The 143,294-nt window shown below is 43.6% G+C and overlaps 5 protein-coding genes and 2 pseudogenes across 6 annotated transcripts; 1 reads left to right on the forward strand and 6 right to left on the reverse strand.

Annotated features, from left to right (window-relative positions):
- Positions 1-1,793: 1,793 nt before the first annotated feature.
- On the reverse strand, positions 1,794-11,632 carry DUT (deoxyuridine triphosphatase). Its single transcript, XM_066636092.1, has 7 exons — positions 11,487-11,632; positions 10,820-10,964; positions 10,120-10,211; positions 8,176-8,220; positions 3,888-3,962; positions 2,174-2,244; positions 1,794-1,921 (listed from the first exon to the last, which is right to left on the reverse strand). The coding sequence occupies exons 1-7, from the start codon at positions 11,521-11,523 to the stop codon at positions 1,865-1,867; spliced, it is 522 nt and encodes a 173-aa protein (XP_066492189.1). The 5' UTR covers positions 11,524-11,632; the 3' UTR covers positions 1,794-1,864.
- A 3,419-nt stretch (positions 11,633-15,051) lies between these two features.
- SLC12A1 (solute carrier family 12 member 1) lies at positions 15,052-65,112 on the reverse strand. 2 transcript variants are annotated; one of them, XM_066636671.1, is made up of 26 exons: positions 64,702-65,112; positions 63,486-63,617; positions 62,532-62,607; positions 55,288-55,383; positions 54,437-54,576; positions 53,898-54,008; positions 51,978-52,089; positions 51,610-51,737; positions 50,148-50,232; positions 48,058-48,209; positions 46,300-46,407; positions 45,450-45,573; positions 43,155-43,256; positions 40,694-40,849; positions 36,586-36,685; positions 36,387-36,498; positions 33,646-33,786; positions 31,767-31,873; positions 30,474-30,556; positions 25,389-25,532; positions 22,265-22,396; positions 21,901-22,012; positions 20,639-20,725; positions 17,922-18,057; positions 15,783-15,850; positions 15,052-15,187 (listed from the first exon to the last, which is right to left on the reverse strand). In XM_066636671.1, the coding sequence occupies exons 1-26, from the start codon at positions 65,110-65,112 to the stop codon at positions 15,052-15,054; spliced, it is 3,291 nt and encodes a 1,096-aa protein (XP_066492768.1). The 2 variants fall into 2 exon arrangements, with proteins under 2 accessions (XP_066492768.1, XP_066492767.1); XM_066636670.1 differs by lacking the exon at positions 55,288-55,383 and adding an exon at positions 56,038-56,133.
- A 1,352-nt stretch (positions 65,113-66,464) lies between these two features.
- LOC136659714 (5S ribosomal RNA) lies at positions 66,465-66,584 on the reverse strand (annotated as a pseudogene).
- A 13,875-nt stretch (positions 66,585-80,459) lies between these two features.
- CTXN2 (cortexin 2) lies at positions 80,460-80,705 on the reverse strand. The gene has a single exon (XM_066636302.1). The coding sequence runs from the start codon at positions 80,703-80,705 to the stop codon at positions 80,460-80,462; it is 246 nt and encodes an 81-aa protein (XP_066492399.1).
- Positions 80,706-85,116: 4,411 nt separating this feature from the next.
- Positions 85,117-85,235, reverse strand: LOC136659690 (5S ribosomal RNA; annotated as a pseudogene).
- Positions 85,236-99,052: 13,817 nt separating this feature from the next.
- On the forward strand, positions 99,053-124,637 carry MYEF2 (myelin expression factor 2). Its single transcript, XM_066635044.1, has 18 exons — positions 99,053-99,276; positions 108,199-108,428; positions 109,623-109,675; positions 110,945-110,952; positions 111,051-111,144; positions 112,147-112,338; positions 113,408-113,561; positions 116,256-116,305; positions 116,385-116,448; positions 116,561-116,662; positions 116,896-116,946; positions 117,022-117,090; positions 117,187-117,282; positions 118,321-118,419; positions 118,981-119,052; positions 121,105-121,319; positions 121,404-121,455; positions 124,090-124,637. Exons 1-18 carry the CDS (start codon positions 99,101-99,103, stop codon positions 124,251-124,253), a joined length of 1,941 nt encoding a protein of 646 aa, XP_066491141.1. The 5' UTR covers positions 99,053-99,100; the 3' UTR covers positions 124,254-124,637.
- Positions 124,638-124,836: 199 nt separating this feature from the next.
- Positions 124,837-139,070, reverse strand: SLC24A5 (solute carrier family 24 member 5). The gene is made up of 9 exons (XM_066635043.1): positions 138,953-139,070; positions 135,002-135,181; positions 134,144-134,227; positions 133,955-134,058; positions 133,140-133,240; positions 129,927-130,204; positions 128,836-129,042; positions 125,654-125,755; positions 124,837-125,310 (listed from the first exon to the last, which is right to left on the reverse strand). The coding sequence occupies exons 2-9, from the start codon at positions 135,066-135,068 to the stop codon at positions 124,988-124,990; spliced, it is 1,266 nt and encodes a 421-aa protein (XP_066491140.1). The 5' UTR covers positions 135,069-135,181; positions 138,953-139,070; the 3' UTR covers positions 124,837-124,987.
- Positions 139,071-143,294: the final 4,224 nt, after the last annotated feature.

Below are 143,294 nucleotides of genomic sequence, written 5' to 3' on the forward strand. Positions count from 1 at the left end.
TTTTGTATCATTTGTATTGATTTTATGTAAGCCACCCCCGAGGGCAATTATAGTAAAATAATTGCTATGTAAAATAAATTATACAGTGGGCCCTTAGTATCCACAGGGTATTCATTCCAAGACCCCAGCAGATACCAAAACCCACAGATGCTGGAGACCACAGAGCAGGACAGGGTCACAGTGCCAGTTACTCACATAAGGGCCACAAAGAACTTACCTTACAGAAGTAGCATAAGAACTTTGGGTGCCTGAGATGGAAGTGCCAAATACCCTAATGGCATACCCCAGTCTTGACAGCAGCATCCAGGGTGCAGTTCCCCTCTCCTTTGTATGCCATTTTTGAAAAGGAGAAAGGAGCAGAAGAGCAAGTGTGGAGATGACCAGTGGGCACCCTCCATACCTTTTTAAGTTAGCACACTAAGGAGAATGGAGCAGCTAAGGGCCCAGTCCTATCCATCTTCCCAGTACTGATGTAGCAATGCCAGCAGGGTGTAGGGATAATCAGAGGCCTTTTTGAGTTAAGGGGATGTTTGTTCATTTATGTTGGGGCTGCATTGGCACTGGAAAGTTGCATTGGACTAAGCCCTCAATGCTGCTACTAAGCAACAGATGAGGTCAGGAGAAGTGGCCATGGTAGGCAGGCAGCAGTTGAGCTGGTAATGGAAGTCAGTCACCAATTCTGATCATCCAGTACCTGAATTGACCACTTTAGTTCACCTCAAAATGAAGTCAGCCCTGAGTATAAATAACTCCGCCTACTCTCTGAACTTCTCCATTTGAGGTCTGGTTGGTAGATAGCTGGGCTAGGATCTTAGTTGTAGCACACAGGGGAAAGCCAAAGAAACCCAGCTAGCTCCTTCCTTAACCAGGTTTTGGAAAGGCTGCAAAGACCCTACTGTGGATTATTTTGAATTGCTGAGATTAAGAGAAAAATAAAAAAATGTGTTTTCGTATTTAAACTGAATTTTATTATATTGTATGCCGATTATGAACTATCTTGGGGCCCCTTTGGTCAAAGGTAGCACTAAATTGTAAATAAAAATTTATATATAAAATACATTTTGGGAGACATAGCCTGGCAGTCCAAAGCCGTTTGTTAAATGCATTTGCTTTATAGGCTACCTGTGTTGATTAAAAATATTAATATCCTGCAATATTAATTGGAGTTTTCCTCAGGAGTTTAAGCATTCATGTTTGTATTAAGTTGAAAGACATCTAATAGATGAATCTATTTAATAAAATATTAGATCCAAAAACAGAAGATTCAGGGGCTGCATAAGTGTATAATATCTGTACAATTGTAAAGAGGCACATGTGATATTGGTGGGTCTAGTGCTACAAGTGTTAATACACACACTAGCTGGGGCCATGAAGACACACTTCAACTGAATAGGAAAGGAACCACTCCCCCCATGTCCTCATCTTGTTTCTAATGGTACATAAGTAGGCTGAGACTATCTTACTTCGTAGACAGCAAAGTTTTAGAGTGTTATTTTTGGCATAATGTCATAAACTCCTACCCTGCTAATTGGGTAAGAGGCACTTTTTCAAGTGGGTGCTCCTTTTTTTAGCAGGGGGAGAGTAACTGGCCCACCTCACCCCAGCACTGTCTGTTCTAGTGACTGTCTGCTGGTATTCATTTGCATCTTTTTAGATTGTGAGCCCTTTTGGGACAGGGAGCCATTTAGTTATTTGATTTTTCTCTGTAAACCGCTTTGTGAACTTTTAGTTGAAAAGCGGTATATAAATACTGTTAATAATAATAGTTATGAAGAAAAAGCAAATCTAGCAAAAAAGTTTATTTATCTAAAAATACTTTATACAAAGACAGTAAAATCAAGTTCTTTACTACATGTAACAACTCTCAATTCTTGCCAGTGGATCCAAAGCCTCCTGAACCACGTTCCGTGTCATCCAAAACCTGAAACAAAAATGTGTAGTAGAGTTAATTACTGTCTTTCTTCCTATAACTTTGAGAAATGTGTGCCTACTACATGTTTTCTGTTCAAATATGAAATTAATCCATAAAGTGCAACAGATAATCAATTTCAAGCATAAGCATAATGCACAAACCAACATTATCTCATTTTTTTCCTTTGTTTTTGGTGATTGAAAAATGTACTTGTACTGGTAGTTAAATCTGACCTATATAAAAATGTTTCAAGTTTCTCACCTGCATTTCTTCAAGATCAGGATAGTAGATACGCTCACAGATCAGCTGGGCAATTCTGTCACCCTTGTTAACTTCAAAAGCAGAAAATAGGGGTTTCAGAACTCGGTTTCAATATTTTGGGGACTATACAATATCAATTATGGATTTATCTGTATGTTTCTTTTATACTGTCTCTTTTTGTAAATAAGAATACAGGGCAACTAAATAAAAATATTTAGAAGTAATCACTTGTCATCCCCATGTGTTTTTAGCAAATAAGGGTGTAACCTAACTCCTTATGTCAGTGCTTTCCAGCACTGGCATAGCGGTGCCAATGGGACGGGTGCTGCATCCTGCAGTTGGGTGTCACTCATGGAGGCCTCCTCAAAGTAAGGGAATGTTTGCTCCCTCACCTCAGAGCTGCACTGGCCTTATGTCGGTGCTGGAAAGCACTGACATAAGGGGTTAGGATTGAGCCCTAAAGGAGTCAAACCATGTGCTTTTTAATAAAATGTAATTTAGCCTTAAGCATATCTAAGATAACCAGAAGTTTTGGATTATGCTTCTGTATTGTACAAAGATTCTATGTAGTAGCAAACTGATATATTGCCATACTCAGACATGTTTAGCTTCAGCAAATGTGTTGCCATCATGCTTCGTACTCATGTGGACCATGTCATGGATCCACAATTGTTTCAATTCAACTTCAAGATCTGGTAGAACAAATTCAAATCTATATAAACTAGCAAAGTATCACTCAGGTAAGATTGCTTCCTGAAGCAGTCCCATTTTTCTCATCTTTATTTCTTTTGAAATTTTCTATAGTTATCACAAACTAATTGTCCTAATATTTGGGCTGAATTAGGAAAGTAGACTGGTATAGCAAGATTGCTTTGTATTTTAAGCGTAAAATACAAACAGAGCAATTATACTGTCTGCTTTCCCCTGTGGATGCTCCTTAAACACCAGGAGGAACAGTGATAAAAAAACACAGATCCGGCCAAATAGTCAACACTAATACCAAAACCCAGGGCTTTTCAAACAGGGGCGTCGCGACGTGCCAGCCTGTGGGTCCCGGCCCCTGTCCCCTTAAGGGGTGGGGGCAACCTGGAGGCAGTGGTGTAATCCCTAGGATCGTGCCGCTCAGGGTGGCTGCGGGGGCTTGGGTACACGTACCCAAGCCCCTGCAGCCTCCCGGGGGTACGGGGAGCCCGGCGTGACCTGCAGCAGGGCTCCCCACAGCAGTGAAAGTAGATGCGGAGTGACTGCGCTCCACTCGGGGGTATGATTGCTCCGCATCTACTTTCACTGCTGCGGGGAGCCCTGCTGCAGGTCACGCCGGGCTCCCCGTACCCCAGGGAGGCTGCAGGGGCTTGGGTACGTGTACCCAAGCCCCCACAGCCACCCTGAGCGGCGCGATCCTGGGGACTGCGCTGCTGCCTTCCCCCGCCCCTGCTGCCTCCCCCCTCCTGTCCACGCAAGAACTTAGTGGCTCTCAAACTCTCCTAGAGAGTTTGAGAACCACTGCCAAAACCCCTCTCAAACTGAAAAGTTAAGTCACAACCAGAAGCTCAAAGCAGATTCTCATGTTTCATTACAGTTTGCAGATTAAGGAAAGAACTTTTTTGCAAGTATTTAGAATATCACTGGATTGTGGTTCTAAACAGAAGAGAAGATTAAAAGAAGCTACAAAAGTTTGGATGGATAGCTAAAAACAACCAAATGCAATTCTTACCTTTAAAAGGTTCCTTTCCAAAGTTAAACAGGACAACGCCAACATTTCCTCTGTAATCTTCATCAATAACCCCAGCTGTAATAACAGCATGAACAAATAATTTAACAACAAATTACATGAACAACACTAATACAATTTGTCTATTACATAAGCATCATTGATATTAAGCGATCCTACCCTCTGTCCCATTAGAAACTCTCAATACTTGAAATGGGAAACCTTAGGCCAGGGGCATCAAACTCGTTTCATGTAGTGGGACAAATAGCATTCAAGATGCCTGCTGAGGGCATGAAGTGATGTCAATAAGCAGGACATGGCCAGAAATAAACACTTTTTTCTCTCTTAGGAACTAAACTGTAAATGACAGAAATAGGCAAATCTGGATCGTATTTCCAACATATGAGAGAGCCCAATTATGCCGGCCGCCCTTTCAGCAGTGACACCTTAGTACAGCTCAGCAGCTGACAGCAGCTCATTGAGGTGGTGGAGAGCTCAAGGGCGTGGGTTGCATCTGGCCCCTGGGTCTTATGTTTGAAACCCCTGCCTTAGGCCAATATCAAAACTCAGTTAATTTCAGAAAATAATTTATATTCACTAAAGAGCGTATGTATCTAATACATAGTCCAATCCTATATTTTGCTATGTAGCAAAGAATAGGACTGAATTCTGAATAGGACTAGTTTCCATGACTGCTACAGGGCAATATCTTATTCCAGGCACACCTATCTCCTGTACTGGAACAACCCCAGTCACCAACATGTAAAGTCATAATACAGTGCAGCATTGCCACACAAATCTATTGTTCGCATAGAAAGAATAAGGGGTGTGTGCAGCTAGCACCTTGCACCTCATGTGGGAGCAGACTCAACTCCCTAGTATTTTCAATCAATATTTGTGCAACTTTGAATAGAAAGCCTTTGCTCATCAAGGAGAGAGATGTAAAATAGAGAATACTGTATCATAGAATTTAAAGGCAAATCACAAAAGTACAAGTTAGCAGAATACTGGAGGTTCACTGTTGAGCTTCAACAAACATAAAATGCAATATTCCTTTAAATTTTAAGAACACACATTATGTTGCAGTCCTCCATTACTAAACATAGAAATCATTAGAGAATCCCACAATGGCTTTTTTCAGAATTAAGATAGTCTTAAAACAAATATGTTCATAAGGAATCTTTCCCAAGGTACTTGCTTTTTAGAAAAGGAGCAAAATGAACAGTGTGCATGTTATGCATTGAAAGGAGATATAGTGATAGCTTTCAAACACAATGGCAGTGAATATTTGCTACTTATCCATAATTTATGTATTTAAGTCATTTACTATAATGAAACATAATGGAGTCCTTTGGCATTATGTTAACTTATATTATGAAACTGCATACGAACAAGAACCCATCTATTCCAAATATTCAATGTGTGGCTGAAGTGACAATGAATTCCATCCAAGCAGGCATTAAGTACTTAGCATAATTTTGTGCTCTCTCAACACCACACTGATGTCTTAAAAGTAAAGAGGTCTAGTTAGTCAGAGGTACATTTTTAGCTTTCCAGGTATGTTGAGTAGCATTTTGTATTGCATATCTTAAGGACAATCTGAAAAAAAAAATCAACTTGAATATGAAACGTTACTGAGGCAATTTGATACATTTACTTTCCAGAAGAAAGTTACAACATGCGTTTGTTGACCAGGATATTACAGCCTTCATTTTGTGAAACTGGACAAATCTGCATATAGGTTTTCTTGGTTAATCCAAGGGCCATTTTGCAATTTTTTTCTGACACATATTGACACAATTTGTTTGAAAATGAGCCATTTATTTTACTCATAATAGGGTAACTAAAAACCTTTCAGAGGTTGCTAAAAGTTTCAAAACAAATATCTTATTACAGCCCACTTTGGAAACTTAAATTTTAACACAAATATTTGGAATACATAAATGCTGCAGATACTACCTGAATCTCAGCCAAGCAGAGAGTTTGCAGCATACTGTATCTAAAATTTTAATCTAGTACTGTGCTAGATGTAGTGACAAATGTTAGAGCATTTGTTAGAGCATTAGAGTGGGTGTCAATGGGCAATTTTCACAATGGAGAGAGGTGAAAAGCGGTGTGCCCCAAGGATCTGTCCTGGGACCGGTGCTTTTCAACCTCTTCATAAATGACCTGGAGACAGGTTTGAGCAGTGAAGTGGCTAAGTTTGCAGACGACACCAAACTTTTTCGAGTGGTAAAGACCAGAAGTGATTGTGAGGAGCTCCAGAAGGATCTCTCCAGACTGGCAGAATGGGCAGCAAAATGGCAGATGCGCTTCAATGTCGGTAAGTGTAAAGTCATGCACATTGGGGCAAAAAATCAAAACTTTAGATATAGGCTGATGGGTTCTGAGCTGTCTGTGACAGATCAGGAGAGAGATCTTGGGGTGGTGGTGGACAGGTCGATGAAAGTGTCGACCCAATGTGCGGTGGCAGTGAAGAAGGTCAATTCTATGCTTGGGATCATTAGGAAGGGTATTGAGAACAAAACGGCTAGTATTATAATGCCGTTGTACAAATCTATGGTAAGGCCACACCTGGAGTATTGTGTCCAGTTCTGGTCGCCGCATCTCAAAAAAGACATAGTGGAAATGGAAAAGGTGCAAAAGAGAGCAACTAAGATGATTACGGGGCTGGGGCACCTTCCTTATGAGGAAAGGCTACGGCGTTTGGGCCTCTTCAGCCTAGAAAAGAGACGCTTGAGGGGGGACATGATTGAGACATACAAAATTATGCAGGGAATGGACAGAGTGGATAGGGAGATGCTCTTTACACTCTCACATAATACCAGAACCAGGGGACATCCACTAAAATTGAGTGTTGGGCGGGTTAGGACAGACAAAAGAAAATATTTCTTTACTCAGCGTATGGTCGGTCTGTGGAACTCCTTGCCACAGGATGTGGTGCTGGCGTCTAGCCTAGACGCCTTTAAAAGGGGATTGGACGAGTTTCTGGAGGAAAAATCCATTATGGGGTACAAGCCATGATGTGTATGCGGAACCTCCTGATTTTAGAAATGGGTTATGTCAGAATGCCAGATGCAGGGGAGGGCACCAGGATGAGGTCTCTTGTTATCTGGTGTGCTCCCTGGGGCATTTGGTGGGCCACTGTGAGATACAGGAAGCTGGACTAGATGGGCCTATGGCCTGATCCAGTGGGGCTGTTCTTATGTAGAGCAGCCATTTTCAATCATTGTGACACGCATACTGGTATGCAGTAAATGGTCCCCAGGTGTGCCCCCGGGAACTTGGGAGAAGGTCATTTATTAGCAGGGCTGTTGGGGCATGCGAGCCCCCGACTAGCAGCACAGTGTGCCTTGTCAATTGCCAAAAAACGGGTGGTGAGCCTCGATCATTTCAGTGCCTTGTGATGAAAAAGGTTGAAAATCACTGTGTAGAGTCATATTAATTTTGAGATCTATTGAAAAAAGGGTTTCTAAGACCCATTATCACGGCAATCTAGTACATAAATTTCATTTGATTGTTTCAGAGGATGCAAACTGCAAGAATAGAGGCACAATTTAAGTACCTACTAGTTCAGAGTAATTCCACTTGCTTGTGACGCTAAGGGACAAATTGAACTGCATTATATTTTTCTCACCATGATGATTGTTCTGTTGTGAGAAATTCTGATCAAAGCAATTTGAAACATGACAAATCAGGTGCTCAAAGTGCAAATGGCTCAAACAGACTTTTTATGCCCAGACAGTCTGCTAAGTCAGTGGAGAAAATAATCTCTTGTTAGTAGTTGAAGGACGTTTCTACAGCGGGCAGTTGCCACCAGCTTGAAACAAGCCAATTCTGCTGGGAGCAAAGAGCGAGGGGGCCAAGAAAAATAACACCTAAAACTTCCTACTTGTCTCTAAAAAATGTTGTCTAAAAAAAGACAAATTTATGTCACCTTTATTCTACTGCTCTTGAAAACCAAATATGTATACAATACTGCAGTGCTTAGCTTGATATGAGTTCAATCAATACTTTTAGTCAGTATGTTCTATATATGGTAGCTGTTAGAAATGCTCAAAAGTTAGTATACAACTTGCACATTTGAAAAATTTGTTGTCTACCATCACTGGAAAACAAGGGATGCAATATTAGTATGCCTACATCTCCTACCAGTGAATAGATAACTAACCACACCCCTCTAGAATGTTTAATTTTGAACATTCATAATTTTCCCAATTACCAAGAACATAAACTTCATATTATAGCACATAAACATACACAATGGTATATATAAAAACGATTAGCTTACCACCAACATCTATGAAATGCTTTGCTGCTAATCCAGAACGTGGAGCTAAAAAGAGGAGAGGGAAGATAACATATTAGAAATTATTATAATTTTTAAAACAGCTGCATTTTACAAGCCTGCCAAGTATTACAAGGTCACTTCAAAACCAGAAAAAAAAGATTTGAGTCACTCTACTGAGCAATGACTTGCTTGGCTGTAACAACGTGCATCACCACCCACACTAATGAACATCATTAATGAAGTACTTATTAGGATGGTTAGGGCTAGAGCAGTGGTTCTCAAACTCTCTGGGAGAGAGCCAGTAAGACCTTGCAGGGGCGGAGGGAGAAGGCGGTGGGGGGAAGGCAGCTGCACGATCCCCAGGATCACGCTGCTCAGGGGGCTGCAGGGGCTTGGGTGCACTTATCCAAGCCTCCTGCAGCCTCCCTGGGGTGCGGGGAGCCCGGCGCAACTTCTGGCAGGGCTCCCCGCAGCAGGGAAAGTGGATGCGGAGCGATTTCCGCTTTAGCCCCTGTAGCCCCCTGAGCAGCGCAATTCTGGGGATCGCGCCACTGTCTTTCCCCCGCCTCTAGGCTGCCCCGGCCCCTTAAGGGGGCAGAGACCAGGGCCCTCTGGCTGGGGCGTTGCAACACCCCAGTTTGAATAGCACTGGGCTAGAGGAAAGTTCCATCCACCCTAGCAATAGATGCTTCTTGGGCTGAGTTATGGTTCCAGGTGTGACTATACCCAACATTTGCAGAAACCCATGCTAAGAGACTGCCATATTACATATGGCAGACTTTCTCACTCCCTCCCCCCAGCTTGTGATCCTTACCAAAACGGGCAAGAGGAAGATGTTTGTTCACTGAACATTGGCTCTATCACACAATTTTACATAAGCAAATACTAGAATCCCTATCTCTTCTCCCTTTTCTCAAGCTGGAGAGGAAGACAGGAAATGCCTTCACATTTGCACTTCACTTTGGAGAGCCTCCAAATACCCCAGCTCAACTATGGGGATGAATTCCTGCCCCCTTTCTCCAGCTCCAAGATAAAGGCTATGGCCTGAAGCTCAGCAGTGAAACAAATCCCAGCTCCCCTCTCAGTTCTCATAGAGGAAGTTTGGGCTGACTTATTTTGCCTTGCACTCCAGAGCAGGGTGACCAGATACAAATTCCCTCTTCTATACAATGGTTAAAGGTATAGGCACTCTGTCATCCATTGTTTCTGGTCACCCAGCTCCAGAGGTATAAGTGCAGCAGTTTAACAAGCCCACATCACCTTTTCAGCTCCAAAACTGGAAAGTGGGAGGGGCTTGTTGATTTTGTTCTGTATTCTAAAGTGTTCCAAGTGCATCAATTGTAGCCTCCAAACCATCCCAGCTTACAGAGCTAGAGAATGGGACAGAGATTGTTCCAACAGTTAAACTGAACATGTGAGGACCTTAGAGGCACACATGGCTGTTGGGATGATCCCTGCACCCCCAGGAAGCTCAAAGGTTGTGAAAAAATGCTAGGGCTCATGTCAATATGTCAGGACCCACCAGAAGAGATGTTATTAACTTGCAAGTGATGTCATGGACAGAAGTGACATCATGAAGCAGAAAAGTTTTTTAACAATCCTAGGCTGCGATCCTATCCGCACTTACCCGGGAAGAAGCTCCATTGACCACCATTGTTAAAAGCATACACACTATAGCTTGCTGAAAGTACAGATCTCCCCAAATACAGTCACATTCCATGTTGGCATCAAGTCTAATAGACTCAAAATAAAATACTGAAATGAATGAGGACCCATCTGAAATTGGCTCGTGACCCATCTAGTGAGAAACAGTGCAATATTCCCACAGATTGAAAAACAGAGCAACAGTGCATTTGTGCAGGTTTCCCAATTTGCAAGAACATTTCTATCCTGCCTTTCCCCCCACTGATGTGGGTGCCGCTTAGAAGACATTTCCCATCTTACCTATTCGACCATAGCACCCAGGAGGAAGAGCAATTTGAATATCTGTCTTCACGACAGCCTTCCCTGCAGCAGGGATCTCACAGTCATAGGCACTGTGGAGACAAAGCCAGATCATGTTGTTGGGAATACCACTGGGCTGGGCGAAGTCAGGGCCTCCCCACTGCAGCATTCTAACATCAAACAGAGCTCAGCCAGATGCCTCTGGAGAGTCAGAACAGGCAGCTGTGGGTGTCTGTCCCCAGTTTGGCACTCAGAGGTATACAGGAGGCCTCCAGACTTCTGTAATTACTTCCATGCTGCTATCCCCCTCTTCTGCCCCCTCGCCACTCCTGTCACCCCCCACCCCCCGCCCTCTTCTGCCCCCCGTCAACACTCAACCTCTACCCTACCCTGCCCCCTCCCCACCCACCCCCAGCCCCTTTCTGCCCCATCCCCAATGCCCTCTTCTGCCCCATCCCCAATGCCCTCTTTTGCCCCCCACCCATCACCACCTGCTCCCCCCACCCGTGTCACTACTCACCCTCTACCCTGTCCTGCCCCCTCCCCACACTATCACCACCCACGCCCAGCCCCCTCCCCACTCCCGTCACTACCCAGTCCCTGGTATGTCCTGCCCCCTCCCCATCTCATCACCACCGACCGCGGCCCCCCTCTGCCCCCTCCACTGCCCCCCACCCCCTCCGAGGCCTGCGGACCGCACCTGTAGAGGTCGTAGCCGGCGGCGCGGGAGGAGCCTCGGGAGGGGGCGAAGGCATGCTCGGAGAGCCGGGCGAAGCGCAGCCTGTGGCCGCCCTCCTCGGGGCCCGCGCGCTTCGGTTGCTTGCTGGGTGACGGCGCCGGGGCCGCTTCGGAGCAGGGCATAGTCGGGAGAGAGACAGGCGGCCGTTGGCGCTGAGGAAACCCGCAGAGCCCGCGCTTTTCCCCCTTCCCTCCCCGCGCGCGGGAATTTGAAGCCCTCCCGCCAAACAGCGCGCGCTCAGCCTGGGGGAGGAGCCTACGCCTGTCAGTCGCTCAGTCAGAGCCGCTCTCTAGCCTCGGGGGAGGGGCCTGTCAGAGGGGCGGGCTCTACGCCTGTCGGTCACGTGGTCATGGCCACTCTCCAGCCTCGGGGGAGGAGCCTAGTCAGTCAGTCAGACACGGTCTCTCTCTTGCCTCGGGGGCGGGTCCTAAGCTCTCCAGTCCCGTCGCTTCGCCCCGCCCACCACCCCTCACGGACGGCACTGAAGCCTCCTGCAAAGGCATTTGCTGCCCTTCCCCGCCACCATCCCCCGTCCCGACGCCCGCCCAAGTGGCAGCCTGGCGGGAACAACCATTCTGCGAGGGGGGAGGGGACGAAATGACCGCCCTCGAGCCCCGCCCCGCCTTACTGCCTCTGAGGAACTGCTTGAGGAGGCGCCCGAGCATGGTGCCCGCGGGCGCTCTCCAGCGGCGAGTTAAAGAGCCCCGCTCAGGACTGGGCTGGCACCGCCCTTCAGGGGAAGGGCCGAGCAGGGCGTCAGTCTGCTTTCATGCAGTGGTGAGGGCTGGAAGTGACCTCATCGGGAGGAAGTGACCTCACTAGGCAGGATGTGACGTTAGTAAGCAAAAGTGCCATCTTTGGGCAGGAAGTGACCTCATTGAGCAGGAAGTGACATAATTAAGCAGGAAGTGACATCATTAAGCAGAACATGACCTTATCAGTCAGAAAGTGACATCATTAAGCAGGAAGTGGCATCATTAGGCTGGAAGTGACATCATTAAGCAGACAATGGCCAGAAATAAGCACTTGGTTCTCATGCAGAAACTCATTAACCTCAAATGACAGAAGAGAAAATGGGCAAATCTTGTTCATTTTTTCAAGATATGAGGGAGCCCAATTATGTTGGGAGTACCCCATAAATGGGTACTCCCAAACTCCCCAAAAAGAGTTTGGGACTCTTCAGTCTGGAAAAGAGGCGCCTGAGGGGGGGCATGATTGAGACATACAAAATTATGCTGGGATGGATACAGTGGATGGAGGGATGTTCTTTTTCTTCTCACACAGCACCAGAACCAGGGGAGATCCACTAAAATTGAGTGTTGGGAGTTAGGACAGACAAAAGAAAACATTTATTTACCCAGGGTGTAATTAGTCTGTGGAACTCCCTACCACAGGATGTGGTGATGGTAGCTGGTCTGGATGCCTTTAAAAGGGGATTGGACAGATTTCTGGGGGGAAAGTCCTTCACAGGTTACAAGCCTGTGCAGAATGGGAATATGCAGCCTTCTGGTTTTAGTAGGCCACCTCAGAATGCCAGGTGCAACGGAGGGCCCCAGAATGCAGGTCTCTTGCTGTTTTATGTGCTCCCTGAGGCATCTGGTGGGCCGCTGTGAGATCTAGGAAGCTGGACCTTCAGCTTGATCCATCTGGACTCTTTTTATGGTCTTATGCTGATGGGAGACAAGATGGCAGCTCTGGCATTCTGTCAGCTGTCCAGGTTCTCCAGTTGCCAAAAATAACACAGCTAGAACAAGAGCTTTACCTTCTTGACAGCTAGACACTTGCCCTTACCAAAGATGACATTTTTATCCCACCCTGACTCCTGGGAACTAAGGTGGTATGCCTTGCCCTCTTCTCCTCCAACTTTGATCCTCAACCCTGTGAGATAAAGTTATGCCCAGTAATTGGCCCCAGGTCCAGCCAGTGAGCTTCATGACTTCAGTGGTGATTTGAACCTGGATCTCCCTAATCCTAGTCTTAACACTGTTATTACTGCTGCCCATATTGGCTGCCCTTTTAGTGTAGGAGGGAATATAATAATACTGTAATATTACTTCTGAGAATGTTCAGAGTTCCTTCCATTCATTCTGCAAATGTAATAACCTTGGCCACTTGGAATTTGTTTCAAGGATTTGAAACAATTTAGAATCTAAAAATCAATTTAGATTCAATTTAGAATCAGTCTAGAATAAATTTAGATGTAAAATCTAAATTTTAGATTGAGCTTGCAATGATATATGAAACTGCAACAGTTCTGGTCTCCAACGGTTTGCACAGACAGCCCATTTAAGATCAGGGAACAGGTTAGAGCCATTTTATTTTAGAAATGATGCAATGGTTCATACTTGTTTTTTCTCAAGTTTCTCCTCCCCCCTCAATCAGATTTGTTTCTTTGTACAAATGTGTTAACAAAACATGCAATATGCTAAAAAATTGAAAACATATAGAAGCATCCAGAGGGAAATGTAACTGAAGATTAAGGGTGCAATCCTAACTCCCTATGTCAGTGCTTTCCAGCACTGACATAAGGGCATAAGGGCACTGACATAAGGGCAACTCTGAGGTAAGGGAACAAGTATTCCCTTATTTTGAAGAGGCCTCCATGAGTGACACCTAACTGCAGGATGCAGCACATGTCCCATTGGCACCACTGTGCCAGTGCTGGAAAGCACTGACATAAGGGGTTAGGATTGCGCCCTCAGTCCCATTAAAAAACACAATCCATGAGAACTTCGCAACAGCTCTATTTCATCTAATCAATGGTCCATCTACTAGTCCAGAATCTTATTTCCAATAGTGGCCAGCAAGGCATGATAGCAACAGTTTTCCCTTGCAGTATTGGTATTCAGTGGTATACTGCCCTTGAAAATGGAGGTTCCACTTAGCTATCATGGTTAATTGCCATTGATAAGCCTATCCCCCATAAAGTTACCTAATACTGTACCATTTAAGGGGTGATTTAACAGTACCAGTACCAAATCTGCACTACTAATAGTTCATTTGCCTGCATTTGAGCTAGCAGGCCTTTTATTGTTGTGTCTGATGACTGAAACCTTTTGCAACACTTGCAAAACATAGAAATAGATTTTGTAAGGCTTTTTCAGGACAGTACACTTTTCAATTAAAACTATACACTGTTCAGTTCTTAATAGTTTTTCTATGATGATCAGACTTCCACCATGTCGAGTAAAGAAAAGAATATAAAAAGTATGCACATAGTAGCAAAGCATAGGTGGACTGTTTCTGACTAATAATTCAATCATAGGCATGCACGTCTACTCAGAAGTATGTCTCATTGTGTTCAGAGGGGCTTACTCCTAAGAAAGAATGTAAAGGATTGCAGCCTAAGCAATGTAGTGTGTTGAATCGTTCATTAGAGAAGGTAATTGTTTGCTCTGGGCACAAGGCCATACATACAGTGCTTATACAAAGACAGTAATTATTTCTGGCTTTACATAAGCTGCTTCTACAGAGCCCACACTCCCTGAAATCTGAGTAGTGCAAATACAATTTTTGCGACATCAAAAAATATTTAATTGGCAAAACTTGAAAAAGTATCTTAATTTTAATGATAAAACAATGAAAACATAATGTCAAAACATGCAGGATGAACAACACTGTAGAAAGCACACTTTAATTAACTTTATTTCATATTAAAATGCTCAACCTACAGTTTGCAAGTTCAGCAATTACTTTGTACTAATCAGAACAAATTAAACCAGAAATACAAGAATATCAAATTTATTTCAAGTCCCTGTGACAATTTACCAAAGTCTATTCCATTTAATTTTTTTTAGATTAAAAACCTAGAGAAATCAAAATGTTCATCTGAAATCTTAAAAATGTTAATTTAGTATTTCAATAATTTTGCTTTGAAACTTTTCTGTGTGGTAAATAAATATGATTGAAATTTATCTCCATGCAATAGTTTGACCATTTGTCTTAATTTCAATTTATAGTATGTCCCCAAATATAAGAATGTTACCAGAATAGCTTTGGAACAAAATTCCCCAGATTATGCATTTTTTTTTCCAGATAGTGTCATCAAAGAGATTTTTCAGTAGTCTGGAGAATGTACTCTAGTATGTCAAGAGTCTGAGATCTTTTTTGCTATGTTTATCATTTCTTTAATATGTTAGTGCCATTGCTGTGTGCAGAATTGAATGCATATGTTGAATTCTAGGAGCTGCTTGCTAAGAATAAAATGTTAGTACATTTTTGTGGTTTCCTCGAACAAGTAAAACTGGAGGCAGGTTCTTTGAGAGAATTTCTAACCAAGCCATATAGAGGTGATCAGATACAATTCCTTTTCTTGCCACTGGTAGGCTCCTGTTGGATTGAATAAGTTGATAGTATTAGTGATAATACTCCCCTCAAAATCCATAAAATGTCTAGATGCCTGTGCAACTGGGTACCAAGATGTTTTTCAAACTCTGGATGTGATTTGATAATTCCCATAGGAAGCAAAGTCATTAGCAAAATGATACCATTGTCATAACTCCTTGCTCAGATTTTAAAAGTATGTTTGAAAATAACAAACAAGTAGTAACATATTAATCAACATAACCTGGGGCCCAATCCTATCCAATTTTCCAGCACCGTGTAGCTGCAATGCAGTTCCAAGGTAAGGAAACAAATGCTCCCTTAACTTGAGGAGGCCTCTGTGATTGCCTCCCCACCACAGGATGCGGCACACGCCCCATTGGCACAGCAGCACCGACACTGGAAAACTGGATAGAATTTGGCCCCTAAAGGGCTAATGAATCACCTGTATGTTACTCCTGTTCCCATGAACAGCTTCAAATAAAGGGCCCTCTGGGCATGGGTGAACTTCAGTAAGCCACTATAGGTGATCCTTGGATCCTTGCCTAAGACACAGGATGACTTGTTCACCGCAAATTAAAATTAAGTTTGTGTAACTTACAGAACAATTAGATTAGCAGCCCTGGAGTGTTCTTGGAGGAGTTCATTTAAATGGACCTGTCGGTAGCTCTGTTTAAAACAAACAAAAATAAATCAAGTTGTAATAGAAAAAAGGTAGATTCCACTAGCTTCCTTGCTGAGTTGTTGAGAGTTCCTGAAGAATGCCAGTCCTGGCTTGCATCTTGGGGAGCTATTGCTGGATTTTAAGGCCATGTGTTGCTGTTTCTGGATAAGCCCATTGACTTTAATGTAACTCTTCTAAAGCATGTGAGTTGCAAATTACAGACAAGATGCTTACCATGACTGCTTGGGGAAAAGACAAAGCATTGTGTTTTCTGTTATCACTGTCAAATTAATATGCAGCCAGATTTATTCTCAGTCTGCTGCATAGCGACATACTGATGGCTATGAAGTGCACAATTATGTAAATAAATCTATCTAGAGACAGTGAAGGGCTGGATTAATTTTTAAGTGTGTACAATTAATCTTGTACTATCTCAGGTTGATAGATCTTGCTGAAGATCAATGAATTCCCAGTGTTCACTGTCATCTTTTCTAGAGATTGCTACACTTATTTCATATATTTGAATACAGAATATAAATCATTTCCCTACAGAGTAGTCCCATCCAGATATCATACTATATTCCTATTTAGGTTTATACTGTTAGCAAACTTTTATAAGTAGAACAATACAAGAATTTGTTTACAAGAATCTAGAATTTAGTAACATTTTAAGTGTTGGATCACAAAAATCGTTTCAGGTGTCATTGATGGACTACCAGCCCAATCCTAACTTGCTCTGGAACAGGCAGGCCAGTGGGCCTGTGCTGTATCCAACACAAGGTTGGGGCTGAAAGCAGTGCAGCTCGAGGCAAGGGGAGTCACTTCCCCTTACCCTGTGCATGCTGCAGTGGCCCCTGTGGGTCTACTCAAATCTGACCCACCTCAGGAATTGGCACATATCCGAGCAGGAGATCCGTGGCATAGATCTGTGCTGCCTGGGAACGGGGGTCAGGATCCAGCATAATTGCCGGGTCCTGGCCCCACCTCCTGCTCCCCCAACCCCCAGGAATGCCCACTGCCTGCCTCCCCTGCCCCGCAACACCTACCTGCCTCCTGCCTCCTCTTCACCCTCCCCATATCCCCCCAGACCCCTCCATCAGCTGAGCTTGGCCAGCGCAATTCACCTGTCCACCGGGGCTTGGAGGCTGGCTCATGTCTGTGCGCTGGCCTAACTCCCTTCCGAGTGTTGCAAAAGTGCTTTACGGCACTTTTGCGACACTCTTGGACTGGCACAAGGGACTTGTACCGGCCAAAGTTGCCGTTAGGATTGCACCCTACATATCCCATGTATTTGCTTGATCACCTTTTTTGTTATTTTGATTGCTAATTTAAGAACTGTGTGCCTCTGGTTATATGTATTTGTGGATGGACTGTTCCTTCCTGCTAATAAACTACAGCTACCATTCCCAAACCTCAAATTAGGAAGTGGAGCACATGGCTCAGAAGGTACACTTCCATGGTTTAATTTGAGGCAAGGTTTATTGAGGCTGCAATCTTATACACAGTTATCTAGGAGTAAGTTTCATTGAACTCACAGCCAAATCCTATGCAAGACTGGGCTGCTTTACATAGTGCTTTACAACAGTGGAATAGACTTCCACTACATATATGTAGTTGCTACATATATGCAGACTTCCACTACAATATGCAGTTCATATCTTATTTTTGTCTGTGTGACTTATTTTCTATTTCTTAGTCAGGCATTGACCCGAGCCTTGAATTCATGCATGTGTAAAACATTAGGAACATCCATTTTAAATGCTGTATATCCCCTTAGATATAGGAAATGGGTGGTAAATGCCACAAATAATATAATCCATGGGTGTTTTTTTTCCTGGTGATAATACTGGCCATGCATCCAAAATACTGTATATCAATAGTGCTGTTTCCTGTTGAGCGTCACCATATTAGGAGCTGCTCCGTTACTACTGTAGGATGATAGCTAATGAAACCAGGATCTCCTTTTCCTTTGTAGCCCTCCAAATTTGCTTTACTGTTCTCCGGTTATATGGGCACTATTTTCTTTTTCAACCGTTCACCTCACAGTGTCAAAAGTAATGGCAGGTAAGGCTTTACCTTCTCTTTGAATGCTTCCAACTCTGCATCAGTGATTTTCCATGGTGCCTCTCTCTTTAATTTCTCAGCATTTGTTAAATCCTTGCAGCTTTCATGAAGACGGTATGGTTCAATCATCTCTTCAAAGAATTTCCAGCTGGAACAGAAATTATAAAGGAGGCCTCACAGCAGGATTCTAACCCATTATTTCACAGATATTTCACAGGTAGGGTAGACTCCATTGGCTACGGAATTGTAGCTGAATTACATTCAAAATCTTTTAACCATGCCTCAGTTTTTATGCTCAGTTATAACTGTGCAGCTCCACTGGCTGCACCTTGTCGAGACAGGTCTACGTATGTCACTACAGTTAGTTTATACCCTGTGCTATCATTGTTAAAATAGTATACATAATACCAACATGTTGTGTGTGCATGTCTCTGCTTACACACATACACATCAATCTTTCTTTCCTGCGAGCACTGCATGCTAGTTTTCTTATTTCCATCACAATCATTGACTGTAAGTAACGCTAACACTGTGATGGAAGTACAAATTTAAGTCTTCATCCAGCTCTGAGTTTATGCACATTTAAATTAATTGCTGTGCGCACAGATCTCTCTGTTGGATTGTACTGTTTACAGGGCAGTAGCCCTACATTTGTTCCTGAAGGATGTTATTTGTGTTCCCTGCCCCGGAACACCCTCCTGCCACCCCCTCCCACCCCCTGAGCCACCTGGCACAAAGTTACCCCATTTAGTTGGTGCAAGGACTGGATATGACCCTCCCAAGCCAGGACAGGCCTCCTCAGCAACCCAGCCAACTCCCAAGTCAGCACAAACATGCCTTACAATATTTGGGAGCACCTGCATTGACTCAAAACATTATTTGGATTGCGCCCTGAATGCCTCAGCTGCTTTTGCTTCTTTCTCAACCATTCCTTTCCCCCCCAGCTCAGGAATATTCTAGCTAAAACAGATGTTACCCCTCTACTTCATTTTGTTTGTATGGTTATCATGCTGAGATGATATTATAGGGCTCACGCTTGGTCGCTAAAGTCCCAAAAAGTCCTTTAAAAAAAAAATCAAAATCCTAGGTTCCTAGAGTCCCTGAAAATAGGCATATGAAATTTCTTTTGAATAATTTATGTAAATTCTTATGATTTTCAGTTTAATTTTTTAAGGCAAGCTGTAGCAATTCAGATTCAATGTTACATTTCTCCTGGAGGTATTTCCCAGACACAATGAAGTATTTCTGAACTTTTGACTTGAAGCTGAGGGCTTCCACTTCTTTAACTTTTTTTATACCAGTCATCCAATTCCAAATCCCAGGATGATCTCTCCCAGCAGTTTCCTGTAGATATTAAGTAACATGGGGGGAGGGGGAATATAGAACCCTGCAGCACCCCACACAACAAGGGCCAAAGTGCCAAACAGGTGTCCCCCAGTGCTACCATCTGGGATATGACAGATAGAAAGGAATGAAACCATCACAAAATAGTGCCCCCAATCCCCAACTTGGCCAACCAGAAGGATACCGTGATCAATAGTGTCCAAAGTTGCTGAATGTTCCAAAAAGATCAGCGATGATGCACTTCCTCTATCTAGCCCTCAACATAGGTTATGCATCAAGGCTGTCTCTGGCCAAAATCTGGCCTGAAGCCAGACTGAAAGGGATCCAGATAAAACACTTCATCCAGTATCCTTTGGAGCTGAGATGCCACCATTCACTCAACCACTTTGCCCAGAAATGGTAGTCTCAGGACTTGCCAATAATTATCTAACACAGGGCACAATCCAGAGAAGAACTTGGGCTAGCGCAAGTCCCTTGTGCTGGCCCAGGAGGGTCGCAAATGTGCCGTAAAGCACGTTTGCACCTCCTCACAAGCAAGCCACGCCAGTGCATGGAGGTACACTGGCACACGGAGGCTGAATCCACATGGAGCTGGGCCAACACAGGGTTCTGGGGTGGGTGGGGAGGAGGTGGGAGGGAGGCATTCTGGGGCAGGGGGTGGGCAGCCCCGGGGGCGGGCAGGGAATGGGAGGTGGGGCTGGACCCGGCAGTTATGCCAGGTCTCAACCCCTGTTCCTAGGGAGCTCGGAGCGGCTTGAAGTTGCTCCGCTCTCCTCGGACTTGCACCACCTCCAGAGGTGGTGCAAGGAGTCCCATAGGGGCCAGGGTGGCTTACCTGGAGGTAAGTGACTTAACCACTTTGGGCCCCCATCCTGTGCTGGATACAGTGCAAGCCTCTTGGTTTGCCTGTTCCAGCACAGGGTAGGATTGCACCCAAGGTGGGATCCAGAAAGGGCTTTTTTAGGAGGGGGGGCAAATCACTGCCCGCTTTATTGCCATTGTCAGAATCATCAATAAACTTAAACGTTGCATTCACATTAAAAGAAAAGCTAAAAATGAAAAGATAATATGCATTGAAAAGACATTTTAAAAAGTTTTAAACATTCTTTTGAGTGACACTTTTGTTATTCTCATAGTTCTTCTGAAGTCCCTACTTTGGCCTCCCCTTTTTTTACTTGAAAGTACCCTAAAGTTCCTAAAATAAAGTCCCTGAATATGGAGTATGAGCCCTGTCTCCTATTAAAACTGAAGCAGGGTGGGGCCTGTAAGGGGAAGTTTGACAAAACAGGTGTTTGTGCACAAAAATATTAAAATAAAATGCATGATATTTTCATTCATCTAAATTTCTGGTTTAAAATATAGTTGGTTTTTGAACTGCCTGATACCTTTCTTTGTTGGGTTTCATGTTGATATCACCAATTATATTAATGTCAGCAAATTTTATTCTGAATTTGCTTAAAAGTGAAGCCATCCTGAAAACAAAAAGAGAAAGTGTCATGAGTCACATTGGTAAGGCAACAAAGACAACTAAAGCAACTGAGTTGTTATATTACTTTTCATGTAGCTTAAATATTTAAATATATTAAGAGTGCTTTACAGCCCAATCCTGAGCTGCCTGGGGCACCCAGGCTCGGTGGCATTGAGAACAGCTGCCGCCGGATCCTGTGCACCCTGGGCTACCGTGGGAGGCGCCTCGGGAGAAGGGAACTTTTGTCCCCTTCCCCTGGGTAAGGTAAGCAGCACCGCAATGGGGCTACTCACTTTACTGCAGACCAAAAGGTAAGCGCTAAAGTAAAGGCGCTCTTGTAGAGCACAAAAAGTTGAATCCCAAAAAATTAGTCTTGACTAAGCATCAGTGAAATCCAGGGCTCAATTCTAAAAACACTTACTTGAGAGAAAATCCTATTGAACAGAGTGGGATTTACTCCTGAATAAACATGTATAGGATTGTGCTATCAGACTGCCATAAGTCCTATTAATTTCAATAAAACTGACAGCTCAATCCTAACCAACTTTCCCGTGCCAATGCAGCCAAGCCAAAGGAGTGAATGCCTCATTCTGCGGTAAGTGGCAATCACGGAGGGCTCCTCAAGGTAAGGGAAAGTTTGTTCTCTTACTTTGGAGCTGTACTGTGGCTGTATCAGTGCTGGAAAATTAATTACAATTGGGCTGTCAGTCATGAATAATATACTTTAGATGCAGCCCATGTATCCTGTCTTTATTTTTCCTTCCTTTGTTGTGTCCTGAATCAAACTGAAGATTTACCCATCCAAGTATTGACCAGACCTACATCTGCTTAGCATTAGCAGGGTGGCTCATATGCCTTCAGGCCATGCCCTGGAATTTCAGACTTTGCAAACCAGCATGCACATTGATGGTGCCATACAAACAGACAATAATTTGAAGAAAAGTTGAAGGAGATAAAATATGGAAGATTTTGTGTTACCGATTATACCAGATTTGTTTAGTATACAGTGTTCATGGCATTCTACATTCATTGCCTCAGCAATTGTTATAACAATTCTGTAGATAGTATTGATAATATAAGGTCATTACTATAAATTTTCTTCTTCCTCCCCATGTGCAAATGTTCTCATTAAGCAATAAAAATATATTAAATCTAGCAAGGAGAGAATACAAGACATACATTAGCTTTTCCTCTTCAAGGCGAGTGACTTTTCCACCAGTAAAAATCCTTAATTTACAGTCTTTCCATTTTTTCCGGAGAGTGAGAATATAGGGAATTAGGAGTATCAGTCCTAGTTGAACAAAATCAATAAATTTTCACAAAAAAGAATATTTGTATAATTAAGAACATTTAATAATACAATAAAACCACTTTTTCATATCATTTCTGTTTGCCCTAGCTTTTTGCCTGTTAAATGTCAAGAAAACATTTTAAATTTTCAGGTATGTTGATATTCTGTTTTGCTTTTTGCAAAACATATGCTGGTGACAATACAGACTCCCCCCCCCCCCCCGACTGTATGATGTTCTTTTGAGTGGCTTACCTCCATCATCAAAAAGCCACCAAACATCAATGGCACCTTTCCCTTGCTTCCTTTTAAACTGAGTGCTAGCTTCGAGCAGCCGCTGATTGAATTCTCCCACATGCTTTGAAGAAATTGTGTTAATGCTGCTGTCTGAAATGAGAAAGAGTATAACACAAGGCTTTTCTGAACAATCACTGAAAGTGTACCACAAGCACACTTTCTAGCTCGCGTAATTTATTGATTACAATGGTATATGCATATACCTAGGTTAATAAGAGTGTGAGCGGTTTGAGGATTTGTAGTGGGGTCAGGGTCATTTTGCAGCATGTTTTTGTTCCTACATTTTGAGGTACAGAGTAAGGGTTGAGAAATGGAAAGTCTTTGGGATGGAGCATGGAGAAGAAACTCCTCTGCATGCTAGTGAACATGATTGACAACCACTATTCTTTTTGGCAATTGTAACTAATTTTTATTATGGTTTGTCAGTGTGGTTTAGTGCAGTGCAGCCATGAGGTAAGGGAACAAATGTTCCCATACCTTGAGGAGGCCTCTGTGCCTGCCTCCTCACCGTAGGATGCAGTGCACACCCCATTGGCATGGCTGCACCAGCACTGGAAAATTGGATAGGATTGGGCCCTTAGTTGTTGAAAAGGCTCTGAGATAGTATATCATAAAATCTGGTGTTGAGTGTTCAATTACTTGACTCCAAAGAACCATTCGACTACTTCTGTGTGCCCAGGGAGGCTTTGTCCTTGTGTTTCTCAAATAGCAGCCCCCTTTCATCTTGCTTGGAAAACCACTTTTGAGAACACTGGGCCTTGGAAAACCAGCTTATGAAATGACTGAGACTGGGGAGTGGGGATAGTCTGCTGTTTAAAGGAAAAACTGTTTGAAAAATCCCACTGGCCAAGCCCAAGCTGCTAGGTTGCTAAAGTAACTCTTTGGATCCCTGCCATCTTGTGTGAAACTTGAATGCACTATGACTGGGGGGAACCGTGTGTGTAAAATATTTCAGCAGTGCAAGTTACTTCTTAGGACAACCTACAGAACTGTAATAGGATGTCAACCAGTACAGACTGTGACATCCAGGGCGCAATCCTAACCAACTTTCCAGCACTGAAATAAGGACAGTGCAACTCCGAGATAAGGGAACAAACATTGCCTTACCTTGAGGAGGCCTTCTTGACTTCTTCCTAACTGCAGGATGCAGCACATACCCCACTGGCACAGCTATGCCAGTGCTGGAAAGTTGGTTAGGATTGCACCCCCATACTCCTGTTTTTCTGTGCCCACCCTGAAGCCACTGTAGATGAACTCTTAGAGCCTTTGCACTCTTTTATTCAGCAGTACTTCCTGGTTTCTGTGTGGTTGAATACAAATGAAGCAGCTAGGTGCTTGACAAGTTACAAACTCTGTGTGTATGTGTGTGCATGTTCTATATAGAGTATAGTATGCCCTCCATGGTTTAAAATTCTTCCCATATGAACCAATGTCTGTTTTTTCATGGATGTTTGGATACATGTAGATTAAATCCCATTTCATTGCTATGTTAGCTTATCCATTGTACACAGTACATGTTTTAGGTTCTTAGATTATTTAGTTCTCAATTTTGATCATTCAGTGTTCTTAAATATGATTGTAGTGACTGATTTTCATCCCAGTCCTGGCTGCTGTGCATACATATTCCTTAACAAAAAAAGAAACTTGTTGGTAACTTTTGTATGCAGCTTACAGCCCAGTCCTAACTTGCACTGGAACAGACAGGCCAGTGGCCCTGTGCTGTATCCAGCGCAAGTTTTAGGCTTCTCGTAGGTCAGCCAGAGGCAAGGGAGGCTTTTTCCTTTACCCCGTGGAGAGCCACAGCAGCCCCAGTGGAGCTACTTGGATCTGTGCCACCTAAAGAGGTGGCGTAAATCTGAGCAGCCCAGGACTGCCTCAGGCATCTGGGAAGGGGGCTAGGATCTGGCGTATGTGCTGGATCCTGGCCCTGCCTCCCGCTCCCAGCCTGCCCCAGGAATGCCCACCCTTCCCCGCCCCCAAACACCTCCTCCCCACCATCCCCCGCCCCTCCCAGACCCCTGCGCTCGTGGAGCTTGGCTGACGCAAGCTTACCATCCCTGGGGCCTGCATCAGCATGGGGAGGCTGGCGCACATACTGGCCTATCTCCCCTTATGTTGGTGTGAAAGTGCTTTATGGCACTTTTGCAATGACACTGGGCCAGTGCAAGGGGCTTGCATTGGCCCAAGGGTGCCTCTGGATTGTGCCCTTAATGTTCACAAAGAGTTTCAGGAAGATGGAGCTTTCTGATTGGTCTTCTGTTGACTTCTGCTCTACTATGCAGACAGGGCTTTATAAAATAATTTTACATGACAAATTACAAAAAGAAAGGAAGATGAAGTTTTAAAAGAAACGGGAATCTTTCTGCCAAAGAAATGGTGCTGCTCTTCATTAAATAGTCATTTCAACTACCATAATCCACGGAGTTACGTGTAGAGGAAAAAAGGAGAACTGATTTTATTCTCATGATTCATTCTCTGCCATGTACTCCTGCATGTAAAACTAATTTAAGACATGGGTCCTATGTTACGGAATGTCTACTCACACAATCAAATTGGGAGAGGGGTGTCTGGGGGTGGGGGAAGGAGAGCCCCATGATCCCCTGTCTCCTTTCTTAGCTCTACACCAACTCCTTTCACATTATTTTTTCCCTAGGGCCTAGCTTGGGAAGGAGGCAATACATCTCCACTGGAAATGTTCCTACTCTGAAACCCAGTTCCTGAATTGTTGGGGCTTGAGCATCAGGAAAACATCACTCCCCAAACTGGATGCCTCTTTATATCTCTTTGATATGCTTTGAGCATGGTCAAATGATAATACCTGTATGTTGGAACCAACTATTATAATGGTCAACACCTGGGCTAAAATCAACCTCCTAGATGGGGTGGTTTGGAAATTCCAGTTGCCAGTCCAGAGATAAGAATGAGGAATGGCATAGTGGCATCTGAAGTAACAGGATTTGTTGGCAAGTTAATTATTTTGGTCTTGAAAAGCCTTCTACCTTTTACTCCCATTTCAAAGTAGCCCTTCAGAAAAACTAGCAGTGAACTTGTATGTATATTTGTTTTCAATTTCAGAACATGCCTTTTCTGGGCGCAGCCTTTGTAATGTTGAACTTGGTGGCTCTTCTGAAGAATCCACGGATTCCACAGTTTGCTTCTTCAAATTCGCTGTCTTTAATTGTGGCTTCTAGGGCTTGCCTTTCCTGCTCCAGCTTCTTCAGTTCCTCTGTTAACCAAAAGCAACATTGACAACACAATCCTTTAAGGGTCAAGTTGTAAGAAAAAGATTAACACTTTGGTATTTATTTCTTGATCTTTCACATAGCATATTCTTAGTTTTGGGGCAAAGGCAATCATAAAGATGAAAAGGTGATGCTCGTACATGCTGTGGTTTCACTGGCAGAAGCTTGAGCAGCTCTCTGAGTTTGACGCATCAATCTAAATGTACTGTATTATTTTCATTGGCCACAACTACCTTGAATACCTAGAAACCTAACCAGTTCCTTAGAGCACCTTGTGTCGACTTTCTACCTTAGGATATCCATAAACATGCACTGAAAAATGGGTTAAATGGAAAACTTGTTTACAATGTCTAACATAAATATTCCATTTCTTTTTTTTTCTTTCAGTGCCTTTTAGAAGCATAGTTTTGTGGGAAGAGATTTTGTAAATAATTCTGCAAATAATGCAAAATGTATGCCTAGTACTTTAAAGAAAGCAATCTTAAAAGGAAATAGAAGGAAGCTAGGGGAGGGATGGAGCTAGCCACCTTGCACCCCCCAGCCCACATCACACTTCTATTGGCGCAATATCCAATCCTGCTCTGCTATTTGGCCTAGCTGCGGAACTGTCTGCGGTCCTGGCAGTGGTGTAGAAAGTGGGGGGGGGCAGTTTGCCCCTGATGCCAGACTGGAACAGGGTACTGCGAAGTGTGAGGGTGCACATGCTCCAGCCACTTCCTGAGTCAGAACTCAGTCTTCACACATGTTGTGGCTACTTCTTGATCTGGCTGCTGCACCCCTTCCTCCTCCTTTGGGGCTCAACAAGAGCCTCCCGCTCTTGGTGTTCATTGAACAAGAAAAGAAGGAGGCCTCTTCCTCCTTTGGGAGAACCCAGAAATGACATCATGACGTCACCACCCCGGTCGCTGCATCCCCTGATGATGATGCTGGGTCCTGGTCTCCTGTTTGTTTGGAACACCTGCTCCCTTGTAAACTGTTGGAAGCCCAGCTCTCTGGACTAAACCTATGCTGGATCTCAACTCCTTGTGCTACTGGCATGCCCGTGATGGTACCTGGAACAGGATTATTATATTATCATAACCCTAATCCTAATATGGGTGCACCTCAGCTAAAGCAATAACTGGACTGTTTGGTTAAGAAAATATTTGATGTCCCATTAGTATATGAACTACAGTAGAACCTCCAAAATTGACCGCCTCTCTATAATGACCATCTCCTTAAGTTGACCTAATTTTCACAGTATGGACAGACACTGCATATACACTATGGGAGACCAACCTCTCTATATTGACCACCTCCGTAAGTTATATCTTGACCACTTCGACCATTGCACAGAGTATTAATTTACCCTCCGTAAGTTGCCCACTGAACGCGATACTGTGGGCCTGTGTTTTATCTGGTTTGTCCCATCTTGGAAAAGCAAGAAGCCACGCGACGATCCCTCCCCTACGCCTGCTAGCGCGTGTGCGAAAGGGTTTTTATAGGTGGGCACACTGCACATAGCCGACAGACCTGCGCCGGCTACCGATTGTACCTGGACATGTACCAAGTTGTGAGGGACATGAAGTTGCTTGTGCATAGTGAAGCCACTGTCCTTTCACTTTGCTTCCCATCACCAGTGCATTATTTTACACTTATACTGAAACACAACTGCTATTTTGCTGCCTATTCTCCCAGTTTGGAGAGATCCTTCTGGAGCACTTTACAATCCCTTCTGGTCTTCACCACTCAGAAAAGTTTAGTGTCATCCACAAACTTTTTCACCTCCCTGCTTATCCCTGTTTCCAGGTCACTTACAAAGATGTTGAAAAGCACCAGTCCCAGGACAGATCCTTGATGCACTCCACCTCTCTCCACATTTTTGTCAATTGCCCATTGACACCCACTCTGTTTCCTGATCCTCAACCAGTTCCCAGTCCATGAGAGGACCTGTCCTCTTATTCCCTGACTGTGGAGTTTTCTCAACAGCTTTTAGTGAGGGACCGTATCAAACACCTTCTGGCATTTAGTGAATCTGAGGAGACCCAGTGGAGGCCAGGCAGCCTAAGTAAAAAAGTGTTTTTTGGTTTTTTTAGCTGTTGGGGCTATGTAACATGCCACATGCTATGGGCCGCAAGGGATAGCATTGGTCTGCCTGTCTGCTATGAAACCAAGTATTTTTTTTTAACTTACAATTTTTTTTAAGCTTATGACATTTCAGGGGTTTTTTGAAACACTGATTGTGGGCTATTTATTCTCTGTCTCTTGATATAGATACAGATGATATAAATAGTAAGCATAACAAGAGGATCAATTCTCATTGATATTTGCAATAAAACTTTTTAAAAATCCAATCTAAATAATAACTTGGCCTTGCACTTGTTGTCCTGGGAGCTAAACATGATAATATTTAAATGCCTTTTTTCCATATGTTGACCACCTCCTTATGTTGACCAATTCCTCCAGTCCCTTGGGTGGTCAACTTAAAGAGGTTCTACTGTATTGCTAATCAATTTGCCATTTTTGTCCCCATCTTCCTGTTTCATCAGACAATGGATGTTCTCTTTGAGGCATATGAATGCAATGGCTCCTCAAGTTACAGATGTCTGATTGCCTGATCCACCCCAGGGCCAGCGTCAGTCTTGTCCATGCTGCCCGGAAGATGGCCATTGCAAAAGTACTATAAGGCACTTTGTGATAGCCAGAAGGAGGGATGAGCCAGCATGGAGGTCAGCAGTGGTGGGCACTGGGCCAGTTGGAGGAACCTTGGGAGTCATCTGTGGTAAGTCTGCTGCCCACTGACGCAGGGGCTTTCTGAATTGGGGGAAGGTGGTTCAGGTCCAGGAGGGGATGGGGGGCATCTGCTGAATCCTAACCTCCCTACTGCACCAACAATTGAACTGGTGCAGATCTGAGTCCATCTGTAGTGGCTCCTGGAACTCAACAAAAGATAAGGGAACAAATGTTCCCTTACTTTGAGGAGACCTCCTGCTGCCTCTCTACCTTCGCAGGATACAGCCGTGGCCTTTTTGGTGCCCCTGCACTGTGGTTTAGGCAGCCCTATTAGGATTGGGCTGCGAGTTACAGACAGTGCTTTTTGCTCAGGTGCAGTAATCCTTTGTAGCACTTTTATTGAAGCTCAATAGCACCGGGCCAGCGAGAGCCAATTATTTCAAGTTATGTACATTCCGATTTCTGTACAGACCTCCGGAATGGAACCAGTACAGCTCTTGGGGACTTTGTGTGCCCATATGACATACTTCAGGAAACCATTGATTTTGTTTCTGGTTTGCTACATTGAATGGAATGCTTCTATGCTTTCCCTCAGCATCTTGAGGATGAAATGTGCAATAGAAATGAGAAAAAGAGGCTGCTGGCAGAAGGTGGCAGCAGAGAGTTGTAATTCTGTATTATGATCATGATTAGGTGCCTGTTGACATTAAGCTAATTCTTGTAGACACACCACAGTGTTTTGTGGGAATTAATTATCCGGTCTTATTTAGGGTCTTTCTCTTCTGATAGACATTCCTGGAGATAAAAAGTAAGTCTACCTGAACTTGGACCCCTTCACACATAGCAGTATTCTTGAAAGGAGGTGCACAAGAGGTTTTACTTGCTGTTTGTGTTGTGCGTATACAGTGAGAAGCCCAGAACATGTACAGAGAATGTAAAATACATGAATGTGATTGTCATATGTGGTGATCTGCATGCTAGCGGAAGCCAACATTTGTAGCATGTGAAGCTACCCACATTATCTTGCCAGCCAAAGATTGCCCAAGAACTAAGCAATTGTCAAACTCCCAAAACAAAGCAAAAAAACCTCTAGATTCCACCTCACTCTGGATACAATCCTATAGCACTTTCCTGGGAATAGGGCCTACTGAACATCAAGGAACTTACTTCTGAGTAGAAATGCATAGGATTGTGCTGACCATTACATAATACATCTGGATTACACTGAACTACTATTAAAATCAAATGAATTCTCACATAATGGCTTCCAGTTAGAGTGTGAGAAGCTCCATAAGCACAGAAAGGGTCTTTTCTACTAATATATAAGAAAATAGTCTGAATGAACAATGGAAATGGAACAGTGGAAAGTGTATTCTTATGAACAGGAAGCTCTTGTGAGTTTGGATCCTACGTGGTGTTTAGGAGTGGGGTGTTAGCTTTTGAACTCTTAGGGCCCAATCCTATCCAACTTTATAGCTCCGGTGTAGCCACAATGCAGCCCCTTGGTAAGGGAACACATGCTCCCATACCTTAAGGAGGCTCCAGTGACTGCCCCTCCACCACAGGATGCAGCTCACACCCTACTGGCACAACTGCACCAGCATTGGAAAATTGGATAGGATTGGGCCCTTAGTTGGGTTATGCACTGGAACAACTTGGCTTTCAACAGCCTTATACCCAATTATTGAGTGTCCCCTCCCATGCTATACACTAGTGATTTTCAACCTTTTTTTTTTATTATTATCTCACAGCACACTCTCAAGGCACTAAAATTGGCAAGGCACACCATCAGGTTTTTGACAATTGACAAGTCACACCATGCTGACGGTGGGGTGCTCACATCCTTTATTGGCCCTACTAATAATGTCTTTACCCCAAATTCCTGTGGCACACTTGTGGATCACTTGTGGTACAGCAATGTGCCACAGCACAGTGGTTGAAAATGGCTGCTATACACTATTGCATAGATTTCCAGTTGGGAGCGCCCCCTTTATTTCTTTTATCATGAATGTGAAAAATGTTCCACTAACCTCCAGAGGTTATTGAGAGAAGAAGATAATTTGTAATATATCTTGAAGTAATTGGAAAAGATTTCCTAAATCTGATGTTTTTGGAAACCAGTGGAATTATGATAGGAGTATTTTTGTTTACTGAAAGTGGGCTCCTAATATACAGTTCACTCCAAAATACAACTGGATTAAATTTGGACAAACCTTGAACCTGGAGAACCTGTGATATGTCAAAGCCTTGGCTTATTCGAGCGATAATCACACCAAATTCAAAGTCGAATGCATCACTGAAAGACAAGAAAATAATAAAACACTTCTTTCCAGAACGCTAGAATAATTACAGTTGCTTGTAATAACACTGCAATGTTTGTTTAGACATTTTTCACAAGCTCTAAGTGGAACAATTGGATTTCTAAAATTAAAATGTTAATGTTGGCCTTTTTTTCTTGAATAAAACTGTAGTTCTTGAGCTTTGCTTTCTCGTCTTTCAGGATGCTAACCAACCTAGGCTGCAATCCTATCCACACTTGCCTGGGAGTAAGCCCCATTGACTATAATGGAACTTACTTCTGAGTAGACATGCATAGAATTGTGCCCCCCAGTTAGTTCCACCCGCACATTGCAGTCTCCATATCTGTTTGTTTCTAAACTCCTACAACATAGGTTCAAACTACATATCATATAAATTCTGGGATCTTCTGCATTTTTCTTAAATATGCCCAAAGCAATCTGGGCAGGTTGCACCTGAGTGGAGGAAGAATATGTAGAGAGAAGGTGCTTTTGGTGAAAAGTCAGAGCAAATCTCCATATTGCCTCTATTTTCCCCTCACTGGTGCAAAAATAGAGTGGGGAGAATGAACTTAAGTGGAGGGGGGAAAAGGAACAACGTAGCCCCACCTCTCCTTCTGCTTAGGTTTTTAGAAAAAACAACTGGAGGAAAACATAACTAAACTCTCTGTTACATTTGGTAGGATCCACAAACTAGATTTTGTTCCAGATACAAACTAGATTTTGTTCCAGATTTTGTTTGTTTTGTTTGTTCCAAATTGTAGTTTGTCAGCAAATTTTCAATAGGTTCATTTGTATCACACCATTTGTCCGTGGCCACATGACTCTTTCACGGAGGGACCTTAGTATTCTAAGGTCATATTTAGACAACAGATTTAAATTGTTTTGAAACAAATTTAACAGGCATGAATTTCCCCAAAGGACTTTTGAAATTTTAATTTTGTGAGGTTGCCAAGAATTCTTTGTTAGAGGCCTCTAGCTTCTAATCATGTTACAGTTCCCAGAATTCCTTGACTGTGAGCCATGACGATTAAACAACTTTGTTGTGCTCTCCACAACAATACTCACAAAAAGGAAAAATGGATCTTATCCCTCTTTTCCTCGTAGTGCTTGAAACTTGAATCACACAGTTAAATAATTATTTTGTATATTTTCCACTTATTTATATGAAACAGTCACAGTTGTACCAAACTTCCAGCTTCAACTTACTGTATGATACCCATGTAGTTTTCAACTTCTACAGCTGTGGCATCTCTCCAGTCCTTTTTAAATCCAAGCACCAAAGTATTAGGTCTCATCCTGCCCAAGCCGGAAGCCTAGCAATATTAAAACATAGTGCTTAAGAAATGTGTAAGTTTTATCCAAAATGAGGAGTAATGGCAAAAGATAACTGAAGTAATGTTCCGGAGGGATTGAAGATTAAATTGCATTTGGTGAATGTCCTTCATGCTTGTACCCAAGCAGCAAATATAAAGATTAGCCCTAAATCATCTCAGCTATAAATGGTTTTTAGATGACAGAAACATAGCTCTGCTAAATTAGCATTCATTTGCATTTCTTCTGATGTATTCTCATTAAAACAGTTGAATAATTTAAGATCAACAGAATTTTTGAGCTACTGCTCATATGCTCATCTTAATGTTACTGTATAGTACAAGACTTGCACCATCCGTTATATGACCAAGGTTTGATGTTTCTTTAAAGAACTCCGGCTTCCTGACAGTGGTGTACAAACCTTTTTTTTTTTAATAAGGGAATTCATTTAGGGGACAATCCTCTACACAATCCTCATCCGTTATATAACCAAGGTTTGATGTTTTTTTAAAGAACTCCGGTTTCCTGAAAGTGGTGTACAAACCTTTTTTTTTTTTTTTTAAATAAGAGAATTCATTTAGGGGGCAATCCTCTACACACTTTCTTGGGAGTAAGTCTTATTGAGCACACTGAATGGAAGCTGATAGAGAGCTGAAGCACTTTAGGATGGAACCTGTTGTTGCTCTACTATCTCGTACCTCCATCTGCTTGACCTATACATTTGTAAATAAAGGAACTGTTTCAAAGACACCCTTGGTGTCCAGCAATTTGTCTTCCAGAAAAGCCCTTTCAGGAGTGTGCGTGACTATATGAAGATAGGAGCAAAGATCTGTTGGTGCACAGAGCAGGGATCTTTGTGCAGTGATTCTTCAGCTTGGGAACTCTTTCCTCAGGGAGGCCTGCTATCACCAGTTGCAAAATGCAAATGTTTTCTTTAATGAGCTTTTGTAGTCTTTGATCATAATAGTACCTCCCTATGTTTTATGTGGGCTTCACTTGAATCCTCTGCTGATATTCTGATGAATCAAATTCTTTTTATTGCTGCAAATTGGCTTGAGTGCTTTCTGACTAAAAAGGCTGGGCACATACATTTTTATTACAGTACAGTATATGGAAATGCAAGCACAGAGTACTCCTGTTATTTCAGAAATATTGGTATATATTCATTTTGTTGTATGTAAATTGGTTTTATAAGCAAGATCTTTACAAACTGATCATACACACGAGACGTAGACTTTCAGGATCAGGATTTTAGTGCAACTGCAAATATTCTGATTATATGGGTTGATGATCAGAGGCATGTAATATTCGTCAGGCCCTCACTCATTCTTTTTTCCTAGTATAAACATCTATCCATAATAAGTGTGCAGGGTTTGACCCAACTGTGCATATGAAATGTTATTTTTTAATGCATTGCAATGGAATACATTTAATATTCTGCACTGTAGCAGGCAAGAGAACTCATCTGCAGTGAGTCTGTGTTGTGTTCAGATGTCTGCGAGGTACCCTTAAGGCATCCCTTTTTGCTACTGGGTCTCACACATTTAATACGGAATTGAATGATTTGTTTCATAGTTCCATAACCTGGAACCAGAATTGTTTCTGAAGTAACCCATCATACAGAGAGAGGTGCCCCCAGGATACACTCAGCATTTACAAGATATTATCCCCATCTACAGCAAGAGCTCTTAACAAATAAACAGAAACTCTCCACATAACAGGGACTGCTTTGAAGTGATGCCCTTTGCATGCGCTCTGCAAATAAAGAGCTTACTTGGAGGAGACTTCTGACTCCGTCTCTAAAGCTGTCAGCTGCCACCGCGGCATAAAAGGCTTTCCTTTTGTTCTTTGTCAGCCAGGCCTGCTTCGTTGCCATGCCACTGTTCATCTCTGTAACACACATCTTGCGTGGGCCCTGCGTGACACAATAATATATTAGGGAGAGGACTTTGTATTATGCTCTGTGCAGTGGCGTGATTGTCAAGGAGTTGCTGAATCTACTGTGTAAGGGAATGGAGGGAGTATCAGGGAAAAAATACATTTCTACAAAAGGTTCCACAGAGATTCAACCTTTTGAAAGGAAGCCTGCTGGTAACATCACTCATTTTCCGCTCAAAAAGGTAGGACTGTTAATACCGCTTAGGTATAGTGATAGCCAGCAGAAACAAGTGTGAGAATATATCGTTAGAAGTAGATTCCCTTGTGCTGAAAGAATGGGAAAAATAGCATAGTGTTAACTTAGCAGCCCAGCCAATAATGCTGGGAAAAAGAAGGAGCTGGCTTTAACTTGATTGAGGGCCAATTCCTGCAACCACTTTGACTTGGTGCTTATGTAGTGATGCCATCATGTTGGCAATTTATGGTGACTGATCTTCAGTATGGTTCTACAGGTGATGGGTTGGAATCTTGACATGTGGTGGATAACTCAAAAGTCCATGCACCACACAAATAAGGTAAGTGTCTTCACCATAAAAGATGAATGTTGCATGAGTGGTGTAAGTAGCAATCCTATCCCTGGCATGGCTGCTGGGTGCCCGTGACGTCTCCACTCAGTGCTGAGGCCCAGCGCCAACTGGCACTGGCCTAGTGCCAGCAGGTGCCTCCCCGGGTGCCATGGACGTGTCTTACAGCATGTTTGTGACTCCCAGCACCGGCAATACGACTCCTTAGGATTGGGCCCGAAGTCCCCTTATCCCCCTGGCATGCTTTTGATCTGTAGGTAACCCTGTTCCCATAGCTCTTATCACAGTATCACCACTTATCACAAAATTAAATTTGTCAAGGCCAGTGACATATTTTAATGTCATATGTAGTTTGACTGTTCACCTCACCATTGTATTGCTTTTTGTAGCTTCTAAGGGAAATATGGATATCCTAGAAAAAGTGCCATATGGGACTACAAGAATGCCTTCCTTGCACTGGATTCTGGATCAGTTCCAGGTCCCCTGACTGTCGGTTCTAGTCCTAAATTTTAGAATCTGCACAGAGGATGCACATTAGAAAATATCTTATCATTTTGCATAATTTATTTTGAGTGCCGTTTATTCAAAGCACAGCGTTTGCAGTACTCTTTACACTGGAGTTTAAAACAAAGCCAGCCAAGTGAGTACAGTATAGGCAAGCAACTTTTACAGGCCTAACGGGAGTCCCCTTGACGACGCAATCTTGTTTTATCACTAGCCTATTTGCTCTGTTACACACATCACGGAAGTTCATTGTGTCACAGATTTTATTAGCCAATAAAACTAAGCTTGGCTTAAATTTCTAAAGAAGGGGGGGGGGAACACAACCAAAATGCTTATACAAGCACAGCAAGCTTTTGTAAAATGTTGGCAGAAGTTTAAAAAAAAAAAAATTACCAACACCACATGATCGTTGATAATAAGTCAAAAGAGACTTGCTGACCTGAAGTTCTCATGGGCCCTAATCATGCCTCCCCAGGATAATAAGCAGTAAAAACGTCCACTGGCTTTAGTTTTGTAAGTCACCTGGATGAAGCAAGACCAACTAGCTTCGGCCTTGGACTATGTTGTGACCCTGCACCATTCACAGTGCAATCCTATCTTGCGCTGGAACAAGCAAGCCAGGAGGCTTGCTCTGTATCCAGCACAAGATAGAGCTGCAAAGTGGCTCAGCCGAAGGTAAGGGGAAACTCCTTCCCTTAACCCTGGGTAAGCCACTGCAGCCCCTTTGGGTCTCCTTCAACTTGTACCACCTCCTGAGGTGACACACGTCTGAGGAGAGCGGAGCGGCTTGAAGCCGCTCTGTGCTGCTTGGGTATGGGGGCTAGGGTCCGGTATAACAGCCGGAAGATAACCCCGCCTCCTGCTCCCTGCCCCTGGGACCACCCTCTGCCTACCTCCCCCCTGTCCCAAAATGCCTCCCTCTTGCCTCTTCCCCGCCTCCTCCCCACCCTCCACAGAGCCTTGCGTCGGCCAAGCTCCCTCAGTGCGGAGGCTGAATTCAGCCAGTACACCTCTGTGCGTCAGCCTAGCTGACTCTCGAGGAAGTGCAAAAGTGCCTTACAGCATGTTTGCAACCCTCCTGGACCAGCACAAGGGACTTGCGCCAGCCCAAGGGCCGGTCTGGATTGTGCTCTTAGTGATCTAGAAACAATGTGACTATATGGCCTATGTGGCTTCCTTTTTGAACTTGGGTCTACCATCTTTAAAAATGACACTGGTCAACTGGCCTCCATAATATTGACTCTAGACCTTTCCTTTATTCATTTTGAGTCCAGAAACAATATCACTTAAGATCATGCCATATTAAACAGCCAGCATGAGAAGGTAATTGAAATTACATCCATGTTGGCAGGGGTTCCTTGCAGCAAATCATCATGTGCCACCAGTTTGGATTGAGAAGTGCCAAATGTTTTCCCCCCTATGCTGTTGGCAATGACCGATGGAGCTGTTTTGCAGCGATGTGAAGGTTTGCTGTTGCACAGAAACCAACTTCCTCCGAGTCAGATGTTTTGTATGAAGTAGGCCTTAGGTGCGTGTTAGCAAACCTTACCGTGTAGACTTCACAGCAGATGCAGAGCCCATTGTTCTTTGTGAATGAATGTGTGATGTCTAGCAAAGCTGGTCTTGTCATAGGTCCTCCTGTTAATACTATGCACTGAGGCCTGTGATGGTGGAAAGGGGGAAGTCTGTTAAACTTGATAATGAATCAATACACAGCAAATCTTTAACCGCATCCATGGTTATCTTACCTGAAGTTTTTCACATGATCGTCCACTGTGGTTAATTTCAGTGCACTGTCAATGGCATCAATGTAACAGAGTGCCTGGGCAGATGATCCCCAATTCACCTCTGTTGCAAGAAAAGACTTATTGTATTTTCAGTCATTTTTCACATTCTTTTAGAGTCAGTCCACCATCCATTTCCTATAAGCCGTAGCCATGAGGAAAGTTTGACTTTTATATGTGGGTTACTAAGTGGATCCAGGGCATTAAATTTAAAGAAACTCCTAATCATGGAACACTCTCCCTAAGGAATGCCTCTGCTTTTTCTATCTAGGGAAAACCTCACTCTGGTTAAAAGAGTCTTTTAAATGTCTTATGATTCATTTTCTCCTCTTTAAAAAAAAAAATATGAAAATCCAAGCTATTAAGATCTCATTTTTGCAGGTTTATTTCACACATGGGATTAAAGAGCCTGTTTGCTCCTGTGGGTGTTCCTATGATCTCTTCTGTATGAATGGAGGCAGAAGAAATTGTGAATTGTATAAGACTTATAAGTCAAAGAAAGGCTTCTGACTATGGGACATGTATTCATGCCCCATACTCTTTAATCTGCCACTGATGCTCAAGTTCTTAGTTGCCCAGGTTTGTTGAGGGAAAAATACCTGGTCCACCTTGCCTTCTATAGTGACTAATAGAGCAATTAAAAAGCAAATATGAAATCAGATATCTTTTAAACACATGAGCAGGGCAGTCTAAATCGATCCCCTGTCCACTGTGCCCCTGCTAGTACACATGCATGCACACACACACACCCCACCAGTGCACACATTACCGTCTTTGCCTTCTGTTCCTGGATTGTCACTGCTTTTTGTAATGTACCTTGGCCAGGAGAATACTGAGTGCTGAACCTCTTCACTCCCAGCATTCTCTCTGCTGTTCACTTTAGCAGTGATGGGACTGGAGGAGGAGGAAGTAAGCTACCCTCATCCTCTTTTTGCATGTTTGGAGACCACGGGGAGAGGTAGTGGATGGTTCCGAGCCTGCTGCCTGAGTTCAGGGGTTCAACTGGCCTCATCACTGGGCCATCCCTGCATAACTGAAGAGGGTAGACGGCTTTTTCCACATCCTCACTGGAAGTCTAATGCATTCCAGAAGATCACACAAAATGTCCTTACCTGTTTGCACTTTGTTACTATAGTTTGCATGGATCATGTAACTGATAGTAGGCCGCTGTCTTTTCCCCTGGAGGAAGCCAACTGAGGGCCCAATCCTATCCAACTTTCCAGCACCGGGGCAGCCGCAATGGGAAAAAATGTTCCCATATCTTGAGGAGGCCTCCAAGACTGCCTCCCCAACACAGGAAACAGTGTATACCCTGTAGGCACAGCAGCACCGGCACTGGAAAATTGGATAGGATTGGGCCATGAGTTGGGCTCTTGCCGAACTCAGAATTAAAAATCATAATCAGACACCTTAAAAACAATCTATGGTATCTTTCATTTGTCTTCTGGTGGCTCAAGTGTAATGTTTCCACAGTAATGTTTTCAAGCTTTATTCTGGAACCATGAGGGCTAGGAACTTTTTCTTTGTACAGGAAAGCAGAGACTCATAGAAGTTACCCCATGTTCCGAAAAGGAGTATTAGAAGCAGGTTGAAACAAACAAGTAAATATACCAGCATGATTATTCAGCTACAAACTATACTGTGCTTGGTTCATTTGGATAGATGCATTAATTAATGCACTAGGTGTTAACATGAGGGTGTAGCAGAATGTTTTCTAGATTAAAAGAAGCGGGAGAACAGGTGGTTTTTGTCAATGCAGGTGCTGAAAGACTGCACTGGAGTGCTAATAAAAGCCTCATTAGCAGATAAATGTTTGGAGACAGAGAGGAGCAGTTTTTCCAAAGCTGCCTTTTTGGGCTCTCCCAAGAGATTCCTCGAGCAGAAGAGAGAACGCGTGCTAGATGTAAGTCTTAGCAGCCGACTGACTGGTATGAATAGGTATCTGAGGTAGGAGTGAATAGTGTTACGAAATGTTCTTAGGAAAAAAAAAAGTGCAGTTTTTTAAAAAAATCTTCCCACTGGGGTTGGATTAAATGCACTCAGGGGAAAGGAGAAGAACAAAGGGAAGTTGAAGATTTAGAAAGAATTTAAAACATATCCTCCTTTTATATCCCTCTGGATACATCTGCTCGTACCTAAACTAGGCATGACAGCAGCGGGTCCATGTGTTGAATCACAGAGGTGTTCCAATTATGGAGAAAGAAGGGAGGGAAGAATTGTTTTTAACAGCAGAAGGGGGCCCTTGGCTGAGAACTGCAGAAGCTTCCCCCGCTTGGTATTTTTCCCCAGCAGTTCGCCCCCATTCAGCTGAGCTGCAGTGCCAAAAGTCAACAGATCATGGCAGGATTTGGGGGGAGAGGGGGAGATGTTGTTGTGATGTTGGCTCTAGGCACAGGTTAGGTTCTGCACTCCCCACCCACAAACCACTTTTTGTTGTGTCATGCACTTGCTAAGGCCAGAAGAGGCCACAGGGAAGCATTCCCACACAGTAAATCAAGGTACAGCCATGGGCAGACTGAAGGTTGAAGTTTGAGGAGTCAATTTGGTGGTAGAGCAAGGCAGCCTGCTTGGCTATTCAGATGAGTTGTGCTCCTTGGGGCATTTGGTGGGCCGCTGTGAGATACAGGAAGCTGGACTAGATGGGCCTATGGCCTGATCCAGTGGGGCTGTTCTTATGTTCTTATGAGTTGGTCAGACTTAGGAGCAAAGGTTTTAATAAGGCCCGAGGAAGCCAGCTGGCAGTGTGCCCTAGAGGGCACTCTTTCTCTAGGAGATTTACCTCTACAACCAGGCTTGTTACAGGAATGGGGGACTAGGTGGGCAGATCGGGGTGCTGATGGGGGTGGGAAGGAGGGAGGATTGCACCTCAGAAGGGTATGGCTTCAGTGGCAGTGACATCAGTTGAATCCTAACTTTGGACTTGGGCCTGATATGCCTTCATGGTCAATGCAGACTTGTGCCAGCTGTAGAGTGGGCGCAGGTCTGAGTGCACCCATGGCAGCAGATAGGGCTTACCCCAAGGCAAGGGAACAAATATTCCTTACCCTGAGGAGGCCTCAACATGATGAAATTCCCCTGGAAGATACATCAGATACAAGAGATTGGTCACTCTGCATTGCCACGTGGGAAGTTACCTAGGATTGGGTTCTTAGCTCAAATGATACTCTTCCTTCATTAAAACTGCAGCAAGCCATGCTAGTAGAAAACTAGATGTCAAGAAGAAGAATCCCAGAACCCAATCCTATGCATGTCTTCTCAGAAGTAAGTCCTATTAGATTCAGTGGGGCTTACTCCCAGGAAAATGTGGATAGGATTGGAGCCCTAGTCCATTCATTTTCCCAGCAGGCTAGTTTTGTCTTGTGGAAGAATATTCCATCATGTGAGTACCCAGTGTCAAACGGAAGTGGTACAGTCCAGGCAAGTTTTCCAACTCAGCTACCATTTGTGAGAACAAGGCCATAGATACACCTCAATCATAGTGATTTCAGTTAAGGGGAGGAAGAGGAGTCTGTATGTCTGTGGATACAGACACTCATTAAACACTTGATATGTAGTAAAATGCTTCCTAACACTTTTCAGGATAAGCCAGAGAATCTGTCAGAAATAATCACACTCCAAACTACAGCAGGCTGAGATGAGGTACAGAGGTTTGGTCAAATGGTAGCCTGTAGCCACTTGGGTGATTTTAAAAAAATGTGTTGATTCCCAACTTTTTAGCACCAGGACCCACTTTACTGGAGTGCATAGGGACCCACCTAGACTGTTTAAAAAGGAGATCTAGAAAGAAATAATATTTCATTTATAAGCAATAATAACCAGAAAAAGACCATTAAACATTTATCTCCCTACATTTACACATGCTTGCAAACTGTAGGAAGTGAGCTCTTTGCAAGTTAATTAGCGGCTACAGTATCTGATTTCTGAATAACTTCAGGGCTTGAGGCAATTAGTTATCTGATCTTTCCATCACCCTTTGGTGATCCACCAAAAATCAGGTTGTGACTCATTAGTGGGTCCTGGCCCACAGTTTGGGAACCACTGTGTTGGAGAGAAGGTCTTAGCCTAGCCTTACCTGGTTTCTTGTATGTCACATAAATATAGAGGAAGAGCTCAATGGCATAAGTGATAAGAGCTGCCCACCAGTTGATGACAAACATGACCCCACAGCACAGCACGGCACCAAAGAGAGACACCCACATGTTGTAATACTTGAAAGCTGGTCTCCAACCTGTGGAAAACAGATGTAAATAGATCAATAATCCTAAAGACTGAGAAGGTCAAGACTCTGAAGGCAGATGGTTGGCCTCCAGTACATGAACACCTGTCTTTTAGTCATGGTTACTGCTATGCGGAATAGCATGTGTTCAGATATTTGTTGTTGCCTGCGCAACTGAAATCACTACAGTGTAGCACACTCTAGCACAGTGGTTTTCAACCTTTTTCATCTCACGACACACTGACAAAGCGATAAAATTGACAAGGCACACCATGCTGCTGGTGGGGGGCTCACATCCCCCACTACTAATTAACAACCCTCCCCCAAATTTCCATGGCCAGTGGCATAGCTAGAGGGGGTGCAAAGCACTACGTTTTGCAGGGAGCCTCACCGTGGCATGCAAGCGGCCCCCTCCCAGAGCCATTCTGGGCAGTGGGAGCGAAAGGGAGGCGAACACCTGGCTTCAAAGAAGAGGGGCTGCTTGCACACCGCAGTGAGGCTCCCTGCAAAACTTAGTGCTTTGCACCCCCTCTAGCTATGCCTCTGCCCACAGCATACCTGTGGACCATTTGTGGCACACCAGTGTGCCTTGGCACACTGGTTGAGAATGGCCGCCCTAAAATGTGCAGCTGTGAACGGACAATAACTTTCCAGAGACTCAGGGATAGGATTGTGGAAGAGAAGAGCTTAAATTAAATCCAGCAAAGACAGAGGTACTGTTGTGAGGAGACCAACCACCTGAGATATGGGTTGTCATCTTGTTCTTGATGGGGAAGTTCTCCCCTTGAAGGAGCAGGTTTGCAATTTTAGGGTGTTCCTGGATCCTGTCTTTACCCTGGATTGTGAGGTATTGGTCATGGTTCTGCTCAATATAAACACCTAGACTCCCTTTGTCCATCAGCCTAGACCACCTTCAACCAGTGGTGGCTGGTTCGCCAGCTGTGCCAACTCTGAATCATACAGACCTGGTTACTGTTCCCATAGATTACTGTCATCACTACAGAATGGCAGGTACAGAATTTTTTTTTTAAATTGAATTGGAGCAGCCAAAAATTGGCTGAAGGAAAAGAGCAGCAAAGGAGAAATGGATTTTGTTTTATTTGGAACTAATCCAGTAAGTAATCACAATTTCTTAACCTGTACATGCATAGGCAATGTATTCAGTAATTGCTAGCAGCGGTCCCCTGTCAGTATGGATCTGATCTACAACTGTTTTGCTCTGCAGGTAATTAGGGGAAGTCTTTTTCCTTAAACTTGCCCTCTGATCAGGCAGCAGCATGAAAACGGATAGGGATGGAGTTAATATATATATTTATGCCACTGCTGTGGTTTCTTCTGTGTTGGAAATAAGAGGGCTGTTCCTCCTCTCTTGAAATAAATATCTCCATGTGGTGCAAATGAGCTATCTGCAGCAAAAAGGCTTTGCAGCTGCCATGTGTAGTGGGGATGGAAGCTTTATGGCCCAATCCTATGGACATGCTCCACCTCCAGAACTCCATTTCAGTGGTGCAGCATGCTTTATGGTGCGATGCGCCATTCAGTGCGGCTGAGCCACTGCCTCAAGTGGTGAGTGACCACAGCCAAATGCCAACAGCCTGCCAAGGAGACCCAGCACTGTTAAGTCTGTGCAGAGAGTGGGTGGGGGAGCAGTGGGTAGGCGCGGGGAATGAAGCAAAGACCCGGGAGGGGTGTTGAATCTGAGAAGGGGTTGGTATCAGTGGCAACAGTACCAAAGTTATCCTCTCTCCCTTCCTGGCCTCCATCTGCCTTCCCAGGTCCACCCCTCTCAATCTTCTCCCTGAGGCAGCCACCTCAGTTGGCCTTATGGATGACCCCTGCCATGCCAGCTAGTCTCTAAGGTACTACAGAATGGCACATCTTGTCTTCCACACTTAATGCAATACAGATATGTCAGGAAGAGGACAAACCCACCATTTTTATTTTTAAGCTGTGATCAATTGTGCATTGCTTGGAGCACCTTTGGGGAGGAATGGTATTAATATATTTTATAAATAAAACACCACTTACAGCATAGGAAAAGTGCTATAAAATCATTTAAATGAATTTATTTAATTTATAGAAAATAGAGCAATGGCTTCCCAAGATGCCTGATCCATAGATCCAGGTTACTTATGCATTGGGGACCTTCACAAATTATTTTACAGGAAGTCTGTAGCATGGAGCATGACTAACACAGTGGCTCCCACAGTTTTAGCGTCAACAACTTGACACCACTTTCTTCCATCAGAACCAATGGTTTGAAAAAGAGCTCACATATCCTTAGGAAAGGAGAACGACGAGGAAATGAAAAACTAACCTGGAGATTTTGCATATGACGCATGAAAACAAGAGAAATTGATCAGTGCATAGGAAGCCAAGAAGAAGTTGGAGATGATGGGAGCAATGGTGTTCAACTCAGCTGCAGGGAAGAATCACAAATAAAGAACAATTAGAGATATAGAAACAGTATTTGGCTAAAATAGCCATGTCATTTTATGCTTGACATTTGGTCAAAGCAAATAAATTTTCACTGTAAATATTTATAATGGACCAGATCCCAGATGCCCTGCTGCTAGCAGAAAGCCTCACCTATTCGTGGAAAAGCTAGTTTTGACCTAAAAGAGATGCTCAAAGGGGCTGTTGTTGGGCACCTGCACTCAAGAAACCCATGCGCCAGCTTTGTCTTGCAGCCCCTGATACCTGGTGATGCTGTGCTGCCCAAAGTCTTCTGCTAGCACTTGTGCAAGAGTTCAGAGAAGAGCAGGGATACATTTTGTCCTTCCTCTTATTGTTTCCTCAAAGGGTTATGCAGGAACAGTAACAGACCCAAAGAATTATGAGTGGAAAGGGGGAAAAAAAGTATTGGTGCTCTTCTGCCAACATTTGCACAAGCAAAAATCTTCATGTAGTGCAGTGTACAAACCCAGTGTACAAATCCAGTGTATCTGGGTTAGTATTTACCATGATTGAGAAACATGGTGAATAAGGAAGAGACAGGCTGTGGCATATACAGTCTAGTGGGCCTATTATATTTATAGTCAGTTCTCTTTATATGTGAATTTGCTATCTGTGAATTTGCTTGGCAGAATTGCCACCCACCTCTGGTTATCTGTGACTCTGTTCTCATTATCTGTTAATACTGTGCTGGTGCCACATCAAACGGGCATTAGTATTAGCATTAGCATTAGCATTAGCATTAGTATTAACCCATGGAGAATCACCAAACACGTTTGTGTCCATTTCCAGACTTGCTCCACCATCTTGGGGACTCTAGCTGAACCATCACAAGAGGATGAGAGGCTGATGATGAGAGGTCTCTGGAAGGCTACCTGAGGGCTGCTCTGGGGCTGGAGCAAGCCAAGGGAAGGAACCAAGAGACAGGTGGAGGAGGAGGACAGGTGAAGCAACCCCCTCCCCACTGCATCTCTGAGGCCTCGTTGTTAGGATAGCAACTTTCAACAAGGGATAGCCAGCACAGAGAAATCACCATCACCATTGCCACAACCTTCAACGCATCAAGGGATATCCAGCACAGAGAAGAAAGCATCAGGTATTGGTGATGTAGATGAGCCCTCACTATCACTCAACCGCATAGACTTCATGTTAAGATTCAGGTTCATAAGGTTCATAGAGTGTATGCTGAAAAGAGCCCCCTGGAACCTAACCCCATTTTACCCATAGGTTCAATGATTCTATATCCACTAATTCAGTATCCATTAGGTTTTCCAGGAACCTAACCCTACTGGATAATTTGAACTGACTGTATTTGTTTTAAAGTATTTATGTCCCATTTCATTCTCAGAGAGACTTGTGCATACTAATGTGTACTACCTTGCCTGATAATTTAACTCTAAACTTGGACAGAAATAAATTTTTTCCTAAAGTTGTTTGCAAATGCAATGAATTTCTTAAGTACTAGAGGCTTGCCAAGGAATGTTTTTAGGGCTCCTGAGGATGGAAGTAAACACAAAAATGCTTCTTTGTATAGTGACAAAGCATCATGTATGCAAAACTGGAGACCAGGTGTAAAGTTAAAAATCACAAGCTGGAATAAGCTATGATCAAACATGGAAAGCTGTAGTAGAAATCTCCCAGGGATGAGTACTGTGAGCCTGTCATGAAGACAGCTAGAATTCACCATGCTCATGGTCTGGAACTGTCGGCCTTTGATTTATGTAGGCTTTAAAAAACAACCCAAAACGAGGCTGTATGCTCTGCTGAAAGACATTGAGGAAAGTGCCTTGAAGGGCAATTGCTTGATTTCTTAAGGTATTGAACAAGACATAAGTACGTTACTTCAGGTAACTGTAGATACTGAGTGACTCTGACCTCAAACAAAACCTTAAAAAGAAAGTTGCTTGCATGCTCTTGTTCTACACTGTTGGAAACCAACGACCGAAACAGTGTCTTTTTTAAGATATGCCCGCCCGACAACCACTAGCAGCCAATCCAGTGTTGTGTGAGGCAGTAGCTGTGCACCCCCACAGAATAGTGACCAAGGATGGAAAAAGACCCACAGAGTTACCAGCAAAGTAAAACAGCAAAAACAGCAAAAAAAGAAAAAAAAGAAAAAGAAAAGCTGTTGGAGAAAAGTGCTTTGTGATATACACACCAATCAAAATGAAGGCCATGGCAATGAAGAAAGTTAGGATGTATCCTCTAATTGGTTCATTGTTTTTCCCAACTCCTTTGGCAAAAAAATGGAGTGCTTTGTAGATGTTATCCTTGCAGAGAGCCTGTTGGAAGAGCAGAACTCAGATCAGAAAGGCAGTTCCTACTATAACAAAACAGTGACTTCAGGGTGTAATTCTGTGCTGGCTCTTACATTATGTGAATGGTGCAGTTGTGGTTTCTGTGTGGTCTCATCCTACACTGCTCTGGTGACATTTGAAAAATTATGTCAGGGGGTGGCTGTCTGATCCAGCACCACTTTTCTGTGGACAGTAGGTGGAGGGGGGATAATCATCCTTCCCATGTGGTTTTCCTATTTCAGATATTATGGGGTGGCATGGGATGAAACCACATGGAAATGGCCCAACTGCACTGCTCCACTGATATAAGAATTGACCCATCAGGAAAAAAAACGGCTGCCTTTAGTACCAAGATTCCTTATCATAAACAGGAACCTGGACCTGCCTATTGAATAGATGGGAGTTTCTGTCCAAGGTACTGAAACTATAGTAGGTACCATGTTATCAGAAACTGCTATGTGTTATCCATACCACCCCTTGATACAACTTTTGCGGAGCATTGAAGGGGAGAAGGAAGGAGCTGGAGTTGTGTAGAAAATGACACACATTCTAATTCCCTTCTGAGTCACTTCAGTGTGACCTGGGAAGATGGAAGACTCGGAAATTTTCTTTGTCAAACATTCCTCACTGTTGTTCAGTACATGTGCAGTTGAACAAGTCACCTGGTTGCATGAAAATACTGAAGAAGGAAAGTTGTGCCTTTGTTTGTACCTGGAAAACCTTGGGTGCACTGACAAGCGAAGCGAGCGCCGATGAAAGAGTAGCCGAAAATATTCCTGCGGTGATTAAGGGACCAAACCCAGAAACCATGCTCATAACCTTTGGGGAAGAACAAGAGAGAGCGCCATGAAACTCATGGAACCAGGGGCACAAATTGCTCCCCTTTGCTGCGTTGAATCATAAGAGGCACAGCCAAAGTATTCAGCCTCATCTTTATTTATCTTTAAATCACCCATTAAAACCTTCTCAGCAAGACTTTACTCAGCACAGCAAATTACTTCTGCTGTCAGGAAAGCAACTTGCTTTGTAATTGAGAAGATGATTCTGTAATTGAGTCCTGCACTGCTCTTACTGAAGCCATAGGCACAATTTTTATTTCTTTTGCAAATAGTGTCATTAAGAACGGGCTGTCGCAAGAAATAAGCTCACTACATTTTCTAAAGGGAACTGAACTTCATATTTTACAAAGAGAAGTTCACATATGCAATAGTTCAAGTTCTTATTCTTTATAGCTCGAGTGACAGTGTGCACTGTAGTCACGGAAAGTTTCTATCATCAACTTCTCTGGTGTGCCTGGAACATTTACCTTCCACCCAAGCAGTGGCGGAACTATATTTTTGGGGCCCTGAAGATTGAACTGTTATAGGAGCGCCTTCGCAACCAGCAATTAGGTCTGAGTAATCACTGTCATCTTCTTCAGTGAGGTTGTTCCATGACAGATCATCACAATTTAAAAAAAAAATTAAAATATTATAATTTTTTAAAACACTTCTCATTCAGTAGATGGCAAATTTTTAAGCAACGTGGCCTAAAATGGCTTCTGAGGCCTTTCCGGGATTAGGGAACCTGAAGCTTAAGTTCATAGTAAATCCACCCTTGCATTCTGCCACCTCAAGGCTCTACCAGTTTATTCCCATCCCATTCTGCTGCATGTTCGTAGACCAGCCCTGAGAGCAGGTGGGTGGCCCCAAGTATATCTGGCCCAGGTCTGACAGCTAAACTACATGTTATAATAAATGTGTTAATAATTGGAATACTGAAGAGTGGAAGCTTCTCTTCCTTAACAAGAAGCAACTGTAAGAGGAGAGCTGATTCAGACTGAAACTGCAGTGTGCAGATGGGGGTTGTTAACCCTTTCCCCCTGCTCCCTGTTTGCCCCTGAAACAGCTATTGGTGGCAAATAGTCACTTTGGAAGCAGGTGGCAGCAGAGAGATTTTCAGCAGGAAAGAAATGCAGGGGGAAAGAATTAACAGTACTCACCATGATCCCTGTTTTATCCAGGCCCCCTGCATTTTGGCCCAGACACTTCATGAAGCCATGCTCATCAGAGAAAATATACAAACTCACTTATCCTTCAGTAGATTGATCTAGTCTCAGTTGTTGACTTTTTGATATAGGGAGCCTCTTAATTGAGAGTGACTGGGAGTGTTAATTCCTATGACTAATGCACTGTGAATTGTTTTCTAAATCCAGTTCCATGTCTTGGCTGGGTTGTTAGTACGGATTCTGAAAACTCAGCCAAATGCATGCTGTGTGTGTGTGTGTGTCTGCGTGTGTGTGTGTGTGTGTGTGTGTCTGCATGTGTGTGTGTGTGTCTGCGTGTGTGTGTTTGAGAGAGAGAGAGAGAGAGAGAGAGAGAGAGAGAGAGAGAGAGAGAACTTGTGTTCTTTATGCATAGGGCATGTTTTGCTCACTTGTACAACACACATATGATTACACAAATTGCATAATTAGAGCTTTTTTTGAACCTGGAAATTATTCATCAGCCCATAACCACATGGCTCAGTTCTACAGCTGGAGAAATCATAGCCCAGGGCACAAGCAGATGATCCATTGCAATTCATGCCAGATACAACTGTATCATTGAGATTCCCAGTAGCATCGCGTACGACACAAGCAGCTGTGAAAACAACAGCATATTATTATTTCTCTTCCTTGTGACAACAGGAGAATATTCTTGCCATGCTTTGTACAACCTTTGGCTGCTTTTATTCTCTATGCATTTCCGTTTTGTCATGGGATGATGAGGGTTTGGGGTTTTTTTTCATCTCCCAAATAATACTGCTATTCATTACAGTGATGTGATAACTACTTTGGGCTTTGTTCTTGGCCTGTTGTGCATTTCATAACCTCTCAGAACATGTGTGAAAGTTACCAATGGCCAGTGCTTGACTCACATGAGTCTTACTTAACTGGGAAGTAAGTAACTTCTTCTGCTTTCCTAACTGCACCAATTTCCACCTTTCAGCATTGCTATACACCCTGGGAAAAAACCCTCCTTGGTCTCAGTGTAAATGTTTTTTTTCCTGGAGGTGAACAGCAGGCGTATGAGTGAGGAGTGATATGGATGGGAACTGTGGACACTTAAAGCCTGTCCCCCCCCCCTACTGCATGTCGAGTCTGTGGGATGGGGGGGGGGGTTGATCTGGATCCAGTTTCTGAATAAAAATGCAAGCAGGAAAGCACAAATTGTCATGTCTAATTTGGCCCTGAGTTGGAAAGCATCTATCCTGGATCTCGGTTCCGAGCTGTCTTGTCTGGCTCTGAGAGGAGTCAATTGGGACTTGGAATAGGGGGGATCTTTCCTGGCAATAAGTTAGGTCATGAGTATATGACCAAACTGGTTTCTCTTGATTTTTTCAATTGCCCAATATATATGAATTACCCAACAGCACAAGATCACAGGACAAGGTATCCTGAAGTGGAATGGTAACTTTACAGCTAGACTTCAGTATCTTTCCTATCTTGTACTCAGGGATGTATGCAGGGAGGGTTGGGGGCTGCAGCATAGACCTTCTCCTACAACAAGACATGTGGCATTCTCAGCAGGAGCATTCTGGTACTACCTTTGAAACTTTTTTCAAAACATCTTTGCTAAGAAGATGTGTTAGGTTCAGCAACAGGCAGACTTAGAAATGTGCCTTGGGGCATATGTTAATATTTAGGTCATTATCTTTCCCAAGGATTTCATGAGAGACAGTATGTAGTTCACGCTGCATTAACATGCATAGGCTAGCACTCTACTATATTCTGTTTTATTTATTTGGGATATTTTAACTCCCGTTTAAAAAAATTCTTATACATTTGTTTTGAATGATTACACCTCACTCCAAGAGTTTGGAATGAAATTAACTACATCTTTAAATGAAGTATAATAAGGTTTAATGGAGCAAGGAGAAGAAAACAGGCCAATGGAAAGATTTAAATAATTTTTTAATGTTAAGAGTCTTAGTAGGGCATGGCTGTGAGAAGTGGAAGATCCAGGTTCAAATCCCTGCTCAACCATAAAGTTTCCTGAGTGACTTTGGGCTAATCTCTTCTCTCAGTCTAACCTACCTCACAGGATTGTTGTGAGGACAAGTGGAGGGACTGAACCATGTACACCACCCTGAGCTCCTTGGAGGAATGGGTGCTATAAACATGTGAAAAATAAAATAATAAATAAATCTCCCACATTCTAGCATTTACTACTGCACCACAGCCTGCAGTAGCTCTGCATGTGCTAAGCTCTGGTGGAAGCTATCCAGGCAGTGTGAGATCACATGGTTGACAGTGTGAAATTGTTTTGACTCTATGCATTTTTCCTATAAAAGGAATCCCTTTCCCTAATTGCAAGTTTACAGATGACCCTATTCTGCCCAGTAGCAAACGGAGTTTTTTTTTGTTTCAGGCTGTGTTTCTATTACTAATCTACATCTGGCTCCACTACGAACAAATCCAAATCAAAGTATAATGAGGATAAGTGCTGTGATTTGAGCACAGGGCTTTGAACATATTTAACTACTCTATACTAATTATAACTCCAGACTTTAATGTAAAACACAGGCTTCCTACTCACCTACACAGATTCCCACGCCGAGATAAGCAATTGTCGTAATCAGAATGGCTAACATTGTTCCCTTGGGTATAGCTCCTTGTGGATCCTGGAATATTACAATAGCAAAAGATTGCAGTGAATTCTTAATTTTAACATAAAGAAATGTGTACTTTATACCTAGGCAGGGCTGTTCATCCTTTGCCTTGCTGCTTTCACATTCAGATCTGATACGTGGATTCATGAAAATCAATCAAAGCTTTCTTTGTGAAGTCTTAGTGCAGCGATTTTTAACCACTGTGCCATAGCACATGGCCATGAATGGACCACAGGTATGCTGCAGGACTTCGGGGTAGGGTTATTTGTTAGTAGGGCCACTAGGGGATGTCAGCCCCCCACCAGCAGTGCAGCATGCCTTGTCAGTTTTCAAAAACCTGATGATGTACCTTGAAAATTTTAGCACCTTGTCAGTGTACCATGAGATGAAAAAGGTTGAAAATCACTGTATTCATTAGAGATTAAACTCTGGGTTTCCCTCTCCACCTCCCATTGTAATTTTGAGTTCTGCCACATGTACAGTTTTTATGAATTAGCAAAGCTGTGGTAATAGGAATTACGTAGTTCATTTCAGTGTGCAATACCCCGATAATGGGTCCATTAATATTCTGCCACTAGAGTTATGGAAGTGGCCTTTAAAATTTCATGGTCTGTTTCTGGAAGACAAACTTAGCTAAAGGAAGTCTGTGCAGCCAGGTTTGTTCCATCAGACAGTGCAAGCAGGGTTGGAGCCCAAGGTGCCCTTCCATGTGTGGAAGGTCTTCTACGTCCAAGCCTAAAGAGAGGAATCTGTTTACCGAGGAGCAGTGTGGGTTTTGGAGCAGGTATATAGGAAACTGGGAGCAGGCAATAGGATCAGGGTCAAGCAGTCCTGTTCCCAAAGAAGGCAGACTGGGGGGACTGGAAGCAAGGCAAGATAGTCTGTGTGGCTGCTCAGGGTGACAAGCTGCTTGGAATGAAGAACTAAACTTCAGGTAACATTTATTTATAGCCAGCCAGGCCCCTCTTGGCCTTGAAGGGATGTGGTTGGGCTGGGCCTGATGGCAATACTCTGGCCATCATCTGGGTGGCTCTGCAGCCAAAAGCCAATAATTCAGTCTGCCTGAGTGTTGCTCCAACAAAGCAGATCTCCCTCCCCCCCCCCCACGGTTTCTTCATATGGATTCATGAAAGTGTTGTTTTACTCGTATACCTTTAGACTGCGCATTGTGCAAAAAGTGAAACTGAAATCAAAGATTTGAACCTGTGAATGCAGAAGTAGGAGAGAAGTAGTAGCAGCTAGTATCATTTTAACTCTCATATAGTGAAATGCATTTTGATACTAACATTAATGATGGTGTTACCGTTCAAAATATCCTTATGTTAATTAAAAAGTTGCCTTTTATTCTGGGGATGTTGGGATATGTATGCTGTAATCTGAAATACACACCTCTAGGTCTCCAGAGATATTGGCCCCTGCAAGAATGCCGGTGGCTGCTGGGAAAAAAATGGCAAACACAGAGAAAAATCCTTCTCCATCTCTGAAGCCTGGTCCAAAGTTTTCTGCAAAAATAGAGCCTGGAAAAGGAGGGAGAAAAATCTGGGTGGAGCGTTCAGGACATATCAAAGATTCAAACTCTAACTGATCTTGGAAGCTAAGCAGGGTCAGGCCTGGTTAGTACTTGGATGGGAGACTGCCTGGGAATACTGGGTGCTGTAGGCTTATACCAGAGTCTTTCGAGACTGAAGGTTGCCAACCATAATGACTTATGCAATGGCTTTGCTGATCTATATAGTTGGTTCAAAAGAAAGACTTACCTTGATAATTGAAAAAACCTCTTGCCCTCTTTTCATTGTTGCTGGGAATGACCGTCCCAATGAAGAAATTTACAATAGCAATAAGAAGGATAATTAGAAGGATTACTTGGGCCTGTAATGATGAAAAACCCACACCACCCAACAACGCATTAGTAGTGGACTTGCTTTCAGTGTTTCAGATTTATTCGTTTATTACTTTTTGTAGGTCAAACAGTCACTTTTACACCTTACAGTTCCAAAGTAGCTTGATAATATCTTGAAAGTTTTGGGTGTAAATCCGAGGAGCATTCATCACATCTAAGCCCCACTGAAATCAGAAGAACTTAAATCAATTGTGACAAACCTGTCCCTTTGATTTCCATCAGCCTGGTGCACAAGTAACTTTCTCAGGGTCGAGGCATTACGGTTCTCAGCCATACACAACTCCTTGTTTGCCCAACTGATTTGATAACCACAAACGTTAATCCTTAAATATCGCACTAAAACAAATAGCAATAACAGAACCTGGGTGCAATCCGGAGAGTGCCCTAGGCTGGCGCAAGTTCCCAGCTCTGGCCCTCTGATGTGTCAAAAAAAAGTGCTGTAAGGCAGTTCTGCACCACTGAGTCAGTTGGGAGGTCAGTGCAGGAGACTTGTGCCAGCCTCCAGAGATCGAATGCATCCCCAGCAGTGCTGGCGGAGGCTATGTGCCAGCAGTGGGCTGCTGCCATGGAGGTCTGGGGAGGGCAGGTGCGAGGCATTGTGGGAGTGTTCCAGGAAGGAAGGAAGAAGGAAGGAAGGGTGGAAGTTGGGCCTGTGGGCCCTGGGAGGGGGTGGACCCAGAATCTGGCACTTAGGACAGTTTCTAATCCCCCTCCTGAGCAGCCCAGTCTAGTGCCAGGCTGCTTGGATCTGCACCACCTCTTTAGTTGGTGCAGATCCAAGTAGCCCCATTCGAGCTACTGCCACATTACACGGGAGAAGGGGAGGTGATTCCCCTTATCCTAGGTTGTGCCACAGCCAGCCAGGCCAGCTGGTCTGCCTGTTCTGGTGCAGGATAGGATTGGGCTGCCAATCTCTAAAATATCTCTAAAGTATGTCTCAGCTAGTAGCATGCAATTTGGGTGTGGACTTGGGTAAATAGTGATTTGCCCCAAGGCTGCACCCAATGTATGTGGCAGTGGTAGGACTGGAACCCACATCTCTCAGGGTCTCGTCTCCTATTCTTCCCTGATTTTTTTGTACTCAGGTGTGCTTTCCTGAATGCAAAATGCTTCCAGACATGATCAAATATCTGTATATTTTCTACCAAGTTCCACATCTGTTGCAACGCGATGCTGCTTGGGAAGCACACAAGGCTTGGACCTTGCTGCCTGATGGAGTGCAGAGCACTGAAGGGTTAAAAGTGAGGCTAGGACAGCAGAAAGTTAAAGCAATGAAGAAACAGCAGGCTTTCAGAGGGTTGATGCAGGGAGGTTTGAAGCTGGAACAGATCTGAGATCTCGCCCCCTTCCTGCAAGCTTTATTCATTCTTAAACATGTGTCGCAATACAACGAGGGTTACTAAAGGTTACAAAGATTACGCTGCTAGAAAACCGGCTAGCTCTAGTTAACCACAACATTGATAAGAGGCGCTTTTCCAAAATACCATCGCACTGGGCTTTAGAGTTTCAAGGCTGATGGCAGAGTGGGCTCTGCGCAAACACAGAGTGTGCTCTGCTGTGTTGTTATCAAATATGCCAAGGCATCTCAAAGCCCAGCGCCTGTGCATATATTCACTACAACATCCAAGTCAAAACTAAGTAAGAATAGGCCCGCAAATTCAAGACTAATCCAAGGACTAATCCTTTGCATGGCAAACCACGTTGGTTTCTAGTGGCTGTAAAACATCATCTTGTGTATTCATTTTCTCTAAACTCTTATTTTAATGTTCCATTTTACCTTGGCTTCCCATTCCATACCAGCCACAGAAATGCCCAAAAGAATCACAACCGTTATGGCACCTATTATCCTGATGTCGTTGCTTTCATCCACCATTATTGCATTGCTACTCTGCAAAGAAAAGGAAACAGTGAAAAAGAAATGATTAAGAATATGGTTTCTGCTAGATAGCGCTGGCAGCCACATAAAATAGAAGGGAATGACTAAAGAGGGATTATTCACATTCCATGGGTAATGAGCCCTGAGTTTCACATTTCTTATGCTGCTTGGGCCCCAGTCGTTAAGGTTATTGGCTGGCTAATTAGAACCCTAATTCCTTTTAGTAATTTTCAAACTCTTATGGCACTGTAAGAAACATTTTCTCGACCTGGAAGAAGTGAAGGCAAAGCTTATAAATTAGAATTTATGATACATTTAGGGAGTTCTAATTCACAGATAAGGTTTGCCACTTAACGCATTTATTAGACCTATGATCATACTGCATAAAACGCTGTTAACCAAGGTCCCCCGTTTAACCACATGCGAGGAGCCGTACTTACCTTGAGCAGCTCTACAACTGTTTCTGCAAACCCAACGACGTACATGGCTACTGCCACGGCATTGGCAAAAGCAAAGATGAGGCCAATGGAGCCACCGAATTCAGGTCCCAAGCTTCTGGAGATAAGGTAGTAAGCACCACCTGTCAAGACAACAGAGGCTTCCTTTAAAACGGAATAGAGCTGGCGCAAGAAAATAGCTGCTGCATGTGATTCAAAGACAGATCCAGACTCCCATGCACCATTGCAGAGAATGCAACTCCTATGTACATCTGCATGTGATCATAGAATTGTGAACAGGCAGGATCCTCTGTAAAGTGGCAAAGAAGCCTAGGAGCGATTATAGGTCACTTCTGGGCACTCTTCAGAATACTGCTGTCCCATGCAACTGTAACCCAAAGCTGAACCTACATGTAACCCAACCGAACCAGATTGAAGTGAGGTGTGTTCACTAGAGCTACCATGCAAATGATGCTTCTTCAGCCCAGCAAGACCTTATTATTTCATTTAATTTATGTTAGATCCTCTCTAGTCACCAACATGGCACATGTTATCCAGGTGCCAGTCCCAAATCTGGTTCTTTCAGAAAGCCTTTGGGTTAAATCAGTGGTTCCCAAACTTACCTGGGTCACGATGCCCTAGCAGCCTCTTCTTCCTGGCTAAGCCAGGTGCTGCCATCTCGAATCTCGAGGAACCTTGTGATATCCCAGACAGTGGTGCCCAAAATTTGTGGGATCCTGGTGCCACCATCTTAGATCTCATGAATCCACAAGCCAACAACTGGGTCTACACAGTTAACACTTTTCCGTAGATACAGTATGTCTATTTTCCATTCAAATATGTAAATTACTCACCTCCTCTTACCACTCCATTTGTACATATGGCAGACATGGAGATACCTGTTAGAGTTGTAACTACCACACTCAGGCAAATAAGTATGATTCCAAGACCTGAAAAAAAAATCCCAAAGCAGATGTTTGTCCCAATTACCTTGGTCAGATCTTTAAATCCTAAAGCCCTCTAATAAGATGCCATCATTATTCATGGAGGAGAAACGGTGCCAACTGGATCTGTGAATACCTGCAATGCACTGTTGTTGAGATAAACATTAAGCAATATACCTTTGCTGTACTGGCCTTTGGTGCTGCCCACCGTGACTAATTGTATGGGTTCTCAGAAGAATCCACAATCAAAGTTTTAGATGAATGTTAAGAGGGTGAGAAAGAAGTTAATGCATCCTTTCTTCAAGACCAGTCCACTCAAAGAAATGCAACCTGCAATGTTCTTAATAGGAATTGTTTATTAAAAGAAAAAAGAGCAGAAGAATCTCCAAGAAAAAGTTGGCTCCATCAGTCCCAGGCAGGATCATCTGACCTTCATCAAGAGAGCTGGACTTTGTGATTCACAAGAAGGTTTTGTATCAAGGAATTATAGATTATTAATATTGTTTATCTCATAACTCACCTCCTGATTTATTTTGGTCAACCATCCACTGTGCTGTTACTTTAGGTTAACTGACTTGTTTTATAGCAATACAATACCTGGAGACACTAACTGTGAATGTTGAGAGTGTTTGGGGGGGGGAAGTACCCTAAAGATTTTACCTCCACGCACAAAACCGTTAGTTGCTATGGCAGAAGTTGATAAGCCAGTAATGGAGGTAACCGTGGTGGCAAGGAAGATTATGATAACTCCAAGACCTGTCAGCAACGAAAAAATGAAATATGTAATATGGTCCATGATTCTCCAAAGCTATTCTCTACATTAGCATTTTAAAACTGGAATCAAGGCTCCATTTTAACTTAGCGATGGCTGACAAAAGCTCCTCATCAAAGTGCAGAAGGCAGAGTTATTTCGTTATCACTGAAAAATCACACCTCTAACATTAGCCCTTTGGGGGCAGGGATCAGGTCCCCTAAATGATTGAAAGTAGAGCAGTAGAAACCAAACTATGTGTAGCGGAAATAATTCATGTCAGTCCCTTGCTCGTTCCATTCCTACATTCTGACCTGTTATTTTTGCCTCCCTTTGCTGTCTTCTCACTTATCAAAATCTAGACCAGTGGTTCCCAAACTGTTTAGCATTGGGACCCACCTAAAAAAAGTTTCACTTTACCAGTTGTTCAAGCCACTGTGGCTATAGTGGTGATTGGGCAGCAGTGCTCCCCCCTACCGGTAACAGGTTGTTTAACCCTTGATGTAAATAGCCTAATCTACCCTGGCAATTTCACAAACCACAAAAAATGGGGTCATGACCCACTAGTGGGCCATGGACCCATGGTTTGCTAGACTGTAAGCTCCTTGCAAACTTACATTTAACTCACATCGCTTGGAAAAGTGTCATGTTCATGGTTGAGTAATAATATCGCAGCAGTGGTCATTTTCCCCAGAGCAGTGGTTCTCAAACTTTTAGCACTAAGACCTACTTTTTAGAATGAGAATCTGTCAGGACCCACTGGAAGTGATGTCATGACTGGAAGTGATGTCATCAAGCAGGAAAATTTTTAACAATCCTAGGCTATAATCCTACCCTCACCTACCTAGGAGTAAGTCCCATTTACTATCATTGTTAAAAGCACATACATAGTAGCCTGTTAAAAGTACAGATGTATAAAATTTCCCCAGATGCAGTCATATACCATGGTAGCATCGTCTAATATATTAAAAATATTGAAATGAATGGAGACCCACCTAAAATTAGCTCACCTGAAATTGACCCAGTTTGAGAAGAACTGCCCCAGAGAAACAATCTTCCTTCCAGATCATTTTAAAGAAGCAGGAAAAGTACAAAGTAGATAAGACAGTGCTGTTCCTGAACGTTTCCCAACATGCGACTGGGGAGCAAGCCCCTGCCTGCCTCCATTGAGCGTTCCTGGACATCCATGCATGGAAATATTTGAATTGCTGATAAAAGCATAAAATCCAACATGCTTTAGGTCAAACTGTGTGATCAGTTATCTGCCCCCAGCACTGCAATTGATGGTGTGAGTCGGGCCTATTGAAATTTTTGTGTTTCTCCCTGTTCAGATGTTGTACTCACACATTGTTATCTGGGGATATCTGTGGCAAGAAAGATTTACTTGTGATGTTAGGCAGGGAGGTGCAATCTTGTTGCCTTATTATAGGGAAGTAAGGAGGAGGTAGGGGACAATATCATTTCAAGCTTGATGACTGACAAACAATAATTGTAAAATTGAATGTAAAAAGCAGGTCCATTGTAACTGCTCTCATTACTAAGTAATGCCAAGCTCTGATTAAAGTTTAGATTAAGCTTCCAGTTGTAAGGACATTAAATAAGATTAAAACGAATGACTCTTGCCCATGGCTATTTCCACACCTCGGAACAAAGTAGTGCTTCTTGATGACGGCAATAAGTTACTAAACTGCCCTTAAAAAAAAAAGAAACTAATTTTGCATGAAACCCCAGAGCAAAGTCTTGGCAATGTTAAGATGCAGAGTTTTCATGGGAAGGCATATACTTATATGTGCCTCCAGCTGCAAGGCCTCATTTGGTATGCACCATAAAACTTGCAAGCACCCTTTCGCTGGGCGCAGTGCCAAGTGGTGAAAATGTAATGCCGTGCAGACAGGCAAAGGTTCCCCCCTCCCCCCATTTAGTTCAGCAAGTTTCCTGCCTGCGCAATGTTATGCAAGGCCGAAAGTTCTTTTAGTTTTCAAGAGCAATTTACACATTTTCCCAAAATAATTCAGACAAAAGCAGAAATCCTTTCTCAAATAAAAAGCCTGCTGAAAAAGGGTTCCTGTAGACCAAATTGCATGTCACATGAATCACATCGTTAGAGCTGACATGGGACATCAGGCAACGCAGCATCTGCAGAGTATGGTGGGCTGTGTGTGTGTCTGCCTGGAAGGAGAAACTCAAAACTCTGCTCTGCCTTGTACCTTTTTGGGTCAAATCTACCTACCTGAGCCTTTGATTGTGAGCTATAGCACTGAAACAAGTGCAGGGAGTTCATGTGCGGTCAGGATCTCTGAACTTGGAGATAGCATATGTGGCATGTGCTGTTCCATTTGGCTGATTCACTTTCATTATAATTTTGCTTTTCATAATCAGAAATCAATCTGTTTAACCCAGGATATTTGCCACCTGATTGCATGTTCAGTGGCGTCATATGGTCAATATTTTATGTCCCTTAATTTCAAGGAAAGCAGGAAGCATGCGTACATACACATGTACTGATCCCAAGTGCCTCCCTGGAGAGCATGGGGCAGACCAGTAACATAGATATTTGCTAGAGCCTGTGATTTTCAACCACTGTGCCATGGCACATTGGTGTGTCATGGATGGTCCACAGATGTGCCATGGGAGTTTGCGGGAGGGTAATTTATTAGTAGGGCCATTGGGGGATGCGAGCTCTCCACTGGCAGTGTGGTGAGCCTTATCAATTATCAAAAAAATTGATGGTGCGCTTCGAGAATGTTAGCGCCTTGTCGGTGTGCTGTGAGATGAAAAAGGCTGAAAATTACTATGCTAGACTGATTGTATGAGGCCTCAGATGAATAGGCCAGGAAGGCCACACTTTTGGAGAAACCATCTAACCCCCCCCCCCCACCCCCCAATAACTTAACTGAACCATGAGTGCTCCGGTTTCAAATGGAGACTGGTTTACTCCTTGTTCAAACGGAGTTTCATGGCTCCAAAACTCAAATGGGGTGCTACCAATTCCAAATCCTGCTGAAACAGCAGATTGCATACCTTGGGAACATAGCCACTTCCTAGGCACTTTGGAACAAATAAGTTTAGCAAAATAATAGAAGGATCACTGACTCTAACAGTTCTCACCATCCCAATGATTGGAGTCCAATCAAGGAAGTTTGTTTTACAAGCAAACAACCCTCCAAACTAGCCTACCTCTGGGCATCTGAGATGGCTTGCTAAATGCTGCCCCTCTTTCCTGGTGATGTGCCAGGTTCTGCTCTTCCAATTGCCTGGGTTGGAAAAAGAAGAGGGTGATGAAGCAGAAGACAGGGTTATGGAGGAGAGGAGTGGTGGGCTAGAGAGTCTCTGATGTCTCTAGCCCAACCTCCCTTCCACACTTTCTTTTCTGCTCTGTTCTCCTCTTCCTTTTCTAACCAAGGGAGGGGGAGGATCTGTGGAGGTGAGTGGGTGGATGGTGGTGGGTGCCCCCCCCCCAATAGTCTGCAGCCTGAAGTGACCACCTCAGTTGATGGGCTGGTTTTGGGGACAGATATGCTTTTGAACAGCAGGAAATGTGTCATATGCACTGATTGGGGTTCTGGAAACCCAGAATTTTGTTTTTTGTATTTAAAAAGTGTGGAGCTACATATTTTAATTACCATGCTTTCCTTTCTGCAGTGTTTTACAAGTTCCTTTGTCCAAACCAATCACAAAGTCATTGCATTGCCTTTCTCTATCTCTGCCTAGAAAAACATTAAACATAATTTAATCAATAGCAATCTGGCTCTTGTATTAGCGGTTTCGTGTTTGGAGCTCAGTCTGAAACAATCCAATACAGCTTCCACAAATGCAATACAAAGAGCACTTTGATTTCAGTGGAAGATTGACTGGACCGTATGGTGACTCTATTAGGTGTAACATTGATTTAAATCGATTAGACCGAAGTCTTTCCTAGGTACATGCTCTTAGCCAGTTGGGATAAGAGGACTGTACCCCTTAATGCTTCATAGTTGTACTGATCAGGGCTGCTTTTCCTTTTAGTGCAAATACACTGCAATGAAATTATAAATGAAGAGTAGTAGTTTTAAAACTCTGTGGCTTCAGGGTACCCTTTCCTTACTGACATAACTGCTGAGAAAACTCTATGTAGCTGTCATGGAATAGAACCCCAATAAGGTTCCAAAAGGTTCTTTGAAACTCAGTTGGAAAACGATTGAGAGTCCAAATCCTATCCAGTTTTCCAGTGCCAGTGCAGTTGTGCCAGTGGAGTGTGTACTGCATCCTGCGGTAGGCAGGCAGTCACAGAGGCCTCCTCAAGGTATGGGAACATTTATTACCTTACCTTGGGGCTGCATTGCAGTTGCTCCGATGCTGAAAAGTTGGATAGGATTGGGCCCTTAGGCCTTACAAGATTAAGGGTGCACCTACTTTCCAGCACCAACGTAAAGGCAATGCAGATCCGAGGTAAGGGAACAAACATTCCCTTACTTTGAGGAGGCCTCCGTGAGTGCCACCCAACTGCAGGATACAGCACACGTCCCATTGGCACCGCTATGCCAGTGCTGGAAAGTGGGTTAGGATTTGGGCCTAAGTTTTGTTTCTGGATTGGACTGCAGGCAAGTGGTTTATGTGATGGAATGCTCTCCCCTACGCAAAAATTTCCCTGCCTTCGCCCTGACATGCTAGTTTTCTGCATGTAGAGTATACTTTTTTCCATTCTGAAGTACTGCATTCACTCAGGCAATCTGAGTGAATGCACTGAAGCCTGATCGGTTTCATGATTTCAGAACTGTTCACATGTCTTACTGATAAAGAGATACATTTTCACAACACATAGCTCACTTCTGAGATCAACAGCTTTTCCCTTATAGAAGAAAAAAAAATGTTACCCTTCCAATAGGATTAGCCAGTTTTTAGAATACAGAATCAACTCAGGAATGTCCTTTTCTGTTACATACAAACCGAAGCTCTGCCTTCTTTTGAGTGTGAACCTGCCCAAGAGTGGAACCTTTCCCTGTGTGTCTTCACATTCAGAGGTAAGGTAGATTATGACTGGAGAAAGAGCCACAGACTGGCCCTTGCTGTGGTGCTGCTCTGTGTTGCCTATGAAAGACCAGGGAAATTTGCCCACACTTTAAAGCAGTGATTTTAAAACAGTGGGCTGTGGCATATTGATGTGCTACAGAAGGTCCACAGGTGTTCCATGGGGGTTTGGGGCATAGTAGTTGAAAACTGCTGAAAAAATCTTCTAGGTTCTTTGAAGCTGTTTCCAGGGCAATTCTTTGTACAGGTTGAGACTAATTATTCGAGTGGGTCAGGTGGATGGCAAAAAACGCACTATAGCAAATCAATTTAAAAAACAAAGTTACTGATTGAAAAACAGCCTTGCTGACCTTTTGACTCTAGGATAAGAGTCATTAGGAAGACAATCCATCAACCAGTCCTCCTGCAAGAATTTAGAAAGCTTCACTCAGCCCCTCCCTTCACCAATGCAAAGTGATCGCCTTTCTTTCATGTGGCTCAGGGGGAAGGAAGGGGTCCACTGGAGAGAGAAGGATTGATGGATTGTCAACCAGCTGCCTTCTCTCTCTCTCTCATTAAGGAGGCTATTGTTAAAGGACTGTTCAGTTTTTTTAAACTAATTTTAAAGCAATGCATTTTCCCTTTCTCCAGGGATCAACACATTCCTTCTCATTTGCAGGGGCCATTTGTGTTGAGTCAAATCCGTGTATAAAAAATCCGTATATAAATAGGCTGGACCTGTAGTAATGAATTGTCTGTAATGAAATAATGAAGCCAGAAGTGACAATCACATGAGGTGAAGACCATAGAGAAGACTATTGAGGTCACTGTGCAATGAAAAATGTTGAAAATCACTGCTTTAAGGAGCTAGGTGTCAGGTGAAGACTTATAAAAGAAAAATTACCCAGGCATTTCAGTTGATGGTGTTGTGAGGTGGTGAATCCCTTACTTTTCTTCCTCTGGCTTTAGCCCTTGATTTAATACTGCCACTGTTTTCACTCCTGTGACTTTTCAGTGTTGTCATGTTGGATTTTGAATGTTATTTTTGTAATTTGCTTTTGTCAATTGTTACCTGCTTTGGGATCTTTTTGTAAGATGGAAAGTTGGCAACAGCCCCAACGTTTTGCAGAAATGGCCAGGAGTCAATGCAGTTCAGGTGGCTTACATCCCATTTTGTTCAGTGGCCTGGAATCACAGACACGATATGTATGTGCAGGACTTAGGCTGTACTAAAAGCAGTCATTTCGACTGTCTGGAAAATTCCAGTATTAATCGAACTAACTTTGCCTTTGGATATAAGCAGAAACGAGAAGCTTCTCAGGAAAGCACGACTGCAGAAAGCACATGCCAATTCACACCAGTTTAAATATTAATAGCGTTCATGGAAGTTATGCTTTAAAAAAAAATATATGCATACCAATGCCAGCTTGACCTACAATCCAGGAAAGGCGAATGAAGAGCATCACGCCCCAGATGTTCAGCATGCATCGCACCTAAACAGGAAACAGAATTGTGTCACCATAGCATTGCACAGTGGTGTCACTAGGGTTTGTGTCACTCAGTGCAGGAGGCCAGTCTGTCCCCCCATGATGGACCTCCTCCCATGCAGTGGGCAAGGCTTGGGCTGGGCTGGGGGGCGTGGCGATGCTCCATTGCCCTGCCCTCCACTGGTCTTTTGGCTTTAACGTTTGATAGAATAGAGATATTTCAACATGGTTTGTTCCATTGCATTCCACATAAAATAAGCATTGAATGCTATATAACATAATGGTATTATTCAAGAATACAAGGATTTAAAAATTTTTGGTCAATAGTGGTGTCACCCCCTGTGTGCATCACCCAGTGCAATCTGCACCCCTGCACCCCACTCATGATGCCACTGCTGTTGCAGAATGAAAGAGACATTCATTTTGAAGCATTAAAAAAAAATCCATATGATACATGTAGGTAGGTGCTTTGGTTGTGTTAATTAAGGCTGCAGTCCTATTTGCATGTACCAGGGAATAAGCCCCATTGATCTTAGTGGGACTTACTTCTGAGTAGACATACAAAGGATTGTGCTGTAAATATTCTGATCAAAAGACTCCCTTCTGGTCTAGATATGTCTGTACAGTTAATCTCTTTGTCTTTCAATTAAAAAGGACCCATAAAAATGCCACTCTGTCCCCCTAAAGGGGACTTCTCTTGCCCAGTTCCCACTCCTGCACACATTGTTGTCTGGCCGGGTGGACATTGGCAAAGAGGGAGGCTGGCAGAAGGCTGCTACGCAACGCAACCGCCTCCCAGTGCCGTTCTTTTTTGGAGTGCAAAAACAGAGCACAATTGGATGACTGTCTGTATATTCCCAACCACTGAGATCTGTCTTGCTTACCAGGACACCTTTCACCCATCCAAATTTCACAAAGCCTCCCTTGATCTGTTCTTCCTTGTTTTCGGCGTCTTCTCCTGTAGCGCCATGTGCACTGGTGAATTTGTCAGCTGAACCAGAAGTCACTACAATGTTCTAAAGAATTACATTTAAATTAAAATTTTTTTTTAAACCCTCAAATATATCTTGTATTGTTGATTTTAACAAGATCGAAAGGACGGGGCTATACATATGCTGAGGTTTTGCAGGAGTGTGGAAAACCTGCCAGTTTGGGGGGATGGCTGCAGAATTCAATTACCTGAGACTATCAGTGTTAGTTTTAAAAAAAAGAGAGTAAAGTTTCTAGTGCTCGTGGAGATATGTTTGAAAGTAAGCAGATTATGCCTGCTGACATCTCAGATGCCAAGAGGCTGCCTGGATAATATTGCTAATGTTTAGGGGCTGGACTTCACTCAGAGCCAGTGCCAGGATAGTGGGGGCACTGGGATTAAGTCCTCTGATGATGGGACTTCAGGGTAGGATTTCAGGGAGTGCCGCAATGATGCATTGGGCACTATCATTGCCATCAGTTCTCAAAGCACCTCAGCCAGAGCCCTACTTGGCTGGCCCATGAAGCTTCCTGTGACTTCAGTGCTCTGTAAAGTCCCTTGCCATTCCCAATGATTCCCAAAGCTAGATTGCAGAACAAGATAGAATCAAGTACATTTGCATAAATAGTTCAGATTGCAGAATTGAGGGCGTTGGGCTACAGAATTCATCTTGCTGCACAACTGTTTTTCCCCCTACATGGACACATGATCTACAAAGAAGTGATACAGGGTTATCCCAGTTTTTGACCTGTAAATGATTGCTGTTGTACTACTAGGGACTCACATCTGACCACAGGCTATCAGATGGTGTGACCAAAACATCAAATCTCATCAAACTTCCTGCACATAAGGGAACACCTTCCATATTGGTTTGTCTATGGAACTATCCCGGCCACAGAATCCTCACTACATAATCATTCCGAACTCCTATAAGGTGCCAGCCAGGTCTTTTTGGATGGATACTAATGCCCATATTAATGCCTAAAACTCACAAGAAGCTGGGCCCTTAAGTCCTGTGGTACTAAACCACTTTTAATGCCTTCTGGGAGTGGTTATGGGGTTTATATTACATTCCAATGAACTGGCCAAAAGAGCAGGATTTTTTCTTTCTTTCTTTTTTTCTGACATACCTTTGCCAATTGCTCATGAATATCCATCAGGCTTGGTCTGTTCATTTTGACCCCACTGATGCTGCCTGCGTTTCGGTAAAAATCGATTTTAGGCACAACGTCCATCGTATTATGGCCAAAGGTTTTCAGATAATATGTGTTACTGTGGGTATCATAGGGGTGAAGGCTACCATCTGTTTTAGCAGCATCCCCGTTTTGAAAGAAATTGTCGTATCGGTCTCGATTTCCAGGTCTGTAGCTAATTCGGAGCCTGTTATGGGATTCGTCGGCAAATGATGTTTCTTCATAATGCTGAAGGTCAGGATCTCCCTGAGACCGTATCGTATTGTCATGGCTTTCATTTATGACATTGACCTGAAACCTGGTTGGACTTGAGTCCAAAAATACATTCGGGGAATTATTCATTGACATATTGGTTGGCAGTAGGTGTTTATCTCAGGGGTCTTTCTGACTCCTGTGTTTTCAGATCTTCAACAGATTACTGGGTTATCCAAATGATCTTGGTCTCTTATTCTTGTGATATCTGTAAATATCCTTATGTGGTCATCTCAAAGTGATGTTGTACAACTCTATCATCAAACATAGAAAGAAATGTGTTACAAGGTATATTTAACTTATTTGCAGACATTGTCATATATCTTACAACAAAAGTTGCCTAAAGTTCATTTGATTTGAGTGCATTTATGACAATGCACATGCGCAAATCACACGATTAACTTTTAAAGAAGCAGACAATTTCCATTGTTTCCAAGATCTGTTAAATCAAGGTCTTTCCAATCTAAGTAAAATTTACCATATTCAATAAAATCTCAAGTACAGAAATTTGATACACTATATGCAGCAACCACAATAAGAACTTACAGCAAGAAAGCAAAAGAATAAGAACCTACAGCTCAGAAAAGAAATCCTTGAGCATAGCTAAAAATTTACCTGCTATTTTGAAATGTCTCCCCTGAGAAATGGTAAGCTCTGTTCACGACGTAACAGAAATGGTAAGCTCTGTTCACCCCTGCTAATTGGGTAAGAGGCACTTTTTCAAGTGGGTGCTCCTTTTTTAGCAGAGGGAGAGTAACTGGCCCATCTCACCCCAGCAGTGTCTGTTCTGGTGGCTATCTGCTGGTATTCCTTTGCATCTTTTAAGATTGTGAGCCCTTTTGGGACAGGGAGCCATTTAGTTGTTTGATTTTTGTCTGTAAACCGCTTTGTGAACTTTTAGTTGAAAAGCGGTATATAAATACTGTTAATAATAATAATAATAATAATAATAATAATAATAATAATAATAATAATAATAATAATGAGGCGGATCGATTTGTGAGGGTGCCAGATTTGTCCTGCAGGCCCCGAGTCTGGAGAGCCCTGATCTAAAACAAAGTTGCAAAAGAGCCCCCAGCAAGATGCTCTGCTAAGGTCAGAAAGGACAGTGATTGTGCTTTATTCATATGAGAACCATCATTTATAAGGGCCCTTGCAGTTGTGCTCCACATCTGGGTCACTCTAAGCACCTTGGAAGTGCCCTACGAAAACTGGCCAACTTTCTGTCCAGCTCCAAGCTCTAAAAAAGAAAAAGACAAAGGACAAAGCCCAGTTCCCCTCTGGAAGTTGGAGCTGAAGAGACAGCAAGGATTGTCAGTGCTGTGCTGTGATGCTTTTGAAGTGCCTTGAAGCACAGGGAGTGGGGGACTTACCCCCTAGTTCACGCTTTGTTTTGAAGGCACTGGTGGGTTGGTTGGCAACCTTCAGTATCGAAAGACTATGGTATAAACCTACAGCACCCAGTATTCCCAGGCGGTCTCCCACCCAAGTACTAACCAGGCCTGACCCTGCTTAGCTTCCAAGATCAGACAAGATTGGGCATGTGCAGGGTAACAGTTGCTGTCACTATTGCAAGGTCAAGGACGGAAGCCTGTGCCTTGAGGCAGAGAGCTGGCAACCACAAATGTGGGTGTGTGATGACCAAGGCCAGTCAAAATTCACCATCCCCTGGAAATCCATGCAGTATTATCGTTTGAATGACAGGAATCAGCAATGCTGGGGAAAAAACGCATCCATGTTGCCCAACAGCAGCAATGCGCAGCTGGCATCCTGCTCGTTCCAACACAAGCAATGTCCGTAGGAGGCCTTCCATCAACCGTTGTGCCTTTTGGAGCCTGGCTGTTCAACACAAATGCTCTCTAGCAGATTCTTTGCACAATCCATTATCCTTGTACCGTTGAATTATACCAGGTTCTCTGCTGCTCAAAAGCCAAGGAAAGTCTGTGCCAGGAATGCAGGCAGTAGGCGTAGATATGAAAGGCAGCCCGGACAAAAGTTCTGCTCATGGCATTGCCTAAACCAGTAATTTCCAAATTGTGCACTGTAGGAGAATTGCTATTATACTGTGAGAAATAAATTAATTCAATAATGAGAGACTCCTGTGAACCCAAAATACCCAGCCACCCACAGAGGAGGCTGTCCACTGAATCTCAATATGATCTGGCCTTACCTCCTTGCCGTCAGTCTCTACTGGGGGAGGGTAATTTTGTTGTCACTCTGAATTGGGTTTGTTTGGATTATTCCATCACCCCGGTGCAGTTATGCCCAAGAATTATTATTATTATTATTAACAGTATTTATATACCACTTTTCAGCTAAAAGTTCACAAAGCGGTTTACAGAGAAAAATCAAATAACTAATGGCTCCCTGTCCCAAAAGGGCTCACAATCTAAAAATCTACCTTCACAAAAGGCCGTGGTGTCTGTGCAGGACACCAGATCACAAGGGGCAGGGGCCCACACAGAACAAATAAGTAAAAAAACAAATAAATAAATAACACAAGATTTCCATTGCATGAGAAGCAGAATACTATATAACCATTTTATTTATTTATTTATTTATTTATTTATTTATTTATTTATTTATTAATTAGATTTCTATGCTACCTTTCCCCAGGTTACAAGCCTGGCACTCAGATTAATATTACAGTTTTTTAAAATGCATTTCAATATAAATGTTTACAAAGTCACGATTACTTTTCCATACCATTAGGCTATTGTGTTTTCTTTTGTGTCCTTGTGCAGGTGTCGCAGCCCTAGGTTTGCTTTTTCCCCAGATCAGTGACTCATGCAGAGAGACTCAAGGAGTGGGTTTTCCTCTGTGGGCAGGTAATTCCAATACTCTGATCCACTAAAGCAGCGGTTCTCAAACTCTCACGGAGAGTTTGATCTGTAATAACTTCTTGTGGAGGCAGGGGGAGGCAGCAACATGATTCCAAGGATTGCATCACTAAAGGGGCTTCAGGGGCTGGCATGTACTCACCGGTGCCTGCAGCAGCCTCCTGGGGGCGCTGGAAGCCCTCCGTGACCACCTGCAGGGTTCCCCAGCCTTCTAAAAGTGAAAGTGCAGCGATTGCGCTCTGCCTCTGCAAAACCAGCAGCGCGGTCGCTGCACTTTCAGTTTTAGAAGGCTGGGGAGCCCTGCAGAGGGTTGTGCAGATAAAGTGGATAGAGAGATGCTCTTTACACTCTCACATAACACCAGAACCAGGGGACATCCACTAAAATTGAGTGTTGGGAGGGTTAGGACAGACAAAAGAAAATATTTCTTTACTCAGCGTGTGTTCGGTCTGTGGAACTCCTTGCCACAGGATGTGGTGCTGGCGTCTAGCCTAGATGCCTTTAAAAAGGGATTGGACAAGTTTCTGGAGGAAAAATCCATTACGGGGTACAAGCCATGATGTGTATGCGCAACCTCCTGATTTTAGAAATGGGCTATGTCAGAATGCCAGATGCAAGGGAGGGCACCAGGATGAGGTCTCTTGTTATCTGGTGTGCTCCCTGGGGCATTTGGTGGGCTGCTGTGAGATACAGGAAGCTGGACTAGATGGGCCTGTGGCCTGATCCAGTGGGGCTGTTCTTATGTTCTTATGTCCTTATGCAGGGCTCCCTGCACCCCCTGGTAAGTAAATGCCAGTCCCTGCACCCCCCTTAGCGATGTGATCCTGGGGATTACATTGCTGCCCCCACCCCTTAAGGGGGCAGAGTCCAGGGCCCTCTGGCTGGGTCAGATTTGAGAACGACTGTTTGAGAAACCCTGCACTAAAGTAAGCCTTCTGCTTGGGAGGAAGGGTATATAAAAATGTCTGCCTTCAGTTTTAGTCCGGGAAAGAAGCGTCCTTCAGTGACCTGAGGTGGATTCGACCCGTACGTTCAAGACTTTTGACCTGCTGTGTGTCAGAAAATGGATCCATCGGAAGCTTGCTGGATGATCCAATCCTAACATCTGAATTATGGCATCAGGACAGAACACTGTCTTCTGCTGTCAATGCACGCAGTGGGCTTCTTGCAGCCCCTTTAGACCTGGGTGGCCATGCAGCTTAGCAGGAATACTGCTCGTGACCACATTGCATGAACTGAGCCTGCTTCCTTGTCATCTTCAGCCAAGGTATTCTGCGTCCCACAATCTTCTGAAATGCAATTGACCCCAAAGTGCTACAGATGCTTTTTAAAAACTATAGGAACATATGGATCAGGCCCAGGCTGGACCAGGCCCAGGTTCCATCTAGTCCAGCTTCCTGTATCTCACAGTAGCCCACAAGATGCCTCAGGAAGCACACAAGAAAACAAAATGCCTGCATCCTGGTGCTAGTCCTTGTACCTGGCAGCACCTGGACTGTGGAATTTGCTCCTTTTGGAGGCCTGGATCCCTCCCACACCGTAATTCTTTTTGTCTGGTCTAATGTTTGGCTTTAGCAGGTGTTCCGCCTGAAATTAATTCTTTTCCCCTGTGCTCTGCATTTCTCTCTCTTGTTGAATTTTTGCAGCAGTCAATTGCGTTTTGTATTTATTTTCTTATTTTATGCTGTTTATTTTATTCTGATTGGTATAACTGATAAGAAGGCTATATTGGCCAAAAAGCAGCCTAGAACTTTTAATAATAAATACGCATCCCACATTATTTGGATAGTCCCCTGGCTCTCAGCAGTCAATGGGGTTTATAGCAGGAAGGGGGAGACAGGAACTCCACATTCTATTGGTGGAAGCCCATTTACTCTGGTTTGGGTCATCAGATCAAGAATACTGCCTTATATTGAGTTGGATCATTGCACTGACTGATAATGGCTTCTCCAGGATTCCAGGCAAGGATCTTTTGTAATCCTACCCGGAGATGTCAGGGTTTGAATTTGGCACCTTCTGCAAACAAAGTAGGTTCTTTTCTATGGGCAGCCCAATTCTCACCTGTGCTGGAACAGGCAGGTCACAGTGGCCTGCACAGTATCCAGCGCAGGTTAGGTGTAGGCTGGAGGTCACCTTGGGTAAGGAGATATTTTTTTCCCCTTACCCTGAGTTCAGCCCCAAGCTGCCCGATGGGGCAACTCACATCTGTGCCAGCTCTTTAGCTGGCGCAAATCCAAGCAGCCCACGTATAGCTGCTCAGGCCAGGGACAGAGGTTAGGATGCAGCCTGCATTGCCACGGCTGATCCTGCCTGATCTGTGCCTCATCCATCTCCCATTCTGCCCTCTCCTGCCCAAAACACCCCCTCCACACCCCCTGAACGCCCTCCCACCACCATCTCCCACCACCTGTGCCACCTGGCACAAGGTCAGGATCTGGCCTTCCCCTTATGGCACATTTGCAACACTTACAAGCCAGTGCAGGGCGGCTGATGATTGGCAACCTTCAGTCTCGAAAGACTATGGTATAAGCCTACAGCACCAGGTATTCCCAGGCGGTCTCCCATCCAAATACTAACCAGGCCTGACCTTGCTTAGCTTCCGAGATCAGGCATGTGCAGGGTAACAGTTGCTACAATTGAACTCGTGCAATTTGGACTATGCTTTAAGTTACTGTCTCTCCCCAGTGCATGTGCTCACGCCCATGTCAACATAAAACTATCTTGTTAATCTTGAAGGGATCAAAAGGCAGACTACAAATATTTTCATCCTCCAAAACAATTATTTTAGATGAATGAATGCATATCAGTGAAATTGTTGTTTCCTTGAAAGCAAGTCCCCCGACTTCAATGACCATACATAGGGTAACAGCCTAAATATGGGAATATTGTTCTGTACCCAGTGAAGTTCCGCTAACTTTTAATAGGCAAAATAAAACGAGTAAGCGACTGTGGCAGAGAGACAGCTATTGACTGTCAAAGCCCAGGCACTGACTTTACATTCCCTTCACATGTTGAACTCCTGTTTTATAGACGTGTTGAAATAGTGACAGATGGTCAGAACTGAATAGACGTGAAACACAAGACTGGATCACATTAAAGATAAACTTGAGTCAATATGTAGATATTGCCTGCCAGGTTCGAAGAGTAACATCTTGGTTCCTTGAAGGCAGTGGTGGATTTTCCATTGATTTACCTTTTGGGGGGGGGGGGAAGAGGAGACAGAATTTCTGACAGCATCGCATTTTCAAAACATTCTCTCTAGAGCTCATTTGCTTTGATGTTGTCGCTTGACTCAAGTAGCTGAATTAACTGCAGGACACCCAGGCGAAACAGTTCACAAATTTAATCAGCAGATTAACTAACACTTTACGTTACGGGGGGGGGTCCCATATCCGCGGATTTCATATCTGCAGGTTCATTTATCTGCAGATCAGGTCCATGCCCCCCCCACGCGCCCCTGCATGCACCCGCTCCAGAGGCGAGGGGAGCTCTACTCTGCTGGGCTCAGACTGAGCCTTAGAACAAATAAAACTCACTTCCGTTTTTAATGCCTTATATTAGCAGGCCCAGGGAAGAAGCCTAAAAAGAAATGGGTAAATGAAGTAAGTAATAAGCAATTTTAATTCACGGCCCAATCCTATCCTTGGTGGGGCTGCTGGGTGCAGTGGTGCCAAAATGGCGATCAGGCCCTGGAAAATAGTTTGGATATGGTGTGCACTGACGCCATCAATCCCACTCCCTTCCCAGGCCTGATCTACGCACCCTACCCCCTTCACTGTCCTCCCTCCGCCCCATTATATCCCTCCGTCTCCCTCTGTGTTGCACAGTGCAGACCGTATCTGCTCCAGCGGGCATCCTCTGCTTTGCCGGCATGTGTGGGAATACTCTGGCCTTCCCACTGTTGCTACTAACAGGCGCAGTTTGCAACTTGTTTTACGGCCTTTTTGCAGCAGCTTGTGCTGGCGGAGCATGTGCTCCACCATGTAAACCACAAATAAATAAATGCCATAAATGCTTGGTGACACACTTCCAGTATTGGGGGTCGATTCCTTTTTGGCTATTGCCTGGCGAGGCACTACTAGAGCAACAAGGGACAAAGGACTTTGTCCATCACTGTTTCCTCAGCACTAAAAAGCTCCTCCACTAAGAATCGTCAAAAGCCACTGATAGCGGCTGCACACAACTGATTGCCCAAGATAGCAGATAGGGGTGCTCACTTGAATCTACATTTCAAAACAATCAGGAAAGTGCATCCCCATCCACACTGAGCCTTGTGGCAGATGCCCGACGGCCACTGGTGCCAGTTGAAAGGCGCCTACCTTCCTGCTGGCGTGCCTGGGCCTTGCACTGTTGCAAAACACTTTACAGTGCTTAGTTTGCGCCGGCAGAACCTGTGTTCCGTCAGTGCAGGTCCTCCAAAGGATTGGGCCACTAATGGTTGGCAACCTTCAGTCTCGAAAGACTATGGTACAAGCCTACAGCACCTGGTATTCCCAGGCGGTCTCCCATCCAAGTACTAACCAGGCCTGACCCTGCTTAGCTTCCAAGATCAGACAAGATCGGGCATGTGCAGGGTTAAATCCAAAGTGACAGGGGAAATGCTGTCAGTTATGATTTCTAAAATCCTTCAATAATAGAGATCAGACTCATGGGAACAGTATACTCTCTCTGCTTGCTCTGTTCATAGTGCAAAATAAGGGTCCCTAAGTTTGTCTGACAAATGCTAGAGATATTGGGCATGATCCAGCCAAAAGGCCCTTTGACTTCAGTGGGAAAGTTTTCTTGCAAGTTTAACTTTCTCCTATTTAAAAAAAACAATGGGGTTTTAAGGTTGCTGCAACTCTAGATAGGGTACATTTTAAAGAAAGTGTGGTTGTTATCATTCTATAGGTATCTATGTACCTGTGTATTTATCTGGAGTATTTAACTACTGCTTTTCAACAGAAAAAGTTCTCAAAGTAGTTTATGTAGCAAAACCAGGAATAATTAAGCATCCTAAAGATATCTTAAAGTTAAAGTTTTCACTACCATTTCATCTACACTCTTTCTTGAACATAATTTGAGGCTACTTGTAGCCTCTCAGCTGGTGTTGTTATGCTTCAGTTGGGACAAACTACATGTTATACACAAATGAGTTCAATAAAGTAACATTTTAAAAAATTGAAAGCAGTTTGGAAAAGCTGTGATTTTGAGTGATGGAGCTGAATTGTGTTTTATTTTTTTCAATTTGTGCTCAAATTTCCTTTTCTGGCATTGAACGGATGCGCAACGCCAAGGTTGATAAATACAGCATTTTATCAGTCAACGGTACATCATTGAACTAAATCTCCCCAAATGGCAAATATATCATCCATTTCATTTACGTTACATTTATGGCTGCATTGTTGGGATTTCTGCTTCCTAACAGAAAATAGAAACAAACTTTTTATGGACGAAGCTTGGAAAACAGGAACAATCCATCCAAGTCATGAAAGAGTGACAACCCTAATGGAAAAGGAAATAAAAAAATCTCTTACCTTTCAGAAATGATTTCGGCAGAACATTGAAGCGATTTTCAGGGATTCCTCTGCTTCTGTTGGCTGTCTCTGAATGTATTTAAACTTTGTATAAAATAAACTAACACAGACCAAGGAAGTTTAACCTACCACTTGGCCACCTGTTGTAGTAAAGCACAATATACTTCTTCTTGCACAGGTGGCCCTTCTCACTCTGACACCATGAACTCGATAATGGGGTCCTTTCTATGATATAAAACGCCAGGGGAATTGGCCAATCCCTGATTCTGAAACAGAGCCTCTGAAACTTCTAGCCATATGTTTCAGAGGAACATTTTAGCTTGTTAAAGATTAGCTAGTAATGAGCCTATCAATTCTTGGATGGATGGAGTCAAACTTGGCACCCGCTTCTCACTGAAAGTCATCCTGCGAAAGTCATGCCAGGATCCTGCGAAAGTAATTACAGTCATCCTGAAGATCTTGACCTCTGTTCCTTTTGAGTTTTTAAAATATGGGTGCCATGGCAAACATATGCATGACTGTGGCAGAGTATATGCCCAAGCAGTCATGTGCTACGGAAATAATTATGATGCTGCAGCAACATTAAAAAGTCCTTAACTATGCATGCCAAGATGCTGGATTTTTAAACACCCTTGAAGCTTAAAAAGGTCAACCTTTCAGCTTACATACTGGACACAATCCAGCCAAAGTTAGCTGTGACTGAGACAACCTTTCTTTTCCAACAAAAATTAACTGTTGCCAATGCTGCCTGCTAGATAATAGCCCATCAAGAAAGTAAAACCCGGTTTATGGATGACATCAGTAGAGTCAATACATGCAGCCATTTTCTTTTACCCTAAGAATAACATAAAATAATTATGATCACTTCTGAAATATTCTGTGCTTTGAGAGTTGTTGTTCGTTTGATTTTGACAGGGTAATAACTTTTTTTGGTGCAGGGAAGGCAGTCAAATGTGGAGATTTCTTATCTTGGGACACAGTCTAAATTAGGAAAGGTAAGAAAATGTTATTATTATTCTACCAATTCCAAGTGAACAAATAAAACATTATTTGGAAGGAGATGAAGCAAATCTAGTCAAGTTCAGTTTTATTTCCATATTGGCTCTAAGAAAAATGCAAAATACTAGAACATGAAATGATAACCGAAACCAGACATTTCAAAGGCAATGAGGCAGTAACAGGATCAGATTCATGTTTTGTCATTTGGGCTACTAACTACATTTTTTTTCTTAGAAAATCCCTGCAAATCTTAGGTGCTGATGATGCAAACCCATCCATTACCTTTTCAGTCATGATTTTATCAGATTTTACCCTTCCACAGAAAACTGTCTCTGCAATCATCCTAGAATCATATGAATAGAATGTTTAGTGTCTCTTTTAAGGTCAGACTGCAGAGGAGACATTTAAGCCAGTAGCGGGGGAAATCTTTTCTTGGACAAATCCTGACGTATAGTTCTTATCTCCATGGGCATGATTTGAAACCTGGGGTTTATTTATTTTATTTTTTTATTTTTCACATTTTTATACTGCTCTTCCTCCAAAGAGCTCAGGGCAGTGTACACAACTGCTCCCCTCCTTTTGTTCTCACAACAACCTTGTGAGATAGGTGAGGCTGAGAGAAAGTGGCCCAAGGTCACCCAGGAAACTTCAAGGCTGAGGGATGATTTGAACTTGGATCTTCCAGGTCTACGTCCACCTCCCAAAATTCTACACTGGGGCTGAGAAAGTTTCTTTTCTGGCAGCTACACCTCAACATCTGAACTGACAGAACAGTGATTTTCAACCATGATTCAACAGTTGAAAATCACTGTTGAAATTCAACCATGATTTTCAACCATGATCACATTGGTGTGCTGCGATTGGTCCGCAGGTGTGCCGTGGGAGTTTGGGGGAGGATCATTTATTCGTAGGGCTATTGGGGTGTGTGTGTGACCCCCACACTGGCAGTGCGGTGTGCCTTGTCATTTGTCAAAAAACTGATGGCTCGCCTTGACAATTTTAGCACCTTGTCAGTATGCCGTGAGATGAAAAAGGTTGAAAATAGCTGTGATAGAACATCTGATGGAAACTGAAGTGCTTAACCCATTTCTGCCTGGGTTAATGACCATTAATCGACCACAGTGGAGAGATGGCATTAATTGGCCACCATGGGCAAGCACGTCAGAAAGAACGACTCAGAAACAGCAAAACATGGGCACTCTAGCTCACCACTATCCTTTCCTCCACACTTCGTCTTCTTCTGCATCCCACTTTTCTTTTTTTAATCCAGGGAATGGGAAGAGGAAGTGTCCCTGTGGAAGTGAATAGACAGACAGGAGGTCTGCTGCCTGAGGTGACTGACTCAGTTGGCTTCATAGATGGGCCAGCTCTGTTCAAGACCTAAAAATGATTGGCAACCTTCAGTCTCAAAAGACTATGGTATAAGCCTACAGCACCCGGTATTCCCAGGCAGTCTCCCATCCAAGTACTAACCAGGCCTGAACCTGCTTAGCTTCCGAGAGCAGATGAGATCAGGTATGTGCAGGGTAAAGTCTAAAGTTACTACTGTAAATGAGTGTAAATGAGGAATACATCTAAATGCCCTCATAAAGAATGGTAATGAAACATTGAAATGTTGGTACAGGAGAACTCATGCTGCAATAGGCTCTACCAGCTGTGTGGATTCCTTACCACCTCCATTGCAGTTACACACATCTGGAGGGACTAAGCAGTGAAATTCCTTGGGGGTGAAGTGCTCTGGGGCAGGGGGTGGTTACGCCACTGCTCAGCAACATTTTTAAAATCTTTGTATTTTTGAGTAATACCACCATGTTATATATCAATCGATACATAATTCCCAATAGAATGCAATGAAACAACCCACGTTGAAATATCTCTATTCTATAAAAAGTTATAACCAAAAAAAACCATTGGGGCAGGGCACTGGCACATCACCATGCCCACCCCCAGAGGTACTGCCCCTCCCATTGCATGGGAGGAGGTCCATGAATCATAGGGGTGACACACTGGCCTCTCATTCCTGATGACACCACTGGGATTTAGAACCAACACAGGCTGAGAGTGGACACAATGTAGTTTGCAGACTCTGTACGCCCAACAAATCGTCCACAGAAATAATTACAATCAGTGGCTGAGAGTGACTTTGAATCCAGCTGCTCCAAATTACTACCCTTATAGAAATGGAACACTGGCACTGGCTCCCAAAGGTCTTGGACTGGGGTCTTTGCCAGTCCTACTACCTCAAATAATCCTGTGAGTGCAGACCGAACCTGGGATCTACTGCACGTATTGCATGTCGCTGTGCCCCACCGTTACAAGGGGCAGTGTTCCAAAGTGATCCAACTTTTCTCAGTATCTGAATGCACTCCTCTCTTTAGACACAGTCTTTCTGTTTCTCCTGGGCATTTCCCTTAAGATCTAGTGTAGCCTGAGTGGCATTTCATTTAGCCCACAGACCTGCAATTCCCTGGCTGTCATTTGTCTAGATTATAAGGCAAACCGGCACAATATGAAATTACAGAGATGAATGAACGAACTCTCTGTGCTGATTGGCTTTATCTCCATGCTTCTCCGAGCACCTCTTTTAACAAGAGTGACAATGCTGAGATGAAATCCTGATTCCAGTGTCTCTTGAAATGGAATTGAACAGCTGTCAAATATTGTCAGTCTAGCTCTTGCTGCCTGAGCTGAGAGGTGACCTTGAGGAGCAACTTGTTACAGCTGCTTCTTTGCCGTGACAGAGCAAAGGCCAATCCTTTTACCAGTCATGATTCCTCTTAGATGCTCCCAAGACCTTTCTGATGATGCAAGAAAGCAAGATGTGGTGATTAATTACCAGCTGATTGAGTGCTGTGTCTGTTCCTAGTTTTGACTTACTCACCCCTCACTTGCTTTCTAATTCCTCCTTTCTTATGGTCTGCAGTTAAGCTCAGGAACCCACAGGGATGGTACTGGGAGGGGATGCGAATTGTGCCCCCCCCCAATGTGGGACTTTGGTGTAGAGGTGCTGAGACCGATTAAAGGGCTTTGTGCAAATCACAAAAAACCAAAAAGCCTCACATGCAACTGAAGGGCTGGGGAACTGTCAAGACCAAAATGAGCCCAGCACCAGAACTAGATCAGATCTCCTTGAGGAGGAGCCCACTGCTGACTGCACTGCATACCTGGATGAAGAGGAATGGGATACCTGACTACCACCTGGGGAGTCAGCAGCATCAGGGGATTCAATGCAGCCCTATGCAAACCCTCCAGCATCATCCTCAGGAGTAGAGAAAGCAATGAGATGAACCTCAAACCGTCTGCCAACCAGATGTGCACTCTGCAAGGGAAGGCAGAAGACCTACCAGATGCAGCACCTAGTGGTTAGCAACTGGCACCACACCTCCCTGCCCCTCCCTTTAAATGGGAACAAATAGAACACGACTGGCAGCACAATCCTATGCATGTATACTCAGAAGTAGGTGCCATTGTGTTCAGTGAGGCTTACTCCCAGGAAAGTGTGTATAGGATTGCAACCTAGGAAAGGTCGTTTGCAGCCACCACTCCAGGCTAGGAAGCCAGAGAGAAGAAGGCTACCTGTGGAAAACTACCCTCCCACTAGGGGTGAGAACCCCCAAGGCCAAAGGCTCCCTTGTAGCCAAACAGTAAAAGAATGTGATGGTTTGAGGGGTATTGCAATGCACTCCCTCCTAAGTGAACTGAGACCAGGTAGATGAAACTGGTGGTGAAGCTGGTAGGAGACCAGGTGGATGAAAAGTACTGTAGTTTTTTTAAAAGGCAGTACAACGTATCAGGAGAAGGGATTGCAAGGGTACAGAAAAGAAGAAAGAAATGAAAAGAAAAGAAAGGCGATCTTACAAATAGAAAAAATGCTAATAATCCAAATAAAAAATTAATGAATTGGATGAAAATTTAAGGCACATCCAAATGTCAGCCTCCTGCATTTCTGGCCTGGACACTGCAGCCCACGTTTGGAAGCATGGCAGGTACTACCTTTTCCAGGACTGTGATAAAGGAAAAGGACCCTGCCTTTTTCAGGTTCCCTAATTCATCACATTAAGCTAGCAAGGCAGGCTCTGTGTCTTCCTGATATCTGCCAGCCATGTTGATTAATGGAGGACAAAGCAAGGTTGATGGTACAAACAGAGCTAAATTGGTAAGGGTCCAACTTGCTGGGGTCCAGAAGCCAGCATGGGACACATTGAGCTGGAAACATTACAAGTGGAGTGTCTGGGAAGGCCAGAAGTAGGGCAAACCTCTTGGGACCTCCAGCTTTCCTTGGTGTCGTGCAAACCATTATATCCCAGCTTGAAATATGCTGAGATGCTTGGTGAGGGTTTTGGGCACACAATGCACAGAGACATGATTTCCAATCTTTCTGAGTTTTGTGATAAATAACCACCTGATCCTATTGAGCTGCCATGCCACTAGAACAAGCACCATCTGCTGAAAAGCAGGCATTAAGCGTGTGTGACATCACAAACTGCCAGCTCAATGGCACGAAGGCCAGAGACTTCCTCTGTGCACTGGCAAATCCTGGTTGGCCTGCCAGAGCAGGTTAGCCCTTGGGTGAAATAGGGCAGGAGGAGGGTGGAACAGGGAGGAGTTGGGGTGGAAGATGAATGGATCAGGCCTGGGAGTGGGGCAGTCTTGGCAGTGGTGGTACACACTGAATCCAAACCCGCTTCCTGGGTTTCATCTGCCTGCACAGATCAACTTGGACTTGTGCCAGCTATAGAGTTGGGGCAAAGCAAATAACCATTCTGGGGCTTTGCATTAAGCATAAACGTACTGAGCAGGTCCAAATAGGAAGAGGGCTTCAAAAACAGACATAACATTATTGAATATTTGAACACTTTTTATAGGAGGGTAAATATGACATCACTGGATTCTAGATTGGGAATATAGTATAAGAATTTTCTTTTCATTTTGGACTGATACACACTGCAAAAGGAGTAAGGAAAGTGTGTGTGAGTTTTCTGTTTTGTTAATCTTTATTGGTGATTTTCTCCTGGATTAAGCACTATGGCACCTTTATTCATTCCTAGATTTGTACCTTTGTTTTGTTCTTATGCAAACTTCATATAAGTGGAAAATCTGTATTTGAAAATGTTAAATACAGAGGTCCATGGAGAAATTTCAGCTCTCCAACCCCTACCCCAATTGCTTGCAATCCCACCCTTCTCCATTTAAGTAGAGATGAGAAGGAAAACTCTGATCCCAAACCTCCACTGCCTTGTGGCTACATCCAGTTATGGGAAAGGCTTCAGGAGCCAACCTCCAGGCAAAATCCGGAGCCGGAGTCCCTGAGGCAGTTCATGGCTGAACACGTTCATGTTCATGTTCATGTTCAGTTCATGTTCTGGCAACTCCTGCGACACCGCTGGAACCAACCGTATTGGCCTCTGCCTTTCCATTGGACCATTTCAGCGACGCGGAGAGGGGGGATTTGCTGCATGGGTAACAGCCTATCCTCCATACCTACTTTACCCAGGCTTCGCGCACTGGAGAGGACACTCTGTTCCAGAACCACCATTCAGAGCGTGACACCATAGTCTTCCAAGACTGAAGGATGCCAATTTTTTTTTTTTTTTGGGGAGGACAAGTCTATAAATGGCTACTAGTGGTGCTGGCTACCTGCTACTTCCAGGTACAAAGGTGGTATAACTCTGAATACCAGTTGCTATGCAGCAACAGTGGATCTCCATGTCCCACTTCTGGCTTTTCCCAAAGGGATCTTATTGGCTATTGTGGGGGGGGGGAGAAGATGTTGGACTACATGAATTTTTGGACTAATTCAGCAGGACTCTTATGTCAAATTTGCTATTTTTCATCATGCTTGGAGTTCTTCCCACACTCTGCTATTTCTCTCTTGCATTGTTATAATTTTAAAAAAAAGGCTTGGAGCAAAAGCTGCATGGAAAATGATTTTATGAATCTGCAACAAATATTTATTTAACCAAAAAATGCCATTACTACATCTTCAAAACATAGTTGTCTGTTACAAATGCTTCCTTGCTAGGATTTTGTTTTCTTTCTCAAAATGAAAAACATCAGAATTAAGGCAGGGTTCTCTTTGGGGGGTTTTTCATGCAAGAGCATATTCAAATGTCCCCTTGTCAAGCCCTTCAACTTCATCCTCCCATGTGGAAGATGGCATACTGCTATAAGGGTCCAGTAAAATTTTGAAGCATCTGATAATCAGAAGTCCCAAGAAGACACACAGGATCCCTACGAAGGCAAAGCCGGTTTTTTGCTCCAGCGTCAGGGGAAAGGTGGACACCTCATTGACACTCATGCTCACTGACACATTGTTGCAGTAGTTACTGCTCATCTCTGGGCTTCACATCCTGGTGGGCCTTCAAGACTTCTTTGCCTGTGGACAGAAATGGGAAATGGTTAAAAAATGCCACATGTATCTTAGGATATGAGTGATCAAAATCAGAGGAACTTGGTTGCACCACAATGGAAGAACTTTCCATTGAATGTCCTTCAGAAAGTCCCAGGTTTAATCCTGTGTTTCCTGATAGGGCTGGGAATGACCCTAATTACACAGGAGGGAATGCCTCTTCTGGAATGATGCTTGTTACAACACTAACATGCATCATCTAGAAAAAAAACAAAAATGAGTTGTGTTTTGCTTCACAACTGTTACTCCTATGTAAAGTTATTTCATGAATCAATTCAAATGTGTGCAATTAATAATAATAATAATAATAATAATAATAATAATAATAATAATAATAATAATAATAATAATAATAATAATAATTATAAAGGTATTTATATACTGCCTTTCTAGGTCCTCAGATTTCTCCTCAGACTTCATTCAAGGCGGTTTACATAGGCAGGCTATTTAAATCCCCGTAGTGATTTTTACAATTGAAAGAAGGCTCTATCTTCCAAGAGCCACAACAATTCAGATGTTTCATTCTGATCTGGCCTCCATCCTCCCACGCTCAGAGCAGATGGAATAACTCGGCTCAGCTTATCAGCTGCTTCAAGGTCGCACGGTGCCAGTGGCCTCGAACTGGCGACCTGCGGATGTTATCTTCAGGCAAATGGAGGCTCTACCCTCTAGACCAGACCTCCTGCCCTATCAACTAATCAATCCTAACCCCTTATGTCAGTGCTTTCCAGTACTGGCATAGCGGTGCCAGTGGGACATGTGCTGCATCCTGCAGTTGGGTGTCACTCATGGAGGCCTCCTCAAAGTAAGGGAATGTTTGTTCCTTTACCTCAGAGCTGCATTGCCCTTATGTCAGTGGAAAGCACTGACATAAGGGGTTAGGATTGCGCCCTAAAAGCCAACGTACATGTTATACTAAATGCATGATGTGACCATGTCTTTATTTTTTAAAAACAGTGGTATAGGGAGATGGGCATAAAACAGAATGGGACCATGGATGGGGATTTGGGGAGGGGGGCTTTAGAATTTTGCCTCTGCTGTGGTTTTATTCCCAATCATGCCCCCATCCATGCTATTTTAAAGAGAAGAAAAAGTTCCCATGAGAAAGATCCATATAAATAATTACAGTAGTCACCCCTTGTCTTAGACACAGTTGACTTGCCAGAATTCAGCTATACGTGATCTGAAAACCAAAACACACACACAAAGAGACAGAGAAAAAAACAACAGTTTAAACTGGTGGTCTTCAACCTTTTTCATGCCATGACCCCAACAAATAAATAAATAAATAAAGTATGAGGCTTGGGATCCACTGCTGATCCTGCCCCATTCCAGGACCCGATCCACCGGCCTCCTCCATTTTCCTGTGAAGTGTGAGTTTTCCTCACAACTCTGTGAGCCAGCATGGCCAGCCTTAGGAGCTGTGGGGTAAGAAAGCAAGAAGAGGCTGCACAAGATTATATCAAGAACTTTCTTTTGATAAGGAAGTACCATTATTAGGTTGGATCCACGCTCTCTCTTGCACAGACTTTGAAAGGTTGCCGCAACCCTCCAGATGAGGCTTTGTGACCCCATTGGGGTTGTGACCCACCAGGGATAGGAAAATCCAGCTGGGCTTGACTCGAGTTGAGTCTAGAGTCACCGCCCCCCACAACTCGACTAGAAAAAGAATCATAACAGGGGCACTTTCCAAGTCGCCCTTTAGTGACTCTAAGGGCGCAATCCTAACCCCTGACATAAGCACTGACATAAGGGCAATGCAGCTCTGAGGTAAGGGAACAAACATTCCCTTACTTTGAGGAGGCCTCCATGAGTGCCACCCAACTGCAGGATGCAGCACATGCCCCATTGGTACCGCTATCCCAGTGCTGAAAAGCACTGACGTAAGGGGTTAGGATTGCACCCTTAAGGATTTGAGTAGAGTCACCCCCCCCTTTAAAAAGCCTGCTGTGGAAACTTCACCAAGGAGCAAAAACAATAGTTCTGAAGCAAACCCACACACACATTTCTGTTGTTTTTAGAAGCTATGTTCAGTAAAGGACGTACTCTCAGGTAAATTTCCCTAGGATTGTAGCTTTAAGGTAGCATGAGCTACAGCCTGTCTCTCAACCCTTGGGAAAGAGAATGGCCTAGGCAAGGGATTCCCCCATCTTTTGGCTAACAGATGTCCATCACTCAGTGTGTTATTTCACATGGTGGGCTAGAGTGAGTCAATTCTAGAAAATAATATATACATTTTGTACATAATAAGAATTTTCACAACAGGAGAAAAATATCTGCAGCTTCAGGACTGCTTGCTGCACTTATTTTCTCTGCTTGCTTTACTTTATCCAGCAGGAGGAAGAAAGTGCACAGTGGTACTCTAATCATAATGCCAGTGGGCTCACCTGATTGGTCAAAATGTGCTGGTGGGCCAGACGTACGTAGCTAGTGGGCTATGGTTTGGGGACTCTGACTTAGAGATTGACATGTACCCCTAGGCAAACGTCTCAGTTTGCCTCCTGTTGAGCCTGATGCTTTTTCTCTCAGATCCTCTGAAAAAGGTTTCAAGAGCAGCACCTGAGCACTCCTGCTGGTGAATAATAATGTGGAACAAGATGTCATTCTACAGGTCATAAACAAATCCTTCTTTTAGAAATAAAAAAAGGAAAAGGAACTGGGTTTACAGTAAGTGAAATTATCAAAGGAAGTGAAATGCTTATATGATGTAATTGATAAAGGCTACCTGATACTTTCATGTAAGGCACAATTCCAGGCTTTCCTGAAGTTTGAACAGCTGTAGAGAAAGAAAAAGGAAAACCATATTTAGCTGTTATTAATTTATACTTTATTTTATTAATGTTGGACAACCCAATCTTGAGCTGCCCGGCGCTCAGGGCTGCAGTGGCTCTGAAAATGGCTGCTGCTGCTGTATCCCGCATGCTCAGCGGGCAGCATTGGGGGGTCCTCAGGAGAGGGGGACTTTTGCCCCTTTCCCCTGGGTAAGGCGAGTAGCCCCGCAATGGGGCTACTTGATTCTATGGTGACCCAGAATTAAAAGCCTCTGTGTCAAGGGGGTGGCTCGACAAGGAGGCTCAGGATCCGATGGAGCAAAGCTCCACCAGTCCCGCCTCCTCCCCCTCTCCCCGCCCTTCCTGCCTCCCCCCATTCCCCAACCTATCTGCTACCAGGTGGTCCACATGATCACTGAGCGGCAGAGCAATGGTGTTCTGCCAGCGCTAGCCCAGCACCAGCCAGCACTGAGCTAGTACCAGTGCTCCACTGGTGCTGAGGTCCGCAAACATGCCTTACGGCAAATAAAACAAAACAACTTGGTCCTTAACTGATGGCAAAGAGTCAGGAGACAGATATGGTACAAGGATGCAGCTGTGGTATTGGATGACAGAAGATGAGTGGGTTACTAGGACCAGATTTGCAAAATATAGTTTATAAAAAAGGACAATCATAAAAGAAGTTCACATCTTATTGAGAAAATGAAATTTTTCTTCTGTTTCAGTAACTTATTAATTATTATTAACAGTATTTATATACCACTTTTCAACAAAAGTTCACAAAGCGGTTTACAGAGAAAAATCAAATAACTAATGGCTTCCTGTCCCAAAAGGGCTCACAATCTAAAGAGATGCAAAACACCAGCAGACAGCCACTAGAAAAGACACTGCTGGGGTGAGGAGGGCCAGTTACTCTCCCCCTGCTAAATAAAAGAGGGGCACCCACTTGAAAAAGTGCCTGTAATGAGTCTGGAGACTTTTCCAGCCTGTGTACTTTGATGTCACATCTCACATGTCACATCCTCAGTTGCAAATGATAGCATAAAAATCAGGTGATTACATCACTTTCTGGTTTTTGTCTTTCTAGCCACAAGGTGTCCTTGTCCACATCTATTCTTTCAAAGTCTGGTGAGACCCACCAATCCATCACCCCAAGTTTCAGAGCTGACAGAATGTTCTTGGTGGGTTTGCAAGTGCCACCTGTCTCTCCAAGTGCCACCTGTGTCTCCCACCTGTGTCTCCCAGCAGGTGGGCATTGCAAGATCCAGGCACTCCACAAAGCCCCCAGAATCTACTTAGCATACCTTGGTTGGTGCAAAACATTATCTCTCATATGTGCACCTCCCTCATTCCAACACCCAAATATAAATTGAGACTGAAATAATTACATGGACGCATCACTATCTTAGCGGGTCTGTCTAATTCTGTGTTCTCTTTCCAATAGTAGATAGCTCCAACAATGCATAAGCACAGTAGGAAGAGGATTTTCCTTCTGTTGTTTGCCTCCCACACTGACTATTCAGAGACATGGTTGGCAAACTTCAGTCTCGAAAGACTATGGTATAAGCCTACAGCACCCGGTATTCCCAGGCAGTCTCCCATCCAAGTACTAACCAGGCCTGACCCTGCTTAGCTTCCGAGATCAGATGAGATTGGGCATATTCAGAGATATATTACCTCTGTATCTGGAGGGTCTAGTTAGCTGCCACAGGTTATACTGGTTAAAACATCTATCCTCTAAGAATCTGTGTAAACCTTTCATGAGGCTTCTAAGCCAAGACTGCACAGACTTCAGGCTCCTGGGATTTCTGTGGTCTTTCACCAGAACCCCAAGGGCCATAAACTGCAGCCAAGTGTTCAGGGGTGGAGCCAGCGGCTTATTAAATCCCATGAGCCATACCCTGGGATGACCTGCATACACAGGTGCACAAATACACAAGGGATTCTAACATAAGCCTCTAAGAAGAGCTACTTAAAAACCTTCACAAAAGCCATCAGTTAATATTTTACAAGTGAGGGAGGCTGAGAGAAGCAATTCACAAAGGCCAGCCACAGCAGTGATTTTATTGTTCTTGCAATTTTATTTGTGGTTGTTAAACTACTGGGAAAAGGAAACCCAGTTCTACCAGTAGGTAGATCCTGGTCTAGCTTCTGCCTACTCTTGTTCTAATCTACTCATCTTGTGCTGAGAAGCTACCAATCAGACTTTCGTGCTGTCCTATGTCATGTTGGCCAAGAACATGACGTGTTGGCCAAGGAGCATAGCTTCTGCTTCCTTGCCATTCTTTCTCAGCTTGTGACTTGGTAAACAGATTTCTTTTACAAAGGAAGAGTCTTTTGTAAATCCCCAGTGATCCGTTCTCTGAAGGAACCTGATCCCGCGAAGGCTTCTCTGAACATCCAATTGCTTAGGGAAAGGAGATTAAAATGATGAAATGTTTTCCACTTGTCACATCATCTTTCATCATCGCTTTAGTCTGGAACACTGGACTGGGAATGAGAATGGGGCCTTCGTACTCCTCGTTCCAGTTGTACAATACAGGCTGATCTTTCAAAAGAATCACTATATGGACCTTTTGAAATAATTAACTAAAACCCAACCAGCACACTTCCAATCCCAATTCCTTGTTGGCTGAGAAAGTGTAACATTGAACAGTGTGGGCTGAGAAATCATGGGACAACAATCAAAGTTCAGTTTTGAATATACTGAATGGGTATAGGCAAGCATTTTTTTTTATCAGTTCCTGCAACACCATCTTACCCTACTAATACAACAATACTGGCCTACCTTACAGTGATGTTGCAATGTACGTGAAGATTTGTGAATGCTTAGAAAAAGCACTATATACTTACTAAGAAACATTTCAATTATTACTTATGCTAGCCATGATCTATCATCTATTGTGTTATGTCATGGAACGGAATGGGATTATAACCTTGCTGCAGTCAATAACCTAGTCTTGTTTACCATTTTCTTTAAAGGTATACATGATACGTGTTCCAGTGTTGGAGTGCACAACTTCACCTAATTAAGATTGTTATTATTAAGGCACAGGGAACTATCCAATTACACCTGCACAGCTACATTTCTCATTGCAATCACTGCTGCAGCTGATGGCACTAGCTGGAGGGAAAATTGCTTTTTCCCCACTGAGTGTTGGGGAAAACGCAATATCTCCGCAACCAAGATACTATTCAGAGAAAAGATGTCTGGAACAAATGAATCACAATTGTGCAGCTAAGAACCCCCTCCCCCAAATGGTCTGGAATGCCTCGAAGACAGAAAAAAGTGCTGTTTCTCCCTTATTGAAGAGCTGAGATCCAAAACCTAGCATTCAGCAGACTTCTAGATTTTGCGGGGCCATGCTGTGCTGTTCAGGGTGGGGACACTGGTTAGCCATCTTGAAGACTTGGCCTTCTAGGTCCTCCTCCCCACCCCAGGTTGCTGCCAGGATCTGCTTTTTGTTTCTCTGTCTCCTTTTTGCTTTCCAGCAACAGGAGATTGCAGCAAGTCCATGCAGCAAAAATCTGATCCTCCAAATAGACTCCACAGTTCTACACAATATTCAAGAGGATGAATTCACTTGATGCAAGATCTTTCTTTCCTAACATGCTTAAGGATATTGTGCAGTAAACACAAACACAGTCATTTGTGACCAACAGAACAAACAATTCTGTATCATGACTCATCCTTAACATGGGAACACCAATTACCATGCTAGTTGGTTTTACACATCTTGGCACAGGGGTATAGCCTACAGCACAAAACGAGCCAATTGTTGATCCCCACTTGCATCAGAAGCTCTCCATGGCCCTCTCCCATAAAGGCTCCAATCCTCACCACACCGACTTGGAAGGAATGTGCCCCCGCAATCAACAGGGCTTACTTCCAAGTAGACATGGTTAGGATCCGGTTGTTCAATATCCAAGGAATTTCACCAGCCAATTTTGAACAGCAGCATTTAGATGATCTGTCAGCAAAAACAGAATCAGGTCTGCCAACCCTAGACAGCTTGATTTCTTGTCCCCCCCCCTTCCATCCTACCCCTCCCCCCAACACTGCTGTTTTCTTACCTGGTCATAGTAAGACAGAGGTAGCCTACATGACAATGATACTGTCTCTGTTGTAAGCATTGTGAGAAAGCAACACAACTCAGCACACCAAGGTCAATACATCCTGTTGCGCCCAGTCCGGTCAGAACCAGCCCAGGCAGATGCCCGCACCCTGTTCCTTTGTCCCACCTAGGTGTAAAAGCTACGCAACCCCCCCCCGCCCCATCACCACCACCGTGCCCCACCCCACGCTGGAGTCAGAACCCTAGAGATCGTACCAACCCTTTTCCTCCGGAGCTTTTGTCCCCACCATGCTCCCGACCTATGGAAGTTTCAAGGTCCCTGGAGATGCAGGTCTTCGGCTTGGGCTCATTCACACGCACGCCCAGCGGGTCTACAGCTTCCGACGAGCATCCCTCCCTCCGGAGAGTCTGGACTCAGCTATGGGCGTTTCTTCAGCCGGGTTATGCATTGCTTTGGGGTGGGGTAGAGGGGGGGGGGCTGTCTCCTCTCTCCCTGTCAATCCCAAATCCCGGGGAATAGAGGTGGAGGGTGGCGTGGGGTGGGGGGAGGTTAGAATCAAAGCGTGATTATTCTGCAGCCAAGAAGGCTCTTCTCCCAATTATTCAGGTTAAGCTGAAACTTCCTGCAAAACACTACGTGCCAGGCATCCCTAAATCGTCCACATTCCCACCCAGTTGCTGCAGCTGCAGCATCCCTAGCCTGGATCTGGGGATGCCTTTCTCCTCCCAGCCAGAGGAGATTTGCCTATCCTGGCTCGACTGTTTTGTGGCTCTGAAATCTACAAGCCTCTCCCACCCCATCCCTGGGGAAAAGGGTTTCCTGGCTGCTGCCAGGGCACCTGGGAGGAAAACGGTGCTTATTATTGATGGGCTTGAGAACAAAAATGCAGCCCAGTCCTGCACACAGGCGAGCCCCACCTTCCATGCTGCTAGTTTAGGCAGGCTGGTGAAATTGACCAGGCTTTCGTCTCTAGAGGATGCCCATGTGTCAGTTTCAATGGTGTGTTTTCAGGGGCAGCCCACATGATGGAAAGGCAGTCACAGGTGACCTGGAGCGATTGGAGACACTAGTGTTAGACTGGCTGCTTTACAAAGCAGCAAGAACTGATTGAGTACATAGCTTAAAAAAAACAAAAACACATCTCTGCTTGGTCGCCTTTCTATGGCAGTTGGCAAGACTGGATTTGAGATGACTTCCCATTATGCCTTTGTTGCTGCTGCCTTCTGCTGAACAGCCATGTTAAGTCCAATTTGGTGGGGTGGGAATGTCAAATGATGCTCACTGTACAGGAGCCCTGGTGGACGACTGTCACCCCACCCTGCCTGTTTTGGGTCTATGGGGAATGCAGTTCGGAGCTCAGAGCAGCCACTGTGTTCTCCCCATTAACTTTAATGGGGTAGAGATTGGCCCTCTGTGACTCCTACCTTGTAAAAATGTCTCTTGCCTTCCGGGAATTTATGGGAACAATCGTTGCATTTCCAGATCTCGTACTCCACGCCAAACCCATGACAACGAAATGAAATGATGTTATTCACTTTTATTGTTAAAAAAAAAAGATTATTTTATTTTTCCTGATAGGGGGTATCATTATTTGCAGCTAAGCAGCAAGTGAAATTCCCTGTAAAGTCAATTTATATAGATTAACATGAATAAACACCAGGTGCATGTTAAATGATAATTTAATCTCCTCAGTACCCTAGTAGCTCAACCACCCGTTGGAGACCCATTTGCTGGGATTGTGGCATCACTAATGTGCTGGGTGAAATTACAGTTCCATCATTCATATTTATCTGCTATTAATTCTGCACCAGTCATTTGCTAGGGCTGCTAAGTCTGCCTGAGAAAACACAGACTGTTTCAGTCTGTTTCAGTACTTGAGGGAATTCCAGATGGCAATTTATACCAGTCTTATATCCAAGAGGAACTTGGACCAATATCAATGCATGTTAAGAAAAAAGGCAGTTTCCAGGGTTCTGTTGCACCATATTAAGAAATGGAGCCTGAGTTGTGTGGGGTGGAGGCGGTGGCATTGCTAGGGGGCGGTGCGGGCTGCACTTGGTGATGTGTATGGGGAGGTGACACCACTGCTGGCTAGAATTTTTAAAATCTTGGTATTTTTGAATAATACCATTGTGAATATATATCATTCAATGTGTAATTTCATGCGGAATGCAATGAAACATTGTATTGAAATATCTCTATTCTATCAAACGTTATAGCCAAAAAAACCAGTGGGGTGGGGCAACGGTGCATCAACATGCCCCCGCTTGGGACGTTGCCCCACCCAATGCGCGGGAGGAGGTCCATCATGGGGGTGACATGCTGGCTTCCCGTACTGGGTGATGAAAGCCCTAGTGATGCCACTGGGTGGGCAAATTGTGCAGGTAAGGACGGGCACGGCTCTTATTGCACAATCATTTGCATGTTTACTCAGAAGTAAGTTCCACTGTGCTCAGCGCAGGAGCTGACTCTCGGGAATGAATGAGCAGAGATGGGTAAAGACTAGAATATGAACTTTTTGTACAAAGAAAACTTCTGTTAAGTAGAGGGCTAGTCTAGTATTCTTCTTCCTCACATGCTACCTTTTCATGAGCAGGGATTTTATGATTTGGGCCATGTGCTGTTTTGGACTGAACATACAGATTTTTGTTCCCATCGAATTGCAGACTGAATGAATCGGAGCTAGCAGGGAATAAATAAAGATGATGAGACTGCCTCTATTCAATCACCAGACAAGAAATGAGCTTGCATAGTTCATATGCTTTGAGAAATTGGTGGTGCTGCATGGGTTTTAGATGGGGAGCTTCCATCTAGCTCAGTGTTTCTCAACGTTTGTCCGTCCCCCCCGCCATACCACATTGCATGGTCCACCTCTTAGAAGTGCCACTGGAAGTAACTAGCAGTAACATCATCGCCACCGGAAGTAACTGGTGATGATGTCATTGCCAGTTACTTCCAGATTGGGAGGCCAGACGCAATGTGACAAGCACTGGCTTAGTGTTGGTGGGAGAGCCTTTTAGAGTGTGCGAAAAGCGTACACTGGAACTCTGTTCGCTGACCCAAGTTTCCTACTGCTGCTTGTTGCATTGCATTGCTGGTCTTGCTGCTGGAAGGTGGTGGTCTGGCAGTCCCGCGTGTACCACTGTGCACTAAGTTCCACCAGTGGTACAAGTACTGCTGGTTGAGAAACACTGATTTAGCTCTCTGGCTACCAGCAGGAATTCCCTGTGCTACTGCTTTACAGTGACTGGAAAGAGGGCCCTGCCATCCTCTTCTGGAGGAAAGGAGTACAGAAGGGTGGAAGTGCAGGTCACAACCTGGACTGTGGGACAGGTGAACCCTTCCGGGGAGTGCCCATGAAATCCATGAAATCCATCTTCCTGTGATCAGGAGCTATGTAGCCATGCATGCATGCCAAGGGCCATGCTAAGAGCATCAGCCATCTAGTAAGCCCCTCCTCCCCGAGAGGTCATTTAGATAGGTCAGGCTTATCAGCAGCTCTGCTATGGGTTTGACTCTTTTTATCCCTTTTCATTAAGGCATGTACAGTGTGTCAGTGATTTCCCCCCTCCCCTTAATATTTCTGTCCATAATTGGTGATAAATTGAACTTGACATTATTATTAATTATTACTTAGTCCTTAGTTTCTTAATTATTTTTTAGACCTTGATTGGATGTTTTTTGCTTCTATGGGCAAGAAGCAGGATCAGGACTGTTGGTACAATTCTTGAGAAAACCCTATTATTTTTTGCACGGTTGGTTGGACTTTGAACACAAATCAAATTAAGGATTGTTTGTGTGATTCCTGAGAAGTCCTCATTATCTCTCACTTTTTGGTTGGACTTCCTGTTAGTTTGGGCAGAGAGGACAGATATTTGAAACCCCAAGTGAAGCCCTATTATTTCTTACCTTTTGTTTGGACTTTTCCCTAACACTGAGCACAAAATAAGATGTGAACACTGTTGGTGTGCTTCCTGAGAAGCCCTTGTTATCTCTTACTCAGGGCTTTCTTGTTTGTTTGGGTGGAAAGGACAGATATTTGAAATCTCAACAAGTCCTTATTACTTTTCACCTCTCGTTTGGACTTTTCTATTTTGAACAGTGACCCTCTAAGGTGATGTTTGATTATTGAATGCTTCTGTTAATAAATTTTGAACAAAATGGGACTAATTAGTGCCTGAGAGCCCAATCCTATCTAACTTTTCAGCACCAATGCAGCTGCAGTGCAGCTCTGAGGAAAGGGAACAGATGTTCCCTCACCATTAGGACACCTCTGTGTGTGCCCCCCCCACCACCACAAGATGCATCACATGGCCTGGTGGCATGGCTGTATCGGTGCTGGAAAGTTGGATAGGCTTGGGCTCTTAATTAAGTATGTGTAAAATTTGTGTGGTGAAGTATGTGTAAAAATGAAGTATGTATTTTTACATTCTGTCTAGTTGAAATTGTGGTACAATATGAACTTAAATGAATTGCTCTTATATTGATTAATTTACAATGAATTAAGGAATTAGTTAATTATCTAGTTAATGATCGGGCTAATTAGTTCATTAATGACATAATTGATGATGTGAATTAATTACTTACCATTCTATCTGATCTGAGTAGCCATGAGAGTCTGACAGCCAACACTTAGTTGGGCAGCGCTGGTGCTGAGTTTCATAAAAACGCTGTAAAGTGCTTATCGACACCCAGTAAGCAAGTGGTGCTGGCGAGAAGGCCTGCGCTGTCCTGCAGGTGCTGCATCCTGCCTGCCACCTAGGCAAGTAAATGTTGCACCATTGGCAGAGGGGTGAGGAGAGGGTGGTAGGAGGGCATTCCTGAGGTGGAAGGGGCTGCTCATGACCAGGAGAGGGTGGAGATGGCAGAGCAGACCTCTATAGCATCCTAATTCACATACTGGTCCTGAAAGCCCTACATGAGGCTACTTGGTTCCGCGCCAGCTAAATAGTTGGCACAGATCCAAGTATCCCCACTGAGCAGATTGAGGTGCTACATAGGGCAAGGGAATCAATGTTCCCTTACCCTGAGGAGACCTCCCGCAAGCCAAAGTCCAACACTAGATATAGCATGGGCCTAGTGGCCCTGTTGCGCTAGCTTTGGATAGGATTGGGCTGGGACTCTGTCTAAGACAGCTTCCTATACCTTAATCACAGAGCATTCAACAGAAGCACTGCTGCCTGCAACCTTCACTTTCTATTTTTTTCTCAATTGGTGTTTGATTATTTATGGTAAATTGAACAAACTTTGTTTAATGATGTGTAATGTTGTCGGGTTAAATAGCCCATTTTAGAGGCAAAGTTTAAAAAGAACTTTATTGCAAGATAAACCAGATACAATTTTTATACAAGAAACTCATAGATGGAAAATTTATTAGGATCTTCTTTTTTGGCAATATATGCCATAATTCTGCTGGAATTTTTAAGAAAGGGAAGTGGTAGTGGTGGGCATGAGGAAATCTGTACTTTCCAACTGTTAGATCAGCATGTTGAGGAAGGCAGATTTTAATTTTCTTTAAGGTTCTCTGGAAGATATGTTAAAACCCACAAGTTGGTTTTTATAAGACTTTGGTAGGGAGGTCAGAGAACTGGCTAGATAGAATGATACTTAGTGCTGGCAGAAGATTTTAATGGAGTCTTTTCTGACACCTTAGATACATCTAGTCTGTAAATCTTGTGAAGATTCGTCTTTTTTTTTCCTCCCTCAAAACTGGCTCATAGAACAAAGATTAATAGATATTTTGAGGCAAAAGCTCACTCTGGAAAAAGAATTATACTGTCTATTTGAACAGACATGAAGCTGTTTGAGAATTGACTTTCTTTCTGTTTTTTGTTCCTAGCAGAACGTTGGAAAGATGGCTGGCAGCAGACATTGGGGCCTTCCTTTATGTAGTTCATGCACCTGTAAAGATGCATTCAGCTTTTCAGAAAATGAAAATCCATTCAGCAGTGGAGACTGAATAGTCTATTATTAAAGAACAACCATTTATTAGAGATTTTAGAGACCAAATAAAGCACATTTACTTGACTCAAGGAATGGACCTAAAAGTAGTCTGGGATGCCCTCAAAGCTTATATGAGTATTGTGAAAAGACACATAAAAGATATAATTCAGAGACATCAAAACAAAGTCTTGATACAGCCAGGGGCAAATTGACGTTAATTGATGTATTTAAAGCAGTTAAGAGCCTAATCCTAAACTGATGATCCACGGGTGCAGCTGTCCCTGCACTCGCAGAGGATGTAGCAAATATGCTGTAAGGCACATCACAACACCTGGAGAATAAGTACTGCCTGCGGGGAGGCCTGGTGACCTCCACATCCAGCCCAACGGCTGCCAGTGGAGATGTGTGCAGGGCAGCAGAGGGGCATGAGAAGGGTAGTGGGGAGGTAAGGAAGGGGCATTTTGGGTTCAGGAGGGTGGCACAGGGGCAGATCAGGCTGGGAAGGTGCAGGATCTGCAGAGCAGGCCTCTGCTATATCGTTCCCCCCCCCAAGGCCAGTTGGTGTTATACTGGGGATCTTTGGACTTTCATTGGCTAAACAGCTGATGAATAACCCGATAGGGCAGGCTGGGACGTTACTTGGGGTAAGGGGAAAAATATCCCCTTACCCCAAGGAGACCTCCAGCCTGCTTCTAAGCTGCGTTGGATGCAGCAGGGGCCATGTGGCCCTGCTGTGCCAGCACAGTTTAAGATTGGGCTGCCTTTCTCTCCTATATAACACAACAGGTACCTCTGAATAAGTCAATAAACCAGGTGAAAAACTGAAAAGAATTTAGCAGAAGGAAATATCAATAAGCATACCCTCCAGGTGGTTAAATGAAAAGGGCATTATACAACTCAAGTGGAGGACAATGTGGGGGGGGAGTCTTTGAGACACCCAAAGGAATTATCTACATCTGAAAACTCAATGCTACTATTATTATTATTAACAGTATTTATATATTGCTTTTCAACTTAAATATAGGACAGGGATGGGCAAACATTTTGGCAGGAGGGCCACATCATCTCTGACGCTGTGTCAGGGCCAGGAAAAAAAAAAAGAATTAATTTACATTTCAAATCTTAATAAATTTACATGAATACATTAGAGATGGAACTTACATGAATGAAAGAAATTTATGAGAACTATAATACAGGCATGTAGAACAGCATGAGAACTCTGAACTGTTTGCCACAACCTCTTGCACAGTGAAAACATACAGACCAAGCCAGCCCAAGCCAGAAACACATGGAAACAAGTTAGGGCAATTGGGATGAGGGGATTAATATAATGCCCAGGGAAAAGCAGAAAACACATGCAGACTATAGAAGGCCTTGCTCTAACTCAGTCCGCAGCTCACGTCTGGCAGGTGTGACCGGCAGTTGCGGGCCAGCGCGGGCTTCAACAGTCTCTGATGTGCTAAAGGCTCATCGAAGATGGGGGCTCCATGTGGGCATGATTGGGGGTTCCCGAGGGCTACAAATGGCCCCAGGCCAAGGTTTACCCATCCCTGCTATAGGACACAATCTATTGGTGTGTGTGTTTTCTTTTTAAGGTATTACTTTTACTCTTTTTTCATGTATTACTATATTGTTATCTCAGGTATAAAGACATTAAAAATAAAAAAAAGAAATTGGCTAACAGTGAATACAAACTGTAAAAAAATATGCTGAAATGAGAAAGAGGACAACTGAAAGCAATTTGCAGCACATCAAAGCTCAGTAATAGTGTCTTGGTATATTCCAGTTCTAATTTACTAGCCTGCAGTGGTGTTGGTTTTAGAACGGTTTTGCTAAGAATGAGCCAACACAGTTTGCAATTTGTCCCTGTGAAGTATTTGGGTTCTCCAAACAATACACAACCCATTTTTTTCCCCATTAAGGCAGGCAAATCTTGCTTAAGTTAAGGAGGGTGCAAAATGGGTGGAGTATGGTTCTTGTTAACTCTTGTCTACAACAAATCTTTCTTCCTCCAGACCACAGTTAAATGTAACTTCCTCTAAAATAAACTGATGTCGGCTGGACATGCCTTTCAGCATGAAATAAAGTTTTCAGGTTGTTCCTACCTGCTGGAGAAAATATATATATAAATGCGCTCTGGCACAGAAGATAATTCAACTACAAAAAGAGAAAAAAAATCTAACTCAAGCAATCATTTCCCATAAAATAGACAACAATAGCATATGCAATGTGTTCACAGGGTCACAAATCCTCAGGATAGTTTTGCATTGACTGTGCATTGATGTACAACTGACACAGGTGATTTGTACGGCTCCATAAGTCAAGTGTACATCAGCTGCATTCCAATGCAGAACCAAATGGTGATCCATGCACATTGTAACAGTAACTGGTACAATTGTACTGCTGACATCCGCATGGAGGGCGAGAGCAGTGCTGTCAACCAGTATCAGGTTTCTAGGGACTCTGTGGCATTTGTCCAGCATTTGGGCCTTCCATGGAGGCCCCCTACACTCCCTGATGGTGCTTTGAGTGCTGCCACTGCCAGAGTTTGGGCGTCAGCCTGGCCAAGTGGGACCTCTAATTGGTGCAGGTTCCTGGCCAGCACCCAGTCTGGTTCACCTCTGATGCCACCCTCTCCAGTCATGACATTGTTCTAATTGTTCTCTTAGTTTTAGAACTGTAGTAATTCCTTCTATTCACTTCTATTCAAATTCCTTCCTTTGTGATATAGATCCACAATTCTACATGATTTGTACATACAGACATCAAACATGCACAAATATCATGTTTCTCTTCTCTCCTCAGCTTCAGTCATATGCCCATACTTTCAACTAACTGGAAGCTATTATCAGAATTGCTTCTAATATTTGAGCGGTTTGGTACCAATTAGCTTGGCAGTCGCATGAAGTTATGTACACAAAACCCTAGCTTAGTGGTTCCATGGGCCAATTTAAGAAAAAAAGATCTAGGTCAGTGGTTCCCAAACTGTGCGACTTGGGACCCCGCCATGAAGAGCCCACTGGAGAATGAGATGTATGTATGTATGTATAAAGTCTTTTTTAAAGTCTCATAAAGCTAGATGGGTCCCGATAGAGCAGTGGTTCCCAAGTCATAGATTGGGACCCACTGGTGGGTCACAACCTGATTTTTGGTGGGTCGCCAAAGGGTGATGGAAAGATCAGATCTAATCAAGGTCTTATAAATATGAAAGGGGAATGAGCACCCCTTACAAATGAAATACCCCACCTAGGCTTATTAGACTTTAAAAGAAAAAGATATAGAAAGAAATTATATATATTATAACATATTATAATGTTAATAATGTAATATTACAGTCCTGGAACGTGCTGGAATCCCTAGCATGTATTCACTGACCACAGCTGCGATACAAGGACATCTGCAAGAGGGATCTGAAGGCCTTAGGGATGGACCTCAACAAGTGGGAAACCCTGGCCTCTGAGCGGCCCGCTTGGAGGCAGGCTGTGCAGCATGGCCTTTCCCAGTTTGAAGAGACACTTTGCCAACAGTCTGAGGCTAAGAGGCAAAGAAGGAAGGCCCATAGCCAGGGAGACAGACCAGGGACAGACTGCACTTGCTCCCGGTGTGGAAGGGATTGTCACTCCCGGATTGGCCTTTTCAGCCACACTAGACGCTGTGCCAGAACCACCTTTCAGAGCGCGATACCATAGTCTTTCGAGACTGAAGGTTGCCAATACAAGATTATAATGTTATAATATGGAGGAGGTTATAATATGGGCAGGAGGTCTGGTCTAGAAGGTAAAGCCTCTGTCTGCCTGAAGATAACATCCACAAGGTCGCCAGTTCGAGGCCACCGGTACCGTGCGACCTTGGAGCAGCTGACAAGCTAAAGCCGAGCAATTCCATCTGCTCTGAGCATGGGAGGATGGAGGCCAGAATGTGAAGCCAGATCAGAATGAAACACCTTGAATGTAGTGGTTCTTGAAAGAAAGAACCTTCTTTGAAGTTGTAAAAATCCCTATTTAATAAGGGATTTAATAAAGCCTGCCTATGTAAACTGCCTTGAATAAAAGTCTTGAGTAAAGACCAAGAAAGGTGGTATATAAATACCTGTTGTTGTTGTTGTTGTTGTTGTTGTTATTATTATTTAATGCTATAATCTAAAATATTATATTTTATACTGTGATACAATACTATTATATATAGTATAATACTATTATATGTATATAATCTTGAGTTGGCATCCTTCAGTCTCGGAAGACTATGGTGTCACGCTCTGAATGGTGGTTCTGGAACAGAGTGTCCTCTCCAGTGCGCAAAGCCTGGGTAAAGTAGGTATGGAGGATAGGCTGTTACCCATGCAGCAAATCCCCCCTCTCCAGGTCGCTGAAATGGTCCAATGGAAAGGCAGAGGCCAATACGGTTGGTTCCAACTGATAACAATATGCCCAGCTCACAATATGGAAATATCCCAAGATGCCCAGTTCACCCATAAGGCTCTTCCCTGACCAAAAAGCTATCCCTCTCAGAGAACCAGTTAACTGTGATATTACGCCTCCAAGGGTGAACAGAAAGGTCCTAGACAAGGGCAATCAACAAACGAGGATAAAAAGGTTAGGGTAAAAGGGATGAGTCAGAGTGCCAGACCCCTCTAACGGATATCTCTGTAAACAAACTGCTGATGTGTATTGAATTGCCATCCTCAGATCAACATCCTGTACTGATAACATGCCGAATGTTGTTTTGGGCGTCTGCCTGTATGTTATTTTTCCCTATAAAACCTGCATGATTGCAATCCTTCTGGGTCCTCCAAGTGTGTGGAGGTCCCGTTTGCAAACAGTAAACGTTAAGAAGTTCTTTGAATTCTCCTGTCGCCTGTTTGATTGCCTCTCCAAAATCCAAAGAATTGTGTGTGTGTGTTCATTCAGGGTCACAGCGGTGTCGCAGGAGTTGCCAGAACGGGACTGTATGTATATAATATATTAATGTATATATTAATAATATATAATGTATATAATATATTAATATATTATATATATTATATATACTCTATAAAATACATATATAATGTGTTGTAATATATAATAATTATGATATAATTTCTTTCGAGATCTCAAGTCAGGTGAATGCAGGTGGGGGTTTCACTTGTGAGGGGCTCCTCCCCCCCCGTTCATGGTTAAGATTTTATTTTATGAAATAGTCCATGATGGAGGCTTCACTCCATGAAAATGGTGTCTCTGAGGCGTCTTCGGGCCCTCCAGGGAGCAGACTCCGCGCTCCCCCCGCAAAGCAACGCGTCCCTCCTTGCGGATGGCTGTGGATTGAGAGGAGGCCGGAGCCGCAGAGGCCTCGCAGCCTGCCCAGGAGTCCCCGTCGCCACGGCAACCAGGCGTTCCTCCTCAGCCACACGCAGACGCAAATCCCGTCCGCGCCGCCGTTTTTGTTTGCGGGAGTTCTCGCGAGACTCGGGCGCTCGCCGGTTCCTGGGCGCGCGGGGCCGAGCGGCGCTCGCGGAGGGGCGGGGGCGGCGCTCGGAGCCTCGGCGAGGAAATGGCGGAGAACGACAAGTTCGAGGCCGGGGCGGCGCCGGGGAAGGCCGAGGACGCGGCGGCCAACGAGCACGAGCGGCGGCGGCAGGAGGAGGAGGCGGGCGGGCTGGGAGCCGACCCCGCCGCCGTGCCCGAGAGCGGCGACGGAGACGGCGGCAGCGCCAATGGCGTCAAAATGTGTGTGGGGCGGCGGGGCTCGTCACCTCAGCGCGGGCTTCAGGGGGCTGTGTGGGCCGCGTTGGCAGGGAGGGCTCTGTGTTGGGGGAGTGTCTGTGTGTGGAGGGGGAGAGGCGAGTGTGTGCGTGTGTTGTGTGAGGATGTGTGTCTATGTGTGTGGAGAAGGGTGGGTGTGTTGTGGGAGGGTGTGTATTTGTGTGCAGAGGGGAGTGTATCTGTGTGTGGAGGGGGAGAGGGGGTGTGTCTGTGGAGGGGGAGGGAAGGGTGTGTGTTGGGGGAGTGTGTGTGTTTGGAGGGGGAGGATGTGTGTGTTGGGGAGGGTGTGTGGAGTGGAGGGGGAGAGGGTGTGTGTGTTGGGGGAGGGTGTGTTGGGGAGGGTATCTGTGTGTGTGGAGAGGGGAGGGTGTGTGTGTGGAGGGGGGGAATGTGTCTCTGTGTGTGGAGGGGTGTCTACACTGGAGACACTCCATAACCTGGAGGGGAAGGTGGAGCGCCCTACCCCCTCAGTCTCCCTTTCCTGCTCAGTAAAGAGGCTCTGATGAAGGCAGGAGGAAGTTCATCAGGGCAGGGGTCTCTTCCCAGCCCTCCCAACTCTGGCGATGGGGGTCTACTGTTGTTTAGGCAGCTATAACTGCTGTGTTGTGTTGTTTCACAACAACTACTCATGGACTGTTTGATAAGCGCCTTTGCAAAACAGCAACAAAGAAGCACATGCTCTCTCAAAAAGTGCTGTACAAAGCAGCCCCAAAGCACAACGCTACAACCAGGGGCATCCACTACAATGGAAGAGTTAGGACAGAGAAAAGGTGTTTTTCTTTTACCCAGCATGGCGTTGAGTCTGTGGAACTCCTTGCCACAGGGTGTGGTGATGGCGCCTGGCCTTGGGATGGAGAGAGTGGACAGAGGGATACTCTTTTCCCTCTCACACAATGTCAGAACCAGAGGACATCCACTAAAATTCAGTGTTGGGGAAGTTAGATCAGTCAACAAAAAATATTTCTTTAGCCAACATGTCATTAGTCTGTGGAACTCCTTGCCACAGGATGTGGTGGCGATGGCGGTGGTGGCGTCAGCGTCTGGCCCGGGTACCTTTCAGAGGGGATTGGACAAATTTCTGGAGGAAAAGGCTGTCACAGATTATAAGTTGTGATGGGTATGCTCAACCTCTTGGCTTTAGAAGTAGGCTACTTCAGAATGCCAGGTACAAAGGAGTGGCACCAGGATGCAGGCCTCTTGTTGTGTTGTGTGCTTCCTGAGGCAGCTGGTGGGCCACTGTGAGATAGAGGAAGCTGGACTAGGTGGGCCTTTGAACTGATCCGGCAGGGCTCTAATGTAACTTTGCAGTCTATGCAGACAAGTAGGAAATTTAGGCAGTAAGTCAAAGAATTAGGGGAATTATTCCTCCAAAATAATAATAATAATAATATTTATATATTGCTTTTCAATAGTCTTTCAATAGAAAGTTCACAAAGCGGTTTACAGAGAAAATCAAATAACTAATGGCTCCCTTTTCCAGAAGGGCTCACAATCTAAAAAAAGATGTGAAAACACCAGCAGGCAGCCACTAGAAGAGAGTTTGTGCTGGGGTGAAGAGGGCCAGTTACTCTTCCCCTGCTAAATAACAGAGGAGTGCCCACCTGAAAAAGTGCCTCTTACCCAGTTAGCAGGGGTTTCTGCTAATATATATAGAGAAACAATTGGGGAATTTAGGCAGTAGGTCAAAGAATTAGGATCGTGGTTCCCAAACTGAACCATGACTCCCTGGGAAGCCGCAGTAACAATAATAATGCCAGTATTTATATAACACTTTTCTTCTCATTGGATCGCTCTTCCAACTTTATTTAAGGCGCTATACATAGGTGGGTGTTACTAAATCCCTGTGGGGATTTTTACAATTACCAGTTATATCTTCCAAGAACACCTTCATTCCAGGTGGAGTCCTTCACAGTCTGGTCTCTTTGTGGCTGCCTTTGCCTCTCCTGCATAGCTGATGGCATTCCTTCACTCTCACTGGAGGTAGTCATCTTTCGATTCTCTCACCAGCTGGGATGACTAATCTCCTCAGTGCTTTCTGCAGCTCTTGGATACTTCCGGCTGTTTCAGACTGCGTTCCCAGCTGTTCTTTGGGCTTCATAGGCCGCAGCTCTACCACTCAGCCAGACCTGCTCAAACCAGGAGAAATAAGCCAGGGGAGCCGCGGAATCCTCGTAGAAAAACCTGCCATCCTATAGGATTGGAGCCCTAATGGGGAGCCCTAATGGGAAGCCACGGCCAAATGCCCAGTAGGTCAAGGGAGCCACTAGTTGAAAAGTTTGAGAATCACTGAATTAGAGGAATTCATTCCTACAAAAATGTGATTGTTTTCTAAGGTTAGGTGGCTTTAAAGAGAAATTTAGGCAAAAAGCACAAATTGAATTATGCACTGTCTCTTTCTCAAATTCTTTTCATGCTTATCTGCTTCCAGCAAGTAGTCTTGGTGGCAGTGCATGTTTACTCAGAAATAAGGCCCACTGAGTTTAATGAGACTTTTTGGGTTCAGTCCTATCTAACTTTCCAGTGCTCATGCAGCTGCAATACAGCTCCAGGATAAGGAAACATGTTCCCTTATCTTGAGCAGGCCTCTGTAACTGCCCACCCCCACTGTAGGATACAGCGCATGTCCCATTGGCATGACTTCATCAGTGCTGGAAGGTTGGATAAGATTGAGTCCTTGTTGTTTTGGAAGTAAGTTGCATTGAATACTGTGGAACTTAGTACATGAAGCTTGCTCTCTTAGTTTGTAACTGCAAGCAAAAGGAGTCCTATGGCTCCTTAAAGATAGACATATTTATTGTGATAAAGACTTAGGTGGACAAGAACTCCCTTTGTCAAATGCCTGAAGTGTTATCCTTGAGTGGCAGACATACTGCATATGGTCATAGAGAAATAAACAGGAAACAGTGTAGCTGAAGAGGTGCCGTCTGGGACATTTATGTGCTACTCAGACCAATGCAAGATAAACCCTGTGACCATGCATAAGAGCAGCATTTGACAATAACACTTGGCAAATGAGAATACATCCCATGCTATTACTTGAGAAGCTTTGAGTCTCTTCATTTCTTTGTTCCTGGACAGACACATTTGTATTAACAGAAACTTTAATGTCCTAACTTGTGTGTCTTCAGTATTATTTTGGATTAGTTCCAGTGATAAAGCACAAAATCCTTCCCCCCCCCCCCGAGCCCTAATATTAATAGAACTATGAAACAACTTCTTTAACCAGCCTTGTTGCTGAATTGTTAATGATCAGATCTGGACTAAATAGAATGCTTCATCGCTTGCACATGTTTTCTCAGATAACTATGAATTCTGTGGAGTGGACAAAGATAAATTTTTTTTCTCCTTAAATAACAATAAAACATGGAGTATCTCAATGAAATTGATATTCAGTGCAAACAGAAGTATCACTTCAAGCAATACAGAAGTAACTTGTGGTAGTGAATTCCAAGATAAAGCATAGGAAGGCATTCTTGGTGGCCTCCTCTTTGTGAAATGTGCTCCCCCAGGAGACTTGGGTCCATCTCTCTTTCTGGTGTTCTTTGGCCAGGCCTGTTTTGATTCGGTGTAGTTTAATTGACTAATGCTCTCTCTCGCTTTGTTTTATAGCTTTTAAATTACTGTGTCGATGCTCTGTTAGCTGCTAAGTCTTTTTGAAAAGGTAGGTGGAATATAGAGGGGGGCCCATATCCACAGATCTGGTCCTTGGGGGCCTCCTGCTCATGCCCCCTGGAGCCGAGGTGAACTCTGCTCCCCTTGCCTCTGGAGGATCTTCTGAGCCCAGTAATTAAAAAAAAAATGTAACTTCTGGTTTCATGGAGAAATCAGATGTGACATTCTTAATGTCTTATAAGGAGGTAAGGATGAGGATGCTACTGTCATTCTGTTTAAACTTCTCAGAAGCATCTGGTTGGCCACTGTTAGAGACTATACCGTACCAGATGGACTCTTAGGCTGTGATTCTAAATATCCTTACTAGGGAATAAATCTCACTCAACTTATTTGAGTAAACATGCATAGTATTGTCCTGTATGACTGATCTTACTATATTTCTAAGTATAGTTTATTCCTATAAAGAGGTGTTTGGACCGGAGTCAGGTTTTCTATTGATTGGCAACCCAGGTGTTTCTCTTGAAGTATAGTGCCTGAAAGTAAAAAATTTCTACATTCTTTAAAAATTGTAGAAATGAATACAGTGCAGAAGGTATAAACAGACTTCAGTCTTGCATGGCTTATTTTTTTTTGTTGGAATCTCCATAGTCCCATGAGGGGTGTTAAATTTTTTTAAAAAATACATACTTGATTATGCATCTAACCTAAATTAGGTGATCCTGTGTCTGTACTTTTGCTTAAGAATCGGAGAAGTCTGTAACCAGTTCAGACCAAGTCTACCTAGTTCTTCGTCTTAACTTATATGAAAACCTTAGCAATCAGCAGGCATTGGTTAGTTCATAGGTGAACTATTGTCGATTTTCTGCCCACCCTGTAATAGAGAATTCCAGAAGTTTATCTGATCTTTTCTTATAAAAAGTTGGAGAAAAATAACTTCTCATTCCAGCTTGTTCACTTCGTAAGATCATATTTTCTCTTAGTAAAGATAAACTGTCTGCCATGGCTCCCAACTCTTCCCTAGTGTGATGGCTTAGAACAGCCATTTTCAACCTTTCTCATTTCATGGCGCACTGACAAGGCACTAAAATTGTCAAGGCACACCATCAGGTTTTTGACAATTGACAAGGCACACCAAGCTGCCAGTGGAGGGATCATTCCCCCATTGGCCCTACTGATAAATGACCTTCCCCCAAATTCCTGTGGCACACCGGTGGATTAATCAGTGGTTGAAAATGGCTGGCTTAGAATATAATTTAACTTCCCAGGTTTCTGATCACCTGGTCACTTCTGGAAAGTAAAAATGCTGTCAGACAGGGAGACTTCAGGCAACTTGTCACATGGTTGGTTTTGTTTTTTCCCCCCTGTTTGACTGTGTGTGTGTGTGTGAGAGAGAGAGAGAGAAAAAGGCAACAAATGATTGACATAGGCAGGCTGATAAAAACCTTTTGTAGCATAGCAATGCTGCCTTTTGGTTGGTATGGTCTACTATATTCTAAATATTTGACCTTTATTTGGTCTGCATGAAAACACATACCGTTGAGGCAAGCCTTTGCTTTCGAAGAGGTTTAGATGGTTCTGTGTTATTGCAGTATGTTCTTGCAATATGAATCCATCAAGCAATAATGCAATTTAATTTAAATACTATTTAAGAGTATTTAAAAATAAAGTTTTTATTATAGGACTCATGTCCTAAATAATTTGGTTAATATAGTGTTGTTTTGCCTTCTTATATGAGACTTAATGATGATCTCTTATCTATTTTGGAGATTCTAGTAAGGAGTTACATACTCCTAAGATCTGAAGTACTACTAGGCTCTAAGAGGAGTCTTCTGTGTAGTAATCAGTGATTTGGAATAATGCAGTTTTACCCCATGAATCTGACTTAGTTTGATATTAAACTGCTGTGAGGGAGATTAAGCGGTGTATAAATTTGCAAATAAATAAAATACGTGAATTCATTGGATCCTAGATGTACACTGATCCCAAAAGATCCTCTTCTACTGAGTGACTTGTATGTTTAGCTTTTCCAGTTATAAGAATTTGTTATCACTATTTGATAGTGATACAGGTGATATAACTAGTGTTTTCCCTTAGACATTATTGCTAAAGTCATTTGTTCCTCATTTATTGTAAAATTTATCCAGTATTCAGATCTTTAGAATGCTTAAATTCTGATAAGTTTTAAATTAACCAGTCTGATCAGTTTGTAATTAACCAGTTCTAATTTTATTAAATGTTTTTTGTGTTTCATGGATATTGCACTTGTTTCTTCCAAGCTAGGTTAGCGATAGTTACTAGGAGACTTCTGTTATCCATCATTTCAAATTTTACTTTTTGACAGCAGTCCAATAAATTTCCCAACTGCATCTTGTTGCTTGCTATGAAAAGCAGTGAATCTGGCCTAGATGCCTTTAAAAGGAGTTTGGACAGGTTTGTAAGTCCATCACAGGTTACAAGCCATGATGGGTATGTGCAACCTCCTGGCTTTAGAAGCAGGCTATCTCAGAATACCAGATGCAAGGGAGTGGCACCAGGATGCAGGTCTCTTATTGTCTTGTGTTCTCCCTGAGGCATTTGGTGGGCCACTGTGAGACACAGAAAGCTGGACTAGATAGGCCTATGGCCTGGCAGGGCTCTTATGTTCTTATGGATACTGTTCTGTACCTGACAGTGGGAAAACCACAGTTGTACATATGATACTTGCTTATTGAACGGAGCCTTTACCCAACAGTGGGTGTAAAATTTAATATTTGGAGTTTATTTCTGGTGTTTAAAGTTCTCTTGGTTTTCTCTGCCCTACTCACTTATCAATCTTGTATTGCTAATTTTTGTATGCATGCTTGTTAAAAGTATCCTGCAAACATTTATTCTTATATACATGTTGCGGTTAAAACTGGTTGACTGGTGAATGTTTGTAAAGAGTGGTGGTTGTACATATTCATATGAAGGCATAAAGAATATGGACAAATTGGCAATACTGATACAGAAATTGATTTTCCATGTTTTCTGGTCAGTATGGGTATCGCCACCAGATGTTGGTGATCTTGATCAAAAATGTCTTGTCCATTGCCCAGTTGGTATGTATACGTTTCCATATATATATATATGCATATTGACTGGGCAATGTGGAGAACCCCCTGTCAGTGCATCTCAGTTAGTGCATGTTTTCTGTGCTATTGTGTGCGTCTTTGGTGCTATTTATGTATATTCTCCACTGAATTCCTGTTAACTTCAGCACATGAACCAGCAGCGATTTCTCATGCTGCATTGTGTACAAAATAAACTGCGGCAAGTTAACCAAGTTCCAACTTTGTAAACAAATAGTGCTGTCTTTGCCTGTTTCGGTCCTCTAAAGCAGTGGTTCTCACACATTTAGCACCGGGACTCACTTTTTAGAATGAGAATCTGTCAGAACTCACTCACTTTTTAGAATGAGAATCTATCAGGACTCACCAGAAGTGATGTCATGAACGGAAATGGCATCATCAAGCAGGAAAATTTTTAACAATCCAAGGCTGCAATCCTATCCATACTTACCCAGGAATAAGTCCCATTGACTATCATTGTTAAAAGAATATACATAGTAGCTTGTTAAAAGTACAGGTCTGTCACATTTCCCCAGATGTAGTCACATACCATGGTAGCATCCAGTCTAATATATTAAAAATAAAATATTGAAATGAATGGGAACCCTCCTGAAATTGGCTCGTGACTCAGCTGTTGGGTCCCAACCCACATTTTGAGAAACACTGCACTAAAGTGCAGGAAATCTCAAACAGTTTCTTGTATATAAACTTGACTAACCTTTGATTGTTTGAGAGCCTCGTGGCCTTATATTGTCAACTATCTGCCACTTGCTCTGACTTGCACATGGAAGTGAGGCATGCACAATGAGCTACTAGTTTGGGGGCTAAACTTAATTCACTTTAAGTAACTGAGTTAGTTTCTCCTCAAATAATTAATTAATTATGTAAGTGTACACCTGCCTTTCCCTTGCTAAAATTGCTTAGTGTGATTCAGGACAATGTTTCAGTTAAATTTCACTGAGAATGAAAAGGAAGGCAATAAAAATGAAAGATGTTGTTTGTGGGATTAACTGTAAAATGTAAAATATTTTAAACAATGAAATTCACATGTTCCTCTGCTGTCTGAGGTGACTTCCAGAAATAAAAGCCCCAAGAAAGCAGCAAAATTCAAGAACATTATTAAAAAAACTTATAAACATGAATACAATAACAGACCAAGCATCATCTTCTTTCTTGGCTACTGGTTAAAATAGTGGGCTTTGCATGCTTTTTCTAGAAGGCCAACAGGGTGGTGCATTGAAGGGCTTATTCTGGAAGGCTCAAGGCACACCTGTGAAAGCCCTGTTCCTTGTAGCAGTGGGGTACAGGGCCCTCCCTAAATATCTCAGGGCCCAATCCTGTCCAACTTTCCAGCACCGGTGCAGCCACAGTGCAGCCCCAGGACAAGGGAACAAACATTCCCTTACATTGAGGAGGCCTCTGACTGCCTCCCCACCGAAGGATGCAGCACACACTCCATTAGTATGGCTGCACTGGAAAATTGGATAGGTTTGGGCCCTCGGAGAGGGGAAGATTCATAAAGAGCAAGGCAGTCTCTAAAAATCCTTTTTTGAAATGGAGGATCTTTCACATAGAATGTTGAGAAGTGGTACAGATAGCTTCTTTGGGCCTTTGCCTCTCCTTCCTTTTGAGTCAGCTTCTATAGTGATTGCTCTCTTTTCAATGACATGCTTCACCTGCTTTATGTGACCCTGTGACTTTGTGTCCTTCTGGAGCATTGCTGCTGCCTCATGGAAAGTGGCATGCTGAAGAGGGTGACAGCACAAATTCAAAAGCAGAGAGAATGTTTAAATGTGTTCTGAAAGCACCACAGGTCCTGATGCTCTGAGAGCATTGAATTTTTCACCAAGGGAAGTATAGATTATGTAAAATATTTCTTTTGCTGGAAGCATATTTTAGTTATATTTTCTCCAGAAGAAGTCATTTAACATAGTGTCTCCTGCTACATCAAGTGAAGAGTTTAACACTCAAAACTCATTGGGGTCTGTGCTGTGCTAAATGAAACTACACCTTGCCCCCCACTGAATCACTCTGCTTATGGCAAGTGGGCAGAGCTGCAAGTCCTAAATGTTTAAAACACCAGGAGAAGAGAGTCGGTTGTGTGTTGCCTTTAAATGTTGTCATGAACTAACACAAACTTGTATATTTTTGTTTTGAAATATTTTTCATATTTTTCCCTCCAATGTAGGGAAAATGATGAAACAGGAAAAGATGAGAGACCGACTGTGAAGGAGAAGTATATTTCAAAGCCTAAGGCAATCCCGTCTCTTGGACACAGGAACAGATTCCATCCCTATACAAAGGAGAAGAATACAGGCACTGGAGAAAAGAAGACAATTAACCGTAACAGAGTATTCATTAGCAACATCCCATATGACATGAAATGGCAATCTATTAAAGATCTTATGAGAGAGAAAGGTAACTTGCTTGTTATAGCCTGCTTCACACAGGAGTGGGACAAACATAAATATCTGGTATACTGAACCATACAGATGTGGTTTGTCCTCTTTGACTTCTGCTTGACATGTCTACTTTCCCCTTCTCTTTTACTGGAGACATTTGCATTGCAGGATAGTATGGTAAAAGAATGAAGTATCCACAGTCTCCTTCCATTCTAGTGTGACAGTAGATAGCCTAGAGAATATGCATGCCTTCATGAACTTTTAAAGGGACTGTGTTATGTCTAGCTGTAGTTCTGAATATAAGCAATACTTAGTGTGTTTAAAGTATGAAAGACAAAGGATGTCTTTTATAAGAAGTTTCTGTATCTTTCTTAGTGGAATCTGGCTGAGGAATTATCTCTGTCTTGCATTGTCACTTCTGCCATGATTTGTCTGTCTGGAGGTCTATATCAAGTGCGTTACGACTGTTGTCGTTTTGACAGAACTATTTGAATGCCCCAGACTCTTGGCCATGGCCAGTTCTGGGGCAGGAGAAATCTCAATTCATGAACTGTTAAAAGTTAGCTTTGTATTAATTTGGGAAAAAACATGATTGTTTTCAAATCATGCAAAGCACATTTGGTTTCTAGGCTTTTTAAAAATTAAAACAACCTATAACTGTGCTAGGGTGTATCTGTTGTAAGGTGACGTGACTATTTGATTGGGTTTATGCAATGAAACTTTACTTTAGAAAGTGTGTGGCTTGCTGTGAAATTTTTTTGATTCTTGTAAATTGGTTATTCTATTGAAGGCAACTATTTTTACTATTTGAAGCTATTCAGGTAGAAAGTCACCTTAAAACAGCTGTTGTGAGCAGGATGACAAATGTCACTGAAAAGTGCTATTGTTGATGTCCTAATTGATAGGTGAAGGGACTACTTGTATATCTGAATTTGTTCACCAACTATATCATACTGGCCAAAATATGATCTGTAGTATGAATTAGGTTAAATCTAGTTGTTCTTCTTTAGCTTTTGAGAATGGCTGTTGCATATTCCTGAAAATTAGCTAAATTATATAGCCCTTGACAGGAGGTATGTTGGTCTGGTTTTGATTGTTGGTGAATAATAGGTGCTTCTTCGTAGCGTTGTGCACAGGGACACAGCAAAGCAAGACATTGGTGTTTAAATGCATTGTCTCTTGGTATTTTCCCTTTGTATGTCTTATGTAGTTGGTGAGGTTACATACGTGGAGCTGTTTAAGGATGCAGAAGGAAAATCAAGGGTAAGTGCCGTGGGCGATAATCTGCTAGAGGTTTAAAGTTCCTCAGCAGTTTTACTATTTTGTATAATATTTGTACCAGTAATTGGAAAGTAAGTTTCATTTTTTTACATTGCTGTTATTATAGACTGAGGTTTCTGAACCAGATACAGTTTGTCAACTTCTTTACATAATCAGTGTAGCTGGATGTAAGGGAAAAGCTTTTTAATATGTGTTAAATAAATGGCATTTACCTAATTTAAAACAGCTCACTTTAGGATTTCTGTTGTGTTCAGATGTGTGTTTTAAGTCAAGGATTCTAAAAAAAACCTCTGAAATGATAAAATTAAGTGTAGCATTCTAATGAGAGGCTGAGTGTAAAAATATGTTTGAGACTAAAGATGGCAGGGCTACTTCTGGATTATTGAATTTGTCTAGGTTAAAAAAAATTGAATGGAAGGAGTTGGTTGTTAGATAGTGGATGCCAGCAGTGAGGGAGGCAGTTCACTGCACATAATGTTAAAGCTGCTTTGTGTTTGTCTTCTTAAAAAGGTCAAATGTTCAAACTATAGTAAGTCTGAGCCTGCTGTGTGAACATGAGAAATGCAGGTTTGACTCCAACGTAAGCAATAAAACCTGTTGGGTGTTGGATTATTTTTTCCCCTTAAAGATTTTTTATTTAAATGCTATTTTTGTTTGCCCTATTGGAATGTGTGTGTTTTTTTAATTAAAAAATCAAATCAAACCTGAACTGGTTGCTTATTATAGAGTAATTTGCTGATTGACAAAAGCAAACTGTTCTTTCTTAAAACCTGTAATATGGAAAGGGTACTAGCAACTGTTAAGCAATATAATTACAGTTATGTTTATAGAAAAACTAAGTATTATACTTCAAGATAGTCACCAAGTGATCTTGGATGTCTTGCTCAGTGTTTTTCCTTTATTTGATCCTGGGCAACTGTGGAAATATTCATATCCTACTTTTCATTTGGCTCAAGGAAAATATAGTGGAAGTACCTGACATTTAAAAGAACATGTGATTAACTACCTTCTGTATCATTAAAACTAGTGATTCTTTTGTAATGTGTATGAAAGATGTAGGAAAAATTGTGTTGTCTGATAGTGAAAGAATGCTGCTCTTTCCACTCCAGATCTTCTATTCTTTGTGCAGAACTTCTAATCTTTGTTCAGTTGCTCTGAAATCTTACAGCATTTTACTATTGCATTTAGTGACAGCATCTTCTTTTTTTTTCCTCCCTCCTCTCATGTTGGCAAATCTTCACATGGATATAGGGCTGTGGGTAAGTTTTCCTCCACCCCCATTTTGTTGGTAGTTCAAAGATACTCTTCAGATATTTTAAATGGTGTTTTAAAAAACTTTCAATTCTCTTTCATGCAGTGTGGTTGAATTCAAAGATGAAGAATTTGTAAAGAAGGCGCTGGAAACTATGAATAAATATGATCTTAATGGAAGACCACTTAATATAAAAGAGGTATGCATGTAACTTTTCAGCGAGTGCAAATAGGATATTGTATTACTTTTAAAGCAGAAAAAATCCTGTACAGAGTTGTGAAATTGCATTATAGAAAGTTTACACAGTGGCAACAAGCCTGCTTCATTCCAGAATAAGCAAGAATATTGAAAGTACCATTTTTTTTTCTTAAAATGCCATGGATTATGCCCAATCCTTACGGCCTCTTTTAATCAGCTGTGTTTTACATTGATTGATTAGATGTTGTACAACCTCACAGCCCAATCCTATGCGTGTCTACTCAGAAGTAAGCCCCATTAGGGTCAATGGGGTTTACACTCAGGATGGTGTGGTTAGGATTGGGCTGTCAGTCAGCCAGATTGCCAAGGAAGTGAAGTAGCCACAATATTTGTATAAACAAATGGTCACATAATTGAATGGTACATTAATGTGGAATTGCTTAGGCTAGTGTGATCCCCAGTTTTCTGTGGGTCTTAAAAATACATCTCCCTATTTGCAAGTTTAGGTCTATAGTGGTGGTACAATGACTTTACATCAGGATAAATTGCTGCATCTATCCCTATAATCTGTATCTTGTTTGGGCTACCTTACTGGGTTCTAAGGAGTGGGGATTTTCAGTATGAATATATACTGTTTTTGGAACCCTTCTATCACTGTAGGGCATGTCTTCTACTTATGATATTGACAAGTAATACCAATATCATTGAATTCAGTTTTTGGAAGAACATGATAGGCTGACAGATTTCTACTTGTCCATAGGCTAGGTAACAGCATGAGAAGTAACAGTGCACACTGTGTCAACCCTCCTCTGAAAGGACCACCTCTAGAGGTGAGGGAGTTAGGTCTCCGTACACATGAAGTACTTTTTTCCTTCTACTGCCACTAATAAGGATGCTAACTGCTATTTGGGGTTTTTGTGGAAATTCAGAATAGTGCTGTTTCAATTTTGCCTCCGATTTGGGATTAACAAGCATGCATATTCTTCCTTTAAATGTATCGTAGGATCCTGATGGTGAGCATGCTCGTAGAGCACTGCAGCGTGGGAGTGGGCCGTTCACAGGAGGGCATGGCCCTGATATAGCACCTGGCTTGATGAATTTACCACCATCTATTCTTAATAATCCAAACATTCCTCCTGAAATTATCAGTAATCTGCAAGCTGGCAGGCTTGGGTCCACTATTTTTGTTGCCAATGTAAGTATAAAGATGTACTGGTTGTGCTTTGCTCAGGTATTGAGTATAAAATTAAGTTCTCATAGAACAGATCTATGGATAGCAGTTAAAAAAATCACTTGTGTAAAAGTGAAGTACAGCTGCAATCTCATCTGATAGTGTTTTTGTGTGTCTAAACTGAGATACAAACATTTCTTGAAGTTCTAAGGCCTTTATCTTTTAAAAATGTTGTGCTGGTATACAATTTTTGATAACCTTACTGAAGCTCTTCCTTGTGCTTCTAATAATAATAGTAGTAGTAGTAGTAGTATATACTGCCTTTCTGGCCATTGGATTGCTCCTTTGGCTTTATTAAAGGCGGTTTACATGGGCAGGCTTTCTCTAAACCCCCAAAGGTGTTTTTACAATGAAAGGGAAGTTCTGTCTTTCAAGAACTGACTACATTCTGGATAGATCTTCTTACAGTCTGGTCACATTCTGGCTGCTGTCTTCTCCCACACAAAGAGCTTCAGAGCTGGCTTCTTTGGCTCTCACCCAAAAGAGCTTTGTTTAGCTTGTCATGGTCTTAACACTCCATGGCTTCCAGTGATCTTAAATAGGCGACCTTCGGATGATATCTTTGGGCATAACAGCAGCTCTACCCTCTAGACCAGGTCTCCTGCACTTATGCATATTAGCAGGCTTGCCTTTCGTAACTAAAATAAAGCACGTTATCAGCAAGTTCTTTGTATACTCTTCCATAATTAGAGCTTATTAAATTATGCACATATACATTGTCTTCCTTCTAGTTGTTTTTAAGAATATGTGTGTTAAATTCCTTCTTTTAATCAGAACTAAGATGGTCTCACAGTGTTGGGATATTACATTATTATGCATGTTGAAAAATGAAAGGAAGTACAAAAGTAAGACTTAATCATGTCTCAAACACTAATATTTGAGTTTTATAATTAGTCTTGCACCTGTACAAATACAGTTCTAAAATGCTATCTTTTAGCTATTTTTAGAGATACCTCCTGTATTTAAAAAAGGATAATAAATTCATTGAGGTGCAGTTGTGTTGGTTTTACTCATGCAAGTTTGTATTTTTAAGCTCGACTTCAAAGTTGGCTGGAAGAAATTAAAGGAAGTGTTTAGTATTGCTGGAACTGTAAAACGTGCGGACATTAAAGAAGACAAAGATGGCAAGAGTCGAGGAATGGGCACAGTGACTTTTGAGCAGCCAATTGAAGCTGTCCAGGCAATATGTATCCTGACAAGAGTTTGAGGGTGGTTGGGCCTGATCAAACAAGTCAGATATGACTCTAGATAAGATTGACTATGAAGCATCTTAGCAAGAGTTCTTGTCTATCTCTAGTATATTTGATGAGTTTTCCTTAATATGTATGGATTTTGCAGCAAAGCAGTTTGTAGCCTGCTTGCAGAATATTTGAATAGGTACACAGGTGCTTGATGGAAGGTTAGCTGTGGAACTAATACATCATGGAGGGTAATTGTAACATGGTAGTGGCGCTGATTTAGTGGTTTCATGGTTGGGTGGGATTAGGAGTGTGCACTGGTTTGAACATAAGAACATAAGAACAGCCCCGCTGGATCAGGCCAAAGGCCCATCTAGTCCAGCTTCCTGTATCTCACAGCGGCCCACCAAATGCCCCAGGGAGCACACCAGATAACAAGAGACCTCATCCTGGTGCCCTCCCCTACATCTGGCATTCTGACTTAACCCATTCCTAAAATCAGGAGGTTGCGCATACTCATCATGGCTTGTACCCCATAATGGATTTTTCCTCCAGAAACTCGTCCAATCCCCTTTTAAAGGCGTCTAGGCTAGACGCCAGCACCACATCCTGTGGCAAGGAGTTCCACAGACCGACCACGCGCTGAGTAAAGAAATATTTTCTTTTGTCTGTCCTAACCCGCCCAACACTCAATTTTAGTGGATGTCCCCTGGTTCTGGTATTATGTGAGAGTGTAAAGAGCATCTCCCTATCCACTCTGTCCATCCCCTGCATAATTTTGTATGTCTCAATCATGTCCCCCCTCAAGCGTCTCTTTTCTAGGCTGAAGAGGCCCAAACGCCGTAGCCTTTCCTCATAAGGAAGGTGCCCCAGCCCCGTAATCATCTTAGTCGCTCTTTTTTGCACCTTTTCCATTTCCACTATGTCTTTTTTGAGATGCGGCGACCAGAACTGGACACAATACTCCAGGTGTGGCCTTACCATCGATTTGTACAACGGCATTATAATATTAGCCGTTTTGTTCTCAATACCCTTCCTAATGATCCCAAGCATAGAATTGGCCTTCTTCACTGCCGCCGCACATTGGGTCGACACTTTCATCGACCTGTCCACCACCACCCCAAGATCTCTCTCCTGATCTGTCACAGACAGCTCAGAACCCATCAGCCTATATCTAAAGTTTTGATTTTTTGCCCCAATGTGCATGACTTTACACTTACTGACATTGAAGCGCATCTGCCATTTTGCTGCCCATTCTGCCAGTCTGGAGAGATCCTTCTGGAGCTCCTCACAATCACTTCTGGTCTTTACCACTCGGAAAAGTTTGGTGTCGTCTGCAAACTTAGCCACTTCACTGCTCAACCCTGTCTCCAGGTCATTTATGAAGAGGTTGAAAAGCACCGGTCCCAGGACAGATCCTTGGGGCACACCGCTTTTCACCTCTCTCCATTGTGAAAATTGCCCATTGACACCCACTCTCTGCTTCCTGGCCTCCAACCAGTTCTCAATCCACGAGAGGACCTGTCCTCTAATTCCCTGACTGTGTTTTTTCAGTAGCCTTTGGTGAGGGACTGTGTCAAACGCCTTCTGAAAGTCCAGATATATAATGTCCACGGGTTCTCCCGCATCCACATGCCTGTTGACCTTTTCAAAGAATTCTATAAGGTTCGTGAGGCAAGACTTACCCTTACAGAAGCCATGCTGACTCTCCCTCAGCAAGGCCTGTTTGTCTATGTGTTTTGAGATCCTATCTTTGATGAGGCATTCCACCATCTTACCCGGTATGGATGTTAGGCTGACCGGCCTATAGTTTGCCGGGTCCCCCCTCTTTCCCTTTTTAAAAATAGGCGTGACATTTGCTATCCTCCAATCTTCTGGCACCATGGCCGTTTTGAGGGACAAGTTGCATACCTTAGTCAAGAGATCTGCAACTTCATTCTTCAATTCCTTAATAACCCTTGGGTGGATGCCATCAGGGCCCGGTGACTTATTGATCTTTAATTTATCAATGAGGTCTGAAACATCTTCTCTTTTAACCTCTATCTGACTTAACTCCTCGGTCAGGAGGGGCCGTTCGGGCAGCGGTATCTGCCCGAGGTCTTCTGCCGTGAAGACAGATGCAAAGAACTCATTTAATTTCTCTGCCATCTCTAAGTCTCCTTTTATCTCCCCTTTCCCTCCCTCACCATCCAGAGGGCCAACCGTTTGGGGCATGAAATTGTCTCTCTTGGATTGGAACAAAGAACGTGGCTCATAGTTTTACGTAAAGATAATGCAGCAGCAGATTCTTGTGCTTACCACCACAAAGCAGTTTTCTTGCCAATTTGTAATGTGGGGAGGATTCTTGGTTGGGGTGGGCTCTAAATTCTGGCAAGTTTTTATTTTATTTTATTTCTAAGGAATAGAGAGGAGAGTGCATTTAGCTTTTCAGTAAAGGAACCCAATGCTTGACACGGATGATTAACTCCTCAAAACTGTACCTGCAACATTATCTTACATGTGATCATTTGTGGGGAAGTTTAGCTGTGTTCCACTTTCACTGTTGGGTTATGCACACCTGTGAGGAGTAGCACCCTATTTGTGGAATTTGGTTGAAGTCTCTCTCTCTCTCTCTCTCTCTCTCTCTCTCTCTCTGGATCATATCTCTATAAGCAGTTGGCATCTACTCTTGGTAAAAATAAGGTTCCTTGACTCTCAGTTCAGCTATGTTCAATGGACAGTTTCTATTTGATAGACCCATGCATGTTAAAATGGTGAGTTGTTCATTGTTTCAGCTACAAAAGGTGAAGTAGGCCACAGCATCCTTCTAAATGTTTTTTGCCTTGTTGTTAGGATGACAAATCAATCCCTCATGATGATTTTCGGGTGGCAGACAGCAAAACGTCACAATTACCACGTGAGTTATATTGTAATTTTGATATGTTGCCCTTGCTTTTCTGGGTATGTGGCCATAGAGCCACTGTGTAACAATTGAAAAACCTTATGGAGATCTCTCTTTGCTCTTAAAGGTGGCCTTGGAGGCATTGGAATGGGACTTGGACCTGGTGGGCAGCCAATAAGTGCGACTCAGCTGAGCATGGGTAGTGGAATGGGAAGTGTGGCTCCAGGAGGTCAGTGACCTTCCCTCTTGAATAGTTTAAACAATGTTTTCTTGCTAGAGACAGGAGAGAAGTAACTCCTTCTGAAGTTTCATGTTAGAGCCTTTAAAGATACTGTGACTTGTCCTAAACGCCTAACAGAGGGCATGTTGAGGAATGAAATAATAACTAGTGAATTTTTCCATGTCTGTTTAAAAGGCTTTTATTATGGTAAATCTGTACTGGTGCATCTCATTTATTTTAAGGAATGGGAGTAGATGGTCCAGGCTTTGGAGGAATGAACAGAATGGGTGGAGGTAGGTGTTCTCTCCAGTGATTTTGTTTCCGTGTAAAACTGTGAAGTTAGTAAAAGCTGTTTGCTTACTGTTCAGGCATTGGATTTGGTGGCATGAAAGGAATGGCAAACATGGGAGGATTTGGTGGAGTCAACCGAATGGGAGGTAGGTGAGCAATCTCTCTAGTTTTTTCAAAAAAGCTTTAAAAATCCAGTATTACTATTTTTTTTTTTTTTTAAAACACACTTCTGTTATTCCTAGGAATGGGCAGCGTGGATGACTTTAGAGGAAATATAGGCAGTGGAATGACTGGCGGCTTAGGGACAGGCATGGGAGGCATGGCGACAGGTATGGGAGGTAAGTTGGCAGACCTCAAAGCTATTTTCATGCTGTTTTCCCATCATAGTATTCTCAGCATTCCTCAGAGTTAATTCTTTACAGAAAGACTGGCAAAGAAACACACTTAAAAGCAGAAGTGCCAAATGGCCATGTGTAAACTAAATACATCTTTTTGCTTGATCATTTGTATATCTTTTAAAAAGGTGTTTGAAATGCACTGTGAACTTATTACAAAATTCTGTAATCCTATACACACTTACCTGAGAGAAGCCCCACTAAACACAATGACACGCACAGGGTTACGCTGTAGCTTGCTAGAACATCTTACGTCTACTGATTCAAAGTTATCTCAAAAACATGATGTTAAAGATTGCAAAAAAAATTAAGACTTTTGTCCTCACTCATTCAAGGGCCCATTCAAACATTACCTACCAGCAAGAAATATCTCCCCGATAAGAGTCGTGGGTAAAGGTGTACACTACTCACCCTGACCCCTTGATACACCTACTGTATATGTGTATGGTTATTGTCCATACAGTATTAGTTATTGTCACCGAGGAGAGGAAGTGAATGTGTGTACATCTGAGAGTTCTCCTTGTTCAAACTTTAACAGGCCCTGGCACTTACGTCCTTCTCTATTATGGAATTTTTGCTGCATAAGTACAGTGTAAGTTACTGAGATCTTAAAGGAAATATTTGATAGGCTGCATCATGTCTCATTGGGAATGTCTACACAGCCTGAGTGGGTAATCTGCTTCATCCATTTTATAACTTCACCTTCCTGGAGTTCTAAGCCAAGCATTGTTGGCTTAGGGGAATTAGGGGAAAATAGTGCTGCAGGCCTACTGAATCATTTAGTAGACATGCTCAGTTAATAATACAACCAAAAATAACGCATCTTGAAAATGGAAGTTGCTTGAACTTGGTGATAAAATGCACTGTACTAAGTTGGACCTGTTTAAACACAATCTGTTTTGCTAACAAGCTTGTTTTTATGAACCTACATATACACCATGTGGGGTGTAATAGAGAATCTGCCTGCTGTGTCTCTTGCAGAAATGTTCCGTGGCGGAATGGGAGGCAATATTGATAGAGAATTTGGTCGAAGTGATATGGCATTGAACCGTGGCTTTGGGGATTCCTTTGGAAGAATGGGTATGATGACCCTTGGTGCATTTTGTTTCCCACACAACAGAATGTCAAGCATGTAGCAAGTATATCATTTTCAAACGAACGTGTTGTCACTTCATACTCATAATATCCTTTTTTTCTTCTGTACCCAAGATAGTTGTCATTGAGATGTGAGAGATTGGATGGTTTTCTCCTGTACCATTTTTTTGAGACTGAACTAGATGTAGGGAAGTTAACAGTAATCTAATATCTAGTGACTAGCTGTTTTTAATTAACTTTTAAATTTGAAGACATGTAAATGTAGGCATCTCACTCCATTGCAGCTCTGCTGACTATTTCATAACTAATTCTGTGAAAAGCATTCACAGAGAACATTGTAGTGAATGTTTACTTATTTCATCCTGTCATGTTGGAGTCGCTGTCCTAGGCTCTTGTATCTTCAGATGACTATATCCCTAAATAGTACTCTTGGAGAGAGAACTTCGTGTGATGGGAAAGTGATACAGGAAAATGATTTGGTAGAATTCCCTAGCTTTTAAGTAAAGCAGAATTATATAACTTGATTTTTTTTCTGTCCTTGTTTAGGTGGTGCAATGGTTGGTGGTTTTGCTGGAGGAATGGGAGCTTCTAATATGGGCCCAGTAGGATCTGGAATGAGTAGGTTGATCGGTTTCAACCGAATGTAAAATTTAGCTATAGAAAAAGGTTTTGATCGTACTTTATTTAAGTACATTCCATGGTGGAAACTGGTTTTTTCCAGTGGTGGAAAAACATTAACTCTAGTATTTCTCAGTTTATGTAATTGTGGTTTTAATTGGAATTATTTAAGCAGTGTCATTTTGTGATGACACATATTCATTGCATCCCTTCATACTTCTTAGTGTTTAGAGTGATCAGGCTTTTAGGTATATAGAGTATTTCCTATGGAATAAGTATTACTTTAAGACTTCCAGACTTTATTATTTTTTTGTATAAACACAGCAAATGCTGGAATATGGGTTGAAATACTGTAGAAACACCCACTAGTTGTACAGAATTTCAGGTGGCTATTTGACTTCTTTGGTGGTCTAGCGTCTGTACAAGAAAGGTTCATTGAGGTGGCTACAAAATGGCTACAAAATGACTGAAAGATGCGTGTGTTGAACCATTGAAGAATGCTAACCGCTCTGCATACATGTGAACATATTTCCAGTATGTACACTGGAATATGGTTCTCATTCTGTTCCCTTATCATACTTTAACATGGGGATTTATATCTCAGTAGTTCCACGCTCATGCTCATTATGCTTATTTGGGGGATATTTGAGTTTGGGTTAAATTAACATCTCTAGCAGTGCAGTTAACATCACTCAAACAACCTTCTTGACTGAAGTAGTGTTACCAAACAAGTTATACTTTCAGTGAATATTTGTGTTTAATTTTTGTTCAAATTATGCTTATGTTAAAGGCATTTTTTAATTTGTCTCTACTCATTAGCAGAGTGTCTGATATTAACTGAGCTTGTAATATGATGGAATCTGTTCATGTAGTTCATTCAGTAGGTGATAAAATGGTCCGTTGCATGTATTGCCATGCACTGAACTAATGCTATGCCAGACACCCTAACTTAAGGTTAGCATTGGTATCCAAAGAGCTGATTGGGCAGAAACCAACGTTGTGGTATTGGTGGCATTCACATAAGTGAATTGACTCTGAAGTGGCTGTAAATCAGTAAAATATGACTTAAACAGACGTTGCTGCATTTTGAATGATGTGTGAACAGCCCTTTAGTTGCTCTGCTGCTTGTTGTGTTGAAATGTTTGCAAAATAGTCAGTACAAGTTGAGTCTCGTTATTTGCGAGGGTTCTGTTCCCAGAACTCACATGGATGGCAAAAATCACATTAAAGCAAATCCATTTAAAAAACAATGTCCCTTTGCTCAGGGATTTGAAAACAGCCTTCCTGACCTTTTGTAATGCATCAAGCAGACAATCAGTCTCTCACTGGGCGCTTAGAAAGGCTTCACTCGGAGACAGCAATCACCAGGAGCAGCAGCGTGGAAGAAAGAATGGAGGAGGTGATAATCACTGCCATTTAGCATTCTTTCACATGCTTGCCTTGGAATGAAGCTGTTCTCAGTGCCTGAAGAGAGAATGATTGATGGATTGTCAGCCGACTGTCCTCTCTCGCTTTAACGAGGCTATTGTTAAATGACTTTTTTTCTTTAATTTAAAGGGCCTTTCTCATCACGCTGAGATAAAACCGCGGGTGGAAAATCCGTGGATAACTAGGTTATGCCTGTATTTAAGAATAGTTCCGCAGACAGAAAATGCCTTTTAAGTAGCACAAACAAATGCTCAGTCTTGAATTTCTGAATTGATGCTAATTGCAATTGAAACTTTGTCTCCATTGCACATTGAAAGCTCTTCAAACTCATCTCAAACAAGTTACTGTACAAACTTGGTTGAAATGGTAGTTACAGCTTTTAACTGCTGCTTTTCTGAATAACTTCCTGAATGAGACATAATAATTCTGATGCTTGGGAAGTGTGACTACAAGCTGTGCAAGACACCTTAGCTTGTTTGGTTTTTTTTTGCTGAAATGTAGCTGCATTTTCTCTGCATGATATTAGTTTAATTTTGCATGCGTAGACACTTTAAAGCATATAGTGGCAATTGTGATATGCATTTTATTTTTCTGTTCCTAAATGGTTTCTCTTTGATTTCGCAGGTAGTGGAATAAGTGGCATGAACAGTATGACAGGAGGAATGGGTATGGGAATGGGAATGGATCGGATGAGCTCCACTTTTGACCGAATGGGGCCAACAATGGGAACTGGCCTGGACAGAAATATTGATATGGATCGAGGATTTGTGCCCGGCCCAATGGGAAGTGGTGTGAGAGACAGAGTAGGCTCCAAAGGCAACCAGATATTTGTCCGAAATGTAAGCATATTAGCTAAACTAATTAGCAGCAGTTTTCTTCTGCTTTTTCGCTTTTATGTTACTCTATGCTTATCTTCATTGCAGCTTCCTTTTGACTTGACCTGGCAGAAGCTTAAGGAAAAATTCAGCCAGTGCGGTAAGTATTAGGTACAGAATGTTGTTGCCTCTCAAACTAAAAAGTTGAGAACTAGCTACAACAAAGATGCCTGGATGCTATTACCATTAATGGTAGTTTTCTCTCCACCCACCCCCACCCCCACATTCTGCACTTTTTCGCATTAATGCATCTGCTGAGGAGCTGTTGTATGTCTGCCACGCAGTTCAGGTTCATTGCAGAGGATTTAGTGGCATGTTTAAGGTGCACACTCTGTTCATGCGGGGCTCTGACCAGGCTTACTGCCTTGCTTTGCGTGAACCTGATGTGCATCCTGAAACACAATCATTTACTCACCTGTGATTGCCTGTTTCAGGGGAAGATTGCTAGAGCTGGGTTGTCTGTTAGGGAGTTTGTCCTCTTCTACTGATCTTTATTAGGAACCCCTGATAAGCTTTTGAAAAACCCCAGGGTTGTTTAGAACACAACAACTGGCATATGTAAGACAACAGTGATCAGCTTGATATATCTTTAACTGATCTGTTCCTTAGGGATACTAGAATTTTGCAGAAAGAGTTAGTTGCATTCCTGTAACTCAACATACGCCTGATAGTAGGAGACCTTTGTGTGTGGGTGCATATTCTGCACAGGAAGCAAATGATTTAAAGTTAGAAAATGTATAGTCTGCTTTCACTGAATATTTCAGGCGATGTAATCTCCATCACCGTTCTGTGAAAAGTCATCCTATATCTTTTTAAAGCAATTTGTACAAAGAGAAAAGAGACTTTTTATCTTCTTGGAGGCCTGTAAAACTAGAATGGAGTATAACATATCATGGTTGGGCATTTTGGACATTTCCAATTCTATGATTAGCTTCCTTATTTGAAATCTTACACGTTTGTTGTAATATATAGAGTAAACGTTGCTTTGACATTTTTTTAGAAGTCTAGTTTTAAAAACATTAAAGTCTTATTAAAAACATTTAAGTCTTATTTTCAATAGCTTTTAATGTTGGTTGACATCACTAGAAAAATAACTTCCTATGCTTTTTTTGTCCTTTGTAACATTTTTGTTGGTATGTGTAATCTGCATTTTTTTTTAGTAAACTCTATATGTGGCTTTAAAGACAGCCGAATCATATGCATGGGTATTTAGAAGTAATTCCAGTTGTGTTAAATGAGACTTACAGGAAAGTGTGGATAGGATTGCAGCCTAAGAGCCCAGTCCTGAACTCGGTGCTCCGGCTTTTCAGCGGAGCACACTGTTGCAGATGTGCCATAAGGCATGTCTGTGAGGCTTACTGCTGGACAAGCGTCTGTGCTAGCCTAGCGCTGGGCTAGTGCTGGCCGGGTGCCTGTCCTCTGCTGCTCGGTGGTCTCACGGACTGCTGAGCTGCTGCACGGTAAGCGGGAGTGGGGAGGCGTCATTCCAGGGAGTGGGGAGAGTGGAGAGAGGGCGGGTGGGAGGTGTGTCGGGAGGAGGGAGCGGGGAGGTAGGAGGCGGGTCTGATGGAGTTGAGCTCCACCGGATCCTGACCGTTCGTGTATGGCTCGGCGCCCTACGTGAATGCCTTTGGTCGGTGGTAAAGTGAGTAGCCCCGTTGCAGGTCTGCTTCCCTTACCCAGGAGAAGGGGACAAAAGTTCCCTTCTCCCGAGGTGCCGTCCGTGGCAGACTGAGGCGCGCAGGATGCGGTGGCAGCCATTTTCAGTGTCGCTGCAGCCACGTGCCCCAGGCAGCTCAGGTTTGGGCTGCCAATCACCTCAATTTTTTAAATTTAGCCTATCCTATGCTTATCCTATCCCAGTGTGGCTGGCAACTCCTAAGGTGATAAAGAAATAGACCAAGGAGTCCTAGGATGGATTCACTTGGTGTGTATTTTGAGTGCCTTGCATGTAAATGTAATTTGTGTGTAGAACTGTGCTGTCTAAGTCAACTTAAAAATTGTTTAAGATTTTAGATCAGGATAAATATACTTTGGTCATTCAGGTGACTGTTAGAATTTTAAGAAGCCATAATCTTCTTCTAAAATGGTGTTCATTAAAATTCTTTAAAAAGCTACTCTAGTTTGTCTATTCCATCTTAGTTGAGGGGGTGGAAAAATGATTTCAAATACAAAAAAGAGTTGATTACGGAAGCAGCTGTACTTTGGCATGCATGTCTGGTCCTAGGAAAGACCCTTTGTCTGAAATCATGGAGAGCTGCTGCCTGTCAGCATAGATGGTACTGAGGCAGATGGACCAGTGGTCTGGCTCAGTATAATGCAGCTTCATAGGATCCACCATAGTAAAAACTGTTGCAAGAAAATGACTATTTTTAACTGTTGAAAGCAGGATTGATGATGGTCCGGAAGAGATCGCAGAGGAGCATGGCGATATGGGAAAAAAGGGAGGTGGGTAGTCAGGTAAGATGTAGGAGAAAGAGTTGAGTAGTTGAGGGCGATACAGAATGCATTGGGCCCTGCGTGATTATGTCTAGACTGGAGCTTATTGAAATGTGTCTTGGCAAAGTAGGGGCTGGTAAATAGTTTTCATCATATGTGTGTGGCTGCTAAGATTACAAATTTGAGACATGAACAGGAGTTTGATTAAAGTCCAGATGATATGTAGACTTTAAAAAATGTTCTACTTTAATTGATCAATTATAGATTAAACTGATATTTAACTTTGTTTGTTCAGGTCATGTAATGTTTGCAGAAATAAAAATGGAGAACGGAAAATCAAAAGGTTGTGGAACAGTCAGATTTGACTCGCCAGAATCAGCAGAAAAGGCCTGTAGAATAATGAACGGCATAAAAATCAGTGGCAGAGAAATTGACGTACGTTTGGATCGCAATGCATAATTTATAACTACGTGTTCAGGAACATTCCTTTTGTTGGTTTAGCTTCTCTCTTCCCGACCCCCATTCCCTAGTAACTCATTTTTAGTAACACTGTATGCTTTACATGAGTTGGAAAAAAACAAAACTTTTAAAACCCACCAGCCTTTAACAGTATAATGTTTAATATACTGTGAACTCGTTAACTGACTCTTACTACATTTTGGTTTTTGAAGAGAACTTTCTTGACTTTCAGTGGTATGAACATCCATATCTCCTTATGAAGTCTAGAAGCTGTGGCTGTTTAATACCTCTTCAAAATCATGTTAAGTGTCTCTAGTCATTCAGTTTAAATGAATGGTTCTACTGTTTTTAATAATAAAACAAGCCATTTTCTCTGTTAACAAAGACTGTATAGTGAGACTTGTTTTGTGTCAGATTTCCCTATATTGCATCTGTAATGTAAAGCGTGTGTTTTTTCCTTGATACCTCATTTCCCCAATTTTGGTTTTACATGCATTTATAGTCATTGTTACTCTTATCTCTGAAAGGAAATGCTCTTGTTTATTCTCGATAGTTTTGAGTTTTACAATGATTTTTATGTCCTGATGTGGAATTTCTGTAAATAAGTTTTAGAGCCCAAAGGGAATTCTGGAGGTTTTTTTTAATTTGACTAAATGAAGAGGCTACTTCTTTCACTACTTATGTTTTATTTTTTAATCCCTGATTATGGTTAAAAAAAAATCCTCATCACGAAATTAGTTGCCACACATTCTGATTGGATTGTTTCCTATGACTCCGAGTTCATATAGAATGGATAATACTGCAAATATCAAGTACATTACTAGACAGACTGCCCCCAATTTTTTGTCCAGCTTCCAGCCATTCAGGTGAACGGCTAGGAAAATAAAAGCAATAGAACAAACAAGAGAGATGGCAGTGTAAGTCAGACCGCTGCTGTTCACTTCCACGGGACCTGAAGTGTCTGCAAAGGCTGTCTTTATAAACCAGGGTAAACCCAAACACAACAAATCGAACACATTGGATCCCACGATGTTTGACATGGCCATATCTCCACTACCTGTGAGAAACAAAAACAATCCGATGTCAACTTTAAGGAGCCACTTTGCCATAGACTTGCTTTACATTAAAAAAAAGATGGGCTATTCAGAGTTAACCAAGTCTAGTATTCTCTCTCCCAATAGTGGATACACAGATGCCTTTGGAAGCTGGCAATCAGGAGGTGGCAGTTAGCCTTCTGTTGTCTGTCCTTAGCATCTGGTACTTTTGCTTCCTCCGTTTTTCTTCATGTCAGTTTTTGCTGTTGTATCTGATTGCGCTGTGCCAAATACCACCACTGGTACAGTCCTTTGTCCATTGTTGCAAACCACTTCACAGTGACAAGGAAATACTGAAAAGCTTACCTTTCCTAGCTACCATCACACTTGCAACTGTGTCCGGCATGCTTGTTCCTGCTGCTAGAAGTGTAAGACCCATTACTGTTTCTGGAATTTGTAGAGTTTCCCCTGTAACAGGGAAAAGAAGAATTCCAGGGATACTCTGTTTTCTTGAAAGGACAAAGAAAGGTTTAGAGATTGGCATTGTTGCCTTTAAGCTGTGCGTCCATGCAGCTCAAAACTCAAGTCAAGCTGAGCTCTGCACAGCTAGAAGTTCCTGCAAGTCTGGTGATAACGTATGACATCATCGCTGTGCATCTCGAAATACCTCTGAACTACCATACAGCCAGTTGAGGGGTCTACGCAGACCCCTTAGGGGAAATACTGGAGATGGGCATATCAGTGTTTCTGGGATGACCATTTAAAATTTCAACGGAACCAATTAAACTTTGCCATTTGTGCATTAGGGAATGAGTATACAGTAATGACTCAGGGCCCAATCCTATCCAATTTTCCAGTGCTGGTGCAGTCACGCCAATGGGGTGTGCACTGCATTCTTTGGTGGGGTGGTAATCACGGAGGCCTCCTCAAGGTAAGGGAACATTTGTTCCCTTACCTTGGGGCTGCATTGTACCTGCACCTGTGCTGGAAAGTTGGATAGGATTGGACCATCAGTCAATGCAGGGAATCCATTCCTCTGAAGCCAACCACTGCATGAGCCAGTTGCTAATGTCGCTGCCACTGAAGGAAATGGGAGCTGATTTGCCCTGCCCTATCTAGAATGCACTGCTCCATTGACTTCTCTGGCTCTCAAACGGAGATGAAAACTATTGTAATGAAATCACACTAAAGGAGGCTGCTTTATTTAGAGGTATTGCTATACTCTAAAAGTAGCTACCCTGTTGCATTAATTTGCACTTTTTTTCTCATGCTTTGAAAATATTTTGTCACTGAACATCAAGAAATCTGCAGCATCTCCTTTCAAGTACAGCATGTCATTCTTGACAGTTGCAGCCCTCTTTGGGAGTAGCTGCAACTAGTAATAATCCCTTCTGTTCCTTTGGCATCTTTATCACATGAGCTCTTGAAGTCATATGAACCGTTAACCCCACTTAATCATATGCTTTTGAAAGGAGCACTTGAATTCCCAAGGGAGGAGGTGTATGAAGTCTGCTGATAATCCTTACCACAAAATGTTTCAGCTGGTATTGCTTTGAAAGTTCAGATGGGAAAGTAACTAAGGCTGCAGTCTTAAACACACTTACCTCAGAGTAAGTCCCATTTAACTCAATGGGACTTCGTCTGAGTAACAGAATAGCAGTTGGGCAGCCCAATCCTGAGCTGCCCGGTGCACGGGGCTGCAGCGGTGCCGAAAATGGCTGCCGCTGTGTCCAGCATGCCCCAGGCAGCCATCACTGCCTCCTTGGGAGAAGGAGACTTTCATCCTCTTCCCTTGGGTAAGGCTAGTAGCCCCGCAGTGGGGTTACTCAATTCTACGGTGACCACAGGTCAGCGACTATAGGTCAGCGTAGAACGAAGAGCCTCTGTGTCGGATGGGTGGCCTGACATCAAGGCTCAGGATCTGGTGGAGTCCCACCTCCCTCCTGCCCCACTTCCTCCCCTGGCATACCTCCTCTCTTCACCCTTCCTCCCTCTGCCCAGAATGCCTCCCCTGGCATCCCCACTAACCACTCCACTGCCTGGTGGTCCATGCAACCATCAAACAGCAGAGCTCTGGTGCTCCTCCTGCACTAGCCTAGTGCTGGCCAGTGCTGGGTTAGCACCGGGTGCTCCACCAGTGCTGTGGGCTGCAGTGTGCCTTTTGGCATGAAAGTGCACGCCAGCAGTGAGCTGACAAATACTGCATAGGATTGGGCCCTAAGCCTTTTGTTTCTAGAAAAGGGTGAAAGGAAATTTTCTAATGGCTGCAATCGTTTGATTCCAACTTTCTAAGCTATGTCAGTTTTTGTTTACCCAGCAAAAGTCATGACTCTGCTTTTACTTTTCTGTTGTTTCCTGTACCTGAGAATGAATTCCGTGTTCCCTTTACTCACAGTTCTGAACAACATATAGGCTGAATCCAGATATGCTGTCAAAAACATGCCTCATTTATTTCTTCCAATATTTCAATCATAAAGTGACAAATGGAACATAGGACAGACTCAGTATACCCACTCAGAAATAAGAGTTTTTCTGCAGACCTTTAAGGCATCTTTCCTTAGAATAAAATCAAAGCAACAAATTCTGGAATAGTTAAGATGCTAGTAGTTTGCATGATTGGGAGAAAACTTCTGATGTTGCTTCAAGTAGCAACACAAAATTATGCTGAGCAGGAAAGCAGGAGAGTCAGCTTTCAGGGACTGATAATTACAGTGGGGCCTCCTTCTCATGCACTCAGCATCTGCAGATTTGAATAGCCGTGGATGCAGAGTCCACGGATAAGGGAGACTTCCGGTTTGCCAAAAAACCTGGAGTGTCCTTCAGAAGCTATTCCAAATAATTTTAGAATAGTAATGTAGGTGATCTGACCTATGACTTTTAATTGCTTGGAAGACAAAAGCGATCAAATTAGCTAGTTTTGACAGCTGATAAAATTTTGCTGTGCTCCCTGATGGACTCTATTGAGTTTTTGTCAAGTGGTGTTTGGATTTCTATGTATCAAAAACAATGTTGGGCTTGGCACTGATTACCTTGTGACACTTCTGTTTAGAGGTGGCCAGGACTGCATCATGAACATATACTTTTTTTTCCAAGCAAGAGCCCTCACATGCTGTGCTTGCAGAGGATGATCCAACAGCTCCCTCTTGTAAGGGCAGGTTGCTCTCAGCAGAATCAGGCCTTGGGCTGCATATAGGGCCTGAGATAGAATAACTGCTGAATCATCTCATGCAGCATTTTCTTGGTTGAAGTAGTAGAACAGTAGCATCAACCTGGGGAGGATTCTGTATGGCTGGGAAAGGATTGTACCTGGTTGTTGATTCTTCTGCATTGAAAAACTTGCATTTACTCTTTTATAAGCCTGATAAAACCAGTTGGCTAGTGCTAGAGCAAAGCATTAACAGTCAGAGTAAAGACACCTAGGTTTTTCAGTTTTTGTGTTCAAAGCACTAGGATTTCTATTTTAAAGCCCTGCTGTTAAGTTCATGATAGTGAGAATGGAAATTGCCTTCAGTGAAATCGTTACATGCTTTGCTGGGCTGAATACTTACCCACTATCGTTACCATCCACACAAGAACGTATGTAAACACCGAAATCCACACTGCTGACATGAGGAAGGTAAGCATGAACCAGTTCTTCCAAAACTGTCTTCTGCAGTCAGGTGTTGTCAAATAGAGTAGAGTAATAATAGGAAGGGAGAGCACCCATAGGATTCTCTTCAGATCTGCTTCTGGCATGGTGAAGACACTGGGAGGATCTGTCACACAAGAATGCCATTTTTTAAAGAACTTTATTCCCTATTACATTTAAGAAATTGTAATCCTGCTTTCTTTCTCAAACATCTTGCTTTTAGTTACATAGTTTTCTAAATAAAAACTGATCATTTTTGTCATTTTACAGACTTCTTAGTTAACTAGGAAAGGTTGTATTGGAAAGAGAATGACTATATACATAGTTATGCATGATAATGTGCAGGTTTTAGTCTCGATTAAGTCAAAATAGTCATGACAATATATAATAGACAGCAAGGACTATCATACTCGAAATGTCATAGGCAACCCAGGATCCAAGAGCATTCCCTTAGAGCAATGTTGTTTCTTTTGGGAGAGTATGACCAACCTCCCTTGAAGACCTGTGTAGGCCTGCTTGTTTTCAACTGAGCTATAGGTGTGCCTCTGCATCTGCAGGGGGTTCTGCTCCAGAATACCTTGTGGTTAAGTGAAACGATGGATAAGGGCGAACACCTTACCCCCCCACAACCCACAAATGGATGCCTGCGGCCTCTGCTGGGCTCAGACTGAGCTTTAAAGTAAACAAAACAAAACCCAGAAGTGAAACCTTGTGGTTTTTTTAACCTTAAGGCTAAGTCTGAGCCTGACAGAGGCTACTCAGAGAACCCTCTGGAGGGAGCTTCATGAACCCAAACCCAATCCGCAAATACGGGCCCGTGGATACAAGAGCCCCCTGTATTTTGTACAGTAGTTTAAAGTGCTTCAGCTGACAGACCAGGTATTCATTTGGAAAACTCTATGGTTGGTTCTAAGTAGTCAGTGTGCTTAAAAAATGATATGGTTTTGGACTAAAATTTCTAAAGCCTGAGCCCTTTCTAAAACAATTCATGGTAAAACACAGAAGGAATACCTTCAGAAATTGAATCTAGGCCATGTAAACTTATTGAAAGTTGGGAGTAATCTGATTCATCCTGAAACATTCCACTGTCTGCTCTTGACTGTCGACGAAGGAGGGGCCCAGTCTCTTCCTTCCACCCAATTAGTGGCTGTTCAGCCTCTTCTGCAGCCACTGTGAAACAGGCACAGCAAGGACTAAACTTCTTCATGATGTATTGGTTGATTTTAATGTCAAAGCAGAGGACCAAAATATAGACTCCATATATTAACAGGAGGGACACGCACTCATACCTAGAACAAAGTATTAAGAATTAACATGGATATTTTTGTAATGGATTCATTGAATATAAGTAAGAAAGAAAGCCTTATTTTAAAAGTTCATGTTTGAGAATAGAGTCTTACTCTAAAATCATTCTATAAATAGTTTTGTAGTCTTAAGATTGGGCTTACAAGGCAGGATAATAAATTTCTCCTCTAGGTAGGAGCTTCCGTATCCTTGTCTTCAAGGGATTGCTGACAGGGATGTGCAGAAAATTCCTACTGAGAAATTTCACTCACCAAGAGAAACTAATTTGGCTTCTCTGGAAAATTCCCAGATGTTTCACTTTAGGACGAATCATAAAATTCCACCTTTTCAAAATTTCTGCGCCAACCTAAGGTGCAGGAGAACATTTTGAACACAGATCTAGATATTCAGCATGCCTGAGTTCAAAACTAGCATGTTTCCAAATTTTCATGAGAGGTGCTCACTTTCTGCTGTAATGAGACTGGAATGCCTACTTTAAACAGTATCTCTGAGCAAAGACCTACCACCTGCACTGCACATGGCCTGTGTGTAGTCCCTCCCCTTACCTCTTATCAGGCAAGATGTAAGGGAAAGAGGTCTGAATTACATTTCCTTTGTATGAGAACTGCCTGTACCTTCCCAAAGACTGCCTGATTTAAACCAAAGTATAGACAGACTAGGTCAACATGATCCAAATTCAAATCCCTACTCAGACCAGTGGGTAACTTGGGCCTGGTCATATGGCCTCAGCCCAACCTACCTTACAGGGTGGCTGTGAAGATGTAGGCGAGAGAAGAGCCATGTATCCTTGAGCTTGGAAGAAAGGTGAGATAAAAACCAATGACTTGTGTTCTATGGCCATTTGGGTGATGACCAGGCAAATTAAGCTTTCCCTACAGCGGCAAGATACCATGGAGTAAGGAAGGACTAGAAGGCCAGACCTCACTTGTGGCTCTTTTGAAAGCTGACAAGACCATGATCAGACCACCCCCAAGCTACACCCCCCCTACAAGCTACAACACACAATCATCAACTGTTTTGACTGGGAGTAATTACTGCCACACACCCCACTTCTTCCTTTTCCACCCACAACACACCTACTTTCTCCTGCTGGAAGAAGCAACTGCTGCATTGTTCTTCCTGAAAGTCCAGGTGAGAGAAAGACAGCAAGGAGTTCTCCATCTGCAAATATTTTCCTCCTATTGTGAACATTCTTAAGAGTTACGTATAAAATGTTCATATTTCTATAATTGACCTGCTCTGGCTCACCTAAGTGCAAAGCTGAGTGATGGTGCCCCAGCAGCTGAACATTTGGGGACCCCTGATATAGACAGTCTCTCCATATCTGAACTACATCAGGTCCACCATTCACACTTCTTTGGCTGCAGTTGTCTGTGATCGAAGCAGGTGACTGAGGATTACTGGGACACGGTGGAGTGGATATATGGTTGCTTGCAACATTCTTTTGTGTGGAGGTAGATTTATGTATGATGATATTCCTCATCTCCTGGAGTTAATGAGCTCTTCTAGCTGAGTACATGTTCTGATTCTCAGTAGAACAAGTTCCACATCAGATGGAAACAGACTTCTTTTTAATTTTTCCAACTACTGCAATTTCCTGCCTGCAGGGAAACCTCGTATTAGAGGTCAAAAGAATGAAAGCTCTTTATTTTTCAAATTCAGGATGTACTGCTGGAACACAGTTGTTCTTCCTGAGGTCTAACTAGAACTCTAGTGCTCTTCTGAAAAGTCACAAATCCCAAACCTCCTTGCACTCTGATCTTGTGGCTAGTCATGTGCACTGACCATGTACATGGCCTGCAGCTTCTTGGAGGAAGTGTGCAATAGAATTGTAACATAGGCCCAGACCCTACGAGCAATTATTCCATGGGAAAATACATCTGTGAGCACATCCAGCAGTTTCAGCACGTGTGGGACTGCAACCACACATTCATTCCAATCCAGGGGTTTGTACAAAAAGCTGCACTAGTCCTACCTGCAGCATTGCCAATCTGCTAGACTTGCTATGCCTGCACGTCTCCCACCAGCTCTTGCCAGCTGAAAGGAGGGAAAGTTTCCCGCTGAGGGATTGCTCTTCTGAGGTCAAGCAAATAACAAGCCAGTTTAAGGTGGCACAGCAGGATTTGTGTGCTCTCCGTTTACTCTGTTAAGAACATAAGAGGAGCCCCATTGGAACAGGCCAAAGGCCCATCTGGTCCAGCTTCCTGTATCTTACAGTGGCCCACCAGATGCCACAGGAAGCACACAAGACAACAAGAGACCTGCGTCCTCGTGCCACTCCCTTGCACCTGGCATTCTGAGGTAGTCTACTTCTAGAATCAGGAGGTTGCACATACCTATCATGACTTGTAACCGGGAAAACTGCAAGAACTCTTTATTCTTTGTTTTTTACACTTTTGAAGGCATACACCTCACCTGGACTGCAGCACTGGCTGCAGGTAAGTAGAACCCCCCCCCCCCACTCCCCAGCAGCAGAGCGATCCTGGAATCATGTTGCTGCTTCCCAGGGGCATTGCCCCTCCCTTAAAGGGGCATTGGCCATTGTTTTCCAGGCCGGTGGGTCGTGACCCAGCAGTTTGGGAACCGCTTATGTAGGGCACCTCACTGGTAGATAAACAGGTTGAGACTGCAATTCTATACACATTTATTTGGGCATAGGTTCAACTCAGTGAGGCTTATTTCTAAGTAGACATGCCTAGGATTGGGCTGTAAATCAGGTAGCTGAAGAGGTTTGCAATATGCTGTGTAAATGGTTTACAATATGTTTACTAGCCAGTTGTCAGTAGTATCTGTTGTGCTATACAACCCTGTTTCACATCAATTTGGCCAAAGTTAACTTTTGAGTAATAAGAAAAACTGGGAAAAAATTGCTATTGTAGCTGTCCATCAATTATGTATGAACTCAAGTTGGTCTCATACCAGTGGACTTTGTTGTCGATGATCATTGCAAGAACTGCCGCTGCACTGATTGCATAAGCCATGCAGTCTCGGAACAACGGCCAACACGAGAGCCTCGAAACCTGTAGAATATATTTTGGACATGCTTTTACAATCTATTGTCATGCTTACCAAGTATTGTACACTAGTGGAACATCAATCATTATGACAGGTTCAGGGTGGGTAGCAGCCACATATTGCAAGAGATATATTACACCTATCAAGAGCAGCTGGACCCGTAGCATCGAAAGGATCTCTCCCCAAGTACAGCTCTTTCCTTTTCTACCATGTCAGTGAACAGGTTCCAATCATTATGTATGGCAGGGTTGGACAACCTTTCAACTTTAGGGCTCCAGGACCTTTAACAATTGCGTAGAAGAGGGCATTTCAGCAGGTGCAGTTTGTCATCTGACAAGCTGAAATTCCCTCCTCTACACAATTGTTAAAGGTCCTGGAGCCCTAAAGTTGAATGGTTGGCCACCCCTGATCTATGGGATAAAGGAAAAATGATTCCCGTGGGGATCATATAGTAGTGGAGGCAAACACCTTACCTTTCCTCCTTCCAATACTGGTGTGTCCAATGTTTATATTTCTAGCCTGCATTTTAAATTTTGAGATTTCTGAAAGTTGCTAAAGCACCTCTGGTCGCTTGCCAAAAGCTATGTTTTTACAATCTTCAAATTGATTACATGCTGCTTGGCCAAATATGTTAACTTTAATTGACCTCAAATTACATTAGCTTTGGCAGCAGACCATGGGAAAACAGCTTTCAGAGGTCCATAAAAGTGAGTCCGTACCACAGTGGATAGGAGCCCGCAAGCTGCAGTGATACCAAGAAGGTTGTAGATTGCAGAACCGAGGATGGTGCTGACTCCGATGTCTCCCTTTGTGACGAAAACTCCTGAAAGCAAAGAGTTGTGTTATGTAATTTGCTTCTGCCTTCATAGTGTGCCAGAAGCAATTGTATTCTGTAAATATGCTGTTACCTAGAAAGGCTGTGACTAACTCTGGCGCAGAGCTGCCGGCTGCCATGAAGGTTGCTCCTGCAACATCCTGGGAGAGGCCAAGGGCTACGGTAACAAGCAGAGAAATGAGAAACAAGACAAGCATAGATGGGTGTTGGGGCTGTGCACAGTTCTAGGTCTAGCTAGAGCGCGAAGCCAATGTGTTTGAAAAGAGGTCAAGCTGAAATGCTGTAGAGTGGTGGGTGGGTTTCAGATTAGAAAGTGAAAATTAGGAGGGGGATACAGACCCCTTTCATTCAATTCAACCATCTCCCCCAGCAAACCAACTGGACTAATTTTTGGTCTCAAATTAGAGATGGTAGGAAAGAGGGTCAGAATTTTATTTTGTCCCTAGCTGAAATGCACACAGCCTGGTCCCAGCAGTTTTCAAATGATTTGATCTACTACAGTTAAGTGAGATCCTTCTAGCAGAAAATGCCAGAGATTAAATTTGGTATCTACATACGTAAAAAGCACATGCTTTTCCCACTTGACTTCCAGGCCCAAAGGTACAGTCACATTATTTCCCCTGGGCATTGCTTGTCCAAAATTGACTCTGTGTTAGCAGTGAATGGCATTTGCTTCTCTGCAATTATTGTATCACAAAACATGGATGTAAAATGAAGTAATACACTGGCCTACTTTGCCAACTTTAACCCTAGTTATTTTGCGCTCATGTAAAACACTTACACAATGCTGCATAATTTGAAGGGAAGACATTTTCTAAGCAGCGCTTGCATTGTGAGCAGAATTAATGATCTTGAGAAAGGCTGTTTAGTTTTGCAGAAGAGATAACAGAGCCTTCTTCAAAAACACACATAAAAAAGAAAAAAAACTCACAATCACTGATGATCTCCAGGGAAGGGAGGAAGTAATCATCACACACAATGGACACAGCCAGAAACATATAAAGAATGATGATGAAATAGATAATAATGCCCCCATCTTTTCGCTCCTGCAGTGTAAAAAATCCTTCTGGGAATTCCGACGAGGGGGAGGAAATGCAGTTGGATTTATTTTCTGAAAAGCAAAAGTAATGGAGGTTTGGTTTGATATTAGGCACACTTGTGTTGTTTTGTAGATTTATAAAGTTGTAAGGCAAAGCAGGTGTTGGGAGGGTCATATTTGCTTAATCCTGGCAGAAATATTACAGAAGAAATGGTCTATTACAGGCAGAAGCAGTCTTTAGTTTTTGGAAGTATATGGCAGCCATCTATGATCGTATGTCTTAATAGACCAGTGTTTCTCAAACTGTGTGTGGTGAGCCAAGTTCAGCTGGGTCCTCATACATTTCAATGTATATTTTTAATATATTAAACCTGATGCTATCATGGTATGTGACAGCATTTGGGGAAATGTTACAGGTCTTTTAACAATGACAATCAATGGGTGCAATACAAATAAGGAAATGAGCCAGCACAAGTCCCTTGCGCCAGCCCACTGGTGCTGCGAAAGTGCCATAAAGCACTTTTGCACCACCAGGAGAGAAGGGAGGCTGGTGCCAACCCTGTTCGGCAGAGGTAAAAGGTAAGCCTCTACTGGCTGAGCTAGGCCGGCGTGGGAGTGTGGAGGAAGGTGTTTGGGGGCGGGGACCTCTTTAGGTGGGGCAGATCCAAGTAGCCCCATTGGGGCTGCTGCAACTTTACCCAGGAGAAGGGGAAGCAATTCCCTTTGCCCCAGGCTGAGCCGCAACTGGCCTAACCCTGCCTCGGCCCAACCTTGCTCTGGCAGGCAAGCATAGGGTTAATCCCAGGGCTCTAACTAGCAGGGGGTTTGCTGCACAGCTGCAGCCACTAGAGGCAACCTGGTCATTAAGGGATAAAAGCAGCACCTGATGAAGGGACAGTTTGGTGGGTAGTAGGAGGAGAAAAGTTTGGAGGAAGGAAGGAACTAAACTGATGGATTAATGGACTGAGGAACTAATGGCAAATGGACTACTGGACCTACTGATGGACTAACTGACTAATGGACAGATGGGCAAATGGACTTCTGAAAATTGCTGAATGGGAGACTGCTGGAGGCACTGGAGATTGGTGTGTGCCTGCTACTCTGCTGAGGTCTTGGTACAAGACTATTGAGGACCAAGTTGTTGCTGTGGTGGCTGGAGAAGCTGCTGAGAGGAGGAAGGAGGACCTCATAGGTTGAACAGGTGAACTACCCTGGTGGTTGGGTGCTGCAGTGCAGAACAAGGGCTATTGCTGAGGAACACAGGTGAGCCAATTAGCTTAAAGTGGGCATAGATTCTCTAAGCAAAGTTTGGACTGGGGATCTGGCAAAACAGAGTTCTGTAATGGATCCCTGTATGGATAATGAGGCATAATCTATACAGTCTAAAGCTAGAGTATTTTGTGCAGAGAAGTATGTTTTAAAACAAAAAAAGGGTACATCTGTGTTAGTCAGTTGCAGCAAAAATGTTATTTTAGCACCTTAAAGACTAACAAATTTGTGATTAACCCCAGGTCTTAATTCAATCTCTATATGTCCCTATACTTTCTTTCTTTTGCTGGGACTGGCATGATCTAGTCATAGTGTGATACAATTTAAATTTGTAAAGTAATATGCACACCGTGATCTTCTAGCCATTCAAGTTGGACTAATCTGTGCTATGTCAACCTGACCATGCATGGTTTCTTCAGAATTTGTGCTTTGCTGAATTGGACCAAGCCTTATTTGCAGGAATTTCAGATATTTGTGCAGTAATGTTAGGTGGCCCATTGGAAATTGTTCAGTACTGTACTCAAATAGCAAATCCCTATCTGCTTTCCCCTTCTCCCAGGTAAGGAAAGTAGCCCCACAATGGGGCTACTCAATTCTGCGGCAGCCCTTGGACTGCTGCAGAATCCCTCTGCGTTGGGCCACGAGGCCTGACACGGAGCTCAGGATCCAGTGGAGCTGAGCTTCACCAGTTCTGCCTTCCTCCTACCCCTCTCCCTCTCCCAGGCATGCCTCCTCCTTGTCTCCCTCAAGCCCCCACCTACCTTTCCGCTGCCCAGCAGTTTGGGCAACTGCCAAGCAGTGGAGCACCGGCTTTCCACCAAGCGGTGCTGGGCTAGCTCTGGCACTGGGCCGGTGCTTAAAGGGTTGCAAATGTGCTTTATGGCATGTTTGCGACAGCGCAAGCTGGTGGTGAGCCAGCATGCACTGTTTAGGATTGGGCTTGAAGGTCACACAGGGCTCTTTATGTAACAACATTAGGAGTGCTATGGCGGAAGAGAACTGACAGCCCAATCCTTATGCATGTCTACTCAAAGTAGGTCCCACTGTGTTCAATGAGACTTACTCCTAGGAACATGCATATACTAAGATCGAAGCCTGAGATGTCTCTGCGAGCTCACTAACAGGCCCAGGACACCATCAAGGGCACATGAATGCTCCTTGTTGGCATCCTTCAGTCTCAGAAGACTATGGTGTCACGCTCTGAATGGTGGTTCTGGAACAGAGTGTCCTCTCCAGAGCGCGAAGCCTGGGTAAAGTAGGTATGGAAGATAGGCTGTTACCCATGCAGCAAATCCCCCCTCTCCACATCACTGAAATGGTCCAATGGAAAGGCAGAGGCCAATACGGTTGGTTCCAGCGGCGTTGCAGGAGTTGCCAGAATGTTACTGTGTTCAGCCATGAACTGCCTTAGGGACTCTGGCTCCGGATTTTGCCTGGAGGTTGACTCCTGAAGCCTTTCCCATAACTGGATGTAGCCAGAAGGCAGTGGAGGTTTGGGATCAGAGTTTTCCTTCTCTCAGATGAGCTGCCTTCCCAGGCTGACGAGTCCCATCTACCTGGTGGCTGTTTAGTCGCCTCTTATGTCAAGTACAGCCAAACTGAGGGCCTATTCTTATCCCCAGCCCCCAGGGGATATGAATGCTCACAAGTTTTTGAAGCTTAACAGGTCTGGCTCTTGTTAGTGCCTGAATAGGAGCCAACCTGAGAATCCCACGCACACCACTGTGAGTTCCACCATGGAAGAACGCTGGGATACACACGTAATACATGAATGAAGGTAACAGCCTTCCTCTGTTACTAATCCCCAGCTAGTTCTTACACGTGTATTCACCAAATTACTGCAACACCAAGGGACGACTTGCGTGGGCAAACGACCCATCTAAATAGAACAACAGAAAAGTCCCCAATCCCTTCAGCTCAGCACAAAATGCAATACTTTCAATGGGGTGAGTTGGTTCACACCTGCAAGTAATGTCCGTGCATACATACAAAGTGCTTCCACACCAACAGGAACACACCTTTGCTGGATGCTTTAAGGCTGCCTTACCTTGTGCAAAATGCACTTTTTGTGTGTGTGGGATGTGCGGTGGGTGGGTGGGGAGGCAGACTCTGCCCACCGGAGTCCTTCCAAAAGCGCCACTGGGTGGGATGTACTGCGGGTGGGGAGGCAGGTGAGGCAGAGCCTCCCCACCAGAGTCCTTTGCCAAGCGCCACCGCATGTTCTCCCCACTCATCACACGTCCCATGCGGTGGCGCTCTTCGAAGGACTCTGGTGGGGAGGCTCTGCCTCACCTGCCTCCCCACTCGTCCCTGGTGGTGGGGAACCGTCCGTTCAGACTGGACAGTGGGCGGCTCTTTGGTGCTGGAGCTGGGCAGCCTCCGTTCGCCCAGCGCCGAGCCCCGCAGCTGCGCGCCTTCCCACCCCAGTGGAGCCAGCCGGGCGCTTCTCCTCCCAGCCGGCCCCTGGTGCGGGCGCCTTCCCGCGTGAGCCGCGTGGACAGGGCGCAGCGCGAAGTCCTGCGCGCAGCGGAGGCGCCGAGCGGGCGAGCGCGGCGCTCCTCCTCCCGCGCCTACCTGGGTTCTCGTGGAGAGGCTGGGCAGGCGCGCCGCGCGCCGGGAGGGCGCCCAAGAGCGGCGGCAGCAGCAGAGCCAGCCCGCGGACGGCGCTTCTCCTGCCGCTCCAGCGCCGGCCGGCCCCTCGGCGCAGCATCTTCTGGAGTGCGCCGGCAGGGCGGAGGGAGAAGGGATTAGGCTGGCTGGCAGCGTCATGTGAGTCCGGCCTCTGCCAGCAGCCCCCGGGCGTCTGGGAGGCCGAGCGCCGGCCGGAGCAGCCCTCCCCAGCCCTGGGCGGTCTGGAGGCGCGGAAGGGAAAGTGGAGTCAGGCTGCAGTCCGAGCCGCACTTTCCTGGGAGTGAGCCCCACTGGGTAGAATGGGACTGACTTCTGAGTAGCCATGCATCGGGTTGGGCTCTAAGGCTGGCTTCCTGAACTATCTCCCCCCCCTTCCAGCACCGGTTAACACACCCTGCCACCCCCTACCATCTCTCTCCCTAGTAAGCCAGCCAGGGTCCCAGTGGGGAGGCTTACCTGGAGGCGATGGGAGTGGGGGGATGGGGGCAGCAGGCCTCCTTTACTCTGCCCACCATAACTATAGCAGTGCTACAATAACACTGAATGTGCAGTAGTAGGGCAGAGTAAAGGAGGCCTGGTGTTCACTGACGCTCTCTGTCTCCCCCACCCCCACTGCCTCCAGCTAAGCCTCCTCACTGGCCCCTGTTCCCCTGGCTGGTTTACATGGGGAGAGGGATGGTCCCCTTACCCCTCCCCCTTTGGAAAGCAAGGACATGCAGCTGCTACTAAACAGCCTCACGGGAAAGTCAGGTGCTAGTCCTGCTTCACTTTCACTGCTATAGTAATGGCGGGCAGAGTAAAGCAGCCCTGGCCCTCCACCACTACCTCTAGGTAAGCCTCTCCACTGGTCCCTGGTCGGTTTACTGGGGAGAGGGATGATCCCCCTGTTCCCCTCCCTTTGGGAAAAGGCAAGTGCTAGTCCTGGAAGTGAAGCAGGCCTAGCACCTGACTTTCCCATGGGGCAGGTTAATAGATGCTGTGTTCACCTGCTTTCCAAAGAGGGGTGGGGACAGGGGGACCTTCACTAGAATTTTGCCTCAAGCCTCCCCCCCCCCCCCGCGCGCAGAACTTGGACTTGACACTGGCAAAGACCCTTTGGAAACCCTGGTGAGCCCCTGCAGTCTGTGTGGACAGTACAGAGCTAGGTGCCACCTAGTAGGTGGGCAAGTAGCCTGACCTAATGTAAGGAAGCTTTGTGTGTTTGGAGATGCGAGCTTGCAGCTCAGTTGGCAGAGCACCTCCTTTGCTTTACATGATGCCTTGTCAAGTGCCAGGAGTGCAATGTGGTGTAATTAATGAGAGCAACAAATTGAAACAGTAGCAGCAGAAAGCCTGTATTACAGTATAACCCAGGTTAAAACCATGTGCAAGAACTCAACATCTCCAAGGCAGACTTAAAAATTTTCACCTTGTATCTGGATGAGCATCCCTGAGGGCAGCATTCCAGAACCAGGACCTTTAAAGTTGGGGCACCCTCATTGTGGGTCACAACGGGCTTCATCTCTGAAGGCAGAGCAATCCAAAGAAGAACCTATGAGATGTCTTATTCAGGCCTGCAAGTCAGTGCTTGGTGATGCGGTTGTTGTGTTTGTCATGCATGAATTGGATCTATGGAGTCCATCCCCCAACCACGTGAATATTATTCATGTTCTGCCCTCACTACAAAATGACACGTTTACAACATAAGCAAAAAAGATAAATCACTGCACCCTAGGAGCTTACAATCTCTAAATGTTGACAGGAAATAAATAACAGGAGGACAGGAGAAGTGGAAGACCGAGAAAGCACAACAGGGGAACAGTAAAAGCTCAGTTGTGGTGAGTTCACTCATCTGGAACACAGAGCAGTCTTTGGCTTGTATGACACAGTTCCCCCCCCCCCCAAGACATTATGCTTCCATCAAGCTTGGTCCTCTGAGCAGAGGGGCTTTCGGCTTCTTTGTGGCAAAGTATTTGGCAAAAGCACTGCTAAAGGAGATGACGCAAGCCCAGTGCAACTTCCCGGATGGTTTGCTCGGATGCCCTTTTTAAACAGTGAAGTGCGCATGTAATCAAGGATTAAATGCTAATGTACTCAACTGTTTCAGTACCCAGGTGCATACCTCTATGGAATAATTATTGGCTTATCTAAAAGGTGGGGGGGGGAAGGGAAGCAGAGTTATGGTTCCTTTGAATCAGTTTATAGCCTTAGTTTGCATAAATATTTGCAGCTCAGTTATTCAGAATTATACACTGGCATTGTAACTAATGATTTATTAGGGTTTGGCCTATTACTCACATGGAGGAAATTAGTCACACAGGGCAAAGGGGAAAAAAACACCCCAATATTGCTTTGCTTGGTTTCATTCTAGTTCGTCTGTGTGCGCGCATGTGATTGTTCCCTGCGCCCATATTGGTTTTCTAATCAACCACAGTGTAATGTGGGTTTAGCAACAAAAACCCAGGAAAAGTGCAAAGAGTCATTCCAAATTAATGTACAGCCATGGAAAGTCTCTTTTGTAATTAGAATATTGGCACCTCCCCCATTGTACCCCAACACTCACCTCAAGGCCAAACTGTACATTGGAGCTGCATAACCTATATTTAAGTGTGTGAGTTTTTCTTGTTAAGTAGCACCTGGGGCAGGGGGTTAACCCTTAGTTACTGCCATGGTTCCAGTCTAGATCCCTCCCAGTTGTTTTTTGACCCAGGAGAAAAACTCCCATTCATGCCAATAGCTTTTCTCCTGGGTCAGATAAGCAACTGTGATGGTGGTGGAGGAATTGCCACTGTTGTCTCCTGGGAATCCAGCAGGGCTGGCTCAAGACCTCCCTGTACCTTAGGTTGTATGCAAATGGCTCCTACTCACTTGGTGGTATACTACCTGCTGTGCTTCCCCCTCCTCTGTTTCCTGAGTTGGAAATGGAAAAGGGGAATAGGGGGTGGAAGAGAAAATTTGCAGGAGAGCGGTGGGCTAGGTCAGTGGTTTCCAATCTTACTGTGGTCACAGCACCCTTCTTCTGTGGCGGCAATTTCTTCCTGGCTCTTCCAGGTGCCACCATCTTGAATCGCGCAATTCTCTTTTGATCCAAGATGGCAGGAAAGTTGGGAAGAAGTGGCCACTGGGCACATCCCATGACACCCCTGTTAATTCACTGCCATGCCCTCAGGCACTGTGTACACAGTTTGGGAACCGCTGGGCTATGTGATGCTCTAGCCCAGGGGTGTTCAAAGTTTTTGGCAGGAGGGCCACATCAGCTCTCTGACACTGTGTCAGGGGCGGGGGGGGGGGAAGAAAGAATTAATTTACATTTAAAGTTTGAATAAATTTACATAAGTTCACATAAATGAATATTTTAAAGATGAACTTATATGAATGAATGAAGGTCTTGCAATAGCTCAAGGCCTATAAAAGGCCTTGCAGAAAGCAAGGTCAGCCTTTCCTTCACTGCCACTGCTGCATCACAGATGTGAAAGAGCAAGCAGTGGAGGGAACTCTCATCCCACAGCTCACATGAGAGGTCAAACAGTCACCCTCACACTGAGAGAAGTTGCGTTGGACCAGTGCGGGCTTCGACAAATCTCCAGAGGGCCAGAGGCTCATTGGAGTCTGGGGATTTTCTGAGGGCCGCAAGTGGCCCCCGGGCCGGGGTTTGGGTACCCCTACTCTAGCCCACCATTCTCCCTTACACTTCCTCTTTTACTCCATTCCCCTCTTCCTTTTACATCCAGGGAGAGGAAGAAGGAGCATTGGGATAACCTTCTCCCATCAATCTGCTGCTATTTGGGGTAACCACCTCAGTGAGATGACTAGATAGGCGGACCTTTCAGACTGTATAATTTTAGAGGCAGTAAGACCTGTTCAGAATGGGTGAAATCAGCCCACCCACCCTTGGTTGATCTGCTATCCACGCTTCCATCTTGCCTTCCTTGTCATGGCAGTCTTGCCACTTCTTTGGCCATCTTACTCCTTCAGCAGCACATCCCAGAAATATGAGTGGACTCAAGCTTCTCCTCCAGCTCCTTTTCACTCTTCCTGCTGCCTGTACACCTGTCTCCATCTTTCTTTCATACACCTCTTTTCTCTGCCAGTCTCTCATTACCTTGAGTATGGCTTGGAGCTGATAATTTGTGACTGGCAGTGGATCAGCTGGGTGAAGTTCATGCCATGCAGAGGGTGAGAGGGAGGCTGGCTTCAAGAAGGCTTCTGATTCCTGATTTCAAAGTATAAGGTTGGGAATCTTCTTATCCCCCCTTCCATTTGCTCTCACTGACCCCTCACGGGCCTGAGTAGGAGGTCAGGGCCA

The sequence above is a fragment of the Tiliqua scincoides genome, chromosome 8 (genome assembly GCF_035046505.1).
Source record: "Tiliqua scincoides isolate rTilSci1 chromosome 8, rTilSci1.hap2, whole genome shotgun sequence".
NCBI lineage: Eukaryota > Metazoa > Chordata > Lepidosauria > Squamata > Scincidae > Tiliqua > Tiliqua scincoides.

Excerpts from the sequence above, each read along its gene's own strand:
- MYEF2 (XM_066635044.1), top strand. The coding sequence starts at position 99,101 with ATGGCGGAGAACGACAAGTTCGAGGCCGGGGCGGCGCCGGGGAAGGCC. Across the intron at positions 108,429-109,622 it reads AGATCTTATGAGAGAGAAAG|TTGGTGAGGTTACATACGTG; the intron begins GTAACTTGCTTG and ends TGTCTTATGTAG. Across the intron at positions 117,283-118,320 it reads CATGGCGACAGGTATGGGAG|AAATGTTCCGTGGCGGAATG; the intron begins GTAAGTTGGCAG and ends TGTCTCTTGCAG.
- DUT (XM_066636092.1), bottom strand. The coding sequence starts at position 11,523 with ATGCTCGGGCGCCTCCTCAAGCAGTTCCTCAGAGGCA. Across the intron at positions 10,212-10,819 it reads GCCGGCTACGACCTCTACAG|TGCCTATGACTGTGAGATCC; the intron begins GTGCGGTCCGCA and ends TTGTCTCCACAG. Across the intron at positions 3,963-8,175 it reads GCATTTCATAGATGTTGGTG|CTGGGGTTATTGATGAAGAT; the intron begins GTAAGCTAATCG and ends CTGTTATTACAG.
- CTXN2 (XM_066636302.1), bottom strand. The coding sequence starts at position 80,705 with ATGAGCAGTAACTACTGCAACAATGTGTCAGTGAGCATGAGTGTCAAT.
- SLC12A1 (XM_066636671.1), bottom strand. The coding sequence starts at position 65,112 with ATGTCAATGAATAATTCCCCGAATGTATTTTTGGACTCAAGTCCAACC. Across the intron at positions 22,397-25,388 it reads AAAGGCTGCGCCCAGAAAAG|ACAGCAGCATTAACACAATT; the intron begins GCATGTTCTGAA and ends TTCTCATTTCAG. Across the intron at positions 15,851-17,921 it reads TGGAAGCATTCAAAGAGAAG|AGCTACCGACAGGTCCATTT; the intron begins GTAAAGCCTTAC and ends TGTTTTAAACAG.
- SLC24A5 (XM_066635043.1), bottom strand. The coding sequence starts at position 135,068 with ATGTTTCTGGCTGTGTCCATTGTGTGTGATGATTACTTCCTCCCTTCC. Across the intron at positions 134,059-134,143 it reads GTTAGTCACAGCCTTTCTAG|GAGTTTTCGTCACAAAGGGA; the intron begins GTAACAGCATAT and ends CTTTGCTTTCAG. Across the intron at positions 130,205-133,139 it reads ATCGACAACAAAGTCCACTG|GTATGAGTGCGTGTCCCTCC; the intron begins GTATGAGACCAA and ends ACTTTGTTCTAG.